The sequence below is a fragment of the Mirounga leonina genome, unplaced genomic scaffold (genome assembly GCF_011800145.1).
Source record: "Mirounga leonina isolate KUSES-001 unplaced genomic scaffold, KU_Mleo_1.0 Mir_115, whole genome shotgun sequence".
NCBI classification, from domain to species: domain Eukaryota; kingdom Metazoa; phylum Chordata; class Mammalia; order Carnivora; family Phocidae; genus Mirounga; species Mirounga leonina.
In genome coordinates this window covers 35,031,387-35,157,052 of record NW_023270268.1, presented here as the reverse complement: position 1 = coordinate 35,157,052, position 125,666 = coordinate 35,031,387, and the positions used below count along the sequence as shown (strand labels likewise).

The 125,666-nt window shown below is 45.6% G+C and overlaps 2 protein-coding genes and 1 pseudogene across 3 annotated transcripts; all 3 read left to right on the top strand.

The window, feature by feature from the left end:
- The first annotated feature begins 12,646 nt into the window (after positions 1-12,646).
- RBP1 (retinol binding protein 1) lies at positions 12,647-37,764 on the top strand. Its single transcript, XM_034995827.1, has 4 exons — positions 12,647-13,044; positions 13,727-13,905; positions 35,559-35,660; positions 37,504-37,764. Exons 1-4 carry the CDS (start codon positions 12,972-12,974, stop codon positions 37,555-37,557), a joined length of 408 nt encoding a protein of 135 aa, XP_034851718.1. The 5' UTR covers positions 12,647-12,971; the 3' UTR covers positions 37,558-37,764.
- A 2,656-nt stretch (positions 37,765-40,420) lies between these two features.
- Positions 40,421-100,238, top strand: RBP2 (retinol binding protein 2). 2 transcript variants are annotated; one of them, XM_034995817.1, is made up of 6 exons: positions 41,110-41,148; positions 42,979-43,070; positions 77,169-77,289; positions 90,294-90,472; positions 98,318-98,419; positions 99,954-100,238. In XM_034995817.1, exons 3-6 carry the CDS (start codon positions 77,217-77,219, stop codon positions 100,002-100,004), a joined length of 405 nt encoding a protein of 134 aa, XP_034851708.1. In that variant the 5' UTR covers positions 41,110-41,148; positions 42,979-43,070; positions 77,169-77,216; the 3' UTR covers positions 100,005-100,238. The 2 variants fall into 2 exon arrangements, with proteins under 2 accessions (XP_034851702.1, XP_034851708.1); XM_034995811.1 differs by lacking the exons at positions 42,979-43,070; positions 99,954-100,238 and having other exon boundaries at positions 40,421-41,148; positions 98,318-99,844.
- Positions 68,597-70,007, top strand: LOC117999379 (annotated as a pseudogene).
- Positions 100,239-125,666: the final 25,428 nt, after the last annotated feature.

Genomic DNA, 125,666 nt, shown 5'->3' with positions numbered 1-125,666 from the left:
CTCCTCCCACGATACCATTAAGAAAATGGAAGACAAGTCACAGACTTGAAGAACACATTTACAAAATGTGTATCTAATAAATGACTTATGTCCAGACTATGTAAAGATCTCTAACAATTCAAAAATAAAAAGACTAAAAATCCGATTAAAAGATGATCCAAAGATTGAACTAGACCTGTGTACGAGAAGGTTAACACAGCAGGCCTGATGCGGCTGTTGAGAAAGGCCTGCTCCTGAGGCTGGCCCTTGGCTGGTATCCGAGAAACTGGCTTTTGGAATACTGCCTACGATTCTAACTGATAAGGCTGTTTTGTCTACCTGGGGCACGGAGTCCTGCAGCCCCAGCCTGCCTAGGCTAGTACAAACAATGCGACTTGCAGCGAACACCTGCTCTCCTAGGAACTTGGAAGTTCAGAAATCATAGCTGGTCTTGCAGGCACAGGGCCTACGTCACTAGCCCACAATAAAACCCTTGGATTCAGAGTCTCAGACTGCCCTGGGCAGAAACACTGCATGCTGTTGCTGCATTTCACTGGGGGAAGAAGTGTGTTCTGTGTGGCCCCCACCACAGGAGCAGAACTTTGGAAGCCTTCACCTGGACTCCCTCAGACTCTCCCGGATGTGTCTTTTCCCCTGGCTAGTCCTGCCATGCGTCCTTTCACTGGAATGAGCTGCTGCCGTGAGGATAGCTGCCCCTGAGCCCTGTGAGTCCTTCAAGGGATCCCAGAAACAAGACCCTTTACCAAAGAAGATACATGAATGATAACTGAGCACTGAAAAGATGCTTGGCACCAATAGTCTCGAGAGACCCACAATGAGATACCACTTTGCACCTCCATGAATGCGTAAAATCAGTCAGCAAAATCCCATTCTTAAGAATCGGTCCAGAAAAAGATGCGAATGTATGTCTGTCCACTCACCTGGGTGTGAATATTTATAGCAGCAATACTCATTATAGCCAAAAACTGGGAGAATTCAGATGTTCTTCAGCTGGTAAATGGAGAAACAAAAGTATCCAGGCAATGGGAAATTATTCAGCAACTAATGCTCAGCGAAAGACGCCAGACAATAAGACAACACATTGTATGATTCCATTTATGTGAAATTTCTAGAAAAGGCAAAACTATAGATAGAGGCACAGAGCAGACCAGTGGTTGCCTGAAGATGGGAGTGAAGACTGACTGCAGGTGGGCAAAGGGAACTCGGTGGGGGGAGGAGGTGGGGATAGGAATGTGCTAAAACTAGATTGCGGGGGTGACTGCACAACTCTGTAAATTTACTAGCGCTCATAAAACCACGCACATTACATGGGTAAATTTTGAGGTATTTAAATTATACCTCAATAATGGTGTTTTTCAAACATCTGAGCTTCCTCTGCTTGCCCTTGGAGTGAAGACCTGACTCCTCCTGGGGTGGCTTCCACCCCCAAGCTCCCATGACCCACGACACTCTCCTGTTGCTTGCACCCTGCTCCAGCCCAGCTTTGCTCAGTGTCCCACACCCACACCTCTCCCTCTGTCAGCACTTTCCCTATGCGCCCCGCCCTGTGCACGCTGTCTCTCTGCACCCCTTCTCTGAGCTGATTCCCATTTCTTCTTCAGTTCTCTGCCTCTCCTTGCCTTATCCAGGAAATGAGACTTGTCTACTCTCCCTGTACCCCCAACTCCCTGCCCTCCTCTTGTGAGAGAATTTCATCACTCTGGAAATGACGGATTCAGTGGTGACTCCAAGTGCCCAGAAAGCAAGAATTCGTCTTGATCATTGCTCTTCGTCCCTAGACAACTCCTGGCTCAGTAAATATTTCAGAAAATAATACCTAATAAGCATCTTATTAGCTCTGAGAAGCCCATGATAAACACACCTATTTAACTTGATATCAATCAGTGTTTTTGAAGCATGTTTACACACACAGTCCTTCATATATATATATATATATATATATATATATATATATATATATACTTAATAATATGTGGAATACGGTACTCAGAGTTGAAGTTTAGGAAGTTCTTATCTAAAGTTTTTCCCCAGTTTTTTGTATTACAGACAATACTGCAACAAATACCCTTATCCATGAGCCCTTACAAACCAGTGCTTTTGTGGGATAGATTCCCAGGGGTGGTATTGCTGGGTCAAATGCTATGTGTACTTTTTATTCTAATCGATGTTACCAGATTGTAGAGACTAGATTTTCTTTTTTTTAAGTAAATTGATTTTTTTTTTAAGATTTTATTTATTTATTTGAGACAGAGAGAATGAGAGACAGAGAGCATGAGAGGGAGGAGGGTCAGAGGGAGAAGCAGACTCCCTGCCGAGCAGGGAGCCCGATGTGGGACTCGATCCCGGGACTCCAGGATCATGACCTGAGCCGAAGGCAGTCGCTTAACCAACTGAGCCACCCAGGCGCCCCGATTTTTTTTTTTTTTAAGGAGACTCACAGAGCTGCTGAAATTCTCATTTCCCTATTCCTTTGCAAGGAGTCACTTTCATTATCTTTTATACAAACCAAAACGATATCCATCTCTTTATTTCTATAGATAATGTGTGCTAATGAATTTCAGGAACTCACTCACCATAGAGAGACACAGCAATCTGCAGGCCAACATTGTTCCTGGTATGTTCGATGGGTGAATAAAAGCAGGTGTCTCGACGGATGATGGATTTATGGGGGGGTGGGCAAATGGTTTCCGCATCCTACTCTCACACCAGGACAACCATGCTAGCTGCCATGCAGCTCTTGCAATGTCCTGATAGGCAGAACGGCTCAGTCTCCTGCCCCGCTATGCCCGCCCCACATGCTCTGTTCCTCCAGGCTGGCTGCCTGGCGGGCTGGCACAAAGGCTCCTTCCTGGGCCTATTACCATGACTGCGCCTCTTTCCTTTGTGGTAGCTCTCCTGCCCTGACACTTGTCAGTGCCTCCCCATTTCCTACAGGGTAGAGTCCAAATGGCTTGTTAGAGCAGACAGGGTTCTCCATGGCCTGGCCCTACTGGTTTCTCCACTTTTTCTTGCACTGCGTCAGACCAAGCCGTCCCTCCAGCCCCCACGGCTCCTCCTCAGCCCTGAGTCACCATACTTGATTACCCCACTTTCCCTGAAGATGCCAGGCTTTCCTCCAGCTCCCTGCTTTTGCATGCGTCCCTCCCTCTTGGGAGTGTCCTCTACACCCTCCATCAGGCAAATCCATACTCATCCTTCTAAACTTTGGCCCTGTGCCCACCACCAGCTTGTCCCGGAAGCACTCCATACAAGCCTCTACTCGTTACACTCCTGTCTCCCCTAGACTCTATCTTCCTCAGGCCGGCGTCTCTCTCAGGGTATAGCATCTTCAGCATCTAGCCCAGTTCCAGGCACCTGCCAGGTGCTCAGGAAGTGTTTGCTAAGAGGACCCATCAACGCACAGCTTTGACACTTGCCCCAGTTCTTCTGCTGAGGATCCACTGGGCTCATGTTCCGGGGTGTGCAGCCCGTGACCAGGTGCTGTGAGGAACATGGAAGGAATGTGAGGCCCAGTCGCTGGCCACAGAGCATCAACAGGCCCGCTGGGGGAGCCGAAGCAGGCTTGCCGAGAGTGTGCACAGGAGAAAGAGCTCTGTCCCCCTGAGGCAGTGTGGACGAAACAACACGACTGGGAGAGCCAGGAGAAGGGAAGAGGGAGAGTATTTGGGCCAGTGGACCTCAGGGAATAAGGCTGGGCTGGGAGAGTTTCAGAGACGGACGAGGCCACCCGTGCCAGAGCAGGAAGACGACATGGGACGGCTGGACTGCAGGGGGAAAGGGTACAGACGGGGCTGGGAAAAGACACTGAGGCCAGATGGCCAAGGGCCTCAAATGACAAGAGAAGGAAACTTGAATTTATTGTGGATGTGTGTTCCCGAGTCCTCAAAACTACGCTACGAGGTGATGGCTCAGAGACATCAAGTGACTTGCCCAAGATCACACAGCTATGAAATTGTGAGCCTGGGATTCAAGAGCAGTCTGACTCTAAAACCCAGGTGTGGTATTGCCCTGGATTCTGTCAATCCAGGGGCAGTGGGCAGGACAGACCACGAAGGAAGCTCACAGATGAGAAGGGTCTTCACAAAGATTATTATAATGCAATTTGGAATGGGTTTTTGGTCCCTAAATCCATGAGCTCCTGGCCGATTTCTTCCTTTTTTGGAAGCACAAACCTCCCACCAGCTGCCTAAAAAGCGTATTCACCCTCCAGTGCTTCTAAGGAGACGGGCGCTAGACGGAGGCCTTGAGGCCAGCCCTGAAACTGACTGGGGATCTTGGCCCGCCCCACCCCTGCCCCTCTTCCCTTGGAGGCCACCTCCCCCTTGCCACGGGTCAGCACAGCCCTGCCCTGTATTTGCTCTCAGGGCGGTCCTCAGAGGGCCGGGTCACGTGCTTCCTGGAAATCAATGTGTGTTTGACCAGCTGCCTCCCTTCCAGTCTTCATTGTATAATTCTGCCCCAGGAATGCAAAAACATTGGTCTAGCAAGATTTGTTCTTTTTAAATCTGGCCGGAGCCTCACTAAGGTGCATTAATCTTTAACTGTTTATAGATTTTTCTGCTTAGAATATATGCCCCGTGCTTACATTTCACGTGGGGATTCAAGTTCTGCTTCAATACTGATGATGACTTAGGAGACATATTTTTCTCTCTGGGATTTTCTTCAGCGGGCTTATCTATCAGATCCAGCATGCCAAGGCCCCCATAGATCTTTGCCTCATTTGGGAGACCGTAGCTGGTTAAGACCTTGGGCTTTGGGTCAGACACAGCCAGACACACATTCAGTCCCCAGCCCCGCCACTCCAGCCATGTGACCTCAAGAAAATCACAAAACCTCTCTAAAGCTCATTTTCTTCTGAAAACCAAGACCCGGTGGAGTCATATCCTGCCCAGGGTGCTATAATCAGCCCAAAGCGCATATATGGTTGTAACATTACTTCTGAGAGCCCTCGGCTCTGCAAGGACTCCATCTCCTCACCCACCCCTCCTACCCCTCACCCTTTTCTTTCTCCCCTCTTCTTCCAGGAACAGCTGCCTACTCCTTCTCTGTCCACTAAGTCAACCTGTTGGGGCTGCCTCCAATCTTCCCTTCACCCAATAAGAAGGCCCAGGGTAAAGTACACAAAACCACCATCTTCCTTAAAAGGCAGGGCAGTGGGACAAGTTGTAAATACATATAGTTCATATTTTTTTTTCAAATTTATTACTGGCCAAAAATATTTTAAAAGTTATCACCCAAAGTGAAAGTACAAAATAAATCTCCTGTTTAAGTTTTAACCTCCCGAGTACCTCAGGACTGCTCAGGAAAAGTGATAAACAAACAAACAAACAAACCTGGGCCTCCTGGAAACAAAGCAAATGCACGTGGGTCAAGAATCAGTCCATACTTAGTCTTCTATCTAAAATTCGGCAATGGCTGCTTCTAGCTGCCCACCTTCTCAGATAACCTGCCCCCCACCTCCCACTTTAATCCCTTTATAAGCCTGTCCCAAGGGAGGTATGCTGGCTGGCCAGCAGTTGGCAGATAAATTATATTGACCCCTTTCTCACCTTGTAGTGACTCTGGTATCACCTAATTGCTAATGCCATATCACTTAAAAACTCCTTGAGTAAGGATGCCTGGGTGGCTCAGTTGGTTAAGTGTCTGCCTTCAGTGTGGGTCATGATCCTGGAGTCTCTGGATCGAGTCCCACATCAGGATCCCTGCTCAGTGGAGAGTCTGCTTCTCCCTCTCCCTCTGCCCCTCCCCCCGCTTGTGCTCTCTCGCTCTCGCTCACTCTCTCTCTCTCAAATAAATGGATAAATTAAAAAAAAAAAAATCCTTTAGTAACAGTTTCTGGCCAAAACACTCCACATCACGGTCATGACATGGCAAGGCATGGAATCATGACATCTCCAGTCTTTCCATCTACCATATTGCTCCTCGGATGAAATGACCATTTAAAGACTGAAATCAGACTAACACTCAGAGACGGACCTCTTCTCATTTCCTACCAGCTACGCCACTATACAAGATGCTATCTCCCAGCAGAACCAGTGCCCTGGGGGCCATCCTGTCAGGTGTCTGTAACTTCACCAAAATCCTCCAGGTCCTGCCATCTGGGTTGGTGGGCCTCTACTCCAGAAGGTCTCCACCCCTGGAGAGGACCGTGGGGTCGAGAACTGCAGCACAATCACCACCCTGACACGGCCTTGGAAGGGCGTGTGTGGGGGCTTCCGCCAGTGTATGGGTGATCCCCCCCCCCCCCCCCCCACATCTATGCCTGCCCCATAGCAATCACCGCATTCCACAGGACCCAGGCTTCCTTTTCCAAGAGGCATTCTCCTTGCAAATAGATGTCTAAGGGGCCAGAGCATTGGAAAATTGGGACCCAGATATCTTTGTAGAAAGGGGGTAAGTCTGCAGAGGTGCGCTGGGGTAGATAAAGTAGAAAGTGCTCTGTTCACAAAACTGCCACAACCCACGAGCTCTCCCCACTGCGTGTCCTGGCTCTGCCTGCTGGACCACATCCTCACTGTAGGCAAGACCCTTGCCAGTCTTCCCCTTCTCTGCCACCCTTACCATGGTGCTCTCACCCTCCGGCAGCAAGCCAGGGGAGCTGCCACCCCACCCCGCGGATGGAATAGCAGGAAGGCGTATGAAAGTGACCCCCCCCCCCCCCCCCGCAAAAAGTGGACCCCGGCATGCCTCAGTGGGAAGCCTCCCAAGATGGTGGACATCTATGACTGCCCATTGGGCATCTCCCATCTTTCCAGACCCTGGGAGGCCCTGCTCTCCTTGGGGCCCTGAGCCTCGTGCACCGTTTCTGGTAGCATGTTACACTGAGCAGTCACTCACGTGAGGTAACATACAGGAATAAGGACCGTGAGTGGGGTTTACAAACACAATTTAATCAAACAAAGCCAGAAGACCTATCTGTGCTCAGCAGTCCCACCCCATTCTGATGGTCACTCACAGGGACAGAGGGGACCCATGGGGGCTTTTACAGTCCTGGCCAAATAAGGAAATGACTGCTCACTCCGTGGTGTCGAAACCCTCCCCAAATGCAAAGGCAAAGTGCTCTGACATACCCTGTTTCAACCAGCAAAAAGCCAAGCTTTTGACAACACAACCCGTTAGTGAGGAAACAGACACCGACGCATCAATGCTGGTGAAAGGGTTCGAGCCTAGGGAGGAAATCTGGCAATATCTACCAAGAATACTTTTAAGTATTAGTCCGTTGACACAGCAATCCCACCTCCAGGAATCTATCCCAAAGATACACTCACAAAAATAGAAAAAGACTTAACCTCTTCATTACAGCACTATTTGTTACAGCAAAAGATTGGAAACAACCACTGAGCAGGGGATGGATTCCAGAAGCTACGGCACAGTCATACGATGGAGCGCTATGCCACCAGAGAAGGGAAGGAGGAGGCTCTCCCTGTACCACTGTGAGTGGTTTTACGCTAAAAAAAAAAAAAAAAAAAAGGATAGGGGCGCCTGGGGGGCTCAGTCAGTTAAGCATCCAACTCTTGCTTCTGCTCAGTTCATGATCTCAGGGTCCGGAGATTGAGCCCCATGTTAGGCTCTGCGCTCAGTGTAGAGTCTGCCTGTCCTTCTCCCTCTGCTAGTCCCCCACTCTCTTTCTGTCTCTCAAATAAATAAATAAATAAAATCTTTAAAAAAGAAAAGGATATAGTAAGCCACTATTTATCTAAGAAAGGGAAAGTATGACTATATAATATATTTATATTTTTAAATTTTTTTTTAAGTAGGCTCCATGCCCAGTGTGGAGCCCAGTGCGGGGCTTGACCTTACCACCCTGAGATCAAGACCTGAGCAGAGATCAAGAGATGCTCAACCGACTGAGCCACCCGGTGCCCCGATATTTATATTTTTAAATGAAAAGATAGGCCATTAAAAAAATGGCAATGTATGAAACTTGTTTGGATCCTTATTCAAACAAACTAAAAAAATTTATGAAATAAGTGAACACTTTCTGGATATTTGATGAAATTAAGGAATTGTGTTAATTGGTTTTTAGTTGTGATAATGGTGTTGTGTTATTGTTTTTAACAAGCCTATCTTTTAGAGATACTTCTCAAAATGTTTCCAAATGAAATGATATGGACATAGGTGGTCTTTGCTTCAAAATAATTTTGGAAATAGGGCGCCTGGGTGGCTCAGTTGGTTAAGCAACTGCCTTCGGCTCAGGTCATGATCCTGGAGTCCCGGGATCAAGTCCCGCATCGGGCTCCCTGCTCGGCAGGGAGTCTGCTTCTCCCTCTGACCCTCCCCCCTCTCATGTGCTCTCTGTCTCTCTCATTCTCTCTGTCTCAGATTTAAAAAAAAAAAAAAAAAAAAAAATCTTTAAAAATAATTTTGGAAATAGGAGGGTGGGTGGGAATGTAGATGAAACAGAATTGGCCATGGGTTAATAATTTTTGAAGCTGGTGGTGAATCCATGGGAGTTCCATATACAATTCTCTCTATGTTTATGTACGTTTAAAATTGTCCACAATAAAATAGCTAGGAAAGCAAAGAACAGTGAGAGAGAAGGAAGGGAAGACTCCCCATGCAGTGTGTGTCACAATCTGTAGAAACAATTGTCATGTGTCAAGGAAAGGTTGCACTCTGCAGAGCCATTTTCTGGACAGAACTAAATCCCCAGGTTAACCCGTGGTGTGTCATTTGCACATCTGCATGTTCATGAACGCATCAAAGAAGAGCATCCTCAGTAGACCCTGGTGCCCCTCAGCCCCCGTGGCCTCTTGACAAACCCTCTCACTCCTGAACACAGCCGACACAGGAAGGCAGCTTTGCTGGGCCCCTCTCATCCCTTCAGACATTAACCTCACAGATGGCACCCTGACAGCTCAGGGATTGGAGCAGGGTCGTTCTCCATAAAATAACTCCAGAAACATTTTTGAACACAGGAAAAGGGAAGATCTTTTTTACAAGTCACCAAAATAAAATGAGCTCTTTAGAAGAGAAGCAGGGGTGTGATGTCAGATGAGTAAGGTTTTCTTTATAAGCACGAGGGAGGAGTATGTCACCGCCTGTCCCCTGCTAGGAGACTCAAGTCTCTGGGTGTGGGAGACCTGCAAAGAGGGTGGGGATGGGGCTGGAAGGCACACTCTGCCCCAGCATCTTGCAAGGAGCGTCTTTTGGGGAAGGGACAGAGCCTCAGAGTCTGTTCCTGGGCTCTCTGCTCCAACCCCTTTGCCCCAAGGAAGCTCTGCTGCCCCCAACAACTGGGAACACCCAGCAAGCTGCTTGACCTCTCGGTGATGCGGGGACAGGACTGCCCACCACACGAGGTGATTATAAGGATCGTGGGCAATCGGTGAATCATTTCATGGAGATGGCTCCCTGAGCTCTAATTTATCCCCATAGAGCAGACTGATCCACTAAAGAATGAAAAGCACATTTGCTCCCTAGCTCCTCTGAGCTCTCCTCTCCCCCAGGAGCTCCCCCTGGGGGCCCTTGGCTCTCTCCTGTCCTCCCTCCCTCCACCTCAGGATTGCTCACTGTGCTTACGAGTGCCATTGTATACACACAGCCTCAGGGTGGTTCCCCGCTGGCCTGCTTCCTCTTCTCCGTGTTCTTGATGGCTCTTTGGGATTGCACATGGATCTCCGCTGCTGTTCTTTAAGACTAGGGAATGAAGCAAGCCCAATTAGGATGCTGTAGAGTGCTTACATCTCCCTTTCAGTCATTAACAAGCCTGCTCCTTCCTCAGCACTCCTTTGTTCCCTTCTCTCTCCTCTCCTCCCCTCCTCCACACCACTCAGATCCTGCCTATTGTCAAGATCCAACTGGAGCCTCACCTCCTCCAGGGAGCCCTCACTGATTGTCAACTCCACACAGATCCTCCTCTCTTCTTTATACACCCTTCTCAGTTACTCTCTTTGCTTTACACATCCCAAGTGATAGCACCCCAGACAAAAAGAAACTCCAAAAGATATTGAATAATGGATTAAATCAAGCAGGACAGAGAAGGCTGAGGAAGGATAACCGTGATGATACCTAATGATTCGTGACACTCACAGGGCACTTTTCACCTCAACTCACTGGACTTACCTTAAGGCCCCAGAAGAGGACACAGGCCAGAACCCTCTGTCCCTTGCCTTTTCCCTCACTCGTAAGGCTTCTCTGGCCCAAAGAGCAGTGTGTCTGGAGTATACTCTGTGCCATTCCCCTCTTTATCCATTGTCTCCTTTGCTTCTCACCACCTTAAGAGGTAGGTAGTCAGAGTGTCCCCATTTTACAGGTGTGGGAACTGAGGCACAGAAAGGAAAAGCCACTTCCCCAAGATCACTCAGCTAGACAGTGACACATTCAGCTTCAAAGCAAGCACTCTGCCTCTAAAGCCTGACCTCACAACTGGCCCCCAGCTGCATGGAACAGCACAGCCAGCAGGGGCCACGCTTGGGAGAGCCCTCCGGGGAGGAGACCCAGCAGGTCAGGAGTCTATTGACTCACCGGGGGACAAATGCAGCACAACCAGGCTCAATTAACTGCCATGGGTTCAGCCGGCCAGCTCTGAAGAGTGAAGTCAGATGGGCAGGCCATGTCCAAAGTGGCCAGGGGAGCAAGGAGTGGCCAAATGTTGGTCCTTTGGGATGGACAGGCGAGGACCAGACAGGCGAGGAGGGCATGCCTCTCTGCCTAGAACATGAAGGGACCACAGTGGGCATGGCAGACAGCGAGAACAGACTGGGCCCCTGCTGCATGCCAGGCACTCTGCTGGGTGTTTGGCATAAGCCATCTCAGGAGACTCAGCAAGCACAAAGAGAGAAAGTTAGGAAGGGTCAGAAATCCAGCTGCCTGAGCTGGACAACTCAGGGGAGCAGGAAGAAGAGCTTAGACTAGTTTGGGGTGACCAAGAAATGGCCAGTTCACTGTTTAAGCCTTTGGCTGACTCTCTGTTCTGGAGAGTCAGGCTGACAAGGAAACCCAGGGCCATGGCTGGCCCTGAGTGATGCCAGAGAGAACCCAGTCCATGCCAGGCCCCACCCGTCCACCTGACTGAGCCACAAGGGTTCCTTCCTGCACCTTCAGGTTGGGCAGGGCTGAGACAGGTTGCCCTAGCTGTCCCCCTGGGATAGGCCCCGAGCTGGCTAGGGAGGAACACAGAGCCAGGGTCTGTGCAAACAACTGATGGCCTGAGCATCCCAGAGCCAGGTGAGAAGAGACAGGGAACCGGCCGGACAGGGTACAGCTGCCTAGAACAGTGGTTCTCAGTCAGGGGTGATTTTGTACCCTTCTCCCAGGCATTCGGCAATGTCTGGAGACATCCTTGTGGGGGGTGCCAACAGGGATCTAGTGGGTAGAAGCCAAGAATGCTGCTAAACATCCTTCAGTACAAGGACAGACCACCACCACCACCCCCAACAGAGAATTATGTGGCCCCCAAATGGCAACAGTACCATGGTTGAGAAACCCTGGTGGAGAGCAAGCTGGGTGAGAGGGGCTTAAATCCAAGCCTCTCCCTGGGACTGAGCTGTCCCTACCCTGAGGAAGAGGCATCCCTTCCTAACTCAGCCAGATGCAACACAAGTGAGTACTCACATGAGCCTCAGGCTGAGGGCAGGGGGCGGGGAGGGGGGAGGGTAGGGAGGAAGCCATGGCAGTGCTAGGGAGGAAGAGAAAAGTACCTGCTGTCACCTAGGCTTTGATTTGTGCAAAAAGCAATTTATAAGAGATATTTCATCTTTAATAGAGGGTCAAAAAGTCAACCCACATGATTATGTCATCTCCTTACTGACAAAGGCAGAGGTTTTAAAGCACTCTGACATACCCACTGGGTGGGAAAGGAAATGTGATCCAAGATCTTCATTGTGAAACTGTTTCTAATAGCAAAGGATTGGAAACAACACAAATGTCCATCAGTGGTGGACAAGCTAGATAAACAATGGAATACCTGCAAAAGAATGACATTTTCAATGTACAGAAATAGAAAGATCTCCAGAATGTATTAAGTGAGAAAAAACAAAGTGCAGAGCACTGTGGAGGACTGCGCGGCCGTTAGGTGAAAGGGAAAGGGAAAAAAATCAACGTGTATCTATCGTTGCTTACATTTGCATAAAGCAGGGGATCTCAAACTTCACTGTGCATTAGAACCACCCAGAGGGGGCGCCTGGGTGGCTCAGTCGGTTAAGCGACTGCCTTCGGCTCAGGTCATGATCCCGGAGTCCCGGGATCGAGTCCCGCATCGGGCTCCCTGCACAGCAGGGAGTCTGCTTCTCCCTCTGACCCTCCTCCCTCTCATGCTCTCTGTCGCTCATTCTCTCTGTCTCAAATAAATAAATAATAAAAAAAATCTTAAAAAAAAAAAAAAAAGAACCACCCAGAGGGCCTTTTTAGCCATACTTCAAACAACATCAACCTCGCTTTTATCTGGGGGAGGGATGTGGAAAGTACCCACTTTCCTTGCCCAGAGTGCAACTGCCCAGCTTTCCTGACCCTGGCCGCCCACCAGCCCGACTGGGCCACGGGCGCAGGGCTTCAGACAAAGGCCAGTAAGTGGCCTCTTTTCCTAATCACTCCAGCAAACGCCACGAAATTCTTAACCCTCAAGCGGCTGCTGAATGTGAGAAGTTCAAGGCGTTGGAAGGAATCCCGCAGGAACCAAAGAGTTGGGGCCAATAAAGCACCCCCCCACCCCCATCTCCTCCTTCCTTGGGAGGCGACCTGAAGGTCTGAATGAAGGTGGCCGAGGGCCGGGATAAACCGGGCCCTCCAACAACCCCGGTCCCCGCCCCGCCCCCGCGAAGGGGGAGGAGCGACGGCTGCCAGGGAGCCTCCCGCGGGCTTTGTGCGCGCCTGAAATCCAGCTGTCGCCGTCCTGCAGAGCCCCCTGCCCCCGGAGGGCGCACATTTCCGGGCCGCCCGCCCCCCGGATCACGTCCGGAACCGCTGCGCCCGCAGAGCCCAGAGCTGCTCCTGCCCGCTCCGTGGCCGTCCCGCCCCAATAGCCCCCGGAAATGCCGGTCGACTTCACCGGGTACTGGAAGATGCTGGCCAACGAGAATTTCGAGGAGTACCTGCGCGCCCTCGGTAAGCAGCTGCCCGCGGCGCTCGGCCCCGGGGCGCCCCGCCGGCCAGCGGCTCAGGGACTAGCGGTGGGTTCCCCAGAGCCCTCCCGAGCCCGCCGCCCGCCTGCATCCGCCGGAGCCAGCCTCCGCTCCCTGCGCCCGTTAGCGAAAGGGCCTCCGCCGCCAGGGCTCCGAGGGTGGCCAGCAGGCTGCCAACTGCGAGGGTGGGTGTTGTTAGAGCTGATTAGTGGTAAATATCTGATAGTGGCTCTAGACGTGGATAACTTCATTAGGAAAGCTGGGTTTAGTTTGCTAGTTTTTGTTTTAAAGAGTCAGTGTAAGGGCAGTAAACTTTGTTGCAAGAAAAGAAGAAAAAGAAAGAGGGAAAGAAAGAGAAAAAGAAAAAAAGAAAAAAGAAAGGAAAGAAAGAAAAAGAAAGAAAGAAAGAAAGAAAGAAAGAAAGAAAGAAAGAGAGAGAGAGAGAGAGAGGAAAGAAAGAAAGAGAAAAAAAAAGAAAAGAAGAAAAGAGAAAGGCACAGAACTGGCTGCTCGCTAAGACAGGGCTAAGCGAACAGGGAACCCCAAAGGTCCTGCCCCCCCTCCCCCTGGGAGGAGCTGGCTCCTGGGGCCCCGCTACCTTGGGGACAGTTCTCTGAATTTTCCTGCCAACTCTCTGCCCCTCTCTTCCCTGGCACCCCCTGCAGATGTCAATGTGGCCTTGCGCAAAATCGCCAACTTGCTGAAGCCAGACAAAGAGATCGTGCAGGATGGCAACCATATGATCATCCGCACGCTGAGCACTTTCAGGAACTATATCATGGACTTCCAGGTTGGGAAGGAGTTTGAGGAGGATCTGACGGGCATAGATGACCGCAAATGCATGGTGAGGATTTGCATATACCAGGGCATCTCCTGCCCAGGGGGCCTGACCAAAGGCTGGGCTACTTCATCTGGGAAGGGAGCGAGGGCCCTTGTATTTTAGGGACCAGGGATCTTCACACTGCCAGCCCACAAAGTTGACAGCACGGACTCATCAAGCATACCGCTCTGTCTAAACAGGATAATAATGGTTATGAAAGCTGCAGTTTGTTAAGTCTCTGCTCAGGCACTGAGCCAGGTGCTTTATACATTCAACTTCACCTAATCCTCACAACAACCTGTGAGGGAGGTTTGAGTATGCCCATTTTACAGATGAGGAAACAGTCTCAAAGAGATGAGTAACATGCCCAGAAGAGCACTGTGAGGGAGGGGCTGGGCTGGAACTCCCCACAAGTCTGTTGACTCTGTTCGCCTCTGGCTGTAACACCGGGGCATAATGGAGGAAGGAAAGAAGAAACACAGGGAACCCTTTTCAAGTGTAAAACTTTCTAGCTGCTCTAGCATGAAGCCACTCTGGGAAGCAGGGGACATCACGATCTCCCAGAAGCCTCTGACCTGCCCCACCTCGTCCCCAGACTGAGACCTGGCTCCTGGCCGTCCCCTGCCCTGCCCTGCCCTCCACTGCCCACTGAGCTGCCTTGGAACTTTGCAGCCAATCCCTACTCAGCGGGTCCGTGCCTCTGCAGCCGGGGCTAGAGGAAGCCTTCCTGCAGGAGGGGGAGGGAAGGCAGCAGCGCATCCCCCAGGGCGGGAAGCTGATGACCCAGAGACCCCAATTAGCGTTTCCACAGCAAACTCTGGAAGGTCAGCCCCAAGTCTCCACCAACATTCTTGGGTCACTGGAAGGTCAGGGTGCTCCGGAATCCCTTTCACAGTCTTGGCTCCAGAGCTAGTGTATGCTCACCCCCAGGCAGCTGCCTTCTCCCCTCCCCCTCCGGCCATGTGTGGCTGTGTGTCCTACAACCATGCCAGTTATTTTACACGCAGCCCAGTGAGGGAGAGATTCAGGACCCCATAATATGCAGTGGCCAAGGCTCCGAGAGGGGAAGAGACTTGCAAGAGATGGGATTTGAACCCTAGGCCTTTGGACTTTGAAGTCCATCCTCCTACTCTCAGCCAGGCGCCTCTCTGCTGGTCGCCTTTGCAGAGCCCAGATGGTGGAAGTTTGCTGCGACTGTGGTTGAAGGGGTGCCAGTGGGTGAGGATAAGGAGCCCCAGGCCTGGACTCCTCACCACCCCCTTGTTGATTCATCTGACAGGAGTCAGGAATCAGTGTCTGAGTCTGCTGTTTGGAATGATGGCAGAAGAGGGGGTAGCCAGCAGGGAGTGTCTTTGGAGAAGCCAGTATGATTGTAGAAACCTGTCAGCTTGTGCCTTTAGAGGACCTAAGGCCTCGGAATCCTCGGAGGGGCTCACAGTGGGAAAGGAGAGCAACAGACAGCGTCTGCCTTGGCGAGGTGGGGCCCTGCCTTTCAGATCACTGCCCGGGATCTGCTCCCTGGCCTGCTGCATGTAACTGCACTATGAGGACACTCCTTGTCGCCAGCTCACTCTTAGGGTGCTCACAGAGCACATCAGACACCCCTATTTGTTTTGGGTCACTGCAACCTCTGGAATGTGCTGGCTTGTACTTACTTGGCTAATCATCTTCCGTCTTGCATTCCCTGCGTCATCCGATAATGTGTGAAACATGAATTGATCACCTAGTAATACGAGCTGGTGCTCATTAGTGCTGACTATGCAACATGTCGTGTTACCATTTTATTTCAACTCACTATTCACGGTACTGTTTTCAACCCCATTTTACAGATAAGAAAACCAAGGCAGGATTTTTCATTGTGAGACGTTTGGGAGGTTAAGTAAGTAGCCAAGGGAGGATTTGCATTTTGCCAGCTCCAGAGTCCCTGCCGTTCCCCACGGCCCTGGACCCACTGCTTTCCTCCCACGCTCATCACTACACCAGGCACAGGGACGTGGAGGAGAATGTTGCAATCCCTGATGTCCAGGAGCTCACAGTCTTTGTGGTGGAGACAGACACACAAACTGTCAGAACATAGTGTGATCAGGGGTGACAAAGGGAAGTACCCAGAGGAGGGGATCCCAGAAGGACTTCTGGAGGAGGTGACTTCTACACAAGACAAAAGGGATAGAAGGGAGGGTTTCAGACACAAAGGAAGGGGCACATGGCCGCCTTCTTTTCTCAGCCCAGCAGAAGGACATTAGGACAACCCAGGTGACCAGATCGGGGAGCCCAGCAGCTGGGCGAATCAGATGGGATTGGACTAGGCCTCATGGTCACCTTTGCTGTCGCAGGACTCAGGGCGGCCCCCTCTCAGGTATACGGCACTCACGTACCTTGCTGTTGTTGTTGGAGGGGATGGACGGCCCCCCTGCTCCGGCCTCCCCTTGGCCTTTCACATTGCAGAGAAGCCCTTCTTCTTGGGGCTGCCAACTGGATGGAGGCCTACAGGGAAGAGCATGGCCAGGGGAGGGTGTAGGAGAATAGAATTACAGCAACTGTCCGGCTCGAGGCTTGCAAATGCAGAGGAGCTGCCTGCCTAGAGGCCACCTTGGCTGAGGTGTGTGGGGCCCATGGGGGTCTTGGGCAAGGTGGTTGCCAGAGGTAACTTTCACCACTGCCCCTTCTGCTCCACACAATCTGCACCCACCTGCCAGGAGCAGCATCCAGGAAGAGGCCAATCTGTTCTCAGCATCAGGCCGGCTTCATTCTGAGCTTCCTCACAAGGGTCTCGTTTCTCACCTGGGATCATTCGTTCATCTGTGTTGTTCATCCCTTTCTCGGTCCCACAAGCATTTCATGGTGCTTACTCTATCTTGGCAGCCCCTGTGTTACTGAGATGAACTGCACAAGATTCCTGGCCTCATAGAGCTCAGGGCAGCGGGGAGGCCAGCCACGCAGTGATTGCTGTGTGGATGGGGGCAGGTCAGCCAGAGGAGGACCCCCTACTGGGTCTGGGAGGTCCAGGAAGGTTCCCACAGGAAGTAGTCTGAACAGCGGCTTGAAGGATAGACAGGAAACAACCAGGCAAACCGAAAGGGGACAAGAGGAAGGCCAAGGCCAAGGGAAGAGCAGTTGGTAAATGCTATTTCAGACCTGTCCCACCCCAGGCTCTGGGTTCAGCCCTGGGGACCCAGAGGCAGCAAGGCCTCCGGAGCACCCAGGTCCATGGAGGAGCCAGATGCATCTTCAGGCCATTTTCTTAGGTGAGGGAAGCCCAGGGGGCTGAGGACCACCACGGTGTGGAGGGGTGAGGAAGCAGTGGTCATCAAAGTTGCCCGGCTGAGGGGACCTTGAAAGACCAGTAAGAATTAGGGCAGACGTGGAAAAGGGATAGAGCATTCCAGGCCGAGGGAACCATAAGGACAAAGGCCCAGGGGTCAGAAAAGGCCCGGTTGGGAGAGGGTTTCAGAGGGGAGAGAGGGGCAGTCCACAAAGACTGGAGTGCAAGATGTGGCCCAGGAAGATGGAAGTGATGAGGACCCAGCAGGGAGCCTAGATGCAGCTCTGACTGGCTACAGGGACCCCTTGCCAGGAGGCGCACAGTCAGACTGACACCCTTCCCCAAAGGGCCCAGGGGCTTGCTGGCTCAGTGACCTCTGGTTCTGCCTCCTTCTGTGTGAACAATGTCTGTGCTCTAGAACTGCGGCCTGCAGATGTGTTTTGTTTGGCCTGCACAATGTTTGAAAAATTTCAGAGCCAGTTGCCAAAGATTGCCAGAGATTGTGAGATTTCATAGAAAAATCCGTATTTCTGGCTGTTCTAACCAACCAAGTCAAGATTGCTGAAAACACTGGGTGCCCATTTCTTCCACCCTGGGTGCTGTGTGGGCCCCCGGGACACTGTCACAGTGCTCCCTTTAGATGAGACATTCTCCAGCTCGCCACAGGCCTCACCCCACCCCGTTACCTGAGGCCAAGCGGCCAGATGTCTTTGTTTGCCCTGTGGGTTCCTTAGAGTGGCGGTTCCCGAAGCGCGGACCTGCAGCAGCAGAGCACAAGAATTAGGGAGAGACATAAATTCTCTAGCCATAGCCCTGGCCTACTGAATCAGATCCTCTGGCCGTGGGGCCAGCGGTCTGGGGTTCAATGAGCGCGCCCCACGGCTCTGATGCCGCTGAAGCTTTAGAACCACTGCTCTGGAGGAAAGAACCACCTCTGTGTACCTGCATCTCCATAAACGGTGGGAAAACTAGAACGTCAGCTGCAGAGGGCCACGGGCCACTGGTTGGTTGGGTCCAGCCATCTGCCCCCCATGGACATTGCCATCCGTGCCCAGAGCCACCGGGGAGTGGCTCTCCGTTCTCCCGCCAGGCCGAGGGCTGGAGGACGCAGATCTGTGTGGCCGGGATCACACAGCTCCCATTTCCCGGTCTGTTCCCGGTCCGTTTGACGTGACCCGCAAGCAGCAGGGGCTGTCATTTTGGTGGAAATGTGTAAGGCCTGGGTGTGGCTTTGTTCTGCGCTGCCTCCTGCACGTCTTTATCCACAGAAAGGAAACCTCCAGCCCGGTCTGAAACCAATATCATGTATTAAACCTAGCCCATGGAGCTTTGGCAGGGTGGGGGAGCCAGAATGAGGAAGGTGCCCCTCAACTTCAGGTAGTGTTCCCCACTCCTGGGCCCAGGAATCCCTTGGAATGAGGACTGATCAGGTTCCTTGTCCCTGGCTGTCCCCAGCAGGAGCTGCGTTTGTGGTAGAAGGCAGCCTTGGTCAGCAATCACAGCCGGGAGCCCCACTCCACGCGGTGGCGACAAAAAAGCCATTTGTCATCTCACCGGGGACACTGGGTCAGGCTTGCCCTGGAGGGGGCACCTTTGTTCATGTGGGAGCCTGGCGCCTCCTCCTGTTGATGTGGCTTCTTCTTCAGATCCAGCTGTGAACTCAGGATGACCCCTTGCACAGAGCCTCCCTTCTGCTCTCCCAGCCCTTCACCCCTCCGTTGCTTTCTTTGTTTTTATTGTAAAAGGAAAAAAAGAATTCAAATAGCCCAGGAGAGAGTGGACTGCAAAGGAAAGTGTCCCTTCCCCCACTTGGCCTCATTCCCGCTCCCCAGAGGTTATCTCTGCTACTGTGTCTGTGGATCTGTCGGAAATTGTCCTCGAATATAGAAGCTGTCTATCTATTGATCAGTTAAAAAAAAGCGGGGGAGAGAAAGAAATCCACTCCTTGGCGTGTTGTTTTCTCACTCAATGCTACTTCTTGGGCATCTTTCCATATCAGTGTTTATAGATTTTCTGAATTCTCTCTCCTTTAACCATGTGTTTCCTCCACTTCCTGCCCTGACTTCCTTCCTTCCATACAACCATCCATCCATCCATCCCCCCATGCATCCATCTAATTATATATGGTAATGCATGAAACCCACCAAATTGCTATTAACACTTTGGTTTAAATTCTTGCCAGCTTTCTGATCCTGTTCTTGACTCATTAATGGATTTTTTCTGGTTCATATTTTAAAAGAAAACAGATGGCAGAATTAACTCCCTGGGCCACCAAGCTATGAATGCCCTCAGATTTGGGAGCCTCCTGACTCCTTTCCAAGATGGAAACATGGGGTCTCTTTCATGTCTTCGCTAAAGTTCCCTGACCTTTGAAATCGGTGTCAGCAGCATGCTTTTGAGGATTACAAAAAGAAGAATTAAAGCAACCCAAATAAAATGCCCAAAGTAGCTTTCAAGAATCACACTGTTGTGTTAGGTTTTTTTTTTTTTTGGGCAGGAACAAAGGGAAATAACATGCACTAAATCCTTACCAAGCGCCAGGCCTGCACCAGAGATTTTAGCACTTTTCCTCTTTTGGTCTCCACAGCAAATGCTGTTCTGTAAGTGTCTTTGTGCCCATTTTGGTGATGAGTCTCTGAGGCTCAGAGAGGTGAAGAGCCTTTTTAGCCCCGGGTCACCCAGCCAGCTGGTGGCAGAGGAAGGATTCTAACTGGTCTATTTCTAAAGCTCTCTATTACAAGGTGTCCCGCCCAGCTCAGCTGAGGGCCAGCACCTTAGGTCCTTGTGAGCCCAGCACTGCCTGGAGGCGAGCATAGAGTGCTGACAAGGCCTGAGGTGTGGAGAGGAATGCTGGTATTAGAGTCTGGGTTTGAATCCTCCTCCATTACCCAACTGACAGTGACCTTAAATGATTGGACACACTGCCTCTGTCTTCACGTCTGTGAAATGGGCATCATGGTTGCTGCTCTGCCTGCTCACAAGGCAAATTCTGAGGACCATGGAGATAGTCCAGGGGACAGCGCCTTGTGAAGCCATGATACTGTGCGCAATAAGAGGCCAAAAGCCCTTCCGATGCCCTAGACTGGGGGCAAAGTAATAACTTATGATGGCCAGGTGGCAGTTGGGGCAGCTACCACTGTTTCTTTTTCTGACCAACATTGCCTGCACCCACCCAAAGAAGCACCTCCCGTTCTGCTGGGAGTTACACCCCCACTCCCCTTGTGGAGTCTGAAGGAGCTGCCAATCACGGTACAGTGTCTCTCGTGGGATGAGCACCTTAAACCAGGGTGATGACAGGTCCCATGACCTGTCACATGATTGTACATGTGACCTCATCTCACCCTTTCCTGGGATTTAATTTAGGGACCCTGGCAGAGAGCTGGGTTCTAGTCCCTCTCAAGTTCATCAGCTGGCGGGATGTAGAGTGCCATGCCACCCCCACGGCTGCATGGAGAAATCCAGCAGGAGGGAAAGAGAAGATGAGGCCAGCAGAGAAGCAGAAATGAGAGAGAGAGAGAGAGAAACTGCAATGCTGGGGGTTTGGTGGAGCCCCTGACATGAGCCCATCTCCAAGACTTTCCATGTGCGTGAGCCAGCTAGCGCATTCCCTTTCTTTTGCCTTCAGCTATTTGAACTGGTTTCCCGTCTCTTGCATCTAAAAACATCCTCAGAACTTCTGAGTCCACAGATCATGGTTTAAGAACCGCAACAATAGTTAGAGCCGTAGTTCTCAAACTTGAGCTGCCCACGCCCCTAGGTTTCCAATTCCGGAGGTCTGGAGTGGACCCAAGAATGGGTTTTTCTATTGAGTTCCCAGATGATGCTGATGCTGCTGGCTCAAAGACCACGCTTTTGATGACTACTAAGAAAGAAAAATGAGGATGTGGGCTGGCCCGTGCCCGGGATCCTGTGATGTGCTGCTCATGATTCAGCGTAATAAGCCTGCGCTGGGGTTCCGGGTGTCTGGTTCTGGGGGCTGAATGAGAGCCGAGAGAAGTGGTTCAGCCCCTGCAGATGGAGTCTTCTAGGGGATGCCAAACTTGCAGCGGCCCATGATGGTCTGCAACTGCGCTCCAAGGAGATGACACCAGTGGTTTGTGCAGTGTGCGCAGCAGGTACCAGGAGCGTGTGGGCAAGTATGGGCCACGACCGGGCACTTAGGACCTCTGGCTTTGAGATGAACCTGGATTTGAATCTTGGGTCCACCTTGCAGCTGTGTTTCCTCATCTGTAAAAATGAGCCGGGGTAGCAGTACGGATGGGATTGTTATGAAAATTCCGTGTGGTGGCGAATTATTTCATTTTTTCTATTGCTGTGTAACAAACCACTCCAAAACGTAGTGCTCCCAAACTCCAAGCAAAGCAGTGGTTTATTTTGTTCATGAATCTCCAATGTGGGCAGAGCCCAAAGGGGGTGGCTGATCCTTGCTGCATGTCCTGCCAGCAGGGAGCTGGGGGTCCCTGTTCCCTATGGCCTTCACACTCACTGTCTCCTGGCTGCTTGCGCTTCCTCAGATCATGGCAGCTGGGTCCCAAGAATGACAGGGCCAAGAGAACAAGGCAAAAGGGTGTGACACTGTGGTGATCTGCCTAGCTTCCAAAGTCATATAGCCATATTTTGCCGTATTCTGTTGGTTAAAGCAGTCGCAGGGCCTGGAACCAGAAGAGCTGAGTGGGCAGGACACCCCCTCTGCCCTCCCCTCCAGCCATCTGGAGGCTGTAAGCTGAGGGCTGTCTTCCGGGCCCCTTCGCCCCATGGAAGGCTTCTCTGGTAATCGTCCCCTGCAACTCAGGTCCAATTGCCAACCTTTCACATGGGCTTGGGTATTTCTTCATATTTGACTTAGAGTTGGTTGAGAACTCTGACAGCAAGCACTGTGCCTGGTTCACAATAACTTCCTCCCTGGGAAGCATTTTTGTAGCTATCTCTGTTGTACAGATTGAGTTGTGCTAGGGCATGCGTGAACACACACACATACACACACCCGCCCTCGCCCTCCAAACAGGAACCCCAGGGCTCTGTCAGGCTGCCTGAAATTCCAATACTAGAGCACATTTATTTTGGCTAAATATCCCATGACTTTTCTAGGTGTTTCTTTCTTTTTTTTTTTTTAAGATCTTATTTATTTGTCAGAGAGAAAGAGAGCAGAGGCAGAGGGGAGCGGCAGGCAGAGGGAGAGGGAGAAGCAGGCTCCCCACTGAGCAGGGAGACCAGTGTGGGGCTCGATCCCGGGACCCTGGAATCATGACCTGAGCCGAAGGCAGACGCTTAACGACTGAGCCACCCAGGCACCCACAGGTGTTTCCTTTAATAAGCAAATACCTTAGAGTGCTAGTTGTCTTTAATACAGGGGTATTAATGAGTCTGTCCTTCCTTGCCCCCTGCTCCCCTTCTTTCTTTCCTGACCTGAGTGTCCAAGGACAGCAGAGGAGACTGGGGAAGAGCTGTATAAACAAGATGGACATGGAAGGTGTATAAACCAGGGGTGGAGGATACTCCAGGCTGCAAAAACCCACCTTGACCAGCCTTAACAACATAACTGGCTCTGCACTCAGAAAATGAGGGGGGAGAAATCCCGTCTGCCGGTGCACAACGAGTCAGAAAAATCATCTTGCTCTTTGGCTCAGAGATCCCACTTCTGTGATTATATTCCAGGAGAATCATTCAAAAGAAAGGAAAAAAAAACTACATGTATTTGTACGAAGCTATTTGTTGTAGCTGTGTGGTAATAAGCCTCACCAACCCACATAGAAGCGCAGGCCACCGTCCAGGGGCCTCCAGGTGGCAGGCTCTGCCCTAGCACTTTACATATATTATTTAATCCCCCAACAATCCTGGAGAGGAGGTGCTACTCTCATTTTACAGACGGGGACCCTCAGGTGCCGCCCAGGGTCACACTGCTGGTTAACCATAGCCCTGGGTTTCAACTTCACATCTCTCTGACCCCGACCCTGCGTGGTTGACAGAGCTGGCTGCCTCCTGCTGGTGTGGCCAAGTGCCACATAACCACAGGTGGCTAGAGTGACTGTGGCTTTTTAATTCCATAGACCGCTACGTAGCCACATAAATGATCACTGTGACGATAAATGAAGTGTTTATGGGCAACCACTCAACAAGTTCCATAGATTCTGCTTCTTAGCCTCTCTTTCCTCTTCCCCCTTCCGCCACCCCCACAGCTCTGAATATCTCATGCCAGTAACAATAATAACAATAGTAATAATAATAAACCCCTGTTGAGTTTACTCCTATGCACTAGGCTCAGCATTTTCCATGAATTATTTCTGCACATGGATCTCCCATCCACCATCCTCAATACTTCAGCCCATCCTTCACATTCTAAAAAGGGAATCTGACCAGATCGCTCCCTAGCCTAACCCCCATGGGCTCCCCAGTGCTGACAGGCCAAGGCCAGAGGGGGCTCAGGCTTTTGAGGACATGTCCATGCTGCCTCTCCAGCTCCATTCCCTACCTCACTCCTTATCTTTGTCACCCCCCACCACCACCACCACCACGTGCAGGTGGCTTCACTTGCCATCCACCTTTGCATCTCTCTGCTCACTTCCTTGGGATAAGTCTCCTGCTTCCTCCCCTGGCCGAATAAATACTCATGGTCAAGATGAGCCCGGGCTCAACTGTTCCACCAATCTTGTCCTGACCCCCCATCCCACTGTCCCTCTCTGCAGCCATTGTTCCCAGGGCACCTGTGACCCTTGTTCATGCATTCGAGATGCTAGACAGGGGGCCCACACTTTGCATGTTCAATGCCTAGCACAGAGGGCTCCAGTGTGTTTGTCAAATGAGTGTTAAATAAAAATAGCAGGACCTCAAACAATATAAATGGTAGATCCTATCACTGCAAGATCCATTTGCCATTTTATAACATTTGTTGGGTGTTTCCCATGTGCTAAGAATTCTAGGCACTTTCCATGCGCGAGTTCTTTTAATCCTCACAACTCTGTAACAAGATGGCAGAATTCTTCCTATGTTGTACATGGAATGAATGAAAGGCAGAACAGGGATCAGTGGTCTGAGATGAGGTAATTGGTGGAGCCAGAATCTGGATCCTGGCCGTCTGACTCCAGATTGTTGTCAGAGGGGAGTGGCATCCTTGTTCTGTTGAGTCACAGCTCTGGAAGAATTTCTCTGTGAGGCTTTTGAAATCTCACAGGCAGTGACCCCAGTGAAGTAGTGGTGTCATGGGATGGAACTGTCAGGGGCAGGGGAGCGGGGTCTGCTTTGCATCTCGTTCCCCTCCGCGGTGGAGGCTGTCCACGGCCCAACTCCCTCTGAGGTGGGGCTGAGTCATAACCGGTTTGGAGTCCCATCTACACCACTTACAAACTGGGTGGCCTTAAACAAGTTATTTCACCTCTCCCTGTCTCTCCTTGTCTGTGAAATGGGGATAATTATAAAGTCAGGAATACCTACTACTTCATGGTGAGGATTAGAGGCGAGAAAGTCTGCAATCGTCTAGTCCATCAGTAGGAGCTGGTACTATTAATTCTCTCCTCCTGTAAACTTTGTCCTCCAGAAGACAAACTCTGGAGGTGGCGACATGCGTGGGAAGGACACCCGGCCATCCAGAGAAGAGCTAGCAGAGTTACGTGAGCGGAGGCGGGCCTGCAAGGGCATGTGCCTCTCCACGGTCATAGAGAACACGGCACAGTTCCACATGAGCCCTGTGACCTTCTCCAGCCCCATTTCCCTCCTCCCCATCCAGAACGTTGGCCTCGCCTTGACACTCATTTGACAAACACATTGGAGCCCTCTGTGCTAGGCATTGGACATGCAAAGTGTGGGCTCCCCCTTTCTAGCATCTCAGATGCAAGGCCAGCCGCAGAGGGAACTATTGTCTGTGTCCGACACTGAAATGGGTCCTTGCAACCCCTTGTGTCATTTCATCCTGTTGGCTCTTGCTCTGTGGCAGGACTCACCAGCCCCACTTTGCAGATGAAAACATGCAGGCTCAGAAGGTGGGGTACACTGCTCAGGGTCTCCCTGCTGGAAAGATATAGGGAGGGATTGGGGCTCAGGCCTGCATCTCTCCAAGACTGTCATCGGGCCCCCCGAATGCCCAGCTCAGGCAGGCAAGCCATGGTCCCCTGGTGGGGCCAGCCGCAGCCCCACAGCCTGCCAGGCACTGTCTGCCAGCAAAAGCATCCATGGCAGCAAGGTGCTCACGTGGGAACAGTGAACAGGCTGTGGGTTCAGAGTTGGGCCGAAGTGGGTTGAAACCATGACTGTACTCTTCCTGGCTAGTGTGGCCCTGGGTATGATGACTAAGTGCTCCAGGACTCAGAAGCACACCGTATCTAACCCATTTCTATAAGGCTAATCTATGGAAGAATAAACAGCTACATTGCCTGGGATAGTTTGTCTAAAAAAAAAAAAAAGTATTCATTGCCCGAAAAATTATAAGAGTGCCCCTAGAATGTTTTCTGCCACTTGTTCATTCATTCTACAGCTGGTAATATGCATTTTCTCTGCTGTAGATTCCAAGGTGGGGGTTGGTATCCTGCAGTGAATAAAAGGATCCCAGACCCCAAAGAGCTCTCAGTCGAGAGATCCTGACCTGCTGACGACTCCTCCTCAGTTACTGAGCTAGCATCTCTTATCTTGTGGGAGCTGTTTGTTTCTGTTTGCCTTGAAAGATAAAAAGTAGAAGAAGAAAAAAAAAAAAAAAGAAAAGAAAGATAAAAAGTAGAAACCAGAGGCTCTTGTGAAAGGGATGAAACCTTGGTGGACTCTGCCCTGCGTAGCCCCTCTGAGCACTCTCTGGCAGGTTGGCTCCTCCCTTACTCCGTGACAGCCCCCGCCCCCCCTCCGCCTCCAGGGTGGACTTGATAATAAGCTGAGTCCTTGCCCTGGCTCAAGTAGCAGGCCCCTCTGCCTGCCAGATAAGCAAACATCCGGATTGTACCAGGTCTGGCTGGTTGAGGCCACAAAGATGGAAAGTGCAGGAAAAGAGAGGCTGAGTCATCTCCCCAGTAAATTCTGGGATTAGAGGTGCAGGGTCAGGTTCCATGGGGAGGGTCATGCCGAGAGAGTCCAGCTGGGCAAAGCTCATTTAGAAGCCTCCCTCATGCAGCCCCTGGCCTCCCTGCAACTCTCCAGGCTGTTCGCTCTGCCTGGGATGCCCTCATTCCTCTTTTCCAATTTCTACTTAACCTAACTCTCATGGGGTTTTCCGGTGTCAATTCCAGCATTACTTCCAGCATTAATTACCTCCTCCTGGAAGCCTTCGCTAATAGACCTCAGTCCCTATTTCAGAGACTGATGCGATGCCTTTCCGCTTTCACAACTACCATCACCTGCCTCCACCCAGCACTTGCCATTCTGCTGGAATTCTCTGCTTGTCTTCTTCTCTCATAGTCTGTGTGCTTTTTTTTTTTTATTATTCTTATGTTAATCCCCATACATTACATCATTAGTTTTAGATGAAGTGTTCCATGATTCATTGTTTGTGCACAACACCCAGTGCTCCATGCAGAACGTGCCTTCCTCAATACCCACCACCAGGCTAACCCATCCTCCCACCCCCCTCCCCTCTAGAACCCTGTTTGTTTTTCAGAGTCCATCATCTCTCATGGTTCGTCTACCCCTCCGATTTCCCCCGCTTCATTCTTCCCCTCCCACTACCTTCTTCTTCTTCTTCTTTTTTTTTTTCTTAACATATGTTGCATTATTTGTTTCAGAGGTACAGATCTGAGCTTCAACAGTCTTGCACAATTCACAGCGCTTACCAGAGCACATACCCTCCCCAGTGTCTATCACCCAGTCACCCCATCCCTCCCACCCCACCCCCCACTCCAACAACACTCAGTTTGTTTCCTGCGATTAAGAATTCCTCATATCAGTGAGATCATATGATTCATAGTCTGTGTGCTTTTGAGAGTAGGGTCCTCGCCTCACCTGCCTCTTTTTCCAGCACCCAAGGCTAGTGTGCAGGTGTCGAAGCCACAATTGCCAAATGTTTCCTTGCACAGAACCATGCTGGAGAATCCTGCTCATTCAAGAATCCTCTGAGATCAGGTAGCTGCGGAGCACAGTAGCCGAGAACATGGACTCTGGAGTCAAATCTCATCTCCCTACTATATGGCTGGGTGACCTGAAAGCCTCAGTCTCCACATCTGTAGGATGGCAGAAATATAACTGCTCCAGAAAGATACCCCATGCTGTGTTTAATACCCTGCCCAGCACGTAGTGAGTATTCAGCACATGTTGTTAGGGGAATGATGGTGATGGTGACAATGACAGTGATGCTTTTACTTCCACCAGGAAGCCTTCCCTGCCCCTCCTGGCTGGGTTGGGTACCCACCACACAGCCCAACACAGAACACAGTGGTGTTGATGCCAGTTTCCCTGTCTGCCATCCCCCCAGGCTGACCTGCTCCGTGGTACGGCTGGGCTCTAGCCCAGGCTTCAGTCCCTGGATTGGGACTCTCGGTACTGGGTCCCTGGATTGACTGAGCACAGTTCCACATGGGCCCTGTGACCTCCCCCAGCCCTGTTTCTCTCCTCCCCATCCAGAACGTTGGCCTCATAGGACCTTGAGCTCTCTGAGGGCTTCTTGTTTTAAAATTGATCCTGGGTACTTTCCGGAATGTTTAAGGAATTTTAAAAATGACATGTCAAGATTTGTCTTAACATCTTAGCATTTTGTTTGTCCCAAGAATTGTTACCATTTGTCGTTAGCTCCTTCGTGGCATCAGCATTGTATTCTTTCGTGCCCACAAAGGCCTTGTTGTGGCTTTACTGGTTTGTAGTAGTTGCTTTTAACAGCTTTTATGTCTCTAATTACTCGCTCACATTTTAAGGCCTTATTAATTTAGTTTTAATCTGCTTTGAGAGAGAATTGGCTTCCCCCACAGCCCCCGAATGTGCTGATTTTAGATAATTGCCAGCCTCCTGGGAGGGGGTCAGGAGAAGAGGAGTGAGTACATCGCTCACCCAGTCTCGCTTCATGGGCAGCGAGTGGACTTCTCCGCCAAAAAGAACTGGATCCAAGTGATGGCTCAGCCCATAACCCCTAGGAGACTTAGGCTCGTTGCCTAACAAAGTCTAATACTAAGTCTAATTTTTATCAGCTCTCAAGCTTAAAGGTCAAGTGAAACAGAAGTACCTGGCACTTGGCAGGTTCTCTGTTACCTTCCCTGACCTTCCCATTTGCTCACTCATTTAACACAGGCACCAGAGGCTGAGAACCTTCTTATTGTCCCAGGAACCCTCAAAGGGTGAAGCACACTTTAAAATCAAACTCCAGGAGGAATGGCCAATTTGCATCTTTTAGCAATTCACATCATGTACAGGAGGCATCTGGTCACTGTCTGGTTTTTCCATCCCCCACCCCTTCCAAAGTTTCAAGAGCACAGGCTTTGGAGTCAGACCTGGGTCAATCCTGGCTCGGGCTTTTGCACACATGGCTGCCTCCCTTCTGACCTGGCTCTGGAACCACAGAGACAGTAAGGTTCAGCCCCAGCCATCTCCGGGGCGGGGGTGGTCCATAAGCACAGGGCTTGCTGGAGCTGCATGGGCAAGTGGGGAGGGTTCCGTGATCAAGCCTCCCCCTGCTCACTGGAACGGGTGTTTGGGGCATGTAGGAGTTTTAACAACTGTCACACATCCCTGGGAGGCAGGTTGAGTCCCACTCTTTGTAGACCGTGACGGGTCACTGCCAAGAGATGCGTCCATGCAGTGGGAATGGTCTGTCACTCCCAGTACAGGTCATCTGCATGGGGCAAGGGGGCCTCGGGACCCCTGGGCCGTGCTTCCTAAGCAGCACCAGCTGGGGTTTCTAAGCGGTCGGGGGAGCTGGGTAACGGCTTTTGAAGTGACAGTTTCCCTTGTCAGGGTGAGGCAAAGCTGCCTTCATTCATCTGTAGGTGCATGTCTTTCCGGGAAAGCCGCTGAAAAGGCCAAAGTGTTAGAGGTTATTTGTTTTTTGGTTTGTTTTTTTTTTTAAAGATTTTATTTATTTATTTGACAGAGAGACACAGCGAGAGAGGGAACACAAGCAGGGGGAGTGGGAGAGAGAGAAGCAGGCTTCCCGCGGAGCAGGGAGCCTGACACGGGGCTCCATCCCAGGACCCTGGGATCATGACCTGAGCCGAAGGCAGATGCTTAACGACTGAGCCACCCAGGCTCCCCAAGGTTATTTGTTTTTAATAGAAAAGATAGACTGACTTCACTTTACAACCCACCGCCCTGGACTCCAGCCCTTTTGCAGACCTGCAGGTCTCTGCGGTGAGGATTACTTAGGAAAGGAACTGAAGGGGTGCCTGGGTGGCTCAGTAGTTAAGCGTCTGCCTTCAGCTCAGGTCATGATCCCAGGGTCTTGGGATCGGGCCCCACATCAGGCTCCTTGCTCAGCGGAGAGCCTGCTCCTCTGTCTGCCTGCCTCTCCCCCCCGTGCTCTCTCTTTCTTTCTCTCTCTGAGACAAAGAAATAAAATCTTAAAAAAAAAAAAAAAAAAGGAAAGGAAAGGAACTGAAGGTGGCCAGACTCCCCCTTGTCCTTGGAATTGTCTGGGCTTCGTTTCCAGGGTGAGTCCCAGAGCCCATGGTGGGGGTGGGGGCAGCACTGCCTATCCTCGTGGTTTGTGCCTTGTCCACCTCAGTCCCCACAGGCATATGCCTTCCCATGCCACTTGGAAAGCATCAGGAACATTCTCTTGCCTCGAATTCCCCCATTAGGCTCTGGTTAAATGGATTAAGCAGCAGTGAGTGTCTGACCTGGGAAACTGGGTTGAATGCCCTCTTAAAGACCCTTTCAGACATGGCATTCACAGGGCAAGCGAATCCTTGTCCCAGATGTTCCTGCTCCTGGCCCAGCGAAGGTGGCTGGCTCTTACTGCAGAAGGAGGTCACAGGGCGAGTTCTTCGGTGCTGGGGAAGGTTGTCATCAGGGATTATCACAAGAAAACAAGGGACCGTTGTTTCTTACCCGGTCTCCTTCCAACATTACTTCTTTCCTTATTTCCCCTCATCTCTTCTTTCCCCTCATCTCTTCCCCTCACATCCTCCCCGACTCCCCGACTCCCCACCCCTCTTTTCTGTTCTTAGGACAAATCTGATCCTCTGGGGGAGTGGCTGGTTTATGCCCACAGGGTACAAAGCTTAAAAAGAAAAATCCATTCCCACCGAAAGTGAACATAGGAGAGCCAAGGGGGAGAACTAAATCACCTCGTTGGAGCCCTCACTGCTATCAGGGGCAAGTCTCCAAATGGATCTTCTGCTGAAACAAAAACTAATTAGGTTTTAGGGACGTGGACATTGCAGTGCTCCCGGGCGCCCAGCTCAGCAGGCAGCCCCTGCCAAGTCTCCTCTTGGGTCTGGGTCCAAGGCTCCTGGAAGGGAAGGAGCTTCTGAAACATTTAACCATGCTGAATAGCCAATCCATCACTCCCTCACAAACCTCCAACTTCAAACAAAAGCCTTTTAGTTATGGTTCAACTTGGACCAGAAAATCCCCTCCGTATCTAAACTCTGGATGCCTTGATTACCATGACTTAGTGCCTCATATGGCAGCCCTGTGCATTTTATGTATTTTTTCTCTCATCCTCAGCACACCTTAGGGAAGTAGGTCTCTTGGTTGTCTAATGCCACATAGCAAAGCACCCCAAACCTAGTAACTGGAAAGGGCAACCATGCATTCCCATGATTCTGTGGGTTGATTGGGCAGTTCTGCATGTAGCTAAGGCTCGGCCGGGGTGCGTCAGTTCTCATGACGTAACCTCTCTCTCGTCCTCCAGGCTTCTCCCCCTGGCCTTTCTCCCCAGTAGAACAGACTGGCCTTCCTTGAAGCGTAGTAACTCAGTTCCCAGAGGGAGGGTTCTGAGGGACCAAGCCCCCAGCGTCCATGTGTTTATAAAGGCGCCGCATGCATCATGTCCCATTGGCCAAAGCAAACCAAACGGCCAAGGCCAGGGTCATTGTGGGAGGGGACTTCACAAGGGTGTGAATATGTGATTCACTGGGGGCTACCCACGGAACAGTCGGCCACAATACATAACACTAATCCCTCTTTCGTAGATGAGGGCACTGAAGCTCAGAGAGGTGACTCCCATTGCCCAGAGTCTTTCCTCATAGCTAGGGACAGAGGTCCCAGGTCTGTTGACTCCAAGGAACATGCTCTTTGCTGACAGTACTGGGTCAACCTGATACAGGTGGAGGGAGTACCATGAGAGGGGGCAGGTACCAGGAGCCCAGTGTAGACGATGGCTGACTTTCCGGCCCTCTTTAACCTGGAGGACAGCCTGGCAGTTTCCCCGGTCCACAGGGTGAGTGCCCTCCCTGATGGTTCCACCCAGCAGATCAGAGCCACGGGGCTGTGTGCGGGGACAGGCAGCGCTAGCAGGCATTGGAAACACGCTGCAGGCCACAGTCCCAGTTTGTAGCCTCACACTGTGGCCCCATCTACCCCCCAGCCTTGTTCCTGCCTCTCCTTAAGCCCGGGACAGCTTTTACAGCACTAGCTTGCTTGTCCTTACTCACTGTGTTTGGAATGCCTTCCCACTTAAAACAAAAAACAAAAAAACTAGTTAATGTTTCCTGTGAGAATGAGGAGCTCTCCCAGGCACCATAGCCACTATGCTTCCCCTAATCCCAGTGCCAACCACACTGGGCTGTAAGCACCTGGCACTTCTCTGTCTGCCCTTTAGGACCCACCTCTGGCTCCCAGCAACCACACCCAACAGTGGTTGGACTGAACCGAAAGGTGCTCTCCTGGGGGGCGGCTCAGAGTCTCAGCATAATGGCCAAGTGTACCTGCAGGCCCCATAGTCTTCAGCAGATATCTCCAGGTACCCTGCCCTAGGCTGGGAAACATGGGGCACGGAGTCACGCAAGGCTCATGTTCCAGCCCAAATTCTTTCCTTGTTAGCTGGGCGACCCTGAGAAAGTCACTTAGCATCTCTGAGTTCAGCCTCAGAGACTATTCTCGTCTCTGTTCTTTCTAACTCACCCAAGGTCAGAGTCAATAGGAACTTGAGGTTGAGAAAGTGCCTTTGGAAACTACCATAGCATTTGTGCGTTAGGGATCCTTCTTTTAAAGGGGCCTGATTGGTAGGGCTCTAAGAAAGGGTTCTCTATACCCAAAGATCCTTCCACCCACTCTTATATCCCTCCATCTCTCAGGATGCCTGAAATTCTGCTATCCATCATTCTTTTGGTAAGGTATTTTATTATTTATATCCAAATGGTCCCCATTAAAAGATGTCAAATGATCTAGAAAGGGTAACATGTTAGTTCAGGAGAAAAGCCTGCCTTACCATTAATGAACATCACTTTCAAGCTTCATGCCCTGACATTGGTGTTGGAAGGTAAATAGGTGTGAGCTTTCTGGGGATCAAGTTGGCAATACTTATCAAAAGCCTTAAAAATATGCATACTCTTTAATGCAACAATTCTTCCTCTGTAAATTTATTCTAAGAACATGATGTGTTCAGGGGCGCCTGGTGGCTCAGTTAACATCAACATCCAACTCTTGATTTCGGTTCAGATCATGATCTCAGGGTCGTGGGATCGAGCACCATGTGGGGCTCTGCTGGGTGTGGAACCTGCTTGGGAGTCTCTCTCTCTCTCTCCTTCACCCTCTGCCCCTCCTGCCTAACAAAAAGAACATGATGTATTCAAAACTGTGTATACCAGGCAGTCTTGTTTATAATAGCACAGAATAATAACTAAGAATACACAATGAGCTAAATAATAGTATGCATATACAATGAAATACTAGTGAGCTTAGCCTCCTGGTCCTGTGACCAGTGCACAGTCACATGGGCCACAACACACAGAAGGGCCCCTCACTTGGTTTAATGCTCTGCTGTCACCATCTTAAAATTCCAAATCATTTTTTTTCAAAGGAGCCCCTCATCTTCATTTTGCACTGGGTGCCACAAATTATGTAGCCATTTCCTGAATATTATGTAACAATTAAAATAATGCTTATGCAGAATGTTTATTGAAGGGGAAAATTGCTTCTATTAAATGAAGAAACTAGGGTACAAAACCATAAATGATGTAATCCTAATTTTTTAAAAACAGAAATATATATATGCATTAATAGAACAAGAGAGTGGACATAAATACATCAAAATGGTAGAGTAATTATCTCTGAGGAAGCAAGGTTACAGGTGTTCTTCTTATTCCTGTGCTCTTCTTTGAGCGTTTCTTGCATTTTCCAGCCCAGAGGGCATGAATATGCTTATTGACTGTAATATATCTGGCAGAAGCAGAAGTGTGTATATTGTAACTGGGAACCAGCAATCCTCTCCTGGCCTCTGATCTGAGTCTGGAGCCCTTAGTATGCAAAGTAGACTTCTGGATAAACAAAGAGGAGTTCAGTCGACGAGGAAGCCAAATACTCTGACGAGCTCCTTGAAGTCGAGGAATGTCTGATCTCTCAGCCCCCACATCCCTCTGCAGGCCTGGCACAGACAAGGCACGCAGAGAATGGGCATCTTGTCTCGTGGCTTGGCTCATTAGTGGTCTCTGCCTGCGACACACCTCATCCAACATCCACTTCGTTACGTTCTGATTTGGAAGTGGGACCTTCTGTCTTGGGGCTGGACATGTGCCCTGAGTGATCTCTAGACCCCGGAAAGCAACGTCCCGGCCCCAAGTCCTCCTGTGCCGCTTCTACCTCAGGGAAACAGGCTCCAGGACCAGAGGTCAGACTGATTCCTGCGCAGAGCTGGCTCCACCTGGCGCGCTGTGTTCCATCGCAGGCTGCATCCCGACAGCAGAGGGCACCAGTCATCAGCAGGCCCTGGAGGGAGACTAGGGCTTGGGAGAAGGAGGCCGCCGTCTTCCTATAAGGAGTGCCCCCACTCACTGCATACTTCTCCTTCTCTCCTGAATCCTGACTGTCCGAACATGCCCGGGAACCCAAGGACCCTGGCACCTTACCTCTGTAAAGCTAAGGCCTCTGAATTGATGGCCTCTGGCCCCCTCCTGTGACGGGGGGGAACCTGGGGGCCCAGAGAAGGGGTGGACTTGGCTAGAGCCACACAGTGAACAGGGGCAAACGGAGTCCTAACTGCTACAGTGGGGAGGCAGGGCTTATAACGTGGAACTGCCACATAGGGGAAGGCTGTTCCAGGGGAGGTGGGGAGCTGCAAAGATGGGGCATGCCCTCTGCACCTGCACATGGGTCCCAGTCCAGACCATGAGTTCCTGGACTGTCTCACCTCTGAATTCCAACTCCTAAGCCCTGTATTTCTGAGCGAGCCCTTGCCACTCCAATAAGACTGTGAAGTCTCCCATGGACATAGGCTGAGCCCTGTGGCTTCCCTCCTCCTGCTGTCTGTCTTCCCTTCAGCATGCCCAGCAGTTGGGCAGGGCACAGAGTGCTCAGGGAGGATGAGAGGGCTCGAGGGTGGGGAGCAGGGTGGCAGTGAGCACCAGCCGGGCAGTGGAAGCTTCCCCCTTGTTCTCCCAAGGTTCCCTGGAACCCACCTGAGGAGCTTCCAGAGCATGCCTGATGTGCCGCATGTCTGTGTCTTCATCTTATGGTCATCCACTGAAAACCCCTCTCCCCCCGTGTCTCCTTTCCTCTACTTCAGCTCCATTCTCCTCTCCTTCAAGGTCCAGCCCTGTTGCTTCCTCCTCCCAGAGCTTCCCCTTCTCTGACTCTCTGCTGGGATCCCACAGCATCTGGTCTGTGACTCTGGTGACACCGGGCACCTAGGAAAGCAGTGTAGTCTAAGTGGGGAGGAGGGCTTCAGAGCCCCACAGATCTGTGTTCTGACCTGACTCTGTCATTGGCCACCTGGGTGAACTTGGCCAGTTCCTTGACCCGCTCTGTAAAACAGAGAAGCTAATCCATGCTCCAATGGACAGTCATGAGGATTTGGAGACAGCACAGAGAGCGCCTGGAAGAGCTGTCGTTGTACCTCCAGCTGGTTATTTACATCTCAGGTCGTTCTCCATGAAGTGGAAAGCTCTTGGAGGGCAGGGCTCGAGTCTTTTAGGTGTCCTAACCCTGCAAAGGTTGAAATAATGGAAGGGAGGGAGGGAAGAAGGAATGGTCTGGAAACGGGCAGGGCACTCTGAGAAGTCAACCTCACCTGCAAGATGCAGGCTGATAGCCCTCTCCCTGCCCACCTGCTGTGTGCCCAGCCTCCGAAGCCTTCCTCCCTTCCCAGCCCCCTACTCAGCCTCAGCTCTGAGATTCCCCACCCTAATGGCCTTTTCTCTCCTAATTTCCCCTTTAGGTGAAATCTAGGAAGGTTTTTATAAATTTTAAAACTGATTTGCATACTGTAATAAGAGCACATGGTGGACAGAGTTAGGCTGCAAATTTTCTGTAACGAAATTGACTTGAGCGCTCCCTGGGTTATCAAGGTTGGGGCTGCCCCTCCCCCAGCCCCTAGGGGCTGCTTGCTCAAGGCTGACCACCCTGTTCTTTTGCTTGGCAGACCACGGTGAGCTGGGACGGGGACAAACTCGAGTGTGTGCAGAAAGGTGAAAAGGAGGGACGTGGCTGGACCCAGTGGATTGAGGGTGACGAGCTGCACCTGGTAGGTTGCTGGTGTGTGGGGTGGTAGGGGGCAGAGCTGGGCCCAGAGACTCTGTTCACTGTTGAGGTCCAATGGACTTTGGAAGAATGCCCTGCGGCTGGGCCTTGGTTCTGCTCTGAAGCTTCTCTTCTAAGGGCCTGGAGAAGACGCTTGAGTGACTTTAAAAACCAAGGGATGTGTTTTCAAGGTCTAGGCTGACTCAGTTGTCCAGCCAGAGGCAGGAGGTGAGGAGGTGCATCAGACATGGAGCTAAGCTCTTTTGCATTCCATGTCTCTTTCTGTTCTCTCAGCAGCCCCATGGGCCAGGTACTATTAGGGTTCCTATTTTGGAGATGGGGACACAGAGGCTTACATCTAAGTTACACAGCTAGAAACCGGAAGAACTGAAATTTGCTCCCAAACAATGTCTGTGTTCACCATGCCAAGCTGTGGCAGGCTAGAACCAAGGAGAATTCTTTAAGCTTCTCTAAGACATGATCTCAACACTCTAGGTCAGGGGAGAACAGGCCTTTCTCAGTTCAGGTGTGGGCCTCCAGCCTGGGAACTCTGGTCAAAGCCACTTCTACTCCACCCGTTGTCTGGGAGAAGCACACACAAATCTAGAGTAACAGTCTTAGCCCCTGGAGGGCTAAAATAACACATGTCCTTTGAAAGGAGACCTCCCATCACTCCTGCCCCTTTGGAACTCCCCAACTACCTTCCTTCCGAGAAGAAAAAAAAACCTTGTCCGGGTGACCTGGCTTCAACTCCTGACTCACTGGGTACCTTTGAGTAAGTGCCTTCCTTCCCTCAGCCTCATCTGGAAAATGCCATCCTGCCACATGTGGGTTCTGCAAAGACCAGAGTCTGTAAGAGCCCTGGGATGTGTGAGTGCTGGGAGGAGGCAGGAGGGCATGACTTTCAGAGGCAGCTTGGGCTAATGCGGAGAGCCTGGGCTGCAGCCTGACCTTGCGCCCGTCTTCTCCCCGGGCCTCTATTTCCTCAACTGCAGAGCAATGAGGGAAGATGATGGGATCTCCACTGGCTCTTTCCGCCCAGTAGTTCTGTGGCTCAATGCCAGAAGTTGCAAACTGAGGGCCTCGGGCCTCTTATTTGGCCATCAGTGAGCTTCAAACTTCTTCAGGCAACAATTTAAAAATTAGGAGATGTCACATAAATATTCAGATTTCCAGCCCCCTGCAAACAAAACAAAACACTTGCAAGGTGTGGTAACACTGTGCTGTCATTCCTCCTGGCATCTCCGCGGGGGCTGCCCTGTAGGCAGGGCATGGGTCTTCTGGGCTGCATTTTAATACTACCTGGGAGCTTTTACTAATAGCTGTTCCAGTGCTCCATCCACTGAGACACTGATACAACTGGTCTAGCCTGGGACCCAGGCATTTTTCAAATTCCCCAGGTACTCCAACGTACAGCTGAAGCTGGAGTCTCCGTGCTAATTTCCAGCCTTGGCCTGTGACAACCTACTGAGTCCCCTGGGGGCCAAGCCTTGCGTCTGGGCCTGATTTCTTCCAGGCCTGGGCACAGACTCTGTCCTGGGCTCAGGCCTGAGGCCCTAAAGCCTTTCGGCCCCTAGAGCATAGTAAGGGAAGGGGAGGCATCAGAAGGTCCTGTTGGCCAGTTTTGAGCTATATCTGTTTCCCAGCCAGCTCTGCCTACAGGGCATAGCAGAGCCCCATCTCCACGGATCCGGTTCAGCTGACTTTCCAAGGAATTGGTTAGTTGCAACCAACGCTTGAGGAAAAATAACAGACATGGAGTATTTTCCAAGTTCCTGCCCCTGCATGCACTGAGCCCCAAGTGTGACCTTGCTCTGGCCAGTGATAAGCATCTGCTTTTGTTTCAGGAGATGAGAGTGCAGGGTGTGGTCTGCAAGCAAGTATTCAAGAAGGTGCACTGAGGCCTGGGCAGACCTGGAGCTCGAGGAATGAGCAGCGTGGACGTGTGGGCCAGTATCCCCTTCTTTTCGCAGCATGGGCCGAAATGTCCAGCCGTCCCCAGGCATCTGTTAGCAGAGGCTCTTTCTTGGTTTTGTCTCTTTTCTTTTCCTTAAAACAAAGCCATCACAATAAAAGTGATTTCTCCCCAAGACATCTGTTTTGAAGAAGCTTCCAAACCCTCCTGTGTTCACTTTTTCTCCGGGGCTTCTGAAGCCATCTTCTCCTGATGCCACCCCTGGGCCGAGGGAGAAATTTATCCACACACCTGCAGATTTAGTCCTGACATTGTACCTGTAAGGTCTTTCCCCACGGGCAGAGGCTTGGGCTCAGGATGTGTGACCTCACATTCAGCTATAGGTGTATTAAGTACCTACCATGTTACATGTCCATTCAGGGCCAAAAAATGTGGTGAGTGCCACAGAAGCAGGAGAAGATGCCCTCCACCCTGGGCACTTAAAGCCTGGTGAAGTAGATCCAACCAACGGAGATCTCCAGCTCCATGGTGTACACATAGGAGATGCTCTAAAAATTACTTGCAAATGAGATGGAACTGGATAGAACTGCAAGCCAAAGCTAGAATGAGGTGAACCTTAATCAAAGTCAATTTCCAGTTGGATTTGATTTCAGAGGCATCATGAGCACATACTTCACCACCCCCAAAACCATTCCCACCTCATCTATGGGCTGCCGTAAAGCCTTCGTTTTCACAGATGAGGCATAACTTGCAAATCACTCCAGAGGAGAGAAAGCAGCCTCGTGTTCACACTAAAGTGTAATTGACTGCTAGTGTGCTTCTGCCTAAAGGAACTCAGGGAAACTGCAGGGTGAGTGAGGAGATGAGAGACCAGAATAGGGAAAACCACTGGGACACGGAAGACTTACATCCAGGACCCCTTCAACATCAGTTCTGCTTAGGCTGTGCCCTGCCCCTTATAAAGAGTGCTGGGGTAGGAGTCAGAGGAGTGGAGTTCGAACGCCAACCCCACCACTCACAGGGCAACACCACACGTCCCTGGCTCTCACTTCTCAGATCAGAAAACCCCACTAACAATCTACCTCACCTCCCACGAGGTGGGTTGTGAAGCTTGGTAATGCGTACACAACTTGGAGACTGCCAAGCACTAGACCAGAGGCTCTCGGACCTGGCTGAACATTAGAACCACCTGCGGCGCTTACAGAACTCCCTATACCCAGGCCGCTCCTCAGAACCAGTTACATCAGAGTGTCTCCAGGTGGGACCCAGGCACCAATATTTTTTAAAGCTCCCCACGTGATTCTAATATGCCACTCAAGAATCACTGCCCCAGACTGTTGTTTCTTTTTTTTTTTTTTTAATTAATTTATTTATTTATTTGACAGAGAGAGAGATAGCGAGAGCAGGAACACAAGCAGGGGGAGTGGGAGAGGGAGAAGCAGGCTTCCTGCCGAGCAAGGAGCCCGATGTGGGACTCCATCCCAGAACCCTAGGATCATGACCTGAGCCGAAGGCAGACGCTTAACGACTGAGCCACCCAGGCGCCCCAGACCGTTGTTTCTAACCTGAGGGTAATCCAGCCCCTGCCTGGGGTCATCTGGCAATGTCTGGAGATACTTGATTTAACTACTTGGGTGGGGCCAGGCCTGCTGCTAAACATCCTACAATGCACAGGACGGCCCCCACACTGAAGAATTATCCAGCACAGTATGTCAAAGTTAAGGAACCCTGCCCTAGACACGTGTAAGAAATGTTGAATGTTTTTTTTATTATCCAGGTCATGTCTCTGGCCTAGACCAGGGAAATGAAAACCCAGAATTGCTGAGGATTTTAGAGACCTTTTCATCTTTGCCCTGGTCTGGCCCTGAAAATAGAGCAGTCACCGGCAAAGAGCCTATAAAGGCCGTTCACTCATTCATCACACAAATGTCTAATGAAGCCCTATTCAGTGCCAAGCACTGAGCTAGCGTCATACCTGCTGGGCATCCAGGAGTTCCCATCCTGTCCCATCCCAGGGATTAAGACCCCCATCAGATCTCCATTCCCGATACGTAAATGCCTGGCCCAACAGTTAGGGTCTGGTGGGGACTCAAAGTGTGGCCCCATTAGCGTGAGTGCACATGTAACCTAGGAGCCATGCCCCGCCCCCTTGGGAATCTCTGGTCCCAGGGGGAGACGCAACCCCACTCTGATTGGAGAGCTTGACTACCAGGATCTATTTTAAGGGGCAGCGGGAGCCCGCCGAGGTTTTTGAGCAGGGGCGTGGCAGGATCGGCCTTTCAGCAGAACTAATCCCCGAGCCATTCTCTCAGCGGTAAGAAGAGAAAAGAAGGAAAAATACCTATTGCAGCTGAGCACCGGGCAGTCACCTTTAACTCCAAATTCACTTCATAGGAGACTAATCTTCCCAAAGAAGTACATGTGAAGTGGGAGGGTTGTTCCTTGCTGGGCGTAAGTCTGTAACCCTGGAAGCTGGCTTTTGGCTTCCGGGCGGCTCTCCGCGGCCTCAGCACCATCTCCTGTGTTTTGCAGAGGGCTTGCTCCTCAGTCGGCCGCGGCGCGCATCGTGGTGCTCGCTCGGCCTTCTGTGTGGGATTTTAGCACCTCTCACCTCCCGTGCAAAGCCACTGATGTGCGTTCCGTTTTTGGAACGTTCCGGCAAGCTCTGCCACCGACCTGACACGCGCATGCCGTTGTTACAGGATCTGAAAACGCTTCTCCGCGCTAACAACAGTGCCTGTCGACCTAACGGGGCACTAGCAGCCGACTCACTCACTGAATTTCCAAAGCATGACATCAGCACTGAGAGGCCCGCATGACATCAGCACTGAGAGGCCCGCAGGACTGACGAAGGATGGAGCTTACCTATTTACCAGCTCACCTGATGCCACTGAGCCATGAATAGCTCCGCTACACCTTGCAATTCCCTGGGCCAGCCAACTTGAAAAGGTTTATTATTATTATTATTATTATTATTATTATTATTATTATTATTATTATTTTACATTTTTCGAGCTGGAGGGTCACCCCATTTCAAAATACACTCTACCCGAATACACCTTATCCATATGTTTGCATTACATAACTTCAAATTTTCAAAAACCTAGGCTGGCCTGGTGCAGCTACTCAGGCCAGAAGTGCTGAGGCTGAGCCTCCAGCAATTGCAGGCCCTCCTTGAGGAGGGGCAGTGGGGTGAGGTGGCTGAGCTCCCAAGCTCTGGAGCCACGGAGCCTGGGATCAAGTCCCATCTGTGCTACTCCCTAGCTCTGTGTGGTTTAGGCAAGTCCTGCAACCTCTCTGTGCCTCCGTTTACTCATCCGCAAATCAGGGCTAACAGTTCGTCATAGACTTTTTGTGAGGATTAAATGAATCTAATCCATGCAAGCAACTTAGAACAGATACAGTAGTTCCTCTTATCCGCAGTTTCACTTTCTGAGGTTTCAGTTACCAGCATTCTTCCTCCTGACGAATCTGCAGCAGGTCAAGAGTAGCCTAACGCTACGTCCTGCTGCCTGCGCCACTCGCCTCACGTCATCTCCTCACATAGGCTTCTTATCGTCCCCCATCCTCACGAAGGGTGAGTACGTATAATACGGTATTTCGAGAGACCACATTCGTGTTACTTTTATTACAGTATTCTGTCATAGTTGTTATATTTTTAGTTATTGTTATTAACCCCTTACTGTGCCCAATTTGTAAATTAAACTTTATCCTAGGTATGTATGTGTAGGAAAATACATAGTTTGTATAGGTTTTGGTACTATCCGTGGTTTCAGGCATGCACTGGGGGTCTTGGAACGTATCCCCCACAGATAAGGGGGACTACTATATGTATTTTATTTACAAAGAGATTTGAATAGTGCCTGGCATCTAACAAGCCAATTTCTATGTGGGTTAAAAAAAAACACAGAGACCTGAGAGGCACCTCAGGGGTGGAATCAACATGACTTCGTTGCTGACACAGTGTGGTGTCTCTCTCTCTCTCTCTCTCTCTCTCTCTCTCTCTCACACACACACACACACACACACACACACACACACACACACACTACTGACTGGGATCCCGGAGTTTGCGATGTATAGACACGTGACCTGTCATCCCAGGACTGGCAGGAGGATGGACCTCAGACCCTAAACCCCCCAAGCCCCTGAAATGTCATTCTCTGGGCAGCCTCCAAAACCCTCCCACAAGAAAATCCTGACAAGGTGAACTCCCAAGGACCTCTCTGGAAGCCCTAATTTATAACCTCTGTCTCAATTAATTAGGACAGCACTATTGTTCTTTTCAGGTGCTCAACACTGCCCTACAAGTAAACTCCGCTTAGTTCCCCTAAAAGTCTCTTATTCATGCCAACACTGACAGGAGCAATCCCCCAGCCCTCCGCCACCTGCAGAGCTGAGTCTTTCCTAATCTCAGGTCCCAGGGGCTTCACCAATGCAGCCCCAGCCCCGCATCCGACCCTGAGCTGGGGACCTGCAGGATTGAGTCAGTGTAGGTGGTGGGGACCTGCTAATCACCCATGTCACTGGAAGAACTTTCCTCTCAGGGGGTGTGGGGACAAGGAAAGGAATGAATATCCCTTTGGGAAAAGAGGTTGATTCCCTCTGGGAGGGACACTTAGCCACGATGACCTCCCCCATTCTCTGCAATAATCAAAACCCTACCAATCCTTCAGAGACAAAGTTTGGGGCTCTCCTCTCTTCCCTCCCCAGCCCACAAAATCCCCCCTCCTTTGAGTGCTGAGCCTCTTAAAGGTGATCCTGGCCATTTCTTCTTAAGATGCCACCAAAAAAAAAGACCAGATCTAAATGAACAAGAGTTGTGGTTTATTTTAAATGGCTGCAGGTAACAAATAGGTTAGTACACAAAAATATGCAGTAGCAGGCAAAAAGATGCAGTGCTAGGTGAAGCACTTTAGGCTGGTCCGTTGTGTGGGAGGAATACCAGAGGGAAGAAATATCTTCAGACTGTTTGCTTCTAAAAGAAGAATCTGGAGGGAGCAATGCCTTCATCTGAAGAAGTGACCCCGGATCCTCCTGGACATCTCAGACACCATGACCAGTGGGGCAGGGAGAGTGTGGGGAACTGCCTGAGCCCACAGGGGCCCCTTAATTCCTGTCCTATAATATCTGCCCTCCTCATTCTGGTGTCCATGCCTCCTTTAGAAGCCTGTCCCCTGTGTCCTGGACACACCCTTTCTGTCTGAGCCAGGTCTGTCTCCTGAAGTGAACAGTGACAGTTCCTGCACTACACTATTGTTCTTCCCATTCTCACTGAAAAAATTCCTAGTTCCTCCCTTTCCAGCAAATTCTTATAAAATTCTCCAAGTCTGTCCTCCAAAAAGCCCTCCTTGACTGACTCTTTCCTAACTAATTCTGCTCAATTTTGTTTTGTTTGGTGCTGCAGTGATGTTGGAAGAGAGGGGTCAAGTCAGGTTGCACATTCCATGAGCTCATTCTTGTTGACTACATGGCTTCCATCAGACTTTCTCCAGCCAGGTAGGACCTGGTCACATGCCATTCTCCTTTTCTCCTCACTTCGCCCTGTGTTCTCTGAGTTACTGGGCTGTGTAAGTTAATTACTCCTCTGAACTTCACACACTGCAGTTATCAGCCCAACCTTGACCATGCTTTCATTTATGGCCCTTCTAAGGAGACCTCCAGTGTTAAGAAATCTTCCTGCCACGCAGCAATAGGTAAAGACCTTTGGCCCACCAAACAGGCCACCTCTGAGAGGGTGCTACTCCTCAGATGAGGTGGGCATTGCAACACCTATCTAGGATATCAAGATACTGCCTGGGTATGTCTTCAGAAAATTTCTGCTATTTTGCACTTTGGGACTCTCACCATTTTATAGCTCCTAATTATTAATCCTCAAGGTTGCTGCAATCACTACAGATTATTTTCCTAAGCCCTACCTATTCTTGAAAACTGAACTAAAGCCCGTACTGAAGTGAGACACCTTCCTTATCAGTCCTGGATGGCCACTCTCCTGACAGACACTGTGTCATTATTAAATTCCATTCTTTTTGTGGTACATTCACTCTCTTTTTTAAAAATATTTTTGATCAAACAGTAAATCAAAACTGAAGTAGCAAAATGGTTAGACATTGATGACAATAAAAAGACTACATGGGAGAAAACATTTGCAAATCATATATCTGGCAAAGGACTCACATACAAAATATGTAAAGAACTCTCCACTCAACAGTAAGAAAACAGCCCAGTTAGAAAATGAAGGAAAGACTTGAATAGACACTTCACCAGTAAAGACATAGGGTGGCAAATAAACACATTAAAAGATGTTCAGGATCGTTAGCCACTGGAAAATGCAAATTGAATCATAATGACTTACCTGCTCAAAAAACATGTTAATATATTTCTTAGAAGGGCTAAAATTAAAAATCTGATAATACCAAGTGTGGACAACCATCCAGAGATACTAGATCACTCACACATTTTTGGTGGAAATATATAATTATAAAGCCACTCTAGAAAAGAGTCTGGCAGTTTCTTAAAAAATTGAACATACACTTATCATACAACCCAGTAATCACACTCTTGGGTATTTTTCCCAGAGAAATGGAACCTTATATTCACACAAAAGCCTGTACATGAATGTTCTTAGCTGCTTCATTTCTAATAGCCAAAGACTAAAAAGAAAATCCCAATGACCTTCAACAGATGAAGGCTTAAACCATGGTGCATTCATACACTGGAATGCTAGTCAGCAACAAAAGGAACAAACTATTGATACTTAAAATAATTGGATGGATCTTAGGGCATTAAGCAAAGTGAAAAAAGCCAGCCTCAAAAGTTGCATATTATATGGTTCCATTTATATGGCATTATCTAAATGACAAAATTATAGAGATGGAGGACACATCAGTGGTTACCTGGAGTTAGGAAGGGGCAGGAGGATGTGACTACAAAGGAACAGCATAAGAGTGTTTTTGTGGAGACAGAACAGTTCCATATCTTGATTGTGATGGTGGTTATATGAATCTATACATGTGACTAAATATCATAGAACTATACACAAAGATATACAAAAAGTGAGAGCATGCAAAAAATGGTGAAAACCAAGTAATATTTTGTAGTCAATTATATGTATTGTGACAACCAATTTCCTGGTTTTGATAATGCTCTACAGTTATAGGAGATGTCACCAGTGGAAGAAGCTGGGTGATGGGCACTCAGGACCTCTCTGTACTATTTTTCCAACTTCTTTGTGAGTCTGTAATTATCTGGGTGATGGATATTGGGGAGGGTATGTGTTGTAATGAGCACTGGGTGTTGGATGCAACTAATGAATCATTGAACACTACATCAAAAACTAATGATGTACTATATGTTGGCTAATTGAACATAATAAAAAAATTAGAAACATTTTTTTAAATAACACTACATATAAAATCCTAAGGGTTATGATTAAAACCAGGCTCAGGGAAAAATTCATACCCTAAAATAATTAATAAATATATAAAATATAGTTAATATGTAAATTAATAATATTCAAAAAAGTAAAAATAATTAAATAATTTAAATATTGGAAAAAGAATAGCAAAATAAGAACAAAGATAGTAGGAAAAAGGACCTGATAAAGCAAAACCAGAAGTTAGTGCTATTGAAAATAGACAAATGGGGCACCTGGGTGGCTCAGTCGGTTAAGTGTCCAACTCTTGATATCGGCTCAGGTCATGATCTCAGGTTGTGAGATCAAGCCCCAAGTCAGGCTCCATGCTAAGAATGGAGGCTGCTCTATGTCCACAATAGCCAAACTGTGGAAAGAGCCAAGATATCCATCAACAGATGAATGGATAAAGAAGATGTGGTATATATATACAATGGAATATTATGCAGCCATCAAAAGGAATGAGATCTTGCCATTTGCAACAACGTGGATGGAACTGGAGGGTGTTATGCTGAGCGAAATAAGTCCATCAGAGAAAGACATGTATCATATGACCTCACTGATATGAGGAATTCTTAATCTCAGGAAACAAACTGAGGGTTGCTGGAGTTGGGGGTGGGGTGGGAGGGGTGGGGTGGCCGGGTGATAGACACTGGGGAGGGTATGTGCTATGGTGAGTGCTGTGAATTGTGTAAGACTGTTGAATCACAGATCTGTACCCCAGAAACAAATAATGCAATATACGTTAAGAAAAAAAAAAAAAGATGATAGCAGGAGGGGAAGAATGAAGGGGAAATCAGAGGGGGAGACGAACCATGAGAGACGATGGACTCTGAAAAACAAACTGAGGGTTCTAGAGGGGAGGGGGGTGGGAGGATGGGTAAGCCTGGTGATGTGTATTAAAGAGGGCACGTTCTGCATGGAGCACTGGGTGTTATGCACAAACAATGAATCATGGAACCCTACATCAAAAACTAATGATATACTGTATGGTGATTAACATAACAATAAAAAAAAAAGAATGGAGGCTGCTTAAGATTCTCTCTCACCCTTTCCCTCTGCCCCCTCCCAACCCCCCCCAAATAGCACACACACACACTCTCTCTCTCTCTCTCAGAAAAAAGAAAATAGGCACATAGAACAAATCTTTAAAAATAAAGTGTTGGATCTTTAAAAATTAAATACAGAAACTACCAGCTAAACAAATCAATAAAAAGTAAGAATTCATAAGTATACAAAATTAAAATTACAATGAAGAAATGGCTACTTATATAGAGGAAATAAAAGTATGATCATTTCTCCAAGAAATGGAAGATTTTCAAGTTAAATATAAGAAATCAAAACTGATCACAGAACAGAGATTTAGAGAGACCAATCACCTTGGTTGAAATTAAGGAAGTTGTCAAAGAATCATCCTTCCTCATAAAAGCACCAGGCCCAGATGATTTCATAAACAAATTTTATTAAATACTAAATACAAATACTAATACAAATAATACCCTTGTACTTTTTTTCTTTCAAGTTTTCATGGGGTTAGTATTTTGGTATGAATATATTTTTCTTTCTATTTTTGTATTCTCATTCCCTTTCCCCCATAAGCCACCATTTAAAAAAATATTTTATTTTTAAGTAATCTCTGTACCAAATGTGGGGCTCGTACTCATAATCCCAAGATCAAGAGTTGCATGTTTCACCAGCACCAGGCAGACACGCCCATAAACAACTATTTTAGTAAGTTTAATGTTAACATATTTTTGCAAGATGTGCATTCTTTTGTGGCACTATATTCTTAATTTTTGTAAATGGTATTATGTTATATTTCTCATTGTTTCCTACCATTTTTTTTTAAAGATTTTATTTATTTATTTGAGAGAGAGAGAATGAGAGAGAGCACATGAGAGGGGGGAGGGTCAGAGGGAGAAGCAGACTCCCTGCCAAGCAGGGAGCCCGATGCGGGACTCAATCCAGGGACTCCAGGATCATGACCTGAGCCGAAGGCAGTCGCTTAACCAACTGAGCCACCCAGGCGCCCTGTTTCCTACCATTTCTGATACTAACTTAAAAATAAAAGCATAGCAAAATAGACTTGGCTGGCTGACTTCTTAACAAGATACATTAGACTAAAAACCAATCAGTTATTGATAAAACATTAAAAGCATTTCTATTAGGGGCGCCTGAGTGGCTCAGTCAGTTAAGCAACAGACTCTTGATTTCGGTTCAGATCATGATCTCAGGGTCATGGGATTGGCCCCGAGTGGGGCTCTGAGCTCAGCATAGTCTGCATGAGATTCTTTCTCCCTCCCCTCTCCCTCTGCTCCTGCCCCTGCTCACACTCTCTCTTGCTCTCAAATAAATAAATAAATAAATAAATAAAATCTTTTTTTTTTTTTTTTTTTTTTTTTTAAACACTGTGGCATCCAGGTGGCTCAGTCGGTTAAGCGCCTGATTCCTGGTTTTGGCTCAGGTCATGATCTCATGGGTTGTGGGATCGAGCCCAGCATAGGGCTCCATGCTCACTGGGGAGTCTGCTTGAGGATTCTCTCCCTCTGTACCTCCTCCACTTACTCAAGCTCGATCTCTCTCTCTCTTTCTCTCTCTCTCTCTCTCTTAAATAAATAAATAAATCTTTTTTAAAAAGGGCATTTCTACTAAAGTCAAGAATAAGACATGGGGGCACCTGGGTGGCTCAGTCGTTAAGCGTCTGCCTTCGGCTCAGGTCAGGATCCCGGGGTCCTGGGATTAAGCCCTGCATCGGGCTCCCTGCTCTGCGGGAAGCCTGCTTCTCCCTCTCCCACTCCCCTGCTGTGTTCCCTCTCTTGCTGTGTCTCTCTCTGTCAAATAAATAAATAAATAAAATCTTTTAAGAATAAGACATGGATACCCATGAATATTCTTCCATAAGGATTAGCCATTGCCAACAATCCAAAAGGAATAAAAGTATAAAAATTAGAAACAAGGAAGAAAAACTATCATTATTTGTAGATGATATGATTGTATGCATGAAAATACAATAATACAAGCAAATCAAGTAAACTATTACAGATAATAAGAGAATTCAAAAGGGTAATTGGGTACAAAATTAATGCCCAAGTCAGTAGCTTTCCCATATACAAACAAAAAGCAACTAGAAAATATAATGGGAGAAAATATTCCATTTACAATAATAATGACAGACAAAATATTTAGAAATAATTAACCAAAAAAATGAAATATAGACAAAAACTTTAAACTCAGTCTTAATATAAAATAAGATTTGGATTAATGGAAACCCCTACTCTCTTTTTGTATAGGAGAACTCAACATTATAAAAATGTCCATTCCGGGGCACCTGAGTGGCTCAGTTGTTAAGCATCTGCCTTCGGCTCAGGTCATAATCCTAGGGTCCTGGGATGGAGCCCCACATTGGGCTCCCTGCTCCGCGGGAGGCCTGCTTCTCCCTCTCCCACTCCCCCTGCTTGTGTTCCCTCTCTCATTGTGTCTCTCTCTGTCAAATAATTAAAATCTTAAAAAAAAAAAATGTCCGTTCCTTGGCTAAAATTAACAAGTCAGGAAATGACAGATGTTGGCGAGGATGCTGAGAAAGGGGAACTCTCCTATACTGTTGGTGGGAATGCAAGCTGGTGCAGCCACTCTGGAAAACAGTATGGAGGTTCCTCAAAAAGTTGAAAATAGAGCTACCATATGACCCAGCAATTGCACGACTGGGTATTTACCCCAAAGATACAAATATAGTGATCCGAAGGGGCACCTGCACCCCAATGTTTATAGAAGCAATGTCCACAATAGCCAAACTATGGAAAGAGCCTAGATGTCCATCAACAGATGAATGGAAGATGTGGTATATATATACAATGGAATATTATGCAGCCATCAAAAAATTGAAATCTTTCCATTTGCAATGACATGGATGGAACTAGAGGGTATTATGCTAAGTGAAATAAGTCAATCAGAGAAAGACATCATATGATCTCACTGATATGAGGAATTTGAGAAACAAGACAGAGGATCATAAGGGAAGGGAGGGAAAAATGAAACAAGACAAAACCAGAGAGACAAACCATAAGAGACTCTTAATCTCAGGAAACGAACTGAGGGTTGCTGGAGTGGTGGGGGGGTGGGAGGGATGGGGTGGCTGAGTGATGGACTTTGGGGAGGGTATGTGCTATGTTGAGCCCTGTGAATTGTGTAAGACTGATGAATCACAGACCTGTACCCCTGAAACAAATAATACATTATATGTTAATAAAAAAAGAAAAAAAATGTCCATTCTTCCTAAGTTAATATGTAAATTGAATGTGAACATTTTCCCATTTTCATAACAAAGTAGAATTTTAAATTAGTGGGCAAATTATTTATGGTGCTAGAATAATCAGTGACACATTTGGGAAAATAATTAAGCTAAATCAAAAAGTTTATAGGCTTAAAAGTGAAAGTGTAAAGGTTTTAGAAGTAAAATACATGAGGTTTTCTTTTTATTTTTTAAATCAATCTTAGGGTAGGGAAGACCTCTCTATGACATAAACCTTAGAACCAATGAAGGAAAAGTTTGATAACTTTAAGTACCTATAAATTAGAATTCCTACACAGAACTTTCAGTTTAAAAGTGTGGATTAAATACAGAAATTTATCATGCTCTTTCCTAAAATTTCACTACAATGACAATAAAAAATGTTAGAGGATAATTTTTTTTAAAGATGATAAAATCATGACCTTCATACAAACGTAAAATAAATGCTTGGCAAACATTTAATTTATTAATTAATGAAAGAATTACTGAGATATTACAACTCTTACAAAGGAGGATTTGACTTAGAGATTTATATCCCCATCTAACAAAATCTACTTGCATTGCCATGATCAGGTGTCATTTGCATAGCTATAGACTGGAAACATTTGCATTATTATCAGTTCTACAAGTTAACTTTTATCTCACAGGGTTGGAAAATAGCCTAGTCAGAAACAATCAACAAAACTGAAAGGAAACCTATGGAATGGGAGAAGATATTTGCAAATGACATATCCAATAAAGGGTTAGTATCCAAAATGTATGAAGAATTTGTACAACTCAACACCAAAAAACTAAATAATCCAATTAAAAAATGGGCAGAAGACATGAACTGACATTTCTCCAAAGAAGACATCCAGATGGCCAACAAACACATGAAAAGATGTTCATCATCACAAACCATCAGGGAAATGCAAATCAAAACTACGATGTCACCTCGCACGTGTCAGAAGGGCTAGAATCAACAACACAAAAAACAACAGGTGTTTGTAAGGACGTGGAGAAAAGGGAACCCTCATGCACTGTTGGTGGGAATGTAAATTGGTGCGGCCACTGTGGAAAATAGTATGAAGTTTCCTCAAAAAGTTAAAAATAGAACCACCCTATGATCCAGTAATCACACTACTGGGTATTTACCCCAAAAATACAAAAACACTAATTCAAAGGGATACATGCACCCCTATGTTTATTGCAGCATTATTTGCAATAGCCAAATTATGGAAGCAGCCCAACTGTCCTTTGGTAGATGAATGGGTAAAGAAGATGTGATAGATGATAGATAGATAGATAAATAGATAGATAGATAGATAGATAGATAGATAGATAGATAGATAGATAGATAATAGATAGATGATAGATAGATAGATAGATGATAGATAGATAGATAATAGATGATAGATAGATAGATAGATAGATAGATAGATAGATAGATAGATAGATGATAGATAGATGATAGATAGATGATAGATATTTATGGAGAGAGCTAGGGAGTATAATGCTTAGCAAAATCAGTCAGTCAGAGAAAGACAAATACCCATATGATCTCACTCATATGTGGGATTTAGGAAACAAAACAAATGAGCAAAGGAAAAAAAACAGGGAGAGACAAACCAAGAAACAGAATCTTAACTATAGAGAACAATCTGAGGTTACCAGAGGGAAGCTGGATGGTGGATGGAGGAAATAGGTGATAGGGATTAAAGAGTGCATTTGTTGTGATGAAAAAAATAAAATGAAATGAAGTGAACAACAACAAATAAGAACAAAAAATAGTTTTTATTTTGCTCTAATACTTGCTGAAGTCTCTCCTATAAGCTACAGTCTAAAATCTGTGTTTTTAACAAAGAAAGTCTCAGAGCCTTGTAGAAAGATGTACTTCCAAATATTGACCTTTCAAAGAATTAACTCTTGCATAGAGGCATCTGAGGGGGAATCACTTAGGCAACTTTCAGACCACATCAGTAGACTAAGTCAGTATTTCCAGAATGCTTTTTAGTTGAGAAACAGATGGCTTCATGAGACTATAAATTTAAGATATGGAATGGAACAAGAATTAATTATATAGAACTGAATGAACTGATGAGAAAAATTTTATTGTGGTTGTTTGGAATATTGCTGATGTTGTTTTAATGCACTATTTTCCAGATATATAAGGAAGATCTTTCTATTTCTTCTTATGCTCTAAATGACCCATGGCAATTTGGTAGACTCTGCTTTTATAAACTAAAATGAAACAGTTAAAAGTGATATCTAATTCTATGAATTCCTAGAATTCAGAAATTCTGAGTTTCTTTTTCATATAGTTATTTGCATAGGTTTAATAATAATCTATCTTCCTTTCTACCGAACTTAATTAAACAAATTGACCAAACAACCAAGGCCTTTGGCTATGTCGTTTGCTATATCTTCTCCCATTCCATAGGTTGCCTTTCAGTTTTGTTGTGTCCTTTGCTATGCAGAAGCTTTTTATTTTGATGAAGTCCCAAGAGTTTATTTTTGCTTTTGTTTCCCTTGCCTCAGGAGAAATATCTAAAAGAATGCTGCTGGGGCCAATGTCAGAGAAACTACTGCACATGTTCTCTTCTAGGATTTTTATGGTTTCCTGTCTCACATTTAGGTCTTTCATCAATTTTGAATTTATTTTTGTGTATGGTGTAAGAAAGTGGTCCAGTTTCAGTTCTTCCACATGTTGCTGTCCAGTTTTCCCAATGCCATTTGTTGAAGAGACTGTCTTTTTCCCATGGGATATTCTTTCCTGCTTCGTTGAAGGTTAATAGACCATGCAATTGTGATTTTATTTCTGGGTTTTCTGTTCTATTGATCTATGTGTCTATTGTTATTCCAGTACCATACAGTTTTTAATTGCTACTGCTTTGTAACATAACTTGAAGTCTGGAATTGTGATACGTCCAGCATTGCTTTTCTTTTTCAAGATTGCTTTGGTTCTTCAGGGTCTTTTGTGGTTCCATACAAATTTTAGGATTGTTTGTTCTAGTTCTGTGAAAAACACTGTCAGAATTTTTTTTTTTTTAAGGAGAGCAGCCATTTCTTTTTTCTTTTTTTTAAATTTTATTATGTTATGTTAATCACCATACATTACATCATTAATTTTTGATGTAGGGTTCCATGATTCATTGTTTGCGTATAACACCCAGTGCTCCATTCAGTATGTGCCCTCTTTAATATCCTTCACCAGCCTAACCCATCCCCCCACCCCCCTCCCCTCTAGAAGCCTCAGTTTCTCTGAGTCCATAGTCTCTCATGGTTCGTCTCCCCCTCCAATTTCCCCCCCTTCATTTTTCCCTTCCTGCTATCTTCTTCTTCTTTTTTTTTTAACATATGATGTATTATTTGTTTCAGAGGTACAGGTCTGTGATTCAACAGTCTTACACAATTCACAGCGCTCACTATAGCACATACCTTCCCCAATGTCTATCACCCAGCCACCCCATCCCTCCCACCCCCCACCACTCCAGCAAACTGTTGGTATTTTGATAGGGATTGAATTAGATCTGTAGATTGTTTTGGTAGCATAGACATTTTAACGATACTTGTTCTTCCAACCCACAAGCAAGGAATGTCTCTCCATTTCTTTGTGTCATCTTGAATTTCTTTCATCAGTGTTTTATAGTTTTCAGAGTACAGGTCTTTCACTTCTTTGGTTAAGTTTATTCCTAGATATTTTGTTATTTTCAGTACATTTGTAAATGGAATTGTTTTCCTCATTTCTCTTTCTGCTGCTTTATTATTAGTGCATAGAAATGCAACAGATCCTATATATTGATTTTGTATCATGCAAATTTACTGAATTCATTTATCAGTTCTAGTAGTTTTTTGGTAGAATCTTTAGGGTTTTCTATAGATCGTATCATATCATCTGCATATAGTGGGTGTTTTACTTATTCTTTGCCGATTTTGATGGCTTTTATTTCTTTATGTTGTCTGATTGCTGTGGCTCAGACCTCCACTGTTACGTTGAATAAAAGTAGTGAGAGTGGATGTCTCGTCTTGTTCCTGACCTTAGGGGAAAAGTTCTTGGTTTTTCACCACTGAGTATGATGTTGCCTGTGAGTTATTCACATATGGCCTTTATTAAATTGAGATATGTTCCCTCTTAGACCTACTTTGCTGAGGATTTTTTTATCATGAATGGATGTGGTACTTTGTCAAATGTTTTTTCTGCATCTATTGAGTTGATCATATGGTTCTTATCCTTTCTCTTATTAATATAAAGTATTATGTTGATTATTTTGCAAATATTGAACCACCATTGCATCCCAGGAATAAATCCCACCTGATTGTGGTGTATAATTTTTTAAATATACTGTTTGATTCAATTTGCTCATATTTTGTTGAGAATTTTGTATCCAAATTCATGAGAGATATTGGCTGATAGTTGTCTTTTTTTGTGGTGGTTTTATCTGGTTTTGGTGTCAGGCTGATAGTAGCCTCATGGAATAAATTTGTAAGTTTTCCTTCCTCTTGCATTTTTTTGGAATAGTTTGAGAAGAGTGAGTATTAACTCTTCTTTAAATGTTTGGTAAAATTCACCTGTGACACCATCTGGTACTGGACTTTTGTTTTTGGGGAGTTTTTTTAATATTACTGATTCAATTTCATCGATGGTAACTGGTCTATTCAAATTTTCCATTTCTTCCTGCTTCAGTTTTGTAGGTTATATGCTTCTAGGAATTTATCCATTTCTTCTAAGTTGTCCAATGTGTAGGCATATAGTTTTTTATAATATTCTGATATAATGATTTGTATTTCTGTGGTGTTGGTTGTTATTTCTCCTCTTTCGTTAGCAATTTTGATTATTTGGGTCCTCTCTCCTTTTTTTTTTTTTTTTTTTTTTTTGTGAGTCTTGCTAGAGGTTTATCAATTTTGTTGATCTTTTAAAGAGCCAGCTCCTGGTTTCATGGAACTGTTCTGTTGTTTTTTTAGTTTCTACCTCATTTATTTCTGCTCTAATCTTTATTATTTCATTCCTTTTGCTGGGTTTGGGATTTGTTTATTCTTCTTTTTCCAGCTCCTTTAGGTATAAGGTTAGTTTGTTTATTTGAGGTTTTTCTTGCTTCTTGAGGTAGGTCTATATTGCTATCAACTTCCCTCTTAGAACCATTTTTGCTGCATACAAAAACTATTTTTAAATGACAGAGCTATGGTTATTTTATTACTGAAATTTTTCAAATGGACTGATGAGAGTTCATAATAATAATAATGTGGGAATAATACAACTGAGAAGGATATTTGTTTATTTGGTTAGTGGTATACAAAACAAATATAATAAACCTGTTCTCCCAAAAGAAACTTTAAACAAATGTCTCTTATACCATCATTAATCTACTTGCTAAGAAGCCAGTGGATGCTACATCTGACTTATCAAATTGGATGAATATACTTTTATATAGGGAAAATTCTTAAGATAGAACATATCATAATCCTTAGATATAACATGTATATAATATATGAAGAATATCAAATAAAAAGATTCAGTAAGTCTGGAGTAAGGCCTAGACAACTGTATATCTATACAACTTTATAATTAGGTCTAATATGCTTTGAGACCCACTGACCTAAAAATTACTTGATTCATATTTTTTTAAAAAAGAAAAAAAGCCTGTGGCTGTCAACACTTTAAACAATAATTGAAATGTGCTGTAGCTCAGTATCATCAAACAAAACACTGCCAAGACTCAAATAAATAGCGGGAAGTTCAACAGTACTATTTTTATAAGACTTTCAGTCAGTGTTTCCCCTAAGTTTAAACATATACAGAAAGCAAGGCATTGAAAAATCTCCAGGGACTTCCCATAAAGCATAAAATTTCAGAAATATTTATATTAATAACATCTTACCTATACAAATTTAACCTGGGGAAGGCTGAGCATTTCTTCTGATTTAACAGCTCTTCCCATGCAGCTCACCAAACCTGGTTATTTCTAGCATCCCTTTTTATAAGGTAAAAGAACAAAGCTTTGTGATTTTTCCAGGAACCCTCTGGATCTCAAAGACTACTTTCAGTGTAAAAGATATCCTGCAAGTTTTGTTTATTTTCTTCTATATTTCAGACCTGATTTTTGGAAGGCAAAAATCAAGAGTTGTCAGAGGAGATTTAGACACTTGATTAAGACAGGATCATTGGTGCCTGAGAAACAATACTTGGTTGCTTATTGAATCAAGGTGACAATAAAATATTTAAAAATAAATACGAGGAGGGAACAAGATTGTAAAGAACCTTAGCACTTTCATATGCAAGGAATCTCTTTTTTTTTTCTCTTTCTTCTCCTCCTCCTCCTCTTTTTCTTCTTCTCCCTCCTTTTTGTAGTTAAGAACATAAAGTCAACATGGAGAATGTAAGAATATTCAGGCAAGTCACAGAATCTTTGCTTTTTAGGCAGAATGCACAGAAAGTAAATAAAGTAGCCAACTTTCTGGCTTCCGCAGGAGTGTTCTGATTGTAATACTGAAAGTGCCATATCCCAGGAAACCCTCACTTCCAGGCCAATTAGGAATGTGGGTCACTTTAAAAAGAATAGCCATTTGCGTTGTAGGTGAAGACATTAATCAGAAAATCAAGGATGCAAGTCCATCAAGAGTGAGAACTTTGCAAAAATTCTAACACATTTCATAGCTTAGAAGACTAAGGATTATAAACCAGGATAAGAAAAATATACTTTCCAAGTTTTTTCCCTTACCATACTTTTTCATACTCTGGTTACACTTTTATTCTAATACAGATCAAAGGGTCCATAAGTTCAAAACTAATTCTGTAATAATATTAAGATGCTATTTTTGATAGCATGCTATGCATTCACCACTATCTTCAAATTAATATATTAGTATTTTAAATATTTCTCAGTTTTGATTTTTAATGGAGTAAATATAAATAATTGTAACCACATAAATCCCAAGAACCACTGCTTATGGAAAAGCAAAAGCATATTCTTGGTTGTATTTCTCTGTCTTTGCTCCTAGTGCAGTTGCAACCAGTCATATTAATTATAACTTTTCACTGAAATAATTAACTTCTATTTCACAGAGAGCAGATAATTGAGAATTTTCTGTCATACTGAAGCATTTTAGCAGATTAGCAGAGTTCATAATACAATTTTTTACAGTCACATGCATTCCTGTGCAGCAATAATAAGCACATTTATTAACATGACTCATTGCTATAGTTTCTCTTTTAGCATATTAAAAAAACAAAATTATGCTTAGTAATCAATGTGTCAGTGCTCTATCCTACTTAGAAAATACCTAGATATCCACTGGTTACATAATAATTAATCTAATTTAATATCATCTCACAGTTTTTAAAAAAAGCTGTTGAAATTAAAAATTTGTCAGAATAATGATTTGGTTTAGTCAAACACAAATTTATATTTTTCACAATCTTAAGCATTATGTAGGAGTAATGTTAACTTATTTGATCAGCAAACCTGTAAATGTCTAAGAAAAACATACCTACATAGAAAAAACTGCTTATATTATGCTTAACAGTGATAAGTCAGAAAAGACAAAGCTCTTTTTATCAAACTTACATTAGTAAACTGGTCTTGTTTGCCAAATATTTACTTTAATTATGTGAATTTCGATTCTTAAAAGTTTTCTGGCTTAGCTTCAGGAAGAATAATTTTAGCATATTTTTATATCAATTTAAAGTATTCAAAGTTTAATTAACTTATTTGGGGGGATTTTATATAGGTACTTAATTATTCTATAAACAAATCAGAACAAAACTCCTTTAATCTAAAAGACTGTAATCTAATTTATATCTTCCAGAAATAGGAAAATACACCCAAACACATTGAAAGGTAAAGCCTTTCCAAATTACAGACAGAGAGCTTATAGCTTCAATTCTATAATTTTAGTCACAGGTCACATGACACAGACAGAAATTTTTTTTTTTTAAAGATTTTACTTATTTGGCAGAGAGAAACAGCGAGAGAGGGAACACAAGCAAGGGTAGTGGGGGAGGGAAAAGCAGGCTTCCTGCGGAACAGGGAGCCCGATGCGGGGCTCCATCCCAGGACCCTGGGACCATGACCCGAGCTGAAGGCAGACGCTTAACAACCGAGCCACCCAGGCGCCCCCAGACAGAAATTTTTTTGAAAATCACCATTCTGTGTATCCAAGAGAGCTGTTCTCCTTCATGATGGGAATGAATTTTTTTATTAATTTGTGTTCCAAATAGACAAACACATAAGCAAACAACAACAACAAAAGCAAACAAAAGGACTAATAAACCAGATTCTCTGTCATCTCTCACCCAGTAAAGAATAGGTATCTATCATTTATCTACAGAAACCACCAACTGGCCAGACCATCAAGCCAAATTCCCAGTTATTGCTGTCACCAATGAAGTATAACTGATGGACTTTATAGTGAAAAAAACCAAAATGCAAAATTGATGGAGGGGAAAAAACCCAGAGAATGCAGAGTTGGCAAAGTTAAAGTTCTATTGACACTTGGGATTCACCTAGGAGACAAAAAAAAAAAAAAATGTGTCTTGTCTTAAGCTGCTCATGAAGCATACTTGTCTGGGCACACAGTCTACCTGCCTCTGTCAGGTGAATCTATAGTGCTTCTCAGCAGAAACTTCAAAATTGTTAAAAGATAATTTTTTAAAAGATGAAACCATAACTCTCATACAAATATAAAATGAACACTGAGCAAAGATTTTAAATTAACTCACTAATTGATGAGGGAACCAGTAAGATGTTACACCTGGTTCAAATGATGATTTGACTTAAAGAGATTTATATTCTCTATTGGACAAAACCTATTTGCATTGCCATGGTCAGGAATCAATTGCACAGCTATACACTGGAAACAACTGCATCACAATCAGCTCTACAAGTTAACTTCTATCTCTACAAAATTGAAACATAGCCAAAGACAACCTGAATGGGTGGGCTAGACAGAACACCCACTGATATTGTTTTGTTTTGTTTTGCCCATTTAAAAACTTTTCACAACTTTTCAGAAAAGAACAAAGATGGTATAAATCCACAAAAGTGAAAGAGCAGTTGAGTAATGGGAAAAATGGAAAAGTGTTGGATGAGTACTTAGCAGCGTAGGAAAAAAAACGCTAAGTATCATAAAGGAGTATGCCAATGAGAAGCCATCTAATTTACCCATAGAACTTTCTGTGGGACACAGAAGTCAGAAGCACCAAATGCCCCAGAAGGTAGGAATTATTTATTTTATAACTGGAAGTTTGTACCTCTTAGTACCCTTTATCTATTTCACCCATTCCCCCACCACCACACCCATCTCCTCTCTGGCAACCACTAGTTTGTTCTCTGTATTTAAGAATCTGATTTTTTGTTTGTTCATTTATTTTGTTTTGTTTTGTTTAGATTCCACATATGAGTGAAATGATATGGTATTTGTCTTTCTCTGATTTATTTCACTTAGCATATTACCCTCTAGGTCCATCCATGTTATCACAAATGGCAAGATCCCATTCTTTTTTATGGCTGAGTAATATTTCATTGTATATACTCACTTTATATATATATACAATATATATATTCCATATCTTGGCTATTGTAAATAATACGGCAGTAAACACAGGGGTGCATATATCTTTTCAAATTAGTGTTTTCGTTTTGGGGGAAGGTAAATACTCAGAAGTGGAATTACTGGTTCATGTGGTGTTTTAATTTTTTGAGGAAACTCCATACTGTTTTCTCTGGTGGCTATACCAATTTACATTCCCACCAACAGTGCATGAGGTTTCCTTTTTCTCCACATCCTCACCAACACTTATCATTTCTTGGCCTTTTGATACTAACCATTCTGACTGATGTGAGGTGATATCTCATTCTGGTTTTTATTTGCATTTCCCTGATGATTAGTGATGTTGAGGATCTTTTTATGTGTCTGTTGGCCATCATACATCTTCTCTGGAAAAATATCTGTTCATGTCCTATGCCTATGTTTTAATTGGATTATTTCAGGGATTCTTTGATGTTGAGTTATTTAAGTTCTTTATATATTTTGGATATTAATTCCTTATTGGGATATATCATTTGCAATTATCTTCTCCCATTCAGTAGGTTGCCTTTTTGTTTTGTTGATGGTTTTATTCAGTGTGCAGAAGCTTTTTATTCTGGTATAGTCCCAATAGTTTATTTTTGCTTTTGTTTCCCTTGCCTGAGGAAACACCTAGAAAAACGTTCCTAAGGCCTATGTCCAAGAGGTTACTGCTTCTGTTTTCTTCTAGGAGTTTTATGATTTCAGGTCTCACATTTAGATCTTTAATCCATTTTGAGCTTATTTTGTGTATGGTGTAAGAAAGTGGTCTAGTTTCATTCTTTTGCATGTGACTGTCCAATTTTCCCAGCACCATTTATTGAAGAGACTTTTCCCCATTGTATATTCTTACCCCCTTGGTTATAGATTAATTGACCATATAGGTGTGGGTTTATTTCTGGGCTATCTATTTTATTGAACTGAACTATATGTCTGTTTTTAATGCCAAACCATAGTGTTTTGATTACTGCAGCTTTGTAGTATACCTTGAAATCTGTGATTATGATGCCTCCAGCTTTGTTCTTCTTTCTCAAGATTGCTTTGGCTATTTGGGGTTGGGGACCTTTGTGGTTCCATACAAACTTATAAAAAGCCCTTTAAATCAGTAAAAAGTCTAGCAACCCAATTTAAAATGAACAAAGAATGTGAAAAGGTGGACAAAAGTTCACAAATATTTGAAAATATGCTCAATTGTACTTAGAAGAAATCCATTTTAAAACAACAAAATACATTTTTACAAGCCTATCTGATTAACAAAGATTTTTAAAAGTTATTTGTTAATACACAGGGTTGCCAAGAATGTGAGGAAACAAGAACTCTCATATACTGGGACAACCTATTAAAAACCACTTTGACATTTTCTGTAATGTGTACAAAAACATATGCACAAGATAGATCAGAATTGCACTGTTTATAATTATAAATAACAGTAAACAACCCAAATAACCATCCACTCAGGACTGGCTAAATTAATTATGGTACTTGGAAGGAGTTGGATACTATACAGAAGTCAAAAAGAGTAAGAAGGCTCTCTGTGTATTAATATGAAAATTTGCTAAGAGAAGCAAAAAAGAAAAAGTGGATCCAAGTTTGTTCTATTCTATATTTTGGATAAAAAAGTAAGAAGGGAAAAATATCTTCATATTTGATTTTATGTGCATAAAGAAACTCTGGAAAGATACAAAAGAAATTTACACAAATGGTTTCTTGTTTAGCAGTAGCTGTAACAGCACCAGGAACTGAACCAAACTTTCACTGTGTATTTTTTCATGCTAGTTCAATTTCAAGCCATGTGAATACGTTACCTATCCAAAAATGCAATAAAATAAGAATAGATAAATAAATAAGAATGAAGTAGATCATATGTTCTGATTTGGAAAGATTTGCAAGATATATCAAATGGAAATTTCAGAAATTCTCTAGGTCTCATGGAAGAAAAGGTCAGTGGGAAAGGCAGGGACAGGTCCATTTGGGAAGGAGTGACTGATGCCAACTTCCTATCTCCTCCTGACTATTAGTAAGAGGGTGGGGGAGGGTGGGGAGGACACAAAGATTGCAAATGGGCCCCTTCCTAGGTCTGAGCCATTTGGTCCCTGTGGTCCTGGGAGGGATGAATATGACCTCCTGCTCTCCTAACCTGCCTTCTTGGCACAAAACTGGAGAAGGGGAACAATTTACATAAAAACTAAAGCATGGCCCAGTGCTGCCTGATAGTGGTTGGAGAACCACTGCACTAAATTCTTTCCAAACATTACACAATTCAATTCTCAACACTGCCTTTCTAAGTAAATATTATTTTCCTCAACTAGAAAACAAAGCCTTATAAGTCAGATAGAAGGGTGTCTGGGTTCAAATCCACATTTTTTTAAAAAAAATTTTATTATGTTATGTTAATCACCATACATTACATCATTAGTTTTTGATGTAGGGTTCCGTGATTCATTGTTTGTATATAACACCCAGTGCTCCATTCAGTACATGCCCTCTTTAATACCTATCACCGGGCTAACCCATACCCCCAACCCCCTCCCCTCTAGAACCCTCAGTTTGTTTCTCAGAGTCCATCATCTCTCATGGTTCATCTCCCCCTCCGATTTCCCCCTCTTCATTTTCCCCTTCCTGCTATCTTCTTCTTTTTTTTTTTTTTTAACATATAATGTATTATTTGTTTCAGAGGTACAGGTCTGTGATTCAACAGTCTTACACAATTCACAACGCTCACCATAGCACATACCCTCCCCAATGTCTATCACCCAGCCACCCCATCCCTCCCAACCCCCACCATTCCACCAACCCTCAGTTTGTTTCCTGAAATTAAGAATTCCATATATTAGTGAGATCATATGATACATGTCTTTCTCCGATTGACTTATTTTGCTCAGCAAAATTCCCTCCAGTTCTATCCACGTCATTGCAAAAGGCAAGATTTCATTCCTTTTGATGGCTGCATAATATTCCATTGTATATATATATATATACCACATCTTCTTTATCCATTCATCTGTCGATGGACATCTTGGCTCTTTCCATAGTTTCGCTATTGTGGATATTGCTGCTATAAACATTGGGGTGCACGTACCCCTTCGGATCACTATATTTGTATCTTCAGGGAAATACCCAATACTGCAATTGCTGGGTCGTACGGTAGCTCTATTTTCAACTTTTTGATGAACCTCCATACTGTTTTCCAGAGTCTTTGTGCCAGCTTGCATTCCCACCCAGGGTGTAGGAGCATTCCCCTTTCTCCGCATCCCTGCCAACATCCATTGTTTCCTGACTTGTTAATTTTAGCCATTCTGACTGGTATGAGGTGGTATCTCATTGAGGTTTTGATTTGGATTTCCCTGATGCCAAGCGATGTTGAGCACTTTCTCATGTGTCTGTTGGCCATTTGAATGTCTCCATTGGAAAAATGTCTGTTCATGTGTTCTGCCCATTTCATGATTGGATCATTTGTTCTTTGGGCGTTGAGTTTAATAAGTTCTTTATAGATTTTGGATACTAACCCTTTATCTGATATGTCATTTGCAAATATCTTCTCCCATTCTGTTGGTTGTCTTTTGGTTTTGTTGACTGTTTCCTTTGCTGTGCAAAAGCTTTTTATCTTGATGAAGTCCCAATAGTTCATTTTTGCCCTTGCTTCCCTTGCCTTTGGCGATGTTTCCAGGAAGAAGTTGCTGTGGCTGAGGTCGAAGAGGTTGCTGCCTGTGTCCTCCTCTACAATTTTGATGGACCATACTGTCTTGATGATAACAGCTTTGTAATAGAGCTTGAAGTCCGGAATTGTGATGCCGCCAGCTTTGCTTTTCTTTTTTTGACATTCCTCTGGCTATTCGGGGTCTTTTCTGGTTCCATACAACTTTTAGGATTATTTGTTCCATTTCTTTGAAAAAAGTTGATGGTATTTTGATAGGGATTGCCTTAAATGTGTAGATTGCTCTAGGTAGCATTGACATCTTCACAATATTTGTTCTTCCAATCCATGAGCATGGAACGTTTTTCCATTTCTTTGTGTCTTCCTCAATTTCTTTCATGAGTATTTTATAGTTTTCTGAGTACAAATTCTTTGCCTCTTTGGTTAGATTTATTCCTAGGTATCTGATGGTTTTGGGTGCAATTGTAAATGGGATCAACTCCTTAATTTCTCTTTCTTCTGTCTTGCTGTTGGTGTATAGGAATGCCACTGATTTCTGTGCATTGATTTTATATCCTGCCACTTTACTGAATTCCTGTATGAGTTCTAGCAGTTTTGGGGTGGGGTCTTTTGGGTTTTCCACATAAAGTATCATATCATCTGCAAAGAGTGAGAGTTTGACTTCTTCTTTGCCAATTCGGATGCCTTTTATTTCTTTTTGTTGTCTGATTGCTGTGGCTAGGACTTCTAATACTATGTTAAATAGCAGTGGTGATAGTGGACATCCCTGCTGTGTTCCTGACCTTAGGGGGGAAGCTCTCAGTTTTTCCCCATTGAGAATGATATTCACTGTGTGTTTTTCATAGATGGCCTTTATGATATTGAGGTATGTACCCTCTATGCCTATACTCTGAAGAGTTTTGATCAAGGAAGGATGCTGGTACTTTGTCAAATGCTTTTTCTGCCTCTATTGAGAGGACCCTATGGTTCTTGTTCTTTCTTTTATTAATGTATTGTATCACATTGATTGATTTGCAGATGTTGAATCAACCTTGCAGCCCAGGAACAAATCCCCCTTGGTTGTGGTGAATAATCCTTTTAATGTACTGTTAGATCCTATTAGCTAGTATTTTGGTGAGAATTTTTGCATCCATGTTCATCAGGGATATTGATCTGTAATTCTCCTTTTTGATGGGGTCTCTGTCTGATTTGGGGATCAAGGTAATGGTGGCCTCATAAAACAAGTTTGGAAGTTTTCCTTCCATTTCTATTTTTTGGAACAGTTTCAGAAGAATAGGTATTAATTCTTTAAATGTTTGGTAGAATTCCCCTGGGAAGCCATTTGGCCCTGGGCTTTTGTTTGTTGGAAGATTTCTGATTACTACTTCAATTTCCTTAGTGGTTATAGGTCTGTTCAGGTTTTCTATTTCTTCCTGGTTCAGTTTTGGTAGTTTATACATCTCTAGGAATGCATCCATTTCTTCCAGATTATCTAATTTGCTGCCATATTGTTGCTCATAATATGTCCTTATAATTGTTTGTATTTCTTTGGTGTTGGTTATGATCTCTGCTCTTTCATTCATGATTTTATCTATCTGGGTCATTTCTCTTTCTTTCTTTTTTTTTTTGGTAAGTCTGGCCAGGGGTTTATCAATCTTATTAATTCTTTCAAAGAACCAGCTCCTAGTTTCGTTGATTTGTTCTACTGTTGTTTTGGTTTCTATTTCATTGATTTCTGCTCTGATCTTTATTATTTCTCTGCTTCTGCTGGGTTTAGGCTTTATTTGCTGTTCTTTCTCCAGCTCCTTTAGGTGTAGGGTTAGGTTGTGTACTTGAGACCTTTCTTGTTTCTTGAGAAAGGCTTGTGTTGCTATATACTTTCCTCTTAGGACCGCCTTTGCTGCATCCCAAAGATTTTGAACAGTTGTGTTTTCATTTTCATTTATTTCCATGAATTTTTTTTAATTCTTCTTTAATTTCCTGGTTGACCCATTCATTCATTAGTAGGATGCTCTTTAGCCTCCATGTATTTGAGTTCTTTCCAACTTTCCTCTTGTGATTGAGTTCTAGTTTCAAAGCACTGTGGTCTGAAAATATGCAGGGAATGATCCCAATCGTTTGGTACCAGTTGAGACCTGATTTGAGACCTAGGATATGATCTATTCTGGAGAATGTTCCTTGGGCACTAGAGAAGAATGTGTATTCTGTTGCTTTGGGATGGAATGTTCTGAATAAATCTGTGAAGTCCATTTGATCCAGTGTGTCATTCAAAGTCTTTATTTCCTTGTTGATCTTTTGCTTAGATGATCTGTCCATTTCAGTGAGGGGGTTGTTAAAGTCCCCTACCATTATTGTATTGTTGTCGATGTGTTTCTTTGCTTTTGTTATTAATTGGCTTATATAATTGGCTGCTCCCATGTTAGAGGCATAGATATTTACAATTGTAAGATCTTGTTGGATAGACCCTTTAAGTAGGATATAGTGTCCTTCCTCATCTCTTATTACAGTCTTTGGTTTAAAATCTAATTTGTCTGATATAAGGATTGCCACCCCAGCTTTCTTTTGGTGTCCATTAGCATGGTAAATGGTTTTCCACCCCCTCACTTTGAATCTGGAGGTGTCTTTGGGTCTAATATTAGTCTCTTTCAGACAGCATATTGACGGGTCTTGTTTTTTTATCCATTTTGATACCCTGTGTCTTTTGATTGGGGCATTTAGCCCATTTACATTCAGGGTAACTATTGAAAGATAGGAATTTAGTGCCATTGTATTGCCTGTAAGGTGACTGTTACTCTATATTGTCTGTGTTCCTTTCTGGTCTTTGTTACTTTTAGGCTTTCTCTTTGCTTAGAGGACCCCTTTCAAGATTTCTTGTAGGGCTGGTTTCGTGTTTGCAAATTCCTTTAGTTTTTGTTTGTCCTGGAAGCTTTTTATCTCTCCTTCTATTTTCAATGACAGCCTAGCTGGGTATAGTATTCTTGGCTACATATTTTTCTCATTTAGTGCTCTGAATATATCATGCCAGTCCTTTCTGGTCTGCCAGGTCTCTGTGGATAGGTCTGTTGCCAATCAAATGTTTCTACCATTGTAGGTTACAGATCTCTTCTCCCGAGCTGCTTTCAGGATTTTCTCTTTGTCTCTGAGACTCGCAAGTTTTACTATTAGATGTTGGGCTGTTGACCTATTTTTATTGATTTTGAGAGGGGTTCTCTGTGCCTCCTGGATTTTGATGCCTGTTTTCTTCCCCAAATTAGGGAAGTTCTCTGCTATAATTTGCTCCAATATACCTTCTGCCCCTCTCTCTTTCTTCTTCTTCTGGGATCCCAATTATTCTAATGTTGTTTCGTCTTATGGTATCACTTATCTCTCGAATTCTGCCCTCGTGATCCAGTAGTTGTTTATCTCTCTTTTTCTCAGCTTCTTTATTTTCTATCATTTGGTCTTCTATATCACTAATTCTCTCTTCTGCCTAATTTATCCTAGCAGTTAGAGCCTCCATTTTTTATTGAACCTCATTAATAGCCTTTTTGATTTCGACTTGGTTAGATTTTAGTTCTTTTATTTCTCCAGAAAGGGTTTCTCTAATATCTTCCATGCTTTTTTCAAGCCCAGCTAGTATCTTTAAAATCATCATTCTGAACTCTAATTCCAACATCTTACCTATGTCCATATTGATTAGGTCCCTGGCAGTCAGTACTGCCTCTTGTTCTTTTTTTTTGAGGTGATTTTTTCCTTCTTGTCATTTTGTCCAGAGGACAATAGATGAATGAGAGAACAAAATGTTAAAAGGGTAACAACGACCCCAGAAAAATATACACTAAACAAATCAGAAGAGACCTGAAACCGGGGGGAAAGAAAGGGAAAGAAAGAAAAAAGAAAAAAAAAATAGAAAAAGAAAAAGATAAAGATTTAAAAAAAAAAGAATATGATCAACTATGATCAGGATGGTGCATAGATCAGTGCCACACACTAGATTTGGGGCATATTTTGGTCTGTTAGAAGAAACTGTATCCCAAAATTTTAAAGAGAGAACAACTTATATGTATATCAAAAATAAGGTTAACTACTGTGAAGGGATAGAATATGACTCTAAAAATGAAAAATAAAAAAGATTTTTTTAAAAAGGGTTGATAAGATGTTGGTTGAAAAAGGGAAAAAGAAAAATTCAAAAAAAAAAGAAAAAGAAAATTAACTTTGAAAGACTAAAGAATCATGGTAAAAAAAGCCATGGATTCTATGTGCAGTATTCCCCTAGCTCTGGAATTCTGCCGTTTTCATTGATCAGTAAACTTGATCTTGGCTGGTGGTTCTTGCTGATCTTCTGGGGGAAGGGCCTGTTGCCGTGGTTCCCAAATGTCTTTGCCGAGGCAGAATTGCCCCGCCCTTGCCCGGTCCAGGCTAAGTCATCTGCTCGGGTTTGCTTTCAGGAGCTTTTGTTCTCTGCAAGCTTTCTGTACAGCTTTGGAGGATGAGAGTGAAAATGGCAGCCTCCCAATCTCTGCCCTGGAGGAGCCAAGAACTCGGGGACCACTCCTCAGTGCACCCCCAGAGAAAAGCAGTCAGTCACTCCCCTCTCTCTGGTCTCCAGCTGCACTCCGTGCTCACCCGGCCTGTGACCCAGCGTTTCTATTCTGGCACACAACCCCGTGTGGAGTCTCCAAACCTAGCAGATCCCTGCGGTGCGCTCCTGCCCTGTTCCTCCCTGGGGGAGGAAGGGGAGTCTCCCTGGATCTGCCGCTTGTTGGGTCCCTGCTGGAAGAGCAGTGGCCTGACTGTGCCGCGGATCACGGTTTATGGCAACCCCAAGCTGAGAGCCCACTCCTTGGCTCTGTCTCTGCAGCCAGCTTCCCTGCTCTGATACCTGGGAGCTTTGCCACACTCAGGCACCCCTGGTCTTCCTGTGACCCCAAGGGTCCTGAGACCACACTGTCCCAGTGAGGGTTCACCCCCTGCTTAGCCACTGGAGCGACGTGCCTCAGCGGAGCCAACTTCTAAAAGTTCCAATTTTGTGCTCCACAGCTCTATCACTTGCTGGTTGTGGCTGATGGAGGCCCCTCCCCTGCCATCTATCTTCCCAAATATCACCTTGGATTCACTTCTCAGCGCATCCTACCTTCCAGAAAGTGGTTGCTTTTCTGTTCAGAGAGTTGCTGCTATTCTTTTCTTTGATCTCCTGTTGAGTTCATAGGTGTTCAGAATGGTCTGATCCCTATCTAGCTGAATTCCTGGGACCAGATGAAATTTAGGTCTCCTACTCCTCCGCCATCTTGCTCCTATTCCCCTCAAATCCACAATCTTCTATCAGCTGTGTGACCTTTGGAAGATACCTAACCTCTCTGAACCTCATCTTCATCATCCTCATAGTGGACTTTGGTGACACTCCCTCTCTTGAAGGGTTGCTGAGAGTTAAGTGAAACAAGCCAGGACAAGTGCTTGGCACACTCAACAAAAGATCATGTTTGCTATTCTAATTATAGGTTAAACCATTTATTGGAAACAAAACATTGTATAATAAGAAGTTTTGAATGGGCACATCTTCATTGATTTTAACACATTAGATGGCATTTGATAAATGGTGGGAGAGAATATGGACCAATATCTTATTGATTAAATCACCAATGTTTTCTTTTAATTTGAGATCTTAAAAAGAAAGATTGCTGGTAGCTTACAGCATCACTAGTAGTAGTCAAAATGCTTCTGCCCTTCCTTCACAGAGTTTACAGAAAATTGGGGCTTCTGCTGCAGAAATGCCTTCCCCATTTACATTTAACACTAGCAATCTTCATTGCACAAATATTTGTTTATTCCTCATCTACAGTGTGCTAGGTACTGAGGATATGGCAGTAAACAAAACAGGAGAAAGACAGTAAATAATCCCCTAATCTCAAGAAAAGGGACAATAAGTAAACAGATTTTCCCTAATCTAAGAAATGTCAGAAATTCATTAGGTCTGGTGGAAGAAAAGTTCAGTGGGGAGCAGTTTCCATCTGGCGGGATTGCCAAGGGCATCCCAAGAATTCTTGGAAGAGAGACAGGGACAGCTCCCTTCGGAAGAGGTGGTCTAGAGTGACTCACTCTTGCCAGCTCCCTACATCTTTCCAACTGTGGTAAAAGTGTAGGTCAGGGTAGGAAGGACAAAGGGATTGAAAATGGACTCCTACCTGAGCCAAAGCCATTTGATCCTTGTGGCCTTGGGAAGAATCAAGGTTTGTGACCTCCGGCTCTCCTGGAATGCCTTCTGGGCACAAAAGTGGGAAAAGGGCACAATTTACAAAAACTCTAAAGCAAGACCCAGCTCTGTGTGGTGGCTGAAGGAACTCCAGGTCTCCTTCCTCTTGGAGACTCTGGCAAAGACAAATCTGATGGTATCTAGTTCCCGTAACAAACACAGGCCAGTCATGCAAGTTGCAGGGGCATTAACCAAAATTAGGGGAAGGAGTGGGCCCTGGGGAGAACCTGCATGAGAATCCAGCTGATGCCATTTGTACGGTGGCTGAGCCTAGAGAAGCAGTGGCATCCCCTATAGAGGACAGGTTTCTGAGCCCAGACTCACCCACCTATGTCCTGTACAGGGACAGAGCAGAATGGACTGATATAGATCCAGTGCCATAGAATGAGGGCCCCAATTCAGTGGTCTAGGTCATTTATTGTGAAAAATTTAGAGATGTTTATGATTATTTGCAGGCATGATGAAAGAAGTGAATGAGCTTTTAAACTAACCAGAGATGCTATTGAGTTAAATGCAGCCAATTATACACTGTGGCATTTTTTGAGAGTGCTCTTAAAGTCACTTCAAAAGGATCTACATGAAGAAATGAACTACATCACTGCAATAATTGAGGAACAGCCCCAAAACTATCAAGTTTGGCATCATAGGCAAGTATTAGCAGAATGGCTAGAAGATCCATCTCATGAGCTTGAGTTTATTGCTGATATTCTTTTTTTTTTTTAAGATTTTATTTATTTATTTGACAGAGAGAGACACAGCGAGAGAGGGAACACAAGCAGGGGGGAGTGGGAGAGGAAGAAGCAGGCTTCCCGTGGAGCAGGGAGCCCAATGTAGGGCTCAATCCCAGGACCCTGGGATCATGACCTGAGCCGAAGGCAGACACTCAACAACTGAGCCACCCAGGCACCCCTATTGCTGATATTCTTAATCAAGATGCAAAGAATTATCATGCCTGGCAACATTGACAATGGGTTATTCAGGAATTTAAACTTTGAGATAATGAGCTGCAGTATGTAGACCAACTTCTTAAAGAGGATGTGAGAAAGAACTCTGTCTGGAACCAAAGCTACTTCATAATTTCTAACACCACTGGCTACAGTGATCATGCTAGATTGGAGAGAGAAGTCCAGTTCTCCTTCATTTGTTCACTCATTAAAAGAACATCTGCATGCCCATCATGTCTCAGGCATCGGGGATACAGCAAAGATGAAGACAGCCCTTAATCCTGCCCTCATGTAATGAATATGACAATACTTAGATGAACTCTATAATGACAAATTTACAGACACTATAGTATACCTCTACTTCATAGTACGTTAAGTTTCTTGAAATATTGTTGCTACTACAGATCGAGAAGAAATAATATTTCATAGTGTCTAGGAAACTTTTTTATTTTATTTTATTTTATTTTATTTTATTTCATTTAAAAGAAGATTTTATTTATTTGAGAGAGAGCAGAAGCAGGGGAAGCAGCAGAGGGAGAGGGAGAAGCAGATTCCCCACTGAGCAGGGAGCCTGATGTAAGGCTGGATCCCAGGATTCCGGGATCATGACCTGAGCCAAAGAACAGATGCTTCACCAACTGAGCCACACACGCATCCCTGGGGCCCTTTAGATAATAGTCCCCAGAGGCCAGGTTATCATCACAGGGTTTGGAGCAGGATAAGTCTTTGTTGCAGGGGCTATCCTGTACATCATGGGATGTTTAGCAACATTCCTGGCCTTTATGCCCTATATCAGTAGTAACCCCCTCCCTCCTAAGTTAGAACAAACAAAAATGTCCCTATGGCCAAATGTCCTCTGTGGGGCAAAACCATCCCCTGTTGAAAACTACTGCTTTAGCATACAAAAAGCTGTTATAGGAGCTAAAATTTTCTGAAATGTCATGAATTTCTACATTAATATCCATAAACGTTAATAGTCACCTCTTTTCTGGAAAAAAAAAAAAAAGTCTACTTGGTCTGATGTAAGTATTGCTACCCTGGCTTTTTTTCTTTTCTTTTTTTTTTTTTTCCACTTCCATGTACATGGTATATGTTTCTTCATCCCTTCAACTTTGAATCTGTATATGGCTTTAGGTCTGAAGTAAGTCTCTTGTAGGCAGCCTATAGATGGGTCTTGCTTTTTTATCCATTCAGCTACCCTATGTTTTTTGATTGAAGCATTTGGTTCATTTACATGTGAGGTCATTATTGATAGGTATGTACTTATTGCCAATTGTTAATTGTTGTCTGGTTGTTTTTGTGTTCTTTCATTCCTTTTTTCTTCTCTTGCTCTCTTCCCTTTCTTGTCTGATGGTTTTCTTTAGTGTTATGCTTGGATTCCTTTCTTTTTATTTTTTATTTTTGTATCTATTATAGGTTTCCTATTTGTGATTACCATGGAGTTCATATATAACATCTTATGTGTATAGCAGCAGTCTGTATTAAGTTGGTTGCTGAAGTTTGAACACATTCTAAAAGCACTAAATTTTTACTCTCCCCTCCATGTTTTATGTATATGATGTCATATTCTACATCTTTTTATTTTTTGTATTCCTTGACTAATTTTTATAGATATAATTGATTTTTACTACTTTCATGTTTTAACCTTCATATGGCTTTATAAGTGATTAATCTACTACCTTTATTATATGTTTGCTTTTGACAGTGACATTTTTTCCTTTCATAATTTTCTTCCAGTTATGGTCTTTTTTTTTTTTTTTTCCACTTAAAGAATTCCCTTACACATTTTTTTGTAAGGATGGTTTAGTGATGATGAACTCCTGTAACTTTTGTTTGTCTGGGAAACTCTCTCTCTTCTCCTATTCTGAATGATAACCTTACTGGGTAAAGTATTCTTGCTTGTAGGTTTTTTTCTTGTCAGCACTTTGAGTATATCATGCCACTCACTTCTGGGCTGCAAAGTTTCTGCTGAAAAATTAGCTGATAGCCTCAGGGTTTTCTTTGTATGTAACTGTTATCTTTTCAAATTCTCTGTTTATCATTACTTTTTGCCATTTTAATTATGTGTCTGGTGTGGACCTCCTTGGGTTCATCTTGTTAGGGGCTCTCTGTGATTCCTGGACCTGGATACCTGTTTACTTCCCCAGATTAGGGAAGGTTTCAATGATTATTTCTTCAAATAAGTTTTCTGCCCCCTTTCTCTTTCTTTCCCCCTTCTGGGATTTCTATAATGTGAATCTTATTACACTTGATGTTGTTGAGTTCCCTTAATCTATTCTTGTTTTGTTTTGTTTTGTTTCTGCTCACCTTGGTTGCTTTTTATTACCCTGTCTTCCAGATCAGTGACCCATTCTTCTGTGTCCTCTAATCTGCTGTTAATTCTGTCCATATTTTTTATTTCAATTATTGAATTCTTCAGCTCTGATTTGTTGGGGTTTTTTTTCTCTCTCTCTCTTTGAAGTTCTCACTGAGCTCATCTACTTTTCTGTCAGGTTCAGTAAGTATCTTTATAACTATTACTTTCAATTCTTTATCAAGCATATTGCTTATGTTGTCTCATTTAGTTCTTTTACTGTGATTTTGTCTTGTTCTTTCATTTGGGACATATTCCTCTGTCAACTCATTTTGTCTCTCTGTGTTTGTTTCTATGTCTTATGTAGGTCAGCTACAGCTCCTGGTCTTGAAATTAGTGGCCTTGTGAAGAAGAATTCTTGTGGTGCCCTATAATGCTATCCCCTCTGGTCACCAGCACCAGGCACTCCAGGGGTATCCCCTGTGTGGGCTGCATGCACCCTCCTGTTGTGACTGAGCCACAGTTGCCTTCAGCCCAACTGGCTGCAATAACCTGCTTTGCCTGCTATGGGCACACTGGGTAGGGTTTGGTCCCTGTGCTGTTGAGAGGTCTGTCTGATGTCACTGAGGACTTCTCGGTGGGTGGGGCTGGCAGTCAGATTAACTGTTTGCACTTAGCCTCTTTGCCACATCTGCAGGCATACCAAAGGTCAGGGCTTGCTCTCTGGGCAGTGAGGTAATAGGCCCATCTGCTATACTGCAATGCTGGTGTGTAGTGTTATTTTCCTCCCTCCCCAGGGCAGGAGTCAGTTTGGAGTGGCACCATTCTTGTCCAGAGCTACCTCTAGAGTATCACAGGGCAGGAGCTGCTTTGGAGGGATGCCTGCAGAGGCTATCAGTTTGAATAAGGTAGGTTCTGCAGGGGAGCACAGGACCAGGGCTCATGGTGCTAGTGAGGTAGATAGAGAGTATTACTGCTAGCTTCCACAAACACCAGGCTATCTAGGCTGGAAGAAGGGAAGAGAAATTCTTTTCTTCTTAGAGATATCTCCTGAAGGTCCCTGCCTCTCCAGCACATGTTCTAAGAATAGTCAATAAATCATGACTACCCCAGCCACTTTTCAAACTGCTTTTTCTGTGCTGTGTCTTGGGCTGAGTTGTTTATTATGCTGGCTTTTTAATGGAAGGAACTCAGTTTCCTCTCACCCTCCAATTCTCCCAGAGTTAAGCCCACTGATTTTTTAAGTTCCTGAAATTAAGCTCTGCAGGTTTTCAAAGCCAGATGTTATGGGGACTCATTTTCCCAATGTAGGTCCCTAGTGCCAGGGGTGCCTGGTACTGGGTCTGACCCTCTCATTTCTCTGTGTTTGTGATGTCCTTCCCACTTGTGGTTAGTCTCACAGGAAGAGTTTTGTTCCCAACTGCTTCTCTACCTTTCCCACCTTTTCAACATGGCCTTCTCTCTAAGATTAACTGTGAAAGGTCTGTTCTGCCAGAGTTCAAGTTATTTTCAGAGTTATTTGTATAGATGTAGCTGTTAGCTCTGTGTGCCCATGGGACAAGCTGAGCTCAGTATCCTCCCCTGACATCTTCCTGCCTCCCCTCAACAATCTGTGTTTTAGTTAGCCCTACAGGTAAATCTGACACTTGCTAGGATTTGAGAACCACTGCTCAAGAGGTTCCTCTTGTTTTTCAGGTAATATTTAAACTTATATTTCTTACAAACATCTAGTCAATCAATAATTACAGCCTCTTTATCACACATTTACTTCATATAAATCAGGTAATTTCCCATGCAGGTATAATATGGGATTTTAGTTTGGGTTGCTACTAATTTTTTTCCAAAACCATCATGAATGAATGCATGAATAAAAATGATTTCATTAATTTTTTATTAAAATTTAATTTATATAAATTAAAAGGAACAGATATCAATTGTAGAGTTTTAGTTTTAACAATTGTCATACAGCTACCACCTGCGATAAGGAAAATCTGTGTCCTAAGATGGCCGACCAAGCCAGCAAGAGAGTCCCAGTCCTTGCCCCAGGGCTCTTCTGGGTTATTCTCCCTGCTCTGCTTCCCACATGCACCAATCCAGGTTCTTCTCCCTGCCCCGTTTTGCGCACACACCAAAAGTGCCACATATGTGGAAGCAGAAGTGTATAAATTGCCCCCTTTGTTTGAGTTTGGGGCTCAGACCTTTGGAGATCACTCTTCTCTGAGCCCGCCAGTGTTAAGTAAACCTCCTATCCTCCAAGATCTCCAGGTGCTGCTTGGTTCTTCCATCAGGTGATCCAGTCCAGGTTCCATAACACCTGAACTATAGAACATTTCCATCCTACCTCCCCAAGAAATTTCCCTTGTGCCCTTTCCTATCCCACCTTTTCTTCCTGTACTCACAAAATCATTGATCTATTTTATATCACTGTAGATTTTTTTTTTCTGGAGTTTCCTATGAATGGAACCATGCAGTTTATGATCTTTTGTGTCAAGTTTCTTTCCCTCAGCATAATATCTATGAGATTCATTCATGTCATTATGTTCCTTTTTACAGTGGAGTAGTATTCTATTGTGTGAATATGCTACAATTTGTTTATCTGTTAATGTGTCAATGAATGTTTGGGTTATTTCCAGTCTGGGGCTATTATATCTGAAAGTATTTTAGTTTTTAAAACCCTCATATTTTAATGAAGTTTGTTGCGTTTAGAATTCTTGGTCAAAAGTCTTTCCCCTCATCATTGCAAGATATTGTTCTATTGTTGCCTTCCATCAGAACTGTTGAAAAGTCTGATATCAATCTGATTATTGCATTGTTTATTTATAGGTAATCTATGGTTGTTTTTGTTTTCTCTGGAATATTTTAGAATTTCATTTTTATTTTGATGTTCTAAATTTCCACCAGTGTGTTCTGTGTTACATACATTCAAAATAATTTCCTCAGTTCTATCATCCAGTTTACTCAGTCTCTCTTCAGCTGTGTTTAATCACTATTTAACCCACCTATTACCTTTTACATTTTAATGACTATATTTTTAAATTTCTATGACTACTCTCTGGTTATTTTTCAGTCTATTTTTTTAAAATGTCATTTAATCCTTTTTAATGTGTTTAAGTGCTTTTAATTTTTTTTGCTCATTCTAAACATACTTATTTTATAGTTTGTTACTGACCATCTTTATCATCTGAGGCTCTTAAAATTCTAGTTTGTATATTTCTGCTGATGTTGCTTTTTTGTGAATTTTCATGTGTGTTTTACAATTTTGGATGAGCTCACATTTGGCTGACTTTATCACAGGAAATTCTGGTTGGCCTGGTTGGCCTGGTCTGTCCCTCTAGACAGTTTTCACATTTACTTCTTTCTGGAAGCCTATACGTTTTGCAAGTTCAGGACTCCAGTTATTTATTTATTTATTTATTTATTTATTTATTTATTTATTTATTTATTTATGAAGATTTATTTTTTTATTTCAGAGAGAGAGAGAGAGAGTACACAAGTGGGGGTAGGTGGAGACAGGCAGAGGGAGAGGGAGAAGCAGACTCCCAACTGAGCAGGGAGCCCAATGTGGGGCTCAATCTCAGGACCCTGAGATCATGACCTGAGCTGAAGGCAGACGCTTAACTGACTGAGCCACCCAGGTGCCCAGGACTCCATATATTTAATACATTGACTAGCAGGAAGCATAAGCTCAAACCAGAGGCAGAGGCAGAGGCAGGGCAAAACTTCTTTTTAACTCACATAGATCCCAGGCCAAATAGACAAACTTTCTTATTGTCTCTGGGCAGATCTGGGTATTTCACACTCTCACTGACAGAGTAGTCTGTCCAGTGTTTTGGTTTTATGCAAGCATCTTAGTTTCAACTTCCTGCCTGACACAGGGTGAATGCCCCCACCCACCCATTAAAATTCAGATCTCTTGCTTATTGAAATTAACAACCCCATTTTTGCCCCCAACGATCTCCCCCATCATGTCAGCTTTTTATTATTTTCTTGCAAAGGAGGCCTATGGGAGACTCAGTTGGGAGTAGGAGGGGCTATGTGGAAGTCCTTGAATCTGAATTGCCTACCTTTCTTTTTTTTTTTTTTTAAGATTTTATTTATTTATTTGACAGACAAAGACACAGCAAGAGAGGTAACACAAGCAAGGCGAGTAGGAGAGGGAGAAGCAGGCTTCCCGCTGAGCAGGGAGCCTGATGCGGGGCTCTATCCCAGGACCCTGGGATCATGACGTGAGCTGAAGGCAGACGCTTAATGACTGAGCCACCCAGGTGCCCCAAATGCCTACCTTTCCAAACCAGGAGGCTAAATGCTCAGTTTGCAGCAGCTTCTAGCTGGACATCAAATAATGAAGCCTAATGCTTCTCATCTGTCCATTTCTTCTGCCTTTACTCATTTTCTCTTTGTGGGAAGTTGTCCTTTACTCTTCCCTTTATCCCACACTAGTTTTTTGATAGCAGGTGGGCCATTTTTTACTGTGTGTCTTCCTGACTCCAGTACATTTACTAAAAAATAGATGTGCTACTTTACATCCCCCAAACCACACACAGACAGAACCATTTGCTTAGATTTCACAACATATGAATACATATATTAGAGCTCCAAAGTGCCATAATCAAAATTGGCCTCACCTTTGGGGACTCATAGTTTATCCATCTCAGCCCACACCTCTATGCTTTAGAGTATAGTGGCCCCTACTCAGGCCTCATCTCTCAGAACTATGCATCAGAGCAGTAATCCAACCCATTTTCTGACCCACTGGGACAGCTAATTTGGGGAACAGCCTGAACCAAGAGTCTTTGTCCAAATGCAAGCTATGCCCCCCACTCTGGTCAAGGTGATCCTCAGCTTGCTCCTGGGGTCTTGAAGCAGAGTCCCACTGCCCCTTTGTCTCCCATCTGGCCTCCTTCCAGATATGGCTTGCTTTTAGTAGATTGGGCTCTGCCCAGTGTGGGGTGAGCACTAGGTATTGATTTTCCTCAAGTGCAGGACAGAGTGTTCACTGTGGGGCCAAGGGCTCTGTGGGAACCCAGCCAGCCAAAAAGTTGCTGCTCTGAGGCCCTGCATGTGGAAGAGATCACTGGGACACCCATGCTGGCCATGTTGGACTTTGAGTGCGGGTTGCTCATAGTCCTGCTGAACTTTGCAAAGGAAAGTTTTTTGGGGGTTGGGCTTATAACCTTTGAAACTGTTATCTCAAAGCCATAAACCTGGTCCACTGTACTATAAAAGTAGCTCATTTCAACATGTTCTCCCCGCAGCCTCCTTGACATTCAACACTCACCCACACTGAACCAGAGGCTATCACCATGACGAGGGACCAGAATGGAACCTGGGAGATGGAGAGTAATGACAACTTTGAAGGCTACATGAAGGCCCTAGGTAAGGGGGAGATGAGGGGTGAGGGAAGGAGGGGAACTTTGGGAGAACTGTGGTCGAGCCCTCCAGACAGTGCCACTATGGAGTTCAACAGATCTGTGTGCAAGCCTTGCTCCTTATTTGCTAGCTATGTAATAATAAGTAAATCATACAAATTCTCTGAAGCTCAGATTCCTCATCTGTAAGTTGGGAATAATAGTAAAGGCACAAATCCTCCTACCAGAGCCCCAGTCCTGCTGTGCTGAGTAGTTTAGCACCCCGAGTGGACAATAGAATGGAAAACTGATTCTGTACATGGGAAGATGGTCTGGAGCTTAGTTCAGAAGTATAATTTTGAACAAGATCATACAGGTGAGGAAACCAAACCAGAGGGGCAGCCCAGTTAAGGCTTGCTCTCTAACCTTGACCAATTTTTTAACCTTCTAGAACCAGTTTCGTCATCTGCCAGATAGGAATTTTCTGGCCTGGGTTTCCTCACAGCATGCTTGCTGTGTCCAAAGAGAGAGGAGGCAGAAGCTGAATGGCCTTTTATGACCCAGGCTCAGAAATCATACAGCATCACTTCCAGTGTATTCTATTGGGTTGAGGGAGTCATGAGCTCACCTACATTCAAGGGAAGGGTACAGAGATCCCATCTCTCAGTGAGAGGAATGTCAAAGTCACATGGTTCGAATAGCAGGTAGGATGAGAAGTATTGTTGCAGCCTTTTAAGTAAATGCAATCTGTTACCCATAGGACAGTGGGTGATTCCATCCCTTGGGTCCATAGCAATAGAACAACAGGAACAAGATGTAGGTGTGGGGTGGTGGAGGGGGCTACTGTACACAGGTCACTGAAGGCTTCCTAAGTGCTCAGTGCGGTTTTGAAGGATGGAGGGAATTGCTCCACACAGAAGTGGAGTCAGGCATGACTCTGCAGGCATGTGCAAAGGCCAGGCCAGTAAGAACGTGGTGTTGGGCAGAGTGAACAGAACAAGTTGTATTGCCAGGAAGTGAAGTGCAAGGAGGGGATGAAAGAGAGTCAGAAAGGTGACAGGTCAGATCTTGAAAGTGGTGTGCCACCACGTGTGGACTTAACCCTACAAGGAGAGGAAGGGTCTGCAGAGGAGAGAGAAGCCACCAATGCTCACTCTGACAGCCAGGGGTGAATAGATCTGCAGGGACTGTCAGAGAAGTGAAGAGCTTGTTGCGATGGCCCTGGGAAGATGGTAAGAGCAGTGCCAAGAAGGTGGACAGGGTGAAGTCTGGAGTGGAAAATAGACTAGATTTGGTGACTGGGTGGGGACAGGGCAGGGAAGGAACCTAGAAAATGAAACACCATCATATAACTTTAATCAGTGAAGATGTGGACATATAATGGAAGGTGTGTGTCCTAAAACTGCTCAGTTAATGTTCAATTTAGAAATCTAGGAATTCTTTAGTCCACAAATTGTAAATATTAGGGAAGATCCAATTCTTTTCTTTATTTAGAGAAGAAGGTGGGGGGCCATCTTCTATGAAGAACATCTTTTCATTTAAATGAACGTGCACAGATTTAAAAGAGCAGAGGTCGCTGCAAAAAGTCCTAGTGGGTCTCTGGAAAATTCTACCAGAAAGGAGGTAGGCTTAGAGGCTGAAGTCAGCCAGCTCCCCCCTGAATGGTCTCTGCCAGGAAAGGTTTCCTGAATACCCACAATGTTCCAAATCCTGTCCTGACTGTTTAAGAGCCACAGTCCAGCTTCAGAGGTGAGCACATGCCACGATAAGCGTTATCAAGCCATGGTAAGCATCTTGCCAGAACTTTATATACATTATTTCATTTAATTTATTCTATTTCAACACACGCGTTGAGCACCTCTGACATGCCAAGAACTGTTCTAGGCACTGGCAACATGGTGGTCAACGACGTGACAAGTTCCTTGTCCTCTTGGAGTGTACATGCAGGTGGCAGCGAGAGAAAGTAAATAGTTTAAGATAGTGGTAAGTGCTTTAAAGAAAAGAAAAAGGGCCTCTTGAGTGAAGAGCGTTGGGTGGTCAGAGAAGGCTGTTTGAGGAGGTGACAAGCGAACCAAGGCTAAATGTCAAGAAGTGGAGTCACAGGTACAGGAGACAGCAAATGCAAAAGTTCTGGGTGTGTTCAAGAAACACAAAGGCTGGTGTGTTGGAAGTGGTAAACAAGGGGAAAGTCAGCCATTTATGATGGAAGACAATCTAGCTTATTTATGTTGTTTAAGGATAACTACGGCTACAGTGTAGAGAATGAATCATTGGAAGGCAAGACTAGAAGCAGGGAGGCCCATCCTAGGAGGCTGTTGTGTTGTTCAGGCAAGAAGTGGTGGTGGCTTGGGCTGGTAGTGTCCAGGGACCTGGAGAAGAGAGTACAGGTTCAACAAGTATTTTGGAGATAAAGCCAACAGGGCTTGCAGAAGAATATGAAACCAGAGGATATGGAGGAAATGAAGACAGCCCCAGGTTTAGGGCTAAACAACTGGGAAGACGGTGATCCCATAGGCTGAAATAGGGAAGATATGGGGAAGAGTGAGTTTGGAGAGAGGTGCTGGGTGGGGTGGAATGCACTAAGACTTCTGTTTTGCATATTTTGATTTCAGATGCCCATTACACATCCAGGTGGAGTATTAAAAGTGGCATGTTGATACAAGATCTAGAGCTCAGGGTATAGTCAGGGATTAAGATGGAAGGGATGTTTTCCATTTCTCAGGATGAGGAATCGGAAGCCCAGAGAAGTGAAAGGACCTCCCCGGGGTCACCTGTGGCTGGGAAATAATGTTGCTCAGACAGACACCCGGTCTGCCTGCTTCTACCACCCAAGCTCTTTCCACAGCACTGTTCTAGGAGCAGGTACTAAGCATGGGGGTAGGGGAGAAGGAGCTTCATTCTGAGCAAGTTGTGTCGGGATGATAGACAGTCAGGACCCTCAGAAACATTGCAAGAGTCAATCAGAGTGCCTGGGTGGAAATTAGTTAGCAAATGAAGGAGAGGGAGAGAGAAAGAAAAAATGTCTGATGACCCAAGGAGTTATATTCACAAAATTTGGATTTCTGCTAGTGCCTGCAGGTCAAAGAAGTTATACACATTGCCAAAGTCTTTACTTGAACCACATGGTATCTGGTTGGACTTTTTTTTTTTTAAGATTTTATTTATTTATTTGTCAGAGAGAGGGAACACAAGCTGGGGGAGCGGCAGGCAGAGGGAGAAGCAGGCTCCCCGCTGAGCAGAGAGCCCAATGTGGGACTCGATCCCAGGACCCTGGGATCATGACCTGAGCCTAAAGCAGATGCTTAACCCACTGAGCCACCCAGGCGTCCCTGATTGGACTTTTAAACAGGGAAAGTACTGGGAGTGTGGCGGGTAGAAAAGCCCCAGTGAAGATAAGTTCAGCCCCTTCCTAGCCACTTCCCCTAGGAGAGAGAGAGCCCCTTCTCTCCTAGCTTGTATTGGCCCCACCTCCCCCTGCCCCCATCCCAGCAGTGAGTCCTAGAGTATGAGTGGGGAGCGAAAATCATGCAGAGGGAGCAGGGAGGCACCCCAGGGTCTCCAGTCTGCCTCCACTGGCTAGGAAATTTGGAGATGCCCATGAGAGACAGGAGGAGGCAGGCAGGGGGGGTCAGTCTAATTTCTCTCTAAATGTGTTATCTGGAGGAAAAGATGCAGAGAAGATTGGTCTTGCACTCTGCTTCTCACAGTTGCCCAAGAGTGCTGATGATCTGAGAATTAAGGAGTCCAGGTTTGAAGCCCATCAAAGCCGTGCTTGAAATAGATCTCAGATTTCACATGATGTATATGTGTGCATCTCTCTCTTTAATTTACAAAGAGTGCCTGCCCTTTTAACCCGCGACTTTAGCTTTTTTCACAAGCATATTACAAAGCATTTTAATGGTGAGTAGCATACTCATATTTCAACTTTATGACTTACATTGTTCAAAATGTAGTTATGGAAAGTATGCTTTAATGAAGTCACTTCAGTATTATTGTTTTCTTCTGCAGCAGCTACAAGCCACATATATTATTCAGAAATAGCTTGCCTTTGGACCTTTTCCTCTGAGATAGAAATTTATTTCACCTGGCTATAAATCAGGCTCGAAGATACCTTTAATCCAGAAAAGCAGATAAAACATACTCGCTAACCCTGGTGTTAAAATATCATATCAGGAAAATAATTTTCGCTGCAAAGTACAAAGAGGAAGTGTTTTTGTAATCTGTGCGTGTGTGTGTGTGTGTGTGTTTATTCTACAGCGGCAGTTAAACCTTTCCTTTTGATTAGAAATATCACGAATCCACCAACAGAACACTTGGCTCCTACCCTGGGGTGGAGCAGAGGTGACATGATTAACTAGCCTGTGCAAATGCTAAAGGGTGGCGAAGACGCCGAGCCATTTTTCAATCCAGAGAAGCAGCAATACTTGATTCCATTTGCATAGAGTCCCTAATAAGATTCCCCTGGCGCTGGTCAGAAAGATTGACTGGGGGTGGTGTGGCCAGGACGAACCAGTTCTCTCAGCAATAGGCATTTTTAGCTGTGATCTACCTTTCTAGGCAACCAGGGACATATTAGGCAATAATTTTTGTTTGGGGAGCCTTAGTTGTGAGTGATAAACAGAATTTATTTGTGGGCAAGCTGTCAGGAGCTCTGTCCCAGCTGAGTAACTCTGAACCCACCACTTAAATTCTCTGGGCCTTGATTTCCACATCCTCTCTGAGGAAAGCTGCCGTTCTAAATTTTTCTGTAATCCCCAGTTCTCCCTTCGTTGTTTTGCCTGGAGCCCTCCCCCTCATTTCACCTGGTTAACACCTGGCCTGTGGTTTTCTTTATCATCTCCTAACTACAGTTCCGGCACCATGGTTTAAAACAGCATGGACCTCAGGAGTGGGAGCTAAAGTTGTTTCTACCCACTGGCCAAATTTTGCAGCGAGGAAGCTGGTCCGTGCAGAGAAATGTTTGGCCAGGCTGGATAAAAAGCCAGGGCTATGCTAGTGAGGAAGTAGATCAGCCACCATTCTGACTGTTCCTTCGGAGTCCAGAGCCCTTGCGATGCATAAATATGAACCAAATATTTCACTCTGGACTGAATGCCGATCTGGCCACTGTTTCACCTAAACAGGAAAGGCCAAGGGGTGGAGGCCAAAGTGCACAGAATACCCACAAGCTCATTGGTACTTCGTAAAGCATTTTACCATCATTTTAACTGAATCCTTACATAAATAACACTATGAGATGAGCATTCTTTCCCCATTTTACTGTGAGAAAGCTTAGAAGGCACAGAAAGGGAAAGTGACTTCCCTGAAGTCACATAGCTGGGAAATCTGGGGCAGGATTTATACCTGGATCTGACTCTCACTCTGTTATACCAGTGGTTCTAAACTTTAGCATGCACAGAATCACTTGCAAGGCTTGTTAAAATAAGCAGGGCCCAACCCCCAGGTCTAGGGTAAGACCCAGAATTTACTTTTTGTTTTGTTTGTTTTGTTTTGTTTTGTTTTGTTTTGTTTTACATGCCCTCCTAATGCCCATCACTCAGTAACGCCATCGCCCCACCCACTTCCCCTCCAGCAACTCTCAGTTTGTTTCCTATGACTAAGAGTCTCTTATGGTTTGTCTCCTTCTCTGATTTCATCTTATTTTATTTTTCCCATATTTATTTTTTAGGGTAGCCCTATTTTTAACTCTTTTTTAATGTTCAATCAGCCAACATGTAATACATCATTAGTTTTTGATGTAGCGTTCAACAATTCATTAGTTACATGTAACACCCAGTGCTCGTCACCACACATGCCCTCCTTAATACCCATCACCCTGTTACCCCATTCCCCCAACCCCCTTCCTTCTGTAACCCTCAGTTTGTTTCCCAGAGTCCAGAGTCTTTCATGATTTGTCTCCCTCTCTGATTTCTTCCCATTCAGTTTTCCCTCCCTTCCTCTGTGGTCCTCCACACTATTCCTTATGTTCCACATATGAGTGAAACTATATGATAATTGTCTTTCTCTGATTGACTTATTTCACTTAGTATAATCCCCTCCAGTTCCATCCATGTTGATGCAAAGGGTGGGTATTCATCCTTTCTGATGGCTGAGTAATATTTCTACAATACAATATATTGTATATATGAACCACATCTTTATTCATTTCCCAACCTATGTTTTTAAGTTGCTTCTTAACTTTTATTTTCTTTTTCACATATATGTTTTACAGATTTATGCCCCATACCAGCCTGTTTTTCACTCAATTCAATTTTATCTTGATATATATGTAAGTTCTGATTTCTTTGCAATTTTGGGATATAGTGTCTTTTATTTATTTATTTATTTTTATTTTTTTAAATTTTTTTTTTAAGATTTTATTTATTTATCTGAGAGAGAGCATGAGAGGGGGGAGGGTCGGGAGGGTCAGAGGGAGAAGCAGACTCCCTGCCGAGCAGGGAGCCTGATGCGGGACTCAATCCAGGGACTCCAGGATCATGACCTGAGCTGAAGGCAGTCGCTTAACCAACTGAGCCACCCAGGCGCCCAGTGTCTTTTCTTTTAAAGAATTTATTTATTTATTTGACAGAGAGAGACACAGCGAGAGAGGGAACACAAGCAGGGGGAGTGGGAGAGGGAGAAGCAGGCCCCCCGCAGAGCAGGGAGCCCCATGTGGGGCTTGATCCCAGGACCCTGGGATCATGACCCGAGCCGAAGGCAGGCACTCAACGACTGAGCCACCCAGGTGCCCTGGAATATAGTGTCTTCTAACACGCAGACCAAAAATCAAGCAGGAATAGACAGATCACCCTGCTTTGTCCACCCTGAGAGATTATAATCTCTCTCCCCATTCCTCATCTTTTTTTTTTCTCTTTTCTTTTTTCTTTCTTCTTTATTGTTTTGGATCATCTTGGCTTGGTGGCATATCTGTGGTAGCTTTTGACCACTTCAGATTTTTTTGTAGGTGCGTTTTGCTTGGGTCGTGGTTGATATTTTGGACTCTGTACATTCCCTCAACCATACCTCAACAGAATGACTAGGAAGAGAAACTCCCAACAAAGAAAAGAACCAGAGACAATGTCCTCTGCCACAGATCTAATGGATATGGATATAAGCAAGATGTCAGAGATAGACTTCAGGGTAGCAATTATGAAGTCAATAGCTAGGCTTGAGAAAAGCATTAGCAACAATATAGAATCTCTAAGGGCAGAAATGAGATCTAATCAGGCTGAACATAAAAATGCTATGAATGACTGCAGTCTAAACCAGATATTCTAAGCCAGGGTAAATGAGACAGAAGAATGAATTAGTGATCTAGAAGATAAACTGATAGAAAGGAAGGAAGCTAGGGGCGCCTGGGTGGCTCAGTCATTAAGCGTCTGCCTTCGGCTCAGGTCATGATCCCGGGGTCCTGGGATCGAGCCCCGCGTTGGGCTCTCCGCTCTGCAGGAAGCCTGCTTCTCCCTCTCCCACTCCCCCTGCTTGTGTTCCCTCTCTCGCTGTGTCTCTCTCTGTCAAATAAATAAATAAAATCTTTAAAAAAAAAAAAAAAGGAAGGAAGGAAGCTGAGGAGGATAGGAATAGGCAGCTAGAAGCCCATGAGAACAGACTTAGAGAGATCAATGATGCCATAAAACGTTCCAATGTTAGAATTACTGGGACCCCTGAGGGGGTGGAGAGAGAGAGAGAGGACTAGAAGGTATATTTGAGCAAATCATAGCTGAGAACTTCCCTAATCTGGGGAAGGAAACAGCATTTGTGTCCAAGAGGCAGAGAAGGCCCCTCCCAAAATTAATAAAAATAGACCAACACCCCGGCATATAATAGTGAAACTTGGAAATTTTAGAGCCAAGGAAGCTATCCTGAGAGCAGCTAGGGGGAAGAGATTTCTTACATATGGAGGGAGGAACATCAGAATAACATCAGCCCTATCCACAGAGACCTGGCAAGCCAGAAAGGGCTGGCAAGACATATTTAGGGTACTAAATGAGAAGAACATCCAGCCAAGAATACAGAATTTACATTTCTAAGAGGTTCCCAGGTGCTGTGGTGCTGCTGGCCCAGAGACCTCACTGTGAGAACCACTGTCCTAAACTATGGTGGCCATTAACCAATCCGGAAGTGTTTCTTGAGCACCTACTCTGTGCCCAACCCTGGGGACACAGAGCAAGAAGAGAGCATTGTCCTCATATAGGTTAGATTTTGGAGGAAAGAACAATCACCCCCATGAAAAAGTCAGAAGAAACTATCAGGCCGTGTCTTCTGGGGGTAAAGCTGTGTGGTCTGAAGAGCAGGTGCGGAAGGAGGCAGGAAAGAGCAGAACCGGCTGGAGAAGGCAAGGCTGGGGCTGGGTCTTGTGAGATTTGGAGAGCTGCAAGGAGAGTGGTAGGGATTTAGGGGGCGAACACACAGGGCATATATGGGAAAATGCGAAGTACGCAGAGCACAGCAACCTGTGAGATCAAGGGGCTTCATAAAGATGATTACGATGATGGCAGCAGCTACCATTCATGGGACCATTACCACAAGCCGCCAGCCACTGGGCAGAACTCTTCACAAACTCGATCATATTTAATGCTCAAAGCAACCTGATGCAGTTCATAATAGCTCTACTTATGGCCACTGCTCTCAGCTGTTTGTAGATCTGGACTCAAGGGTCCAGCAGTGGGAGTGAAGCTGGACACACAGGAGTCACCTGACTCGCTAGACTGTGTTTCTGGGGCAGAAGGAGAGAAATAGGAGTTGGGGTGTGACATGTTAGCCCTCTGCCTGCCACAAGCATGTGCTTATACTGACTAGATATGGAAGACTCTTCAGTGGCTTTTAGCAATTTTAAGGGAGGATTAATTTCTAAGACAGAGATACTTGACCACTTAGTCCTGTTTACTCTTTTCCCTTCCAAACAGGCCAGCAGTTACCTTGAAGGGAGAAAATGAAACAGGAGATAGTTCCATAATTGCAGGGCCCAGGTGACTGAGAGAAAGCTGGAGGGTTTTGTCAGCTCTTTCTGTATCATGTTCTATGGAACACCAGACCAACCAGGTGGGATGTACCACCACAGGGTGGGTCTACAGCCACACAAGACTGGGAAAGTCCATATCCTATATCCCCACTGTTGGGGTTGCAAAGCATCTTTCCTAGATTGAAGGCTCTGTGAAGTTCTTCAGTGTAGAAACCAGCTTCTCTTGGTTTTACCTCCTCATTTCCCAAATGTAGTTGATTATGAGCCACATTTTTTGGACCACCCAATGACCAATGAAGCTGAGCACCATGGCAAATGCAGTGGGGTACCCCAGCCTCTGTGAATGCTAGCCTAGAAGTGTTCACGCACAAAGGGCAGCAGAGAGAGCTTTTATCTAATTCCACGTCCTGTGGCCTCATTGCAGGCTGTGTGGCTTGGCTGACCTGGGTACAACTCCCTAAGCCACGAAGCAGAAGCTAAATGAGCTATCAGAAAAAGGCCAGGGGGTAGAGTGTGATTGATCCAGCCCAGACTTTGTAGAGGACCCTGAGCCCAGAAAACGACTGCTGTGTGGTAAAGACAGTACATTAGAGCTCTGGGAAACATAAACTGCCCCAAACAGGGAGGTGTCCTCTAGTTGGATCCAGAAGTCCCTGCAGCTCCAGGGGAATTGTAAAGAAGAGTCACTCAGAAGTTACTGGTATTTGGGCAGCCACAGAAAGTGCACAGACTGGTGGTCTGACCTTCTGACAAGACGGGCTGGCCCAGAGCTTGTGGAGCACTGTGCTGGCCCCAGAGACAGGCCATTCTGAGGTCAAATTCCATCTCAATCACTTCCTCGCTATACAACCCAGGGAGAGTGACACAGCTTCCCTGAGCCAGTTTCCTCATTGGTAAAATGGAGATAATACAATACTTATCTCATGGGTTTGTTGGGTGAGGTTTCCCAAGGGTGGTTCCACCCTAGGGCCCCATTGGTTGGTTCCAAGGAGTGTCTTAATTACCACCCCAAATATTACCAAGGGTCCACACAGAGTAGCCTCCAGATCATCTGACCTAAAATTCAGCTCCTATGTTCCCCATAAGATTAATTCTCTCTCCGATGCTTCTGGATCGCACCTTGACTCCCAAGCTCAAAACTACTATTTTCTCCTCCCAACCTGATCCCTCCACACATATCCATCCAATTACCAAATCGTGTGATGGCTTTTTCAGTTGTGTATGCTTAGACAAGTCACTTAACCTCTCTGGGCCTCCATGTCATCACCTATGGCTTGAGGAGTAGGTGCTTAAGTCATGGCTTTCAAATTTCCTCTAAACCGTACAAGTCTCTCCATACAGCCCCTTATGATGAAATCCAAGATCTAAAACCATCCAGAGATTCTGGGTCTAGGGTAAGACCCAGAAATCTGTAGTTTTTACATCTTCCTACATGATCCTGATGGACAGCCAGCTTTAGGACCCATTGGTGAATTCTTAAACATGCAATGTTCTCAACCAATAGTCGTGAATAATATTGGAGCAAGACACTAGCATTCAAGCACTAGCTCATGCCAACTTGAACCTGTTTTTCTTTTCAACTTAGGATACAGGTATGTAATCCCTTTACCTTCTGGGCCGCCTGATGTTATTTGAAATTATTCCTTTTATGATAAAGGCTGACTATACAATTTCAGGTCCAAAAGCCCAGACAGGGACCTTCCCCATGCAGATGTGGTACTCTTGTGGGTTCCTAGCTGCAGTCAAACTGCTGACCCACACTGAGGTCCAACCAGCCAGCTTTAGTATCTTCTTGGCCCTTTAGGAGGAGAAGAGTGTTAGTAATTAAAGAGATCCAGAAGGAGATGAGTCACAAAGGAATGGGAAGAGAGGATGAGGGGAGTGATGCCTGGCTACCATGGAAGGGCAGCAGAAAGGGTGGCGGTAGGCCAGCAGAGGTGTTAATTCTCCATATTGCCAGGAACTTCCTAAATGGTTGGTAACTGCTGGTCTTCCTCGTGGACACAACAGTATTTATCCCCCACCAGAAAGCATACAGTGTGAAGTTTAATTACTGACCTACCAGGGGCTGGGATTCTCAGAGAAAGAACACTCAATGAATTTGAATTGTTCTTACACTTGAGGTCATTATTATCTTTGGGTTATGATAGAACCAATGTCAGTATTTTTAAAAACTTCCAGGTGGAGTTTCTGAAAAAAAAAGTTAAAGATTTAGACTGGCATCCAAAAATATCTGGAGAATTCACAGACATAAAGGGGATCCAATATGATTTTGGCTAGATACTAAGAGCTTAATGATGTTTATAGCAAGTTCCAGAATTATCCTCTGTTTCTAAATCTATGCCACGGGACAGTGACATTTTGGCTTGGGTGACATTTTATACACAACCAGAGGTTAGCAAGAAGTTTGGCTCCACACCTAACTTCATACTGTAAAATTCAAAGCTTAGTAAATGAAACACCCCACTGACGGACACACTCCCTTTTGTTTACTAATAGTCTCTGAGAAATGAATACGTTTTCCTTAAAAATACTTCCTAATAACTTCCTCCCTATTTTAAAATAAAGATATAAAGATAACTGGAAGGCTCTCTGGTGAGACTTAATGTTCAAACACCCATTGCCATTTGTCTCAATCAAAAATATATGTGAAAACAAATACTGCCAATGTATCAATTGTCAATCTGTCATAGCAATACTGCTTGAAGTGTGATCAATGACCGATAATATGAACATCACCTTGGAGTTTATTAGAAATGCAGATTCACAGCTTGCCCCGAGACCTACAGAATCTATGGAACTGGGGCCCAAAGATCTCTGCACAAGTTGTCTTGGAAATTCTGATACATACTAAACTTTAAAAAGAACCTGCCTCATTGGGTTTTTTTTTGTTTGTTTTTTTGTTTTTTGTTTGTTTGTTTGTTTTTAAAGATTTTGTTTATTTATTTGACAGAGAGATAGAAAGAGAGCACAAGTAGGCAGAGCTGCAGGCAGAGGGAGAAGGAGAAGCAGGCTCTCCGCTGAGCAGGGAGCCCGATGCGGGGCTCGATCCCAGGACCCCGGAATCATGACCTGAGCCGAAGGCAGCCGCTTAACCAACTAAGCCACCCAGGCGCCCCAAGAACTGCCTTATTGTTGGTCAACATTTTGCAACATATATGTGTATCTAATCATCACATCGTACCACTTAAGGCGATACAATGCGATGCAATGTTATTTGTTAAATGTATCTTAGTAAAGCCGGGGATAAAAAGAACTGCTATAGAATTTGATGGGAAAAAAATCAAGGCAAAGAAAAGATGTAAATGGAGTAAATGTGGCAAAATCTTGATAATGGTTGAATCTGGGTAATGGATGTGTGGAGTTCCTTGTACTCTCCTTTCTACTTTGGTTTGTTTTAAACTTTTCACAATAATAAAAATATGAACAATCATTCATCTTTTCCTTAAAAGCAACAAAAGAAATCTCTGCACAAGTATTTATTAAGTGTCTGAAATATGCTTAACGTTGTCCTGGGGGCCCATGACTGAGGCAGAACAGCCTAGCTAAGTACACCCCCAATCTGCTTTAAAAATGGAGGTTTGTATGTATCCTTACCTACCATGGACATTAACAAAAGGCCCATTTTTACCCATGATCTAGACTGGTTATTTTTAAGCAGTCTTTTTCCTTTTAAACCATGAGATCTTTCATTCAGCAAACTCCTAGGAAGAAATCCAATATGTCAAATAGAATGGAGCTTCTGTGGGGGAGGGGTGTGTGTGGGGGGGCACATACCTGCATATGCATGTGTGTACGTGTGTGTATGAATTCACATGCCTACTGGGAGTTGCAGCTCAGGGGTGAGCCCTGCCTGCTACCTCCCCCTCCCATCAGGCTTCTGAGGAGGCACTGAGAGACCCTAGGTTTCCAGACGATTGACTGAGATGCCCAAACTGGCCATGTGTAAGACAATTCTTGTTTCCCATCTGAGCAAGGAAACGTGGGCTGCCCACGGTCTGAGTATCTGGTCCTGGATGTTTGGCCTTGTTAAAGAAATGAATGAGTCTGGCTGAGCACATCATAACCTCCACGACTCCCTTTGCCAACAGATATTGATTTTGCCACCCGCAAGATCGCAATCCATCTGACTCAGACAAAGATTATTAATCAAGATGGCGATAACTTCAAGACAAAAACCAACAGCACGTTCCGCAACTATGAGCTGGATTTCACTGTTGGAGTGGAGTTTGAGGAGTACACGAAGGGCCTGGATAACCGGACTGTTAAGGTGAGGACCTGGCCTGGCATTTCTACTCATATACTCTGTGTGCAGAAGCCGGCCATCTGGCTTCACAATGAAAATATGACAGAAACAACCAGGGAGGGATCAGGAGAGGGGACCAGAGTGACTTGATGCTAACAATAAGCAAGTATCGGAAGCTCAGCAGGGAGAAGCAAGCTGGCTTCTACACTGAGCTTATAAGCGAAGGAGAGATAGAGGACTGCCAACCTGTCCAGGACCTGGGGTAGGAGGCCAGCTCCTATGCCAACGTGGGCCTGATGGGCAAGGGCAATATCGTAGGGAGTGACAGTGATTTTGCAAGCTGGGTAGCACAGCTCTTCATCCCAGGGCAGCCCTACTCAGCACCAGCCAAGCATTGCCATGGAGCACAGGGGCCTCATGTGGCGAGGTTGCTTTTTTTCTTTTCAAGAGATGTTGAGAATTCATACGTTTTTATATGAAATACCTCAATTTTGGATTTTTTAAAGAAAAATGCAGTGCTGATCAGAAAAAGTCAGTAGACTAAAGAAGTCAAGGTTTACCCAGTGCTAGTTACTTAGAGAAATCTCTAACATGTTGATGGTTTCTGTCCCAGCATCACCTCAAACTCACAGGACATAATCAAGGAAATCTCCATCCACCGGAAGTCCAGACTTCTGGCCCCTTGAACTGCTTAGATATAGGTAGGACCCTGAAAGTGAGCAGACAACTCTGAGTGCACAAGTGGGGAGTTATCTCGAGGCCCGAGAACTGGACTCTGCAAGAGAAGCGGGCCCTCACCCAGAGGAGCTGTTTGTAAATAAGGCAGAGAATGACAGCAGCAGGGAGAAGTGGGGTTGGGGGCAGGGGGCAGGGGGCAGGGGGAGACAGGGTAACAGCAGGCCCCCCTCGCCTTTTGCGTCACCATGTGGTATCACAGCCCAGTGTCTAGTTGCTGCAGTGCTCACACTCACACTCAGTGCACCTGTCTTTGGTTATCCAAATCCAATTATACCTGATCAGTCCCTGCAAACAGGAACAGGGGTAAATGCAATCTCAGTCATATTTAAGGATTCATCCATTCCAATCTTTTTTTTAAGATTTTATTTATTTATTTGAGAGTGCATGTGAGTGAGAGAGAGAGAGAGAGAGCACCAGCATGAATGGGAGGAGGGGCAGAGAGAGAGGGAGAAGCAGATTCCCCACTGAGTAGGAGCCCAACACAGGGCTGGATCCCAGGACCCCAGGATCATGACCTGAGCCAAAGGCAGATGCTTAACTGAGTGAGCCACCCAGGCATCCACCCCCACCCACCCAGTTCCAATCTTAGCATCATGCAAGAACCGCATGGATTATACAGCCCAGGAAACTTGGAAGGACTTCCAGTTTGTCATTTACCATGGTTGCCACTGACCACTCACTGTCCAGGTCCATGCAGTTTATACAAGGGTGGGCAGCTTGCGTATTTATAGTACCCGCTCCCTCCATGCCAATGCAGCCACCAGGACCTCTGCCTTGGCTCCCAAAGTGAGTATCTCATCCGCAGGTATCTGTGCCCTCACCCCAGCAGTGGGCCAGCCCATCAGAGTGCCACAAGGAAGCTGAATCCTCCACCCCACCTTTCCCCTTTCACCATGAGCCCCACTCTCTCCAGAGTCCCACTCTTCTGTGGTGCTTCCAGGAGCTCTTTCAAAGTCAGAGGTCTCAACTCTCCCCCAAAGCAAGGGACATGAGCTCTGGCTGCTCTCCTGGGGTGGGGAGAAAAAGCTGTCGTCATTCTTTGGCGATGACTCTAAAGCCAAGAGAGCAAGACACATTTTATTTCTCCATCAAATTGTCCTGCAACATTGATAATCTCAGCCATCAAGGCAAGGTTGAATTATATTTAGTGCTCCTTGCTAAAGAAAAGTGGGAAATGAAAAGCACTTTAGAAATGCTTCCATTAGAGCAGTCTTGGCATAAGGGCCGAAGCTTCCAGGCTCTGGAACAGCCCCTTGTAGAATCCCCTCCCTGAGGGGTTGATGAATCGACAAGGCTTCTCTGAACTGTGTGGCTGGAAGGCCAATTCCTCAGACACCAGAACGGATGGGAAATTTGTCACTGAATTTTTGCATCACTCTGCTGTTCTAGCCTAATCTGTTCACAATGATTCATTTTCCTCTCCTTTCCATTCTGGATGTGGGCTGTGGAAAAGCACTCCTGTACTCTCTGACTTCTTCTTTCATCACCTTTAATAGTAAAGAACTCACTCTTCCTAAGATAAGTTACATCCTTCCAACCCTGACCATTAGAGTATTCTGCTTCTCAACACCTACTGTTGTGCCTCTTCGCCTTTCCCCGGGGTCAGCTCATGGTGCTGCAGAGAGAAAGAGAATCCCACTTCCCACTTCTTATCTCTGCTTTGCCCACAACAAAAAGTTGGGGCTTATACACACACACACACACACGAGACTGGTGGGGCCTGAGAAGTCCCCAGGACAGAATTTGCCCAGTCTCCAGCAAAAGGCTGTTCCCATGAGCATCACAACCCAGACCAGATGCCCTCGGGACTACCTACTTGCTGTAGTCCGACTGGAACCCTTCAGCTGGAAAGGGACCACAGGGAGCAAGTGAGTCTATCTCTCTGGTTAATTTCTGCGGCCCGCATGTGGTGGCATGCCTGAAGGTGCACAAAGCTGTGTGTCCGTGTGCATGTGCACACATGTTCATATGTGTGTGTGCACGTGGGCATAAATGTATCTGTGTCTGCACGTGTGCGCATGCGTCTGTGTGTGCGTATGTGCATGTGTTGCTATAGTATTCATGCTCTTATTCTCCAGGGCTCTACTTCTGAACATCTCTGTCACCCTCACGAACCCCTCTGAGCACCTCACCATTCGGCAGTCTAGGGGAGAGATGCGGGGTGGGGGGTGGGCTTGAGGCAGAGGCACAATAGGGCCCTACCTAGAGTGCCCAGATCTATGCCATCCCAGAGCAGGGGTGGTGACACCACTTTAACCGTGGGGTCGACACTTTGAGGGACCCAGGGACCCTCTTCTTCCTTCCTGCAGGTCATATATATTTTTCACTTACTACTCTGATTTGTTTCTAAGAGGATTTAAAGCCCTTTTCAAAATTACACAAGCTACCCAGAATAAAATTAAAAAGAAGTAACTGATCCTCATGTAATGGAATAGCATGCAGGCGTAGAAAGGAATGGAACACTGATACATCCCTGCATGACCTTGGGAAACATCCTGCTAAGTGAGAGCAGTCAGACACAAAGGCCACATATTGTATGACTTACATGAAATGCCCAGAATAGGCAAATCCCAAGGGGCACCTGGGTGGCTCAATGGGTTAAGTGTCTGCCTTCGGCTCAGGTCATGATCCTGGAGTCTTGGAATCGAGGCCATCTTTGGGCTCCCTGCTCAGCGGAGAGCCTGCTTCTCCCTCTCTTCCCCACTCGTGCTCTCTCTCACTATCTCTGTCAGGGTTTCTTTGAGGGGCAATGAAAATGTTCTGGATGTGGACAGTGGTGACAGTTTTACAACCTTGTGAATATACTAAACATGACTGAATTGTATTTTAAAAAGGTAAATTTTATCGTATGGGAATTATATCTCCATTGAAAGCAATAAGTAATTGGGGCGGACAATCAGGGCAAGGGAAAGCAGACACAGACTACGGTGGTTAGAACAAGGAATGTCACGTGGTGTCCACAAGAGCCCAGGGGCAGCAGGCTTCTCCGGGAGGCCCGCACTTGGAATTGCGGGAGGGGAGGGTGGGCGCTGCCAAAATTGCTCTTGCACAAGGGCAGGTGTGCTGGGAAGGTTTAATCATGTTCTTGGTGCTCTTCAATGTGCTTAATTTAAAGAGCCATTGTTTTCCTTTAAAAACAAAACAAAAAAAACCTCTTAGGGGACTGATTCAAATTTACAGAAAAGTTGCATGAAAATAGCAAAGACCATCCATATACTCTTTCCTGAGAACTACCTACTGTCAACGTTTTGCCCCATTTGTTTTATCTTTTGTACATGCTCTCTCACTATTATAAACATATTTTTTTCTGAACAATCTGATGTGTTACCTCTAAGGAATTCAGTGTTTCCTAAGAATTAGGATATTCTCTTACATAATCACAGTATCATTATCCACCTCTGTAAATTTAACACTGAGATAGTACCTTATCTAATTTCCCATACAGGGCTGTTTTTAATGATGTTAACTGTGGACACTGAGAGAGGGAAACTGCAGCGTGGGCCCAGCTTCCTTCTCTAATTCAGTGCAAGTGCATCTTCTTTATCCTTTGGCTCAGAAGCAATGGTTTCCCTCACTTGTGTCCATCCCCTCAACCTCAAGATCTTTTAAGGCAATTGAGCCTCTTACAGAACTTCCTCTGATGCAGGGATGAGGGACACCAACTGAAAGCAAATTGACTTGTGGAATTTTAGTTCATTTAACCATTCTCTCTTCTTACTGGCTGTTTTATGTGGGAGTAAGGCTATAACATTGTAGGTATTACCATAATTCATTGGTAACCAATTTACTTAGGGTCAGAATAACTTTTAATCTTGCTGCCTACTAAGATTTATTAAAAGAAAATATTAGGACAGGCCCTCGTGCACCAACATTTTTCTTTTTTGTTCCTTCTACGAATTTGCCAAACCCCTACTACATGAGAGGCCTGGGTCAGGAGCTATGGGTAAAGTAATGAATTAGAGCTCTTTCTGCCCTGAAAGATCTCACAGTCTCATGAGGACGCAGACAAGTAGATGGACAGTTACCATGCAGTGTCCATATTGATGGTCATGTGTGTACTCCAGGGGGACCATAGAAATCAAGGCAAGGAGGAGGGCTGGCTGTCATTGTCAAGAATCATCATCAATGGGGCGCCCGGGTGGCTCAGTTGGTTAAGCCACTGCCTTCGGCTCAGGTCATGATCCTGGAGTCCCAGGATCGAGTCCCGCATCGGGCTCCCTGCTCGGCGGGGAGTCTGCTTCTCCCTCTGACCCTCCCCCTTCTCATGCTCTCTCTATCTCATTCTCTCTCTCAAATAAATAAATAAAATCTTTAAAAAAAAAAAGAATCATCATCAATGAAGAATATATACACTCATTTATTCTCCCACATGGCTTTACCTCAAGATTCCATTTCAACAAAATAATTCAATCACAGAGTCATTCAACACTGCTCACCAAGCACCTTCTCTGCTGAGTCTGGTATTGCAGAAACAACGTGGCCTCTTCTTTCATGGAGCTTATTGTCTATTGGGGGAGATAGATACTAGTTCAGTCAACATGTATTAGGTGTCAATGATGTGTGAGGCAATGTGGGCTCGGGGAGAGGGGGTTACAAGACACAGTCCTTGCCCAAATAAGAAGACATGGGTCCTTTCTCATCCTTTTGGGAGGGAACTGAGTCCTATGACTGATGATGAGCAATGATAAATGAATATTCCTTTCTCATCTATTTGGAAGAGAATTCTGGAATATTCCAGACAACATCTCCCTCCCAGAAGAGCAAGGAGAGCAACCTGTGAATTAAGCTTCTTCAACACATTCAAAGATGTGAGGCTTCGGATGGCCCCAAAGAAGGAGGAGACGTATTTTCTTTAGAAAACATGTAGAATTCTATTGTTAAATTAATTTAGGGACTATTAATACATACAGATGGTTTAAGAAAATTTAAACAGTAAAAATAAAATTTCCTTCCCATCCTGGCCCTCCACCTCTCGATTCTTCCTCAGGGACGATCACCATTAAGGGCTCTTTTAGTTCCTTGCAGAGAATATGGGCAAACATATGCATGCATACACATCCCCCCCTCCTTGTTTTATGCACATGGCCATGCTCCTTGCATTTTTAACTTCACCATACACTATGGAGACTGCTCTCCTCCATAGGTATAGGACTGCCTCCTTCTTTTAAGGGCTGCATAGCATGGATGAACCACACATATTTAACCAGCCACCCACTGATGGAATTTATGAGGCTTCTAGTCCTTTGCCATAACAAACAACATTGTGATGTGTTGAGGAGTAAAATGAGGAGGGATAAAATTGTACATAAAATATATAATATGGTCAAGGTCAAATATTATTTTAGAACTAGGTAGACTTAACAATCTGTAGAAAACAAATTTGTCCCCAAACATAGACCCGAATGTGCAAGGACAGTAAATAAAGAAACACAGGTCAGTTTGTCACCAACCAGGTTTACAAGATAGAGAGAAAAGCAAACGTCTGGTCCTTAGCATAATATTGTTCACAGAGGCATAATACAGTTTGCACATACTTGGAAGAAAACCAGCTGGCATCGGGGTCATCCCTGAAAAAGGACAGGACCTATGCAAAACCACTGTCTGGATGGGAGTGACATCATCCTTCGGGAGGTGCATGTGCAGTCCTCATCTGGGCTCAGAGGCGGGTGGCCCTGGAGAACCACCTAGGGATGGTACAAATGGTCCCGAGGCAGGTGCTAGAAGAAATAAAAGGAGAAAGAGAAGCCAGAGGAGTTGGGGGTGTGGGGATGTATAATCTGTAAGTGCGTGCCCAGGAGTTTGAGCCTCTTGGGGTTCAGTAGGTTTATGGCTTCTTCAACTTGCTGGTCAGCTCAGCCTGGCCGTCCAGCACGAGCTGTGCATCTCTGCTGCCGACCCCCCCGCCCCCGTGTGACTAGCCAGTCTGCACTGCTGTCCGGAGGAAGCCCAACACCAGAAGCAGGGCCACCCTCCTGCTTCTGGATGATGAGGATGGCCCTGGAGCCATCTGTTGTGGTCCCCTCCTAGTCAGGTAGCTTCTCTGCCTGTATTATTGCCCCACGATAGGCAGCCCTCACCATGCGGTTCCTGTAGGGAAAATTCCCAGAAGCAGAATTTCTAGGTCAAAGAGTATACACAATGTTATATTTCAAGAGGTAATACAAAACTGCCCTGCAAAAGGATTCAGACCAATTTATATATCCACCAGCCATTTACAGAGGGGCCTGCTTCTCCACACTTCCTCTAACTCAGTGTGTTATCAGACTCTTTGATCTTTGACTGTATGAAGAATTGTATCTGAAAAACAGCCTTAATTTGCATTTCTCCTATTATGAATAAGGTTGAATATCTTTTCTTAGGTTTAAAAGCCATCTGCTGGGTTTTAGGTTTTTTTTTTTTTTTTTTCTTTTCCTTGTAAGCTGTTGGCTGTGTCCTTTTTAAAATTTCCTATTAGGGTAATGATCTTTCTCTTTTTGATTTATAGGAGCCCTTTATATATAAGGAAGTCAGGTCTTTGATATGTGTTGCAAGTATTTTTCCCAGTTTGTTCTTCATCTGTTGACATTGTGCTATTTTACCCTTCCAGAAATTTTACATCATTTATAGTCAAATGCATCATCTTTCCCCCCCTGATTTGTAATGCTATCTTCACCATATGATAAAATGAGAGAGTAGAATTCCTTTTTTTTTTTTTTTAAGATTTATTTACTTATTTGAGAGAGAGAGAGAGGGCATGAGCGAGGGCAGGGGCAGAGGGAGAGGAAGAAAGAGAATCTCAAGCAGTCTCCCCACTCAGTGCGGAGCCCAAAGCGGGGCTTGAGCTCACAACCCCCGAGATCATGACCTGAGCTGAAGTCAAGAGTCGGACGCCTAACCGACTGAGCCACCCTGGTGCCCCTAGAATTCTTTGAAAGAGAACAGAACCAGCCACAAAAAAACCGGTTTGGCAGGAATGGAAGGCATATGTGGAAAGTGAGTCTGGCAGATCTTGGCTTGGCAGAGGCTGAGGGCTCTGTTCTGTAGGCAGGCAGGAACCTGGCAATGGCCGCAGGAACTGCAGCTGCGGGCTTCGGTTTGTTCCGTCCCAATCAAGGCCATACATTTGATTTCCCTGGGAACCTGTCATTGCAGACACTGGTCACCTGGGAAGGTGATGTCCTCGTGTGCGTGCAGAAGGGGGAGAAGCAGAACCGTGGTTGGAGGCAGTGGGTTGAAGGGGACAAGCTGCACCTGGTAAGTCCCGGGGTCGGCCCAGCTCCCTTCCACAGGGCTTACACAAACTGCAGGCTCACCTCACCAGGTGCTTTGACAAGAAAAATGGCCCTGCTCTCCTCCCCTGAGCTCCGGCCAAATGCGTGTGGTCATATAGTCAGAAAGCCATTCCCATCTGGCTCAGGGCACCCCAGGAAGAAATCTATATGACTGTTTCTGTGAAAAGCTGCAATTAAATGAGAGTTCAAAATGCTGAGTTAGGAAGCCGAGATCCCAGGAGAAATGCAGGGAACCTGTTAAAGACCAGCTGAAGAGAAAGGTAAGGCACAGAATGAAGATGCGCCAGGGAAGGGTGGGTCCAGGCCTTCTCACCATTATGTGAGTCGGGAAGAAGAGGGGTGGGAGTGGGATGGATAGGGGCAGGTGGGCTTGGGAACCACCTTACAGACCACAGGTGCTGGCATTAGAACAGAGCAGGAGGAACAATGGCTGATCTCCTGAAATGAATTATATGTGTCTAGATAGCTGAATTTTTCAGTCTTCAATCTTCAAGGCAATTTATGTGTCTGGCATTCATATAGTGAGAAATCTTTCACTCCTTCATGCATTCAGTCACTCATTTGTTAAATGGCTCTTCATTCAGTCCTTCACCTATGGAGTCAGGCAGGTATTGGCCCCAGTGTCAGTATTCGGGTCACCGTGGTGCCCTTCAGAGCTGGGCTGGCCTCACCTGAGATCTTTATTTTGGAGGCACTGTCAACTGGTGATAAATGGGAAGCATTCACCCTGTTTTCCATTGACGGTTCTCCCTACCTGCTCTGGTTTGGATGATGGATTTTTTTAATTGTAGTACAATCCCCAGTGGTCCCTGTGGCTAAGACAATGGATTCATTGTCAGCTGCAATGATTTTGTGGCCATCCCCACACTCATATTTTTATCTCCTCCCTCGAGGAGTCATGAGGTGCAGATAAGGCAGATAAGGGGCTCCCTCTGTCTGGATGAAAAGCAGCATCTTGCCTGCATAGGCAGGCCGGGGGTGGGGGAGCCCTTCTGCAGCCCACACCCTGTTGCCCTGTCATTGCCTGGGGTGCCACCAACCAACATTCCAATCACCAGGGGCCAGAAAGCCCACATCATGGAGTGACAGCCCACCAGCCTGCATATTCCCGGGCCCTTGCCTTCCAAACGCTTCTCCCCACTAGATCCTTTCCTTCTTCATGGCTTCACCGCCTTTTATAAATTAAGAGATGTTGCTTTAATCACGGGAGTAGGAAAAATCCCCCCCAAGAGGGTAATTTCTTTACATCTTTCATTTTTATAGTTGTTCAAGCTCAATCCAAGTGTCAAAATCAAATTACTGCTCCCTGCAGGGCATGCCAGCTGATTGGGTCTATGAGATGCACTTTGCCCAGAATTACTAAGTGTCCTCTGTATTGCAGCTTCCCTACCCCGACCCCAACTCACAGACGCCAAGAGGTGGGGCGGGGCGGTGGGGGGGGGCGGGCAGAGGAAGGCCTGGCCTGCGAGTCACTCACCCACTCTCCGACCTTGCAGGATCTGACCTGTGGTGACCAGGTGTGCCATCAAGTGTTCAAGAAGAAGTGATGGCCACAAGGGGCCCGCAAAGCCTGGGCTCCACACTCACCACCAAGGGTTCTCTGCGGCCTTTGGGAAGCAGCCGGTGGGGGGACCCTCCCACTCCTGACAGAGCCCATTAAGACATCTGTATGGATTTTAAATAGAATGAGTGTGTGACAGTTGACAGACCTATTCTTCCTTCTCTGAAACCTGGCATTAAATGAAAAAACAAGAATCACTCCCATACTTTGAAACCCTTTATATCTATCTCCCTTTATTTCTAGAACCGTCGGTTTTATCCACAGGCAAAAGTGGTGATTGCCTGCATGGTGGTTCTCTGGGAAGCCTTTGTTGTGGTGGTGGTTGTTTATTTTTTGGTTTAGTTTTGTTTGGTTTTTTGTTAATTTGCTTGTTTGGGGGATTACTTCATCTGGAAACATTCTCTGGCTAAGATAGCATCCCCTACTCATTGCCCTTTGAGATTCATTTCTTTGGATAATACATTCATTTCTCCAAGAGTCTATTTTAAGACACATACGGCTTCCCGTTTGTGCTTTGCCTTCAGCAGCACGGGGAAAGCCACTTGTAAAGGTCTCTGCAGGTCTGTAGGACCAGCTGCTCTCGGTCCAGGACAGCCCTCTGCCCTTCAGCCCTAGGCAGAGCGACACCCGTGCAGAGGACTCCCAAGCTCTGCCAGGAAGCCTGAGTTCCAATCTCGCTGCTCCACTTCTTAGCTGGGTAGCCACGGGCGCATAGTTTGACCTCTCTATCCTTGTTTTTCTCTTCTATGACACGGAAAGACAAAAATAGCAACTCCTCCATTGGGTCGCTATGAGGGGTAAGCAAGTCCGTGCATATGGAGTGCTTGGGGCCGGGCCTGACCCATGGCAGGAACAAGGTCCCTGCTGACTCTGGTCATTATGTAGAGTTACTCCCTCTACAGCCCAGGGGTCCAGATGAGCGGATGCTAAGTAGTGAGGGGTCGGTACCTCCAAGGCCTCCTGGTGCTTCCAGAACATTAGGTTTGTTACTCTGAAGAATTGTATTTTCCTACTGGATACACAAATGGAATAGTGCACCTGGAGGAGCAGAGTGGTCAACAGGGACAGACTTATGGTGGATCATTCATGGGGTCCTGGGAAGGCCCTGCAGGTCAAAGCCATTTCCTTCCCCCCCTCTGTAGCAGGGCCTAGAATCCCACCGCTAGGCAAGCAGTACCTTTGAAAAGCAGGTTTATCCCCAGAGAGGTAGGTAGCACATGGTATTCGCCCACTCCAGTGTGACTTGAATGAACCGATTATTCATTGATCCTGAGCATTCTAAATGGAATTGAGGGCAGAGAGTAAAGTGGTAATCTGGCCATGTGGACCAGGGCCAGCCTTGGCCTAAGCCCCTGTGACCAGGCAGCCATGCCTTCCGGCAAGCTGTTCTCCCCAACAGCTATGCCATGTTCTGGCAGCAGGAAAGCCAGGGAAGTGCTTGGATGGGGTCTCATGCTGGCTGGAGAGGTAGTGGGGAGGGGTCTCCCCATGGATGCTAGGGAGGAGGGGAGCCTCCCGAGGAGCTGCAGGCCCATCTCCTGGGGCAGACCAGGGACCAAGGGCAGGGACTGGTGAAGCAAGCTCTTCGTCCCCAGCTCCCCTGGAGCCTCTCCAGGAGCCTCGGGTTCCTCTTTTGATGCCCCCTCCTAGTCTTGCCCTAGCCCACCACTGCCTCAAATCACTCTCTCCTTTGTCCCTCAAGAACAAGATCCATCTGAAAGCCCACTGGGGACTAGCTGTAAAGCGTTCTGTCCATGGCACAGGTTCTAATTATTAGTAACTTGTGATCCTAGGTTTTGCAAAGTGTATTCTCGGGGGTGTTAGCCACCCCCCACCCCACGGTCAACTGAACTTTGGAAATGCTGCGAACTATAGCTCTGTCTTAGAAATTCACAGCGAGAAGTCCTGTTTTTAAAGCTCTGAAAAGTCCTGCAGCAAAGAAGCCAGACCTTAAACCCTGGGACCCCCTTACCCACAGCATTTCACTCCTGCACAGTGTTTTGGAAACACTGACTTGTTCCTTACATGTGCAGAGCACTTTTTCAATTACAGATAACAAAGAATATAATTTAAAACTCCCGTTTCCAAGTGGGATTTTCTCAATATATGTTTCCTCAAATGAAGAGTAACCGAATGGATTAGTTGACATGTGGTGCAAAAGACCCATAGTGGCTGTATTCATTCTACTGATTCTTCTTGTTCAACAAAGATGCACCTGCACTCAGAAGCAGTCCCATCTGAGGTCCTCATTTCAAAGCCAGGCAGATGTTCTGGGCCAGGGCCTGTCTTCCCGTCCCTCACGCTCTGTGGGGGAGATGGGGCAGGTCACCTCCTTCCTATTTCTGTTCCCCGGTCTATTTCAAGACTAAACCATGACAGGAATGCTTCCCCCAACATGCACAAGGCTGTTTGGGAACAGAGTGGAAGGGGTCGCCTTTGAAAACCCGTCTTACACTAAGGCGGGGCAGGGCTGCTGGGAAAGACTCTCAGAACCTCAGAATGCCAGCCTCCAGGGGTGTCCTGAGAAATGGGGGGGTGGGGCTGAGCTGTGAACCAGGGGGCCTGATCTTGCAAGTTAAAGAAAGCCTGCCCCGTGAAAAATCCCAGTTCACAAAAGGGAAGCACCTTGGAGTCGCTCGAGCGTGGACTTAGTTCAAATCCTGCTCTGCTCCACCCCAGCCGTACCACTGTGCACCTCCATTTCCCCTTCCATAGGGTGAGGAATGAGGACTGGAACCTGCGTCACAAGTAGTGAGCTGGAGCCAGATGTTAGCACAGGGCCTAAAACGGCAGCCAGCACTCACTCTCCTCCCTAATTCCACTCATTTATACACGCGTGCATGACAAGAGAAGGATCCCTTCATTAAAATTCTTGCTTTCCGAAAGCTTGAACACCAACATCCCTTCCACGGTCCTCAAATTTGAAGATCACAAGAGGACGGATTAAAAACACAGGTTACCACCCCCTCCCCCTTCAAGGTTCTGGCTCTGAGGTCATGGGCAGGGCCAATCTGTATTGTTACAAGGTCCCCAGGTGAGTCACCTGCAGGTGCTTGGCGGGCACAATGACAAGCCCTGCTTCTTTCAGCTAAAGCATGATCCATTTTAAATGTGTATCCACGCACGTACCCACACCTGCTCACTCTCATGCAAAGCCCGATCCGTCTCCACAGGTGGTCAAAGTGCAGGCGAACCACCTACACATATCTCTGCGAGGCTGTGCTGAGCCCTGTAAGAGAAGTGTCATGCTTGCTGGAGCAGCTTCATGGCACGGGAGGCATTTGGGCTGGAAGATGGTGGTAGGTGAAGTGGGAGGGAGGGCATAGCAGAGAAGTAACTGCCATGGGCAAAGGCGCTAGACAGAAAATGACACAGAGGGTCGGGGAAAGGTGAGAGGGTGGTGCCTGCTCGTAATGGAAGGGAGGAGGCCAGGGCCAGGAGGGTTGCTCGCTCAGACTAGAGTCGGATGTGCGTGCCTTGCAGGGCCTCGGCGAAAGGATCATGGGAGCCGGTGCAGGCTCCTGCACAGAGTGATGTGACTTGAGACATGGGCCAGGAAAAATTCTCCAGCTATCGTTGGCAGGACAGATGAAGGTGGGGAGGATCAGGTTCACCTGCTCAGACGCTACTGTAATACGGAGTTCAGGGGAGAAGCGGTGAGGGACGCGTGTCAGGGCCAGGGAGCGGCCAGGCGGAGGAAGGGAAGAAGGTGAGAGGCGCTTCAATTTAGGAGCCCGCGCACTAGGCAAGGGTCGCATGAAGCTCACACAGGAGGTGAGGCAACAAAGATGGAAGTTTGGGGAAGTGAGGGAAGGATGATCCTCAGCACGGCTGGAGGGAAGGTTGTGCCTTTGGCTTAGGCCTGTTGCGTGTGAGGCGGCAGAGCAATGATCATTGCCAGTGATCGCCAAGGCCAGCGGGCCCTCTCCCCAGTTGCCCACTGCCACCCTGCAATGGCCCCATGTTATCCCCTTCGTGAACCTACCAGCAGCCCCCCCACCCTGTCACAGGGGCGGGGGGGGGCGGGGGGGAGGAAGGAAGGCAGGGCTGGGGATGGAGGAGAAGCCAGGCTGCCAGAGACACTTCGGCAGTGAGGAAGTGCTGATGCCCCCAGGCAGGAGAGGAGGGGAGAGGTGAGGAGGGGAGAAAGAGAAAGAGAGGAGAGGAGGGGAGAAAGAGAAAGCGAGGAGAGGAGGATAAAGGGTGGGAAAGGAGGAGAGGGAGGGGAGGGAGGGGGCAGAGGCTCGGAATTAGAAGCCTTACTGGCCATGAGCAAATGCAGAGAGGAGCAGATGTGAGTTCCGCGGGGATTGGCCCACCGTACGCCAGCCATAACCAGCCCAACAGTGGCAGAGACAGACCGCACGGGTTCTCTCCACTTTTCTCAGCCCACACACTCCCCACAGCCCAGGAAGGTCCAGGTCAGCACAGCTAGGCAAGTCAACACAGAGCAAGTGTACTTACAGGCACCCGAGAGGCCAGGCCTGGGCCTTGAACCAAAGAGAGGATAACAGGCCTTTTGTTAAGTACCGTCTCTGTGCTGGAGCTCTTCCCGGGACTATGAGAGAGAAACCTTAGGCTTGGACCTGGTCAAACACTCACCAAAGCCCCTACAGCTGGTCAGTAGCCCAGGCAGAATGTGAACCCGGGTAGGTCTGTCTCCAGAGTCTGAGATCTTGCAGTCAGGAGGGGGTTCCTGGTAGGGACAGGGGACCCTCCCTGTTCCTGGACGTCCAAACCTACCCAGCAGTGTCCAGACATCCGGCAAATTCAGGAAACCTCTAATACCATTTGTTCCCAGTTGTCTGAAATCTGGCTTCATTTTTCTAAATTCAGCACTCACCCTCAGTTTCCTCCAAGACTAATTCCACTGCAGACGGGATGTCGCTGGAAGTGACTTGTTCACATCCTCCCAGGCTGGGAGGGTTTAGTCCCACCTCTGTGCCGAGCCGGACAGAACCCATGGACAGAGCAGGCCTCCTGGAGCCAATTCTTCCACTTGAACCAGGTCTTTTCACCAGTGATTTGTGATTGATTTGAAGAGCAGAAGTTGGGGATAGATATTTAATTTTGGCTCACTGATTACACTTGTTATATAAATGGACCCAAGTAGAAGCTGGGGCTTGAGACAATGAAATAGAAATGAACTAGACAGAATTTTCAAGAACTTTGAAGATTTGGTCATAGATTTTTCTGGGGTTGGCCCTCACGTTAGTTGCTCCTCATGCTTCTGGATCTCTAAGGTTTAGGAGGGTGAGGGGGGACCAACGGCAAGGCCTGGAAAGGTGGACAAAAACCCCATGTTCTTTGGAAAGTGACAACAGAAAATGCACCCAGCCAGTCAGAGCTCCCGTCAAGGCTGGGGACACAGAATGATCAGTCTGCTCCTGTCAGGAAACCACCATGCTGGGCATTTCACATGGAGGGAATTCCGTACAGGGAATTGCTTATGCAGAAGTTGGGAAAGCCTGGAAGCCTGAGAGGAGATGGGGGGCCACTTGGGGCTCAGCCACAGCAGGAAGCTGCCCATACTACCAGGGCCTCGGGGAGGACAGCGGTGTTATCAGAACCCAGAAACCAGGACTGCCAAGCGGGCTGGACCATGGCAGGAGATGCTATCAGAGGACATGCAACCCCCAAACACCCCCAAAATCAAAGAAGGAGGAAGAGACAGAGAAGAACCCTGGCTCCTCCTTCCTTCCCACTTTCCACCCTCCATCAGTGCTGCCACGGGTAGAAACTAGCCCGAAGCCTGCTGCCAGGGAGACTGGGAAATGTTCCCTGCAGTGCAGGGCAGAACAGGGAAGGGGGAGGGAGGGTGTCTGATGGCAATCGGAGGGGCCCTCAGCCCTGGTCCTCCATGAGCTCCCGGTCAGACTCAGACCATTGCAAGGATGCACGAGAGTGAGCGTGCAGACGGCTGAGGGAGCCCAGAGGAGGACCCAGCGCACCAGCACCGTCACCAGACCTGAGTTTTAAAGGCTGAACATAATTTGGAGAGGCCGTCTCTGAAGTGAAGGGAAGAAGGTCGGGGCTGGCCATCAAACGAGCCCTCCTTGTAGCACACGATGGACCAGGTATACCTGTCCACACGTACCTTAGTTCTCTTAATCCTCGACACGACCTCACACAGCAGTACCACCTGCTCTTCACACACAAGGAAATGGAGTCTTGGCAGAATAGGGAGGGGAGCACGTCTGCGGGGACAGCTGGGCCATGGCAGGGCCGGCGTCTGGGGCAGCCTCACAGAGCCCGGTCTCTCGCGTTCCCAGTGCAAGCAGTTGCCCTCCTCCAGTCCGCCATCAGTCTTTGGGCAAATGTGACCTTTTCCGGAGGCAGACAACAGAATCCCAGTCTTAACGGACAATGAAGTTAATAAAAGAACGTGCTTGGGTGCCTGGGTGGCTCAGTTGGTTAAGCGACTGCCTTCAGCTCAGGTCATGATCCCGGGGTCCTGGGATCGAGTCCCGCATCGGGCTCCCTGCTCAGCAGGGGGTCTGCTTCTCCCTCTGCCCTCTTCCCTCTCGTGCTCTCTGTCTCTCATTCTCTCTCTCTCAAATAAATAAATAAAATCTTTAAAAAAAAAAAAAAGAACGTGCTTATTGAATTGGAACAAAACAGACTATTTGATTAGCTTTAATTACTTCTAACTCCTGTTAAGTATTTACAAGTTCAATGGAAATGTTTTCTTTTCTTTTTATTTATTTTTTTATTTTTTATTTTTTTTTAAAGATTTTATTTATTTATTTGACACAGAGAGAGAGAGAGCACAAGCAGGTGGAGTGGCAGACAGAGGGAGAGGGAGAAGCAGGCTCCAGGAGAAGCAGAATGTTTTCTTTTATTAACGTTTATTGTTTTAAGCTTCAAAAGCAATGAGAACTTCTCTAGAAGTGCCCCAGAGCTTCACTCCTCGGCTAACCACAATCCCACAGGCTGCAGCGCTGGGCACTGGCTCTCACCTGCCCATAGGTGGGTGTGCTTGTGTGTGAGTGTGTGTCTGGGTGAGTGTGAGCGTGTGGGTGACTCTGAACCTCAGCTTCACAGTATTTTTGCACTTGCAATGATTTAATGATCTGTAATTCGTGTTCAGTGCTGTTCCCATCCTCCTGGATCACAAACACTGCAGGACAGCGGTGGTTGTCCCGCTCATGGCATCCGACGCCTGCTGGTGCCTCTGACACGCATGGTCAGATGGCGGAGGCATTTACGGGCACATATCAGTACCAGTGCCTAGGATAGCTGCCAGGCATTTCCCTTCATTGACCTAGTCATTCAAGGAGCATTCACTTATCATCTACATCTATGCACCAGATCCAGGGGGGCTGGCATTGAGGAGAGCATGGGAAGGAAAGCAGGCATGTTCCGTCTCCTCACAAATTTGTTTCTGAGCCTCACGTCCTTGCAAGGCCAGTATTATTATCCTCATTTCATAAATGAGGTTCCAAAAGAGTGAGAAGGATGTCCAAAAGCACACCCCTAAGAAGTGACACAGCCAGGACTCTAATCTTTTTCCCAGCCCGACATGGCCACTTCTCTCTGGGTGGGGCTGGAGGCAGAGGGACAACGCACAAATTAACTAGAGAAATCGGAACCCTGTTGGTTGATGTGTTTCTCATACTAAAAGAAGAAAATAAAAGGCCCTTGTAATCCAGTAGCCATAGATAAACAAGACTGCTGTCTGCAAGACCCTTAACACAGCGCCTGGCATACAGAGTGGCCAACACGATAGTCTATTATTACTTTTTTTTCCCCCAAACCAAAATGGGATCATTTTGCACCCCAGGAGACATTTGGCAATGTCTAGAGACGTTTTTAGTTCAGTAACTAGGGGCGGGGTGCTAGTGATGGCTGGAAACCAGGGCTGCAGCTAAATGTTCTACCACACGCGGGACAGCCCCACAGCAAAGGGTTACCCAGCCCCAAATGTCAGTGGTGCAGAAGGTGGGAAGCTCATCTAGTGGAAGCTTTTCTTGCATCATTAACTATTCTTCTAAAACATTTTCAGTGGATACAGAGCAATCAACGACATGGATGATGATCTGGAATAAATTGGAAGACTCTTCTTTTCTTGTGACCCAAGTATAGGATTGATCTGCTTTACCCTGCCTTCTGAAGACTTTCATTCGCCTGTGAGGTTTCCTTCACGGACCAGCTTAGGGATATTGCCCCTGTTTGACTCATTCTACCCCCCACCCCGTCATATTCGTTCTCTCAGGGAACATGGGAGAGTTGAACAAAGGCTGCTTTTTTACAGAAAGAGTTAAGATTCCAAAGATTTGGCTAATATTTTTAAATGACCATCCTCTCAAAGTTCCTTCTCTCTCTACCACAGGCCTGGAGTCCCCTTCTTATGACCTTTGGGGAATGTTGATGTACTTCTGGTAATGGGAACCCTGGAAGCCAGTGCCATGTGACGTGAGCCCAGCTAGATTAGAGCTACTTGAAGTCCCTCTAGACTTAAGGAAAAATGGCCTTGTCGGAAATGTCAGGATAATTAGAAAAAACAGTGTTGCTTTGTCTACTCAGGGTGAGGGTCAGGGGACTGCAGAGGCATCAGCTGGGAAGCAGCTACATTTTCTCTAAACCAGGAGGCTATAGAGGACCTACAAGAATCAAGAATATAGTCCCTATCATTCCATCTTGGCCAGAAGTGGATGTCCCAAGTTTATTGTTTGTGCCAGTTACACCTCCACAAAGCTTTTTTTCTTTTTTTTTTTAAGTCAAGAGTCTGCAGTGGGACCCTGATTATAACTCAATAAAATTCACAGAACTGGAGACAGGAAGGGACTTAGTAGTTATCTGAGCTGTCACTCAGCCACAGTACTCCTACCTATATTCCCGAGCTTTCCCCACTCCTCTGGTGCCCCCATTTATTGCAGACACAGAAATTCCAAAAGGCAGGACAAATCCCAGGGTCCCCAGATATCCCTGATGGGGCTCCTTCAAGTTTGGGAAACTCCCTTTGAGAAAGGTTAGAGGGAGCCCTGGCAAAGAGAGAGACACTCAGGCAGACCCTAAGGCCACCTGGGATATGCTGGCCTGGAGGGTGGGCATTTCAGTGGCTAGAGGAGCCCGTGGCCACTTGCTGGTACTTAGGAAGGGAAGGCTCCTTGTGAAAGGCAGGAGGATCGGATGGATATTCCTTGGCTCTAGCTCTACCATTAAAATATAATAGGGACAAGAAAAGTCCACTTCCTTCTACAACCCTTCAGGAGAAAAGGTTCAGCCCTACCTGCCAACTAATGGACTCTGCCCCATTGGCTCCTTTGAAAGCCAGATTGTCTGAAGTCCTGTTTGTACCAAACATCAGCAGGGAAACTTAGAAGGAACCACATCTTCTAATGGAGAAATCAATGCATTTGCCTTAGGAGTCAACATTCTGACAGGCAACAGCTGGGTCCATCTGCCCAGATCTGCTCAGATGGGCTTCACCACCATTGTGCCGAGGAGGGGAGTTGCCCCAGCCTCTCTGCATGAGAATGTCTTTTCCCTCTCACTTCTCCCTGACCCCTGCCTGTCACACCCACCCTGGGAGGATTTTGTCATTAACTGATAGGAAGTAGTCTTGGGACAAAGGGCACTAGGGGTGGGAAGGCAAAATGTGGAAAAGCAGGGCCTGTGGGTAGGAAGCAGGGACGGTGGCATGTAAAAGCTGGGTGCCAGAGAGCAGTTGGTTGGCAGCTAAGGGCTGGGGGTGGGGAGGAGTCAAGCACCAAAGTTCTAGGATGTACATGTTATGGAATTATCTCTGAGAGCATTGTTACAGACCAACTGTACACATAACAAACAACTCAATCACCCACAGGACTCCTTGCGCTCAGGGTCAAAGGATTCTAGACCATAAACAAGTTCTGAGTGGGCAGGGAAGGTGAAGAAAGCCCTGCTGCTTCTCTACACATGTGTGACCTTGAGTCAGTTTCTTCCTGAGCCCTTTTCTGGCAAGTAGATAGACTAGCCCTTGCTCACCTCTCAATTTGCCATGGGTGTTTATGAAACTAGAGGAGATCACAGTCCTGAAAACCCGGGAATGCTTCCCATATGCCAGGGTGAGGTATATATTTGTTAGAACATGCTGAGAAGTTGCTTGCCTACCCAACCCATAGCTCTCCCCTGCCCCCTTTCCAAATGAGTCTCACATTTGTTCTGGGATCCACTCAGCTCCAGAGGGAAACTATCAATGGTTTGAAGTACCCTACATTGCGCAGTCAAGCTAAACAAAGTTTTACAGTTCATGGTCAGGGGAGAGGTCTCTCGAGCACTGCCTCCATCATCACAAGGAGGCAGGTACTTGCCACTTTCCCTGGCAACCATCTTGAGACTCTGAAGGAAACCATCTTAGGAGGATACCTGTGCAAGGATGGCAGAGCTGAGACACAAAGACAGCCTGCATTCTTGATAATAGCACTGCACCACCAGTAATCTCTCACCTGGAGGCTGCCTTACCTCGGGACTTCTAAAATGGTGAGAAACAAACATACTTGTTGCTTGCAACCTAATGTGTCTTGACTGCCTGTCGTGAGCTTTTCTCTCACCAGCCACTGAATCCATCATGGAAGCTGCCACATTTCTCCTCATACACTAAGAAGCAAGACAGACATATGGTGGTGGGACAGAGAGGTCAATGTTTCCCCACCACCCCAGGATCAACAGACACTCTCCAGTCTGGCTATCATTATGTTGGATTCTTTCCCACGTTTCATACTGGCATCCAGAAATTCAAGAAGAGGACAAAACCAGAACACTCTTATTCCTCCTCTTTATTTTCATGATATCTGGTTTCATGGAGTGACCTGCATGCCCAACCAAGGACCATCTCTAGGGCATAGAAGAACCTTGGTTTTGATCCTGAAATGGTGCCCCAAATCTGTTTCCATTCTGTTCCGGAGTCTTCCCTAGGCCTGGATTGAACCCTGGACCCTGGCCCATGCAAGCCCTCAGATCATTCACTGAGGGACAGAGTCCTCAGTTGGCCTGCTCACCTTGCCTCTGCTCAGGCCCCTACCCAGGCCCCAGTGATTCAGAGAGACCTTCTCTCATGCAAGAAGCCCTGCCTATATTCTCTGGTCAGTGGCAGCCACTGAAGGGCTTCACGTAGTATGAGATATACGCATTAGAGCTCCATTTTTAGAAAGACTCTACTGGAGGCCATGTGGAGAGTGGGCCCAGTCAGCCTGCTCCTTGGCCTCCAACTCCCAGAGTCTGCACAAGGCTGAGGGACTGATGGATCCTCTCTGGAGTCCCAGCTTTGACACTGAGCCCCCACTTTGGAAAAAATAATAAATATATAGTAACAAAGGCTACCATTTTGGAGTATTTAGCAGGGCTACGCCCCTCCCATGCATTGGCTTATTTAGTCTTCATAGTAACTCAATGGGATAGGTACCTTTTTTCTCCCTATTTTACAGACAAGTCTCCCTGATGTTAAGTAACATTTAAGTGACCTATCTAAGTTCCCCCAGCTGAGAAACAACAGAGCCTGCAGTAAACCGAGATCCAAAAGCCCCCCTTTCTCTGAAGCAAGTGCTGGTCCACACCCCACAATGTGACCATTACGAACACCACACTTCACTGTGCAGGCGAGCAGAAGTCTGGCCAATGTGGCTTTCTCAGGAACTCCATGTCAGACAAGCTTGCATTTTTTAAATGTTCACTATGTGCAAAGCCATCCCCAGGCTCTGGAATCTGAGCTGCCACCCAAGGCAGAAGAGGCCTATCCAGGAGGAGGTCTCAGTGCCCTTCAAATCCTGTTTCCCCTTGGGCCCTTCTTTCTGAGATTAGGGCAATGAAAATGATACATGTGGGAACCATGGGCCCCATTGTATTTAGGTCTGTGCTCTTTTTATGGGTGGGCAGTGTGTGTGGGGGGGGGCGCGCGTGTGTGATAGGGGTCATGATGCCAGGAGGGAATGATGCCAAAGAAAACCAAGATCCTTGTGTGCCCTAGGGATGGTCCCTGGGTGGGCATGCAAGTCAGTCCATGAGACCAGATACTATGAAAACAAAGGGGAGGAAGAAGAGCCTTCTGATTCGGTCCCTTTCTTGAATTTCTGGAAGCCAGTAGGAAATGTTGGAAAGAATCCTGCCAGACCTCGATCAGTCATGTTGTTGAATCTTTGGAACCTGAAATTTTGCTCATATTTACTTGTCTTTCATTTTTGCCCACACACCACTCTGCTTTGGAAAGAGACCTTTAGCTGATTGCACAATGTCCCTAATCAGCCAGTCCCCGCCCTGCCCTGTATTACAGCCCCGCCCCCGCAACAATATTTCCTCAGATGCAAAGTTCAGGCAGGCCACCCTCAAACCTGAGAAATCACTGGAAAGGGAGTCTCACCAAGCCGCCCGTTCCCAACCGCAACATTTCCCCGCCCTAGTTTCAACATTGTTAATTAAGGAAGCCGACTGCACTTGGTGTGAGGGAGACCATTGTGCCTGCTTCTCCAAAGCAATGGCACCACTGTGAGAACCAGTTGGCATGGCGACTGAGCCAGGAGGACGCTTTCAAAATGGGCAATTTAGTTTAAAATGATCATTGTGTTTTTCACTAAATGTCACATTCCCATAATTGTGAGGACAGCTAATTGGGCAATTAATTGTTTGGAATCTTTTATTTCTGTTCTCTTATTGCACTTAATGCATGAGCATGCATGCACATGCACACACACACTCCCTTTTCTCCTCTCTCTTTCTCTCACTCACTCAACTTATGGGGTAATTTACTAATCCCATGGCTACCAATAACCAAAATTATGAAGAGCTTAGTCTCAGTGTTTGAATGTTTAGTGGTTGTTGATTTATTAGCGTCATCACTTCCTAACTATGTTCAACCCAAGATACAGCCCCCGGAAGCTCCCTCAGACCCCTCCCCCAACACAGAGGGTGTTTGTGAGAGTCAAGATGTTGTCAAGTCTTATGCAAACGCATGCCCACCCAACAGGTGAGATTTACCTGGTGGGGGGACTCTGACTTGGGAAAGTTATGACGTGGATCCTCATGCATTTTTCAAATTCTGAAGCCCCTGGCCTAAGCACATATCTAGATTCACTTGTATATCCACCTTTCCTAAACTTTAACCTCAGTGAAAAATACAGATGTTGTCATCTGAGGGAGAAATTGCCTGGAATGCATACAGATGTGTTATTTACTCTGATTAATCCTGAATTCCATGGCCACATGCTTAGTGTCTGAACTGGAACTCAGCTCTTTGATTTCACTGCTTTGACATGCTATTTGCCATAAAATATTTTCTGTTTTAAGCATTGTTTCCAAAACCCCGATCCTGTGAGCAATCCCATTTTGCTGGCTTCCTGTGCTAAGGGGACTTCAGAGAGAATGTTTTCCCCATACCCTAGGACAGACTATCCCTCCGAAGACAACGTGTAAGGCTGGTTAACTCATCTTAATTATTTTTAAAATCCAAATTGCTGTTCTGAATAAACTAGAAGTAACCAAATGTACTCAACTTGTGTGTCAGCCCAGGGCAGCAGGCTGACTCTGCTGTTTAACTGAGCCCAAAAGCCAGAGATGAAAAGCTGGGGACCAAGGGTCTCTCATCCTGCAGGGGGCAATGGAAACCCTATGTCAGTCTCAGATGCCATTCTGACCTCTTGTTACTGATTGCAAGCTTTTTGAGTGCAAAGCATTCCCTTTTGTTCTGATGTCCTGACAACTGTATAATCATGTTCTATTCATAGAAATTACAGTAGAATTCTCTTGTTTCCCACATATCAAATAAGAGAATGCACAAGAAAGTCAAGCTCTGGAAACAAATAATTGAGTTGTAAGACTCCCATGAGTAGTGAAATCCTAAAGTGTGTTGAAGGCTAGATTGTGGGTATAGACTAGAGGGCAGGAAGGGCGTTTATCCTTACACAAACATTTCCAAATGAATTTGCCCTCAACCCAAGGTCCAATCATCAATAAAATGGAACATCTAATTTTAACAGCACAGTGGAAAGACTTTGAAAAGGAAAACTGAAATCCACTGAGTATCTTTCACATATATTATTTTATCTGAAGCCCACGATGACCCTGTAAGGTAGGTTTCATTAACCCCATTTTATACAGGGACTCTGAGGCTAGAGGGGAGAAATCATTGCCCAAGATTGCCTGGCCAATAAGTTGCTGGGTTCTCACTCTTCCATGGCCCCATTCTGCTTTCCAAAACAGTTCATCTGCCACAAGTCCAGGTTCCAACAAGTGCCTAACCCAGCTGGTCATTGGGAGCTTCAGGTCAAGCAGCTGTTGCTAAGACTCCCCAGGGGCTTGGGGCTGCAGAACCATCCCAAGGCCAGGCAAGGTGTTGGCCACTCGTTACAAAGCAAATGTGACCTAGTCATATTCTACCTGGTCTACTTCATCCCAGAGTACTTCAGTAATTTGAAAGTCTCCTGAGCTCAAGAAAAGCAAAAGGAGGTACAAGCTTTTTAAAAAATAAATAAGGGGCGCCTGGGTGGCTCAGACGGTTAAGCGTCTGCCTTCGGCTCAGGTCATGATCTCAGGGTCCTGGGATCGAGCCCCGCATCGGGCTCCCTGCTCCAGCAGGGAGTCTGCTTCTCCCTCTCTCTCTGCTGTTCCCCCTGCTTGTGCTCTCCCTCTCTGTCAAAAATAAAAATAAAATCTTTAAAAATAAATAAATGAATAAATAAATAAATAAATAAAACCAGGGACGCCTGGGTGGCTCAGTGGTGAAGCATCTGCCTTCAGCTCAGGTCATGATCCCAGGGTCCTGGGATCGAGCCCCACATCGGGCTCCCTGTTCAGCGGGGGGTCTGCTTCTCCCTCTCCCTCTGCTGCCACTCCCCCTGCTTGTGCCCTCTCTGTCAAATAAATAAATAAAATCTTAAAAATAAATAAATAATAAATAAAATCAATACATACATTATGTGAAAGGAAAAAGTAAACTCAATACAGAAAAGTGAAGAGAAGGGGGAAAAAATTAGAAATCCCATCGTAAGACTTGGAAGCCATTGATAACATCTTGGGAAAACACCCTTGTGGGCACTTTTATGAACATAAGCACATGATCACAGGTTTGCAGATCATCAGAGATTTTCCTTTACATGTTGCTCCATAACCTAATTATTTTTACTCAGAAATGGAAAACACAGATCTTAATCTCAATTCTCAACACTCCATGCAAATTCCACGGTATGAATTTCTACCATTTACTTAAATGATTTCTGACTATATAAATCATTCTTGTTTACTATTATAAACAGCAGTAGAACAAATATCCTTATTATATATGTTGTTTTGTTCGTTTGGGGCAGTTCTTTGATTTTTGCCTTAAGCATCAATTCCCCAAAGCAGAGAGTTAATCAAAGATCTAAGCCTTTTCTTTCTTTTCTTTTTCTTCCATTGCTATAAAAATCTGGTGAACAGCCAGCTGGACAGAAAGAGCTACCTCTAAATGGCCAGAGGGAATTTTCTTTCATTTCTTGGGTTTTCTTCTAGGTAGGATTCTTCATCTCTCCTTTGCCGTCTATGTTTTGCTTGCTTTCATACTTGTGATACACTCTTTTTTATTTTGCTCATTATAATGGAGATAACTCTGAAAAGGCTTTCTTTATGAACTCTGTCTTGCCATACCCAAAGCCTGTTTGTCTTCTCCAAGTTCCAGAGCCTAGGGTGATGCAGGTCTCTCCACTTTTTTATACCCTAGGGGTGCAATAGGGAAGAGAACTCATGTAAGAGTCATGTGGAGCCCAGGGGACTTCGGTTCTCTCTCTGCTGGGATTTTATTAAAGCCACAAGCAGCTCCCTGAGACATGATACTGGTATCCCCATTCAGAAAGGAGCCCTTGAAATGGTGAGTCCAATTGCCACTGAGACCTTTCTAGAGTCGTTAGAGACTTCTGCTAGAGGGTTTTTTTGGTTGTTGTTGTTGTTGTTTTAGGGTTTTTTTGTTGTTGTTGTTTTCTACAGAATATCTGCTTATTACCTCAGTCTAGTGTTGGGCATGGGTTTAGAAGTGGGCATATAGTTTAGGAACAGCCAATGAGATGAGGGGAAGCCTTTCAGGATCTTGTAAGAAAGGCTTCCTGGTTCCTAAAGAAAGATCACAAAAACAGCCTTCTCGCTTGCACGTTGACAAGTCTGAGTGTGACATCTAAGACCGCTGCATTCATAATACCCCTATCCTGGAGGTAAACCAACGCATAGAAGCATGCAGGACAGAATCCCAGAGCATCCAAGTACCCCAATGAACTGTTGTTCCCAGATGCACCCACCTGTGGAATTCTTGTCATGTGAACTAATACATGTTCCTATTTCTTAAATCCATTTTAGTCAGGATTTTTTGTTATTTGCTGCTGAGAACATCCCAGCTGATACCAACTAAGATGGCACTACCAAGTATATATAGTGTAAATGCTGTTCAAAATTCATTCACTTGCCAGCTTTGAAATGATGCAAATTGTGATGGTATATTTATTTGGGGGGGATTTGTATTATTTCAAATTTGGTGCATAAAGTGAGACCAATTAATATATTGTATGACACCATTTTAATTTCTCTATGCTCGAATTTGCAAAAAAAAAAAAAGGTACAATGGTTTTCAATTTTGAGCAGGCATCAGAATCACCTAGAGGACTTATTAAAACAACTCACTGGGCCTTACTCTGGAGTTCCTGATTCAGAAGATCTGAGGTGAAGTCTGGGAATTTGCATTTCTAACCAGTTCTCAGATACTGCTGGTCAGGGTGCCACACTCTGAGAGCTACTGGTCTAGTAAAATAAACCTTGTTGTGCCCAAAAGAGTCTGGGCTATGTGATCCTTTCCTGTGCATGAGGTCCAAAAAACAACTGTAAGATTAATCACCATTTATGGAGCATCCACCATGTACAGGGCACTGCACTGGATGTTTTGTGTTCATTTTTATTCCTTCTCCCCACGACTCCTCCAGGTAGATTTATTAATCTCATGATTCAGATGAGAAAGTAAGACACACAGAAGCAAAGTCACTTGTCTGAAGGAGAAGAACAGGGGTTTGAACCCAGGCCTGTGGGACTACATGGTTTTTTTAACAAAGTATGTGCCCATCAGAGACAAAATACTGGCCTACCTACAGCTCAGGGCTGATGTAGCAGACCAATCTGGAAGCTACTATGTAGCATGGCTTGAAGACAAGGGACTTGTCTGGGTGGGATCAATCACCCTCAGCCCAGGGAATTTAATGGCTTTTGTTTGGCTCATTTCTCCGAGGCTGCTCAGCCCCCTACCTGAAGGATCCTCTCGGAGGCCACGGTCACAAGCTCAATGGTGGCATTCTGCCATTTCCTCTCCACACAGTGGGGGCTGCTGAGCAATGGGGTGCTGTGCTGAGCTTGTGCAACCAGTGACAAGTTTTCAGAGCTTGCCTCACCCTTCACTGACACAGGGCACCTCATTTGTCACTGATGAGTCTGCTGTGCTGGGAAAGAGAGCAGGCCAGCCCCTCTGATTTAGAACACTCAGGGTCCCCGCCCGGAGAAATGACTTTCCTCCAAGAAAGGACAGTGCCTCCACCCACCTCGCAACACTTTGCTGGGTAGGGGGTGAGCAGGAGGGGAAATAGGAACCACTTTGAATTTACCATCCTTCTCCTCTAGACTCTAAACTGACTCTTCCCAAAAGCCCCCTTTCCACTCTCATCTGGACCAGAGGCCCAAGCCCAACACCCAGAGGATCTAGCTGTTCCCTTAGACTTTCAAAAGCAACTGCTTCTTGAGTTCTGCCATTTCTTCATTCCTGGGCTAGAATCCTAGAGTGAAGGAGTTAAAATTGGAGCCCAGAGCAATCGTCTGGCCCAAGCCATTCATTTTGAAGAAGATGCCTTGAGAAAGAAGGTGACTTGCCCAGGTCATCACATAGGATGTCAGTGGCTAAGATGTGCTGAAGAAAGACCCAACAAAGAGCTGCTGCTGGGGCAAAGCTGGCCAGAAGACACATTTTGACCCAGTTTAGACACATTCTGTGCTTACATTTCTTATAGAAAAGAAGCAGAGAGGGGCGCCTCGGTAGCTCAGTCGTTAAGTGTCTGCCTTCAGCTCAGGTCATGATCCCGGCATCCTGGGATCGAGCCCTGCATCGGGCTCCCTGCTCCACGCAGAGCCTGCTTCTCCCTCTCCCACTCCCCCTGCTTGTGTTCCCCTCTCTCACTGTCTCTCTCTGTCAAATAAATAAATAAAAATCTTTAAAAAATAAAATAAAGGGGCGCCTGAGTGGCTCAGATGGTTAAGCGTCTGCCTTCGGCTCAGGTCATGATCTCGGGGTCCTGGGATCGAGTCCTGCATCGGGCTCCCTGCTCCTTGGGAGCCTGCTTCTCCCTCTGCCTCTCTCTCTCTCTGTCTCTCATGAATAAATAAATAAAATCTTTAAAAATAAATAAATAAAAATAAAAAAATAAAAAATAAAATAAAATAAAAAAAGAAGCAGAGAGACAGGGCAAGAGACATATCAATGAGGTGCAAAGGGAAAGAAACCAACAGGGAAGGAAATTAATCTTCAAAGAGCTATACTTCTATTCTGGGTATAAGACACCTTACCTGTAACTCTAACTAACCTCTAACTTTCCTTGGGAGTAGACTTTTGTTTATTTTTTTAAAAAGATTTTATTTATTTATTTGACAGAGAGAGACACAGTGAGAGAGGGAACACAAGCAGGGAGAGTGGGTGAGGGAGAAGCAGGCTTCCCGCCGAGCAGGGAGCCCCACACGAGGCTCGATCCCAGGACCCTGGGATCATGACCTGAGCCGAAGGCAGACGCTTAACAACTGAGCCACCCAGGTGCCCCGCTTTTGCCCACTTTTAATTGGGTTGTTTATCTTCTCATTATTGAGTTGTAAGAAATCTGCCATGTATTCTAGATACAGTCCTTTGTTAGATATATGTTTTATGAACATTTTCTACCAGTCAGGGGCTTGCTGTTTCACTTTCTTAATGGTGGCTTTTGAAGATACTGTCTTTTGATGAAGTCCAATTTAATACTTTTTCTTTTATGACTCATGCTTTTTGTGTCCCATTTAAGAAATCTTTACCTAACCCAAGATCACTAAGGTTTTATTCTATATTTTCTTCTAGAAGTTTTTTAGTTGGCTCTTACATTTAAGTCTATGATCTATTTCATGTTAATTTTTTTCATGTAGGGTCACATAACAGCCAAGGATCGTGTTTTTGCATAAAGATATCCAATTGTCAACCGTCCTATTATTGAGGCTTCTGTATTTAAAAAAAAAAAAAAGCAGCAGCAGCTATGTAGAACCAGATTTTTAAAATATTGTCAGATATTTTAAATGTTCACATTTAATAAGCTAATACCCTTAACCCAAAAGTTTTGAAGGTACAGTGATTGTATATATATTCTCATTTGCTCAGATGGTCTCGAGGTCCCCGAAAACAGAGCCCATTCCCATCTCTCCCCCAGTCCTGCTTCCACTAGCCAACTTCTAGCTCCCGGGGCCTGAGCTACATCTTCACATTCCCTGCACACCCCAGGAAGACTGGATGGCCCGCAGGGGCTCACAAGATGGCCCTTAGTACGTAGTACAACAACTACTGTTTGTAGTGGGTCTACACTCTCCACTGTTGGTGATACCCATATCCATATTATATGACATGTACAAGTGGAACCCTTGATTCTTGAAACAAATGACATGTTACTATCCTCATTTTACAGTTGTGGAAACTGAGGCCCAGGAGTGTTATGTTCCTTGGCCAAGGTCACTGATCAAACAGCAGGGTAGCTGGGATTTAAGACTGGATATGCAGAGACCACAGCTCTACTCCCCATCCCAATCATCTCTCCACACATCTGGGTTTGATCCTGCTAATGTGAGTTCCTGAACCACTGGTCAAGTGATCATTTCAGTGGGATGGAACTGACTTTTGTCATTTTAATGGGAATAAAAGGGAGGGGGTTTCTTAATAGAGGATATAAAACAAGATTATAGGAGTAGTTTTTCTTCAGACTTTATTTTGAAAAATTTCAAGCATACAGAAGACTGCAAGAGGAACACTGTTCTATTATACACCTACATTTGACAGCTGTTAACATTTTGCCACATTTGCTTTACTCTATGGACTTTTTTTCAGAATTACTTGAAAGTAAGTTACAGATATCAAGACACTTCACCCCGAATACTTCAGCACATATATCCTAAGAACAAGAATGTTCTCCTACAAAATGATAATACCATTATCACACCTAAGAAAATTAATAATTTCCTGGTGTCTAATACCCAGTCCAAATTCAAATTTCAAGTGTCTCTAAATGACTTTCACAAAAATCAGGACCCCATCAGAGACTGATGCATTGTATTTGGTTGTTATGTCTCTTTAGTTTCTTTTAATCTACAAAACCTCCACCACTTTTGTGTTATGACACTGACTTTGTAGAGTCCAGGCCAATTTTCTGGTAGAACATCCGCATTCTGGATGTGTCTTGATGTTTCCTAATGATACCCTTTCACTTATTCCTCTCTCAGTAGAAGAAACCATTTTCTACTTAAGTGTCCCGGCACCTCTTAACAAGCCTCATTTGCATTCATTTCTGCGGGAAGGAGAAATAAGTTGTACCTACACTTTTTTAAAAAGCTCTGGGTGACCACACTAGCTGAAAAGTGAGATGCTTTACTTTTTACAGGAGTAGAACTACATCAGTAATAATAACCTAAAGATTTACCTCCCCAAACTAATCATGTCTGCCTGCGCGGGGGTTGGTGGCAAAGAGGCGACAGAGAAGGCCACCCCTCCATGACATGTGGCAGAAGTGGGGAGACAGCCTGGCCTCCTCTCCCTCCCCCAGCCTCCCAGTGACTGGCTGAGTCCCAGGAATCAGAGGGAGAGGGGAGTGTGCAGTTATGAGAATTTCATGGTAAACAAAGACTGAGAAGTGTGGACAGACAGCCTTGGCAGAGAGCAGGACAGGCATCCAGGAGACCTGGCTTCTAAGTTTAACCACAACAGCGCTTTGCCTCTTGGACCTTATCCCCCAGGGTACAATGGGGGATACGCCCAGGTGATCTCTACAGTTACCAGATATGACCTCACAGAAGGGCTCAAACAAGGATGGGGACATGACAAGACACACAGCCAAACTGAAGGCAACCCCCATTGGCCAAAACTGAAACAAATTGTTAAACAAATATTGGATTATTATCCATAAAATAAAATAATTATCCATGATTCCATACTGATATACATTTTAATTGCATAAATAAATAAATGGGGAAGAAGGGACAGCTCTTCCTTACAGAAGAATTTGAATAAGTAAATGCAAAAGAAATGAGAAAGTTAAAAAAATAAATCACCATGAGGCAAACACTACAGTGATAATTATTATGGGCAAATCTACTAATGGATGCTCAAATTAGTGTGGGAAAGTTTGAGGAGAAAGAGAGTATTTGCATAGTCTCAAAGTATCTCCCTCAAGACATTTATTACTTTTAAAGGGAGAAGTGGCAATTTTACAGTGGAGAAACTCAGCAGACACCACCTTAACCAAGTGATCAAGGTTAATTATCACCAATAATAAGACATATTGACATCACGTGCCCCCTGATATATATGCTGAGAAGGTCACATCCCTCTGTGGTATTCCTACCAAAAATCCATAACCTCAGTCTAGTAGTGAAAAACATCCAACAAACCCCAACTGACAGATATTCTACAATATAACTGACCCATACTTTTGCAAAGTGGCAAGTCACCTAAGACAAGGAAAGACTGAGGAACTGTCACAGATCAGAGGAGACCACGGAAACGTAGCAAGTTAAGTGCAATGTGAGAGCCTCATTAGTGGAAGGACTGGTGAAACTCAAATTAGGCCTAGAGTTTAGAGAATGCTAACTCATAGCACAGAGAGTAACATTAAGAGTACCCATGTCAACTTAATGGTTTCCGTCACTGCATTGTGTAAGGTGTTAACATTAACATTCAGGATAAGGTGAGAGATTGATGCTTTTTTTTTTTTTTTTTTGCAACTCTTCTGTAAGTCAAAATTCATTTCAAAATAAAAAGTAAAAAAAAAATAAGTTCAGCTGTATACGTAAATGAAGTAGAAGGTCCTCTAGCCACTGTGGTCTCTGGGACATACGTGGGAGTCCCTGCCTTCAACATTTTCCTCTTCAGTTGTCAAAATGCCTAAAGTCCCACCATTCAAGATGCATTACTTTCAACAAAGGTTTTATGTTCCCACAGGCCCAAAGAGTCGTGCGACAGATATTTATAGAGCACTTCCTATGATCAGGCACCTCCTAGGTACTAGGGATAAGTAGTGAATAAAACAGACAAGACTTCTGTCTCCTTGGAGCGTGTACTCAGCCATTAGCATCTTACTACGAATTAGTTGGGTTGCTCCATTTCCTACAACGACCACAAATCGGGGACTGAGGAGGGCTGAATCTGAATGAGTAACAGAGGGGAGGCTAGGCTTAGAGCATGGAGCAGGTGACACTTGGAGAAGGTCAGGCCTGCATCGGGGCTTCTAGAAGGTCCAAGGTCTGAGCATGGCACTGAGACAAGCAGGATAGGGCACCAGGAGACGATAGAGCCCCTACAACTGTGGGTGATGGCCGGCTCAGAACCAAACGCAGGCGGGGTCTGAATTGAACCTGAAATGATCGTAGTAACCAACACCTGCAGAGCACTGACTGTGCGCTGGGTACTGCTCTCATCGCTCCCCAGGTGGTGACTCCTTCTCCCCTCACAGCAGCCCTATCAGGTAAGGTGCGATTATTATCCCCTTTTACAGATAAAAAACTGAGGCACTGAGAGGGTTGTTTTTGTTTTGTTTTTTAAGATTTATTTATTTAGAGAGAGAGAGCACGAGAGGGAGGAGCAGAGAAAGAGGAAGAGAGAATCTCCAGCAGACTCCAGGCAGATCAGGACCGGAGCTGAAATCAAGAGTCAGACGCTTAACTGACTGAGCCACCCAGACGCCCCAAGGAGGCAATGAGGGTGTAAGAGGCTTGCCCAAGTTTGCACAGCTGATATGCACTAGAGCTGGGCCACGGACCAGGGCAGCCAGCTGCTGAGTCTGTGCACCTAACGCCCACGCTCTCGAGCTTCTCCCAGAGCTAAGGGAGAGCACCTTGGTACTGGGAAGGAAGGAGAGGGCCACAGAGCCGGGATCAAGGCCATCTCTGGGTCTAAAGAAACAAAAACAAACCCTGAACCTTGTTTTGTATGAGTGCCTACTATGAGTTGGGCACGATACTCAGTGCTGTCCATGTTGTAGCCACATGAAATTTCTACTTCTGAGGTACTATCATTCCCTTTTACAGATGAGGAAGCTGAGACTTGGAGAGGTTAAGTATTTCTCCCAGGGTCACATCATTCTAGTAATAGCGAAGCCAAGATTGAGCTTATTTGTGGAAAGCTTTAGACTTGGCTACTGTCCGTCTCACCCCTGGCTTTAGCACTAAATAAGGTCTCTCCCACCCTCCCTCTCTTTCTCCCCCCTCTCTCTCCCTTCCTCCCTGTCTTCCTTTCTCTCACACACTAAAGTTAATTATTTAATGCCCATAATATATATCTTGAGTATGGCATTTTGCAGCACTGAGCTTTAAACAGTGCATGTTTAAATACATTTAATCCAATGAATATTTCAAGGTAATTAATCTCCACAGGGTGAGAGAATGCTCAGGTTTCCCAGCACATCATAATACATCTGAATCAGCTGAGGAAATGATTTGCACACTCTGCAGTAGGTGGAGAAAGAAGATTCACTTAGACTTTTAGAGCGGACTCCCTGGTGGGAACTAGCAAAAATGCTGCCCTGAGCAGAATTGAGGCACCGCCTAGTGGCTGAAAGTATTTATGCAAGGAGAGACTCCAGTTACCTACCAACTGAAGGGTTTTTTGGAAGGGGTGTCCTGCAAATGTGTGTTGTGTGTGTGTGCACACACAAATGTGTGCACAATATATATACACATATATATGATTTTATGCATAAAATACACATCACACTTTTTATGGGGATCAGAGCAGGGTAAGGATAAGAATGGGTGACAGTTATAGGGACATACCTACATGCCCCTGCCTGGACCCTATAACCCTTCTATGAGGTGTTGAAATGACTGTGGAAGGATTAATTGGAGGTCATAGAGCTCCACGACGTTAATAGACCTTCAGTGATTTCCAACCCATGACATGACGTTAGCAGTAGTATTAGCTGTCATCAACTGAAGGTTTATGGCTGTGACCATGGGTATATGTAAGTATGTTATATGCCAGAGAGAGATTGACTGATTTAATCCTCTTGTCGGGCCTAGGAGAATTATCATCATCCCATATTGCAGAAAAGAAAACCAAGGCTCAAAACTAAAGCAATTTAGAAAACAAACCAGAGGGGAGGGGGGTTGGAGGGATGGGGGGAATAGGTGATGGAGATTAAGGTGGGCGCTTGTGATGAGCACCGGGTATTGTATGGAAGTGCTGAATCACTGTATTGTACACCTGAGACTAATATGACACTGTATGTTAACTAACTGGAATTTAAATGAAAACTTCAAAGGACTCCCCTCCAAAAAAAAACCTGAAGCAACTTGCCCAAGTTCATACACAACTTGCCAAAGCTGGGCTACTGACTCTTGAACCCGTATTATTAGCCTGCATGTTACACTCCCTGCGTCACACCGTGCACAGCAGGTAGGATATGCCAACAGCATCAGATCAACCAGGGCTGATTCTGTATCCACTTGATGCATGGTACGGCGCTCGTGTTGTTGCGGGCACACACACCAGCCCATGCTCAAGAAGGAAACGGTTTCACTGGATCAGGTAATGCATAAAGGCTGAAAAAGTTAGGTACAGCAAAAAATATATATATATATTTAAGCTGACAGAACAGCCTTAGAAGATGAGACATTAAGATAAAACTTGTTTAATTGCCAGCTACTAGTATTGACAAGAATTGCCACGGGGGAGGTCAGTTCATGAGATGTATGAGCTGGATAAGATTTAGGTGGGCTGGAGGGGCAGGTAGTGCTCTCCTGGGAGGAGGCTACCTGAGAGTGGCATGAAACCTGGTAAAGTAGCCGCAAGCACTGGGCTGGGAACCTGGAGCCCAAAGACTCCGTCACTGGCTGGCTGGGCATACTTACACACGTTACCCTTCCCTCTTTGCACTCAGTCTCTTCATTTGTAAATTTAGGGTGCTGGACCCTCTAAGAACCTCATTGGTCTAAAATCCTATCATTCCCTAAGACTGGAAATGTGAACAGATTCAGTCCCGAAAGGACTGCAGAGTTTTATTGGTGGTGGAGTGGCTGAGCTGTCATTTCACCAGCTTATCACCTGGAAGAAGAGGCAAGTCTTCCCACCTACACTCATAAACATGCCAAGGGCTCCCCTTCATGGTCAATGACAGCACACCCTCTGGGGTGGTCTGGAGAACCAAAGGCATGCAGCACCATTACCCAGAGGGTGGTTATGGCATTTCATAAAAAGATGTTTTTATGGCATCACAACTGGGTGCATAACACACGTCATGGTGTAATAGAAGGAATACAACACAATATGGATAGGAGCCCTCCCCGCCCCTCCCACCCTGACAAGCAGAGCCAGCTGGTCACCTTCCCATGAATGGTCTGCAATTCCCAAAGCACACATGCCAACCTCTATTTCCATGCCTTTGAACATACTGCTCTTTCTGCTCAGAACACA

Coding starts and splice junctions, on each gene's coding strand:
- RBP1 (XM_034995827.1), top strand. CDS start 12,972: ATGCCGGTCGACTTCACCGGGTACTGGAAGATGCTGGCCAACGAGAAT. Junction 13,045..13,726: donor GGAGTACCTGCGCGCCCTCG/GTAAGCAGCTGC, acceptor CACCCCCTGCAG/ATGTCAATGTGGCCTTGCGC. Junction 13,906..35,558: donor TAGATGACCGCAAATGCATG/GTGAGGATTTGC, acceptor TTTGCTTGGCAG/ACCACGGTGAGCTGGGACGG.
- RBP2 (XM_034995811.1), top strand. CDS start 77,217: ATGACGAGGGACCAGAATGGAACCTGGGAGATGGAGAGTAATGACAAC. Junction 77,290..90,293: donor AGGCTACATGAAGGCCCTAG/GTAAGGGGGAGA, acceptor CTTTGCCAACAG/ATATTGATTTTGCCACCCGC. Junction 90,473..98,317: donor TGGATAACCGGACTGTTAAG/GTGAGGACCTGG, acceptor CTGTCATTGCAG/ACACTGGTCACCTGGGAAGG.